Source organism: Doryrhamphus excisus, linkage group LG21 (genome assembly GCF_037039965.1).
Source record: "Doryrhamphus excisus strain RoL-2023G ecotype Guam linkage group LG21, RoL_Dexc_Guam_v1.1, whole genome shotgun sequence".
Taxonomy (NCBI): domain Eukaryota; kingdom Metazoa; phylum Chordata; class Actinopteri; order Syngnathiformes; family Syngnathidae; genus Doryrhamphus; species Doryrhamphus excisus.
In genome coordinates, this window is record NC_136377.1 from 4,070,079 (window position 1) to 4,202,750 (window position 132,672).

Consider the following 132,672-nt stretch of genomic DNA (forward strand, 5'->3'; position numbering starts at 1 on the left):
CTTGGTCGTACCTTTGACCCGTCATTGTATGATTCATGTTTTTGGACTATTTAGTGATGCTGACGTCGCCATTTTTTTTGCATAGCTGGCCGTCTCAACTATGTTCCCGACTTTTTATTTTTTCTTTATGGTGCTTTTTTTGTTATCTTGCACCATCGCCCTTAGTCTGCATTTGATGCTGATGTTATTGTGCACTTTGTTTTCCTCTAATATCCGTTTGCTCATCTAGTGTCTACTATGATTGCATCTGAGATCCAGCCTACACAAGATGTAATGTCTATTGGTGCTTTGGCTGATTGGTGTAGGTGTAACACGAGCCAAGTGGCCATTTCATTAAACATCACTACTCTTAGGTACTTGCCAAAGTCTACAAGGACGTCTTATTTTCAAGTCCTATATCCGTTCAAAGCTTGATATTAATAAGTTAGTTCAGGTATTTGTTCCAACCAAGCACGATGACTTTTTTATTTTCAGTGGCCTCTGTTGACCGGAGTTTGATAATCCTACCTCTTTAATGTAATTAACAGGAGTCGGCGTGGTCTTCCGCCTTTTCCACCCCACAGCATTGAACTCAATTAAGATAACCAGCAGATTTATTTATCCTCACAACTGTCACATCCTCGAGATGTTCCTATTGTCAAGCCGCCCCCGCATCGGCTGAGGCTGGATATAAATGAGACTCATTGCATTTGTAGTCACAGCAAAATATCAAAGCTCCCCGACGCTGGTGTTGTGTTTGAAGAGGGAGAGCAATTAGAGCAAATTGTCAGCGTGAGGAGCCCTTGTTGAAGGCAATATCAGCTGGCAACAAGACGTGATGCGGTTATTAGATTATGCTGGCCAAAAAAGATGAGCAGGAGACATATCAATCTGGCTCATAGAAAGAAGATTATTGGCTTATAGGCTTTTTTTTTTTCTTTACTGGTTTAATACACTGGCCTTTTCTCACTTTTCTCAAAATCCAACACTGAACTTTTAAGTGTATAGATGGTGTTTAAAATTCATTCCCACTTAACTCGTGACACAAAATGTCAACTCCTGACAAATTTTACCTGAACTATGAAGTATGCTCTGGATGGGCGTATATACGCTATTTGAGGCAAATGTTGGTCAACTTCTGTTAATGCTGTTAATCTGCACATTTTGGATTGTATTTTTATTGTGGTACACCGAAGGTACACTAGCGGTGCTTTTGCCAAAAATACAACAAATTCTCAAATATCTTAATTTATATTTTTCTGCACAAAATAAGCTGAAAAATAAATAAACAAATCAACAATAAATCAGTAATAAATAAATATAGTAATAATAATAAAACAACAAATAATAAAAACTTAAGAAACCACATATAGTTGGTGGGTAGACAAATTATTTTTTTCAGATTAAAATGAACAAAGCATTATTAGAGCCCTGTAGACATGACAAAACATGACTATAGTCACATTTATACTTTTTTTATTGACAACATATTGCGCAACTGCAGGGTCTTGAGACACATGCTAACTCGCAAACTAGAGAGCTAGCGACCTAAACGGTAGCCTTCAAGTTATTTCCTTTAAACTTAAATAGCCAAAAACTTACCACTTCCACACGGATAGGGAGGATAACTATTAACAGTTATTTAACCTTTAACATGAACATTAATCAAACGTAATAATTTTTTCTGGGTACATGATACCATACAGCATCCATATCAAACTTGCGCAGGCCGCACTAACATTAAACTTTCATATCAAACTAATGTCCTGCGGGCCACATTTGGCCCGCGGGCCGCATGTTTGAGGCCACTGCTCTAATGGGTTCTTTATAGTCAATGTGCCACACTTTCACAATTCTGGAACTACATTATGTATTTATACCCCTGGTATAAATGGTAGAAAATGAATGAATGAATAATAAAGAGTTTCATTTAAAAACAGCATTTTGTGTTCTGTTGTGTTGCCATTGACTAATTTGACTATTTTTTTTATTGTTGATCAGAGATATCCCCCCCCCCCTCCCTTCCTGGTGTGATTTTGTCATTTCGGCTCATGCATTATTCACTGAGGAATTAAAGAAAATGTCAAATGCCTTCACAAGTTCAACAGCTTTTTTTTTTGCTGGATCCACACCAAAATTGAATAAACTACTCCTTGGATCAGATCCCAGCCTACCAAAAATATTCTGCCTACATCCAGTAATCCATCTAATGGCAAATAAACAAAACCTTGGACATCACTCACCAAAAACCTACCAATAAAAGGATTACCGTAATCATAATCTCGCTAATAAAAGACCCGCACTGCCTATTTCATGCACTCGTTGACACTGCTGGCAGCTGGAATCTTTCGCCTAATGAATACGGGACCAATGCCAACACAGGGATGGGGAAAGTGCATAATGACGACCATCGGGTTAGGTCAAGAAGAATGCGTTGGCATTTGGAAGGAATTAAAATACAATGCCGGAGAAAGAAAGGATAAATTAATTGTTGGGAAAGCAGCCATTTGGCTATTGAACATAATCAACATTGCAGCCATGAAGAAACACTCGGAGGCATTGAACACTGGGTTACATTGCAGAAATTCCAACATGGAAATGTGCTTAAAAATTAAAAAGTTCACTCACTAAATGGAGAAAATTAAATGAAAAGTACCAGATAAAATAGATTGGGTTTGTTGACAAGATTGCCAGCCATTCCTAAATAAAAGAAAAGCTACTGCATCTTCTAGTAGTCGGCCATGTTTTTGGTTACTAGAAACGAGAAAAGTACTTCTATGCAAAAGTTCTATGCAATACATGCACTATGGATTGACTGATACAAAAAATGCATGTAAAATGCATTTTCTCTGTTATTATTCTTGTTTAAATCACAATTCTAAAATACTTTAAACCAGGGGTCTCAAACACGCGTCCCGCGGGCCAAATGTGGCCCGCAGGACACTAGTTTGAGGCCCCGCCTTGATATGAAACTTTAATGTTTGCGCAAGTTTGATATGGATGCTGTATGGTATCATGTACCCAGAAAAAATTATTACGTTTGATTCATGTTCATGTTAAAGGTTAAATAACTGTTAATAGTTATCCTCCCTATCTGTGTGGAAGTGGTACGTTTTTGGCGATTTAAGTTTAAAGGAAATAACTTGAAGGCTACCGTTTAGGTCGCTAGCTCTCTAGTTTGCGAGTTAGCATGTGTCTCAAGACCCTGCAGTTGCGCAATATGTTGTAAATAAAGAGTATAAATGTGACTATAGTCGTGTTTTGTCATGTCTACAGGGCTCTAATAATGCTTGGTTAATTTTAATCTGAAAAAAATAATTTGTCTACACACCAACTATATGTGGTTTCTTAAGTTTTTATTATTTGCCGTTTTATTATTATTATTATTATTATTATTATTTATTTATTACTGATTGATTGATTTTCTTTATTCTTGATTTGTTTATTTATTTTTCATCTTATTTTGTGCAGAAAAATAAAAATTAAGATATTTGAGAACAGTGGAATGTTTTATCAGAGCTTTTATTGTAGAAAATCGGAACCAAAGCACTGAAAAAGTTTGTATATTTTTCTATTTTTAATAAATGCATTTTTTTTTGAAAACCTGATGTGGCCCAGCCTTGCCCAGACCCTAGCTCCAGTGGCCCCCAGGTAAATTGAGTTTGAGACCCCTGCTTTAAACATTTATACAAAAGACCGGTTTACTAGTGCCCATTCTCTTTTGCTGCTTTAAGTGAACGTGATTTAAACGTAGCCCCCATTTACGACACTAGATGAGTACCTGAATGCACCAGGGCAAGCCGCACAGGAGTCAGTTGTCGTAACTTTTGATGTTCAACTAACAGCGTGCGCTTATAAACGTGAGTAACCTGGTTATTTATCATTCCTTTAATAGCATAGCTGGACGCTGCGCCGTGATATTGGAGTGTGTTGGGATTCAGCCGGCGAGCTGGTCGCTAACTGCTGAGCTAAGTTAGCCATTGCCATTCATGGATATTGTTAGCATGCTATTTCATTGAGTTTAGTGTTGCTGTGCATTTGTGTTTATGTTGCTAACGGCTAACTGTTGTTATCATTCAAGATAACATAGTTAACGGCTTATTGGCTGTTTGAGAAGTGTTTATCACATTCATCAGGACCCAAGAAGTAACAGTATCTGTTTCAAAAAGGTTGGTGACCCCGGTCTGTAACAGAAATGCAAATAAAAACAATAAGTGGATATTGTTGTCAGTCACTTTGTAACACTTAATGCTCAGTACATTTTACTGCATTTACTGACGCTGGGAAATCCCATAAATTTCACTCAAAATATGTGAATGAATCTTAAATGACGCGGTGTTTGTGAACGCCTCTCCTCATTGCTGTTAATCTGCTATTAAGGGAACCATCCATCCATCCATCCATCTTCTATGCTGCGGATCCTCACCAGAGTATGATGGAGCCTATCCCAGCTGACTTCAGGTGAGAATTAAATAAAGCAGTGTTAGGTAAATAGATTTTCAGGCTGTTAATATACATATATATACATAATCATATCCATAATCCTGGCCTATAATTTGTCTTTCAATAAAAATACGGTAAAAATGGGCATATTTCAGACATGGTGATTAATTATGATAAATTAATTTGAGAACCATGATTAATCAGATTAAATCTTTTGATAAATTGACAGCCCTAATATTTTCATGTAAAACAATTTTTTTTTGTATTGTGGCGTCAATATTTAGACATGTTGGCTAAATATATATGGCTAAATTTGTGTCAATTTGAAATTTATCTATTGTCTCCCAACCTGAAATGCCTAAAATTAAAGAAAAATTATAATTTTTATTTAACTGTGTGTTTGTAGTTTATAATATTTCTCAAGCAGATTACGGTTTCAGTTGCTTTCAGTTATTAGCGCTGGTGTGGTCTTTCGGGGATTGTGTCCAGTGCTTATTCAGTCTTTTGGGAAGTTAACCCAATTATTTTTACTCTTACTCTTGAGTAGCATTATTTTGTACATTTAGGCAGCCAATTATTTAATCTCTAATCCCATAAAAATTAATGTTATAACTCATAACATGTAAAATCATTGTAAATAAATGGATTTACAATACAATTCTATCAACGCATCTCGCCCATGTTGACAGCAAAAACGTGTCATTTGTATTCCTCGTTGGCGATGAGCCACAGAGCGTTATCTCAGTCTTACCACTGACCTCAGATGTTCCACCCGCTCCACCATGGAGCTGACTACAATGAACTGAAATATATATATATATATATATATAATATATATTTAAAAACCCTCATTCCCTGGTGCTGCGTCACTTAAACTTAATTAGCTCGCCTCTAATCTGAAAGCCACAGAGTGTGGCTTGTGTGGCAGTGTCTCTTTGGTGTTGTGAGGTCAATGTTTTTTCTAAGAAAGCCATTATGGGAAGGAAATAGCTGCAATCCTTGTTTGATTCAAATTCAAAGGGCACTAAGTGGGTTAAAAATTGACAACGGATTGGAATTTAGAATGGGATTTATTCGCTCTTAGCCAGTGTGTTGCATTTGGCATTTAGCTGATGTGACAGCCACAGTATGTGTGCGAGAGGAGGAGAGAGAGGGTAAAATATGCAAATCAGGTAAGAGGTTGGCATATGGTTCACTGTGGAGATATTCATGAGCGGAGCCCGGATCATTTTTCTTTCTACTTGACAAGTTTGTTCTGTCCTCCAGAACAAACTGCTGGGTGCGTGCCAAATGCTTTGGAAGACACGCATACATTGACTATAGATATCCCCAAAAGTTGGAATTAGTTATTAAAGGGATAGTTTAGATTGTTACATCGTCATCAGCAGTTTAGTGTACCAACCCCCCCCCCCTTCATCCTATGAGCCCATGAGCCGAGTTCTGTGCAGTTTTTGGTGTTAGCAGAAAGTAGTTCCGACTAGTTGGTCAGGTCACTTAAGCACTTTTTGCCAAAAACCGATATGCCGATATTGTCCAACTTTCAATTTCCGATACCGATATCAGCTGATACCGATATGTTTAACATGGCATATAACAGGAAATATATCAGTATATATCGGTTTTCTGGGCTGCACGGCGCACGAGTGGTTAGCACGCAGGCCTCACGGCTAGGAGACCTGAGTTCAATCCCACCCTCGGCTCTCTCTGTGTGGAGTTTGCATGTTCTCCTTCCGTGCATGCGTGGGTTTTCTCCGGGTACGCCGGTTTCCTCCCACATTCCAAAAACATGCTAGGTTAATTAGCGACTCCAAATTGTCCATAGGTATGAATGTGAGTGTGAATGGTTGTTTGTCTATATGTGCCCTGTGATTGGCTGGCCACCAGTCCAGGGTGTACCCCCGCGATAAGCAGTAGAAAATGAATGAATATAGGTTTTCTTGATCAGGAAAAATCGATATCCACCGATATTGCATTTTTATGCTAATATTGGGCCGATAATTATCGGACATCCTTAGTTTTCCTTGTAAAAACAATATAGATTCAAAAATATGCATTAAAAAAAACGACACTACTGATGGGGATGTCTTACACGTTGTTGTCAAATAGTCTCTTTAAGTTACTAATCAGTAGATCAGTAGACACAGAGTATGGTATTTGTCCATCACCACGTCCCAAATTTTGTGTTGAATAGTGTATTTGTGGGCGGCACGGCGGTTGAGTGGTTAGTGCGCAGACCTCACAGCTAGGAGACCAGAGTTCGATTCCACCCTCGGCCATCTCTGTGTGGAGTTTGCATGTTCTCCCCGTGCATGTGTGGGTTTTCTCCGGGTACTCCGGTTTCGTCCCACATTCCAAAAACATGCTAGGTTAATTGGCGACTCCAAATTGTGAGTGTGAATGGTTGTTTGTCTATATGTGCCCTGTGATTGGCTGGCGACCAGTCCAGGGTGTACCCCGCCTCTCGCCCGAAGACAGCTGGGATAGGCTCCAGCACCCCCCGCAACCCTTGTGAGGAAAAGCGGTAGAAAATGAATGAATAGTGTATTTGTCAGAAAAAATAGCACAAACAACACATCAGATAATACATACAGTATTTTGGACCACTCTTCCCTTGTCCTTTGCCTCACCACCTCTTTTTTCCCCTTCCAAAAATAAACAGCCGTTGCCCACGAGAGCAAGTGCCAACACATCTGTTTTTTGGGCAAGTTCCTGGAATAGAACCATGTTGGAGGAAAGTGAGACCTGACAGGTCCACTGACATGCGAAATTCAGTAGTGCTGGTCCTACTTACAAATAGATGCTTTTGTATCTGTAACCCAGTGTAGAAAAACATCCCTGCAATCAGTGAATGGGTGCACAGAGGTGTTTTCTATGACAACTCCAACTGTACGAAGAGCTCATTGCAGAACCCTGTGGGTCCTCCTCAGATGTTAACATCGCTTGTCACGTTACATAGCCCCTTTGAAAGGTCACACACTGCAAATTGCCATTGCAGTGCTTACAAAAAAAAAAAGGGGCTCCCAACGAGGATTGTGCGGGACTGACAGCGCCTCCCTCGGGTTATTGTGTGTGACGCTGCAGCGGAAGCTTTCGCTGACTCAATATGACGCGTGACTCGTTGCGTGCAGCATGACTGACAGGCCGAGGCTTCTGTTTCACCTCCTGCCTAAGAAGTGGGTTGTCCTCCGTCCTAGTGGGCTATACTGAGCATTTATTTATAGGAGTTTTTTGTATTGCAACTTTATTCACACTAAAGTACAACTTTAAATTTCCTGTGTGTTTTTAGTGTATTTTCTTTTTGCTGATTGCTGATCATACTTATCCTTATTCGGGTCTTGGGTATGCTGGAGCCTATCCCAGCTGTCTTCGGGCGAGAGGCATGGTACACTCTGGATCTGTCGCTAGCCAATCACAGGGCACATATAGACAAACAACCATTCACACTCACATTCATACCTATGGACAATTTGGAGTCGCTAATTAACCTAGCATGTTTTTGGAATGTGTGAGGAAACCGGAGTACCCGGAGAAAACCCACGCATGCACCGGGAGAACATGCAAACTCCACACAGAGATGGCTGAGGGTGGAATTGAACCCTGGTCTTCTAGCTGTGAGGTCTGCGCGCTAACCACTCGACCGTTGTGCCGCCTACTAATATATCATATCATTCATTCATTTTCTGCCGCTTTTCCTCACGAGGGTCACGGGGGTGCTGGAGCCTATCCCAGCTGTCTTTAGGCGAGAGGCGGGGTACACCCTGGACTGGTGGCCAGCCAATCACAGGCCACATATAGACAAACAACCATTCACACTCACATTCATACCTATGGACAATTTGGAGTTGCTAATTAACCTAGCATGTTTTTGGAATGTGGGAGGAAACCGGAGTACCCGGAGAACATGCAAACTCCACACAGAGATAGCTGAGGGTGGAATTGAACTAGCTATGGTTTCCTAGCTATGAGGCCCACTCGGGCGCCATGCAGCTCGGAAAACCGATATACACTGATATATTTCCTGTTATATGCCATGTTAAACATATCGGTATCAGCTGATACCGGTATCGGAAATTGAGAGTTGGACAATATCGGCATATCGGTTTTTGGCAAAAAAGCCAATATTGGAAAACTATTTACTTAAGTACTTAAGTGACCTCACCAACTAGTCAGAACTACTTTCTATACACCAAAAACTGAGCAGAACTCGGCTCATGGGATAAAACTGGAGTACTCGGAGAAAACCCACGCAAACTCCACACCTAGGTCTTCCCGATCTCTTGACTGCGGGGCCTCCATTTATTGTTTTTGACAATAAAGATGTCATGATGACATCTGATATGTTTCTTCATATTAAAACGTTATTCTTCTAAAACACTCTCAGGTAGATAACACATACCGGCAGTAAAATGTATCAGACATTTGTAGGACAAATACTTATTTAATAGCAGCATGTGTCACCCTCTAGACATTTATTTGGGAGCCCATAAAGTCTTATTACGGATTAGTCAATGACTTGGTAATGAGAAGGATCCCTCTTGATAAACTTGTCCTTCCTGTTTCAACACACAGCAAAGATAAAATTTACCAATGTGTGTTTTTTCCACTCATGTTGATTATTTACCTATAAAGTATAGCGCGTTTCCATCACGCTGAGCTGATTACAAACCCATTATTCCACATACACCAGGGGTCTCAAACTCAATTTACCTGGGGGCCACTGGAGCTAGGGTCTGGGCAAGGCTGGGCCGCATCAGGTTTTCCAAAAAAAAAAAAAAAAATGCATTTATTTAAAACAGAAGAATAAAACTTTTTCAGTGCTTTGGTTCCAATTTTCTACAATAAAAGCTCTGATAAAACATTAATTTGTATTTTTCTGCACAAAATAAGATGAAAAATAAATAAACAAATCAAGAATAAAGAAAACCAATCAATCATTAATAAATAAATATAATAACAATAATAAAACGGCAAATAATAAAAACTTAAGAAACCACATATAGTTGGTGGGTAGACAAATTATTTTTTTCAGATTAAAATGAACAAAGCATTATTAGAGCCCTGTAGACATGACAAAACACGACTATAGTCACATTTATACTCTTTTTATTTACAACATATTGCGCAACTGCAGGGTCTTGAGACACATGCTAACTTGCAAACTAGAGAGCTAGCGACCTAAACGGTAGCCTTCAAGTTATTTCCTTTCAACTTAAATAGCCAAGAACTTACCACTTCCACACGGATAGGGAGGATAACTATTAACAGTTATTTAACCTTTAACATGAACATGAATCAAACGTAATAATTTTTTCTGGGTACATGATACCATACAGCATCCATATCAAACTTGCGCGGGCCGCACTAACATTAAACTTTCATATCAAGGCGGGGGCCTCAAACTAGTGTCCTGCGGGCCACATTTGGCCCGCCGGCCGCGTGTTTGAGACCCCTGACATACACCCACACCAATTCATTGACTTTCATTGGCGCGCAGCTCTTACATCCCAGCACGACAACTTGGCACAATCATGGCTCAAGTTATCACTCTCAGGTCAGAATTCCCAGCTGCCGTCTGCTGGACCGGCGGTAATGTTTGACAATGAACAACTGTGCACCGCCTGTAGCTTCTTTGGTCTAAATCCATGCTTTGTCTCACTCGGTGGGATTCCGCTGTCCAAAACGGGTGCACATGGTGTGCATATTTATTCATCGCATTAGATTACCACAAATAAAACACCTGATCCAAGGACAGTCATAAAAAAAATTCCTTGAAGGCATTTAGGCGTTTGATTCTCAGATGTGTTGCCAAACTCTTTGCCTTTAGGCCTTTGTGTCTACATGTGAATATTTATATATATTTTCATGTAAACCATTCCTAATATTGTAACTGATATTGGTGTGGTTTGGTTTCTAGAACATCAAAAACACAAACGTCAACATTGGACACTGACAACACAGAACTACACAATCATTAATTTGGTTTACTTCGATTCCCCGCTCGGCCATCTCTGGGTTTTCGCCGGGTACTCCGGTTTCCTCCCACATTCCAAAAACATGCTAGGTTAATTGGCGACTCCAAATTGTCCATAGGTATGAATGTGAGTGTGAATGGTTGTTTGTCTATTTGTGCCCTGTGATTGGCTGGCCACCAATCTAGGGTGTTACCCCGCCTCTCGCCCGAAGACAGCTGGGATAGGCTCCAGCACCCCCCACGACCCTCGTGAGGAAAAAGCGGTAGAAAATGAATGAATGAAGGAATGAATATATATATTAGAGCCCTCCAGAAATGAAATAACACCCCTATAGTTATCGTTACTGGGGTTGGAATTCATATTCCCCTCAATGAACCTTCGCTCTCACTCATGCACACCCCACACTATGACACTACCATCACCGTGCTTGAACGTACGCAAGACACAATTATCGTACTACTCGCATATGTCGCCATCTGAATAAGTACTGCATGTAAATGAAAAACACTCGGCTTCAGCAAGACTTGGCACACACAACCACAAGAAAAAGTAATTAAATGTATGGATTTTGGTTAGACGGCGGTTATCCGGTGCGACAATAAGGCCATCCATTGACTGCGAGTATCAAGGCGTCATCAGCAAAGTCAAGCGTCTAATCAGCCTGAAAGCGGTATGATGTGTTCTCTTTTCTCTTTGCGCTGCCAAAACCATGTGAATTGCGCCACTGTAAACCCAGCCTCGGGAACTGCATGACAAATCTCTGTGGAGGACTTTTATGTTAACCCTTTTAATCTCATGCATTCGTAAAACCCTTGAGTGCATGTGTCTCGCTTCAGAACCCCGTACACCTTCCTCCCTTTTTAATGAGAGTAAACATTCCCATGAAATCCAACATGTTAAATCTATATTTAGCTTCTAGCCGACAGCTATGTTCTCACTTATCGTACGGTTTTTGGACACATGGCTCCAAAGCTGATGGCGTGAAGGATGATGAAGGTGAAGCCCACTCCCGCTCAGACTCTTATCTCGGGAGACGTCAATGTACGCTGCTTTCTTTCGGGAACTTGAAGAAATATCCCCGGCAGTAATTGCATTCAGATTGTTTTTGGCAAAGCCTATGATGTTGACTGTCTAGAGGGGATTTGAAGAAATGGCAATGCGTGGGGCATCCTAATGTTGCCACGGTGTTATTTTATCATGCAGGAACAGGAGCAGGTTTTTATGTTTTCACGCCATTTTAGCTGTGTTGAATGAATCTACTATAGGTTGAATAGTCTGTTACTTTAACCAAAGCAGTAACGATAACATAGGTATGAGTAGGGTGACCAAACATTGTTGTCCCAGACTGGTTGTGATGAAAAATGTCCCCGTTTTCATTATTTTTCACTGGGCCATTAAATTGACTGCCTTAGGGCACTCTGCTGCATATGACGTAATCCTTGAAAGGCTGGATGATTTGCTAATGCTGTTGATTCCTGATCAAAATTCCTGATTTTAGCTTCAAACAGCTAAAATAATACATATGGCTAAAAATAACCAATTATCTAAAAATGTCATCCAATACTTCTCTACACGAGAGGAGAAATATGATATCAGGGAAGAACTACATTTGAAACACTTATATGCTAGGACTACGTTAAAAAGCCATAGCATTTCAGTATGTGGAATCAAACTATGGGATGGATTGAGTAAGGACCTCAAACAATGAACAACGATGAGCCAAATTCAAGAAACAATACAAGCAGTTGATGTTCGCTAAATTTGAATTTTGGTGATTTTTGAAAAAATAAATAATAAAATAAATACATAGATAATAACTTAATAATAAATAATAATTACATTAATAAATATAATAATTATTATAATATATATTATTATATATAATAATAATTATTATTATTTTTATATAATGAAAAATAAAATAATAAAATAAAAAAAATTTAAAAACTATATTAGGAAAGCAGGAAGTGAACAAATGTAACAGTTCATTTATTCATTCATTTCGCGGGGGTGCTGGAGCCTATCCCAGCTGTCTTTGGGCAAGAGGCGGGGTACACCCTGGACTGGTCGCCAGCCAATCACAGGGCACATATAGACAAACAACCATTCACACTCACATTCATACCTATTTTTCCACGATTTATCATCCACATGACCCCACAGAAAGTGTGAATTGGGAGAAAAATCAGATTATTTGTCTGGGTATGGACACCAATAACCGGAGTTGGCCCCAGAACCCTGAGTACCTGCTCCTGATCCTGGCTAATTAAGGACTTTTACCCGCACTTGGACTCAGTCTCTGCATCCTCATGTCACGACTATGCGCCACTGTGACAAAATATTGTGGACTAACTTTTACATTAACATTCACTGTACCATTCCATTGCAAGTGAAACAGGACCTTATTTGTCCTAGGAATAACACTTCCTCTTAGGACGAATGGAGAGACGTGTTTGGTGTAGGAATTGCACTGCTGTTGATGTGTTCAGGTCATAATAAAGTTAAAAGACTGTCTCCATCTCCATAATTAATTCAACCAATTAGTCACTACACGTTATTTTTGACAGCCCAAATATGTGTGATACAGTGTATAGTCTGTATTTATATGTATGTGTTTAGGAAGCGGACATTTTTTTGTGATTAGGGCAGGGGTCTCAAACATGCGGCCCGTGGGCCAAATGTGGCCCGCAGGACACTAGTTTGAGGCCCCCACCTTGAAAGTTTAATGTTAGTGCGGCCCGTGCAAGTTTGATATGGATGCTGTATGGTATCATGTACCCAGAAAAAATTATTACGTTTGATTAATGTTCATGTTAAAGGTTAAATAACTGTTAATAGTTATCCTCCCTATCCGTGTGGAAGTGGTAAGTTTTTGGCTATTTAAGTTTAAAGGAAATAACTTGAAGGCTACCGTTTAGGTCGCTAGATCTCTAGTTTGCGAGTTAGCATGTGTCTCAAGACCCTGCAGTTGCGCAATATGTTGTAAATAAAAAGAGTATAAATGTGACTATAGTCGTGTTTTGTCATGTTCTAATAATGCTTTGTTCATTTTAATCTGAAAAAAATAATTTGTCTACCCACCAACTATATGTGGTTTCTTAAGTTTTTATTATTTGCCGTTTTATTATTATTCATTCATTTTCTACCGCTTTTTTCCTCACAAGGGTCGCGGGGGTGCTGGAGCCTATCCCAGCTGTCTTCGGGCAAGAGGCGGGGTACACCCTGGACTGGTGGCCAGCCAATCACAGGGCACATATAGACAAACAACCATTCACACTCACATTCATACCTATGGACAATTTGGAGTCGCTAATTAACCTAGCATGTTTTTGGGAGAAAACCCACGCATGCACGGGGAGAACATGCAAACTCCACACAGAGATGGCCGAGGGTGGGAATTGAACCCTGGTCTCCTAGCTGTGAGGTCTGCGCGCTAACCACTAGACCACCGTGCCGCCTTTTATTATTATTATATTTATAATATTTATTATATTTACTGATTTATTGATTTTCTTTATTCTTGATTTGTTTATTTATTTTTCATCTTATTTTGTGCAGAAAAATAAAAATGAAGATATTTGAGAACAGTGCAATGTTTTATCAGAGCTTTTATTGTAGAAAATCGGAACCAAAGCACTGAAAAAGTTTGTATATTTTTCTGTTTTTAATAAATACGTTTTTTTTTTTTTGGAAAACCTGATGCAGCCCAGTCTTGCCCAGACCCTAGCTCCAGTGGCCCCCAGGTAAATTGAGTTTGAGACCCCTGGATTAGGGTCAAATGCAATAGACACTGCCAGTTACCCAGATGCCAGGGCAGCTGTATGTAGAATGCCAGTTCCATTTTTTTTTTTTAAAAGCTATTTTAAGAACAGCAAAATAAGGAAGGCTTTTTGGGGGATTACTTCCACTTGGTTACTTCTTGGCTTTTATAGTCATGTATACAGTACAATGGCTGCTCAACTTTACTGCTCTAGTGCCGCCTGCTGGATGAAAAGGGAACTTCATCATCACCCATAAAAACAGACCACTTCTGCACTGTCTTGTTTTATAGCTAATGCAATAAATGTCCTTTTTATGCGGCGTTAAAGGTCAAATTTGCTACAGCCGTCTTGTTCCCATTGATAAATTGTATTTCTTAATATTTTGGTTGCGATTGACTTGCTATATTTTCCCTCATAAAGATATGATGAGCCTAATCACATGTGACATGACAGCATCGCCATCTGTCTTCAGGCGAATTAAATCCTAATCAGGAGATCTAATCTGATATGCTGTCAGCAAATATGTTCTTTGATAAAAAAGAAACACTCTGGAGGGCTCTGGTAGTTTTTTTTTTAGGGGGGGTTGAGAGTGGTGCAGTGGTGCCCTCTGTGAGAATGAATGCCTTTTAAATAATATTGACGACAACAGCATTAGTCTCTTGGACGTTGTGTCTTAAGTGTGTGTGTTGTTGCATAATTTAAGAAGTTTTGGATGTCACCTTCATCTTCTCCCCACTCAAGGCACTTTAGTATCAGGAATATCTCCAAAAAGAGACGACACAAAGACAACTTTGTTTTTAAGACTCCATGGAAAGTCACATGGACTTTGTCCTTGTAAATGAGACGCACTGTCCTGCCCTTTTTGGATGCGGCTGTTTTTTTTAAAAGGGAAATACGGGGAAAAAAGCGTTCCAGTCAAATTAATCCTGTTTTTTTTTTTTTTTTTTTTTAACGTCACAGCATATCATAGAAACATGCCCCTGAGTGGCTTGGGTCACATAACGGATTGGATGAAAAGTGCTCACGTCATATGAAGTACCGTGTATCGTTTGTCAGCCTCTTTTTACGCTTTTAGCAACAACACTTGCTTACATTGTTGAGCTAAAATACTGAAGAAAAAAAAAATCAATAGTGCTAGAGGCCATCTTTTCCACACCATTGCTTCTCTGTGTTGCCTTGGAACATTTTCACAATTATAGACCTGCTAATATGTTTGTAATTGAAAAATGTTCAGAAATGGAACCATGTAAAAAAAAAAAATTACAAGAAAACCTGTTGATTTCACATTTACAGACTTTTGGTGTTAAATCTGTAATTCCAACAGTAGCATGTGGAGCCGTGTACCGCCGCAAGCTGCTTTAAAAGGAGATGATTGAGGCAGCGCCACAGCAGACCGTTGTATCACGAGCTACACCGTGCGTTCGATTCCATCTCTTGTGTCGATCGTCTTACATTATCATTTCATAAGTGTGTGAGGCACATTTAAGGGATTAAAACCTGGATTGTGCTAGTACACATTTAGCTTGTTAGCTTCCTTCATTGCGATAGGGACTTCTAGCAAGAATAAGAGCAGTCAATTTTATTGCAAATGTTGATCCAAAATCAGAACATTAACGTCACGGAAGCAGGAGAGTTAGGAGGGGGAGGAGGGAAAGCCTTATTAGAGTGTCAAAAAATATATATTTTTATGCCAATTACTGGCATTTATTTATTATTATTGAATTATTATTATTTATTATTTTATTTATTATTTTATTTATTTATTTGTTATTTTATTTAAATAAAAAATCCTGTAAAATTTAAATTTTAATCTTGTTTATATGCCTATTTTCCCATCAAGAAATATGACTTTATCTTGCAAGATAACAATATTGTAATTAAAAAAAAGACTTTTTCCATGTATATGTATATGGGGGAGGAAGAAAAAGTCTTATTAGAGTGTCATAAAAATTATATTTTTATGCCAATTACTGGCATTTATTTATTATTATTTAATTATTATGTATTATTTATTTATTATTTTATTTATTATTATTTATTTATTTGTTATGTTATTTAAATAAAAAATCCTGTAAAATTTAAATTTTAATCTTGTTTATATGCCTATTTTCCCATCAAGAAATATGACTTCATCTTACAAGATAACAATATTGTAATAAAAAAAAGACTTTTTCCATGTATATGTATATGGGGGAGGAGGAAAAGCCTTATTAGAGTGTCATAAAAATTATATTTTTATGCCAATTACTGGCATTTATTTATTATTATTGAATTATTATTATGTATTATTTATTTATTATTTTATTTATTATTATTTATTTATTTGTTATGTTATTTAAATAAAAAATCCTGTAAATTTTAAATTTTAATCTTGTTTATATGCCTATTTTCCCATCAAGAAATATGATATCTTACAAGATAACAATATTGTAATAAAAAAAAAAAAGACTTTTTCCATGTATATGTTTTTCAGTGGGATTCTGATACTCGAGGTCGGGTCGCGAGGGCAGCAGCCAAAGCAGGAAAGCCCAGACTTCCCTCTCCCCAACTGCTTCAGCTACTTCCCTGCAGCTCCTGAGGCGCTCCCAGGCTCCCGAACACCTCCCTGGACCAGATGCCCGATCCACCGGTATGATATGGGCTCTTTTATTCTGGCTCGTGTGTTCATCCTCGGTAGTTCCTGTCTTCAATAACTGCTATGAGTGGAATGTATCACAAAGATCACACAGCTTTTCCGTGAGGGATCAGAAAGTCAAAAAGGGGGGGAAAACAAGTTCAAAACAGTACGGTGTCACGCAGCAACTCATACAGTTCCCAGAAGTACATTGTACTGTACATTTTATACTTTAATATTACATATTACCTTATCTATAATGTACATATATTATTAATATAAACAACTTACCACACAATAGAATTAGTAATAACGACCTGATTGGCAAATAGTAACAATTTCCGTCATGTTCATTCTCCTTGATGGATACCCTGCTCATTATTATTCCGAGACTCGGCCCCTCCACTGTCTTGTAGTATCTGCCAGGGTCAAGACGCTTCTCCAAAACTTCTTTTATCATGTGCTGTGGATTTGAACCCACACAGCAACACAGCTTCCTCAGCTTTCTCAGCTGCTCTGCAAAACAAAAACAGTAGATAGAGTAGGGGGAAAGAAAGGGGAGAACACTTGTGGTACTCTCAATTTGCAGACACTCGGAGGCGTGAGGGATACAAAAAAGGGCCTTATATATATATATATACACACACAATATATGTACAATATTAATATAAAATGCCCAATGTGTGTGGGCTGCCCTAACGCTAAATTTGATGTCAAGTTGGGGTCCACAAAATATGCCCGTAGGCCACGAGTTGGAGACCTTTTGCCTCAGCCGTACCTAAGAATGCGGCTGGTGGGTTTACATTGATGGAATTTCCATAAGCTAAGTAAATGCATCTGTAAAGAGGCAGCTTGTCCTCCCATGATGCCATACAGTAGATAGCCGCTAGAGGGAGACAATAGGCGTGGGGAAGTGCACTTCAGTGTTTGTGTTTTTGAAGCAGTTTAACCACATGCAGGGATAATGAACATCTGAGGCCCAGTTAATAGCACAAACAATTTGATAACGTGACCAAACGTCCTGTTTTCCCAGGACTTGTCCTATTTTCATAGCTTAGTCCAGACCGTGCTGAGTTTTCGGTGTTCTGCCTTCCATGGTTTATTTTTTGCATAGTGAAGTCATATCTTTATTATTCATATCATTAAACTGAAAGGTTTGTGAGAGATATTTTTGTTACAGTTTACTCCATTTTGTGTTACGTTACAAATTTCTAGTACAGAGGAGACATTATTACTGTCGTTATTTCATGCCAGAGATTTTTATTTTATTTTTGCACCATTCAAACATGTGAAATATTACTGAATTTGTGTTATTGTTTATAGATAAGGGGTCTCAAACTCAATTTACTTGGGGGCCACTGGAGCTCGGTTCTGGGTGAGACTGGGCCGCATCAGGTTTTCCAAAAAAAACCCCAAAAAACGCATTTATTAAAAACAAAAAAAATTTTAAAACGTCGCTTTGTTTCCAATTTTCTACAAGAAAAGCTCTGATAAAACATTCCACTGTTCTCAAATATCTTACTTTTTATTTTTCTACACAAAATAAGATGAAAAATAAATAAACAAATCAAGAATAAAGAAAATCAATCAATCAGTAATAAATAAATAAATATAATAATAATAATAATAAAACAGGAAATAATAAAAACTTAAGAAACCACATATAGTTGGTGGGTAGACAAATTATTTTTTTCAGATTAAAATGAACAAAGCATTATTAGAGCCCTGTAGACATGACAAAACACGACTATAGTCACATTTATACTCTTTTTATTTACAACATATTGCGCAACTGCAGGGTCTTGAGACACATGCTAACTCGCAAACTAGAGAGCTAGCGACCTAAACGGTAGCCTTCAAGTTATTTCCTTTAAACTTAAATAGCCAAAAACGTACCACTTCCACATGGATAGGGAGGATAACTATTAACAGTTATTTAACCTTTAACATGAACATGAATCAAACGTAATAATTTTTTCTGGGTACATGATACCATACAGCATCCATATCAAACTTGCGCGGGCCGCACTAACATTAAACTTTTATATCAAGGCGGGGGCCTCAAACTAGTGTCCTGTGGGCCACATTTGGCCCGCGGGCCGCATGTTTGAGACCCCTGTTATAGATCGTATTTTTTTTTATATGACTATTTTCTATTCATACAGAAGGGGCATACTTTAAATGTATTGAAATTATAAGACATCTCGGACTAAACTTTGAGTATCATTTGAGAAATCGCCCGAGTGAGACCCGACTATTAAAATATGACCCTAAATAACCCAGTGAACGTTCCGCCTCTGACAACCATCTAGAAACGGACAAAATGTAACACGATCATGAGTCACTCGTGCCAATCTGTGCTTTATTATGTTGCTGATGGAGTAGACCCGGCCTCTGGGTCTTGCGGGAATTTAACAAAAAAGGGTTTTTTGGTGGTGGTGGTGGTGGTGGTGGTGGGGGCTCATAAATATGCTGCGGCCTGTAAACGGTTCAATGTTTTCCTTGTTGCATCAAAGTCAAACGAAAGTTGTATTCCTCTTTCACGGCGACCGCAAAATATACACACGCCAACACACCTACGCACACACACACACACACACACACACACAACCTCATCCTGCAGGCCCAAAGGGGCCAGTTAAACCGGAGTCATTAATGATATGTTTAACAACACAGGAAAACACATGACACTGATGAGAAGTGGCAAATGAATACATGCTTTTTTGAAAAATCTATTAAACCTCCTGCCGGTTATCAACGATAGATAGAAACAGACACCAACAGAAAAGCTCTAAATAAGCCAGACACAGACAGTGTTATACACTATAATTAATGCTTGTTTCTAATGCTAGTTATTAATAATAACTGCCACCTCATTACACGGCGTCTGTATATAATGAGAGAGCTGCTTATTTAGATTTGCTATTGCGGTGAACCTGTTCCAGGTATAAATAGAAAGATTAAAGTTGAACCAGTTCAACAGGAAGGAATTATTCATTCATTCATTTTCTACCGCTTATCCTCACGAGTGTCGTCTTCAGACTAGAGGCAGGGTACACCCTGGACTGGTCACCAGCCAATCACAGGGCACATATAGACAAACAACCATTCACACTCACATTCATACCTATGGACAATTTGGAGTCGCTAATTAACCTAGCATGTTTTTGGGATGTTGGAGGAAACCGGAGTACCCGGAGAAAACCCACGCATGCACGGGGGGAACACCAGCCAATCACAGGGCACATATAGACAAACAACCATTCACACTCACATTCATACCTATATGGACTAATTTGGAGTCGCCAATTAACCTAGCATGTTTTTGGAATGTTGGAGGAAACCGGAGTACCCGGAGAAAACCCACGCATGCACGGGGGGAACACCAGCCAATCACAGGGCACATATAGACAAACAACCATTCACACTCACTTTCATACCTTTGGACAATTTGGAGTCGCTAATTAACCTAGCATGTTTTCGGAATGTGGGAGAACATGCAAACTCCACACAAGACATTGCCGAGGTTGGAATTGAACTCGGGTCTCCTAGCTTCGAAGCCCGCGCGCTAACCACTCGACCGCCGTGCAGCCAGGAAACAATTAGTTTGACAAATATTTCTGTGAAATAAACCAATGTAGACGGGATTCTAACACACAGAAGCTGTTGTGTCTTGTGTCACACACAGTCAAGAAATCTAATTTGTGAAGAGAGAAAGTCAGTTGGGCTTTATTTCAATTATTTGAATAAAATATTTGAGGGGAAAAATAATCTCATGTGGAATATATACATACAGTATAAACAGCATAGCACAGAGGGACGCTCAAGAACTGGAACTTTGGACCTTTGCACTGTATTCTCACAAATAATCATAAATATATCATAGAAAGGCACTTCCCGCTAGTCGTATTTGACAGATAATAAATAGGTTAATTGTTAGGATTACTGGTCATATAAAGCTTTGATTGGGTTGAATCATGGGTAGAACAGTACCGTACCGATATGAATATGAATATGAATATACGATAAAATTTGAAAAAATGTTGACAATCTGGCATCATGATTCCTCCTTGGTGGTTTGCTAACTTTTGAGACACTTTATCGCGGTGGGTCTTTGCATCTGGCCTGGTGTGTGTGTGTGTGTGTGACTGGAAGAAAAGCTCTGATTTGCTTGCAGAGAAGTCAATTCGCACCACTTATGGGTCTACATGTATAAATCTGTAGTGGAGTTCATCTCATGTCTTTTTTTTAGACTTTTTGCCAGAGAAAATGACAGTCTTATATTCGGGTGAACACAGTATTACTGAAACATTCACACTTCGATAATACTACTCTTTATGTCAGGGATTTCCAAAATTACAAAAAAAAACTACATAAATATTGACAAATGCACTATTTGTCAATATTACGGCAATGCATGATGTATGTGGCTCCCTGAGGAGGGATGACATTTGTAATTTGAGCTAAAAAAAAAGGTTAGGGAACCCTGCTTTATATTAAGGCTCTTAAGGACATAAGGCATTTTTTGGCATTTTAAGTGCCCAGTTGCATTATTTGCAGAAGTAAACATGAGAATAGAAAGAAGTTTTATAATCCTCAGCATGTGGATATAGAAACATCCTCTTGTGCAGCTATAAACAAGTCAGACCAGCATCCTGAATGTCTCATTTGAGCATCCTCACGGAAGCATCGAGTTAGAGACTCCAAGTCAGTGATAATCCCGTTTCTATGACAAATGGTACATGCCAAAGCCCAGAGGAGTAGCGTATAGTCCTAAAGGTGCAAAAGGCATCATGGGTCTGTGGTGGTAGGCAGAGAACGACTGTCCGTACATGGCGCCAAGCGTCAGCGGCAACCGTAGACTCGGTTGCATGAGTGCTCCGGCGGTCGCCGCCGCCGCCGCCGCCGTCTTGGCGTCAGCAGCCATCTTCAGTTTCTCCAGCTCGGCCTCCTGGAGCCTCTTGGCTTTCGCTCGGCGGTTCTGGAACCAGATCTTCACCTGGGTCTCTGTGAGGGTCAGGGCGGAGGAGAACTCGGCCCGCTCGGCGATGGACAGGTACTGCTTCTGATGGAACTTTCTCTCCAAGGCCAGGAGCTGGGACGTGGTGAAGGGAGTGCGGGGCTTTCGGTTGGTCTTGTGTTTCCTCAGCTGGCAGGCGGGACTGACGCGACCTGAGACATCAAACAACATCTGAGTAGGGGATCTTACAAAGTTTATTTATACAGCGACAAAACAGAAGTTACGGACCCTGCTCCCCATAAATCACCCTAGAGAGTCCGGGTTCTGTTCTATTTCTTGTGTTAAATTGTTGTGCTAGCTCCTTGTACGTCAAAGAAAAACACAAAGTACTCCTTCATAGTCACCAGAGACCTGTAGCCAAATTGATTTCCTTTAATAATAATAATATTAATAATGCTCACAATCGACATTGCATATAAGTATTCTTTTAACAAGATTAATTATTGTGGTGGTTAAAGTGTGCTGCGTTATAGAACAGTTTTTTACATTTTTAATGCTTTATTCAGCTATGACAATTAAGGGCAGACAATATAATGTGTAAATGTAACACAACAAATAATAATTAATTATATATGTTATAAGTGTTGGATTAACAGCTATAAATCAATAAAAACAATAGATATTTCTAATGATGTCGATAAGTGAACATTATTATTATAAACGACGAATGATTTACATTAATATAAATGAATAAAATGTGCATTGTGGCTTTAAATGCTATTAGTACAATGCAAAAATGGCAAAATATGCTGAAAACGATCATGAGGCGTTTAGGGCTTACGGGGTTGAGGGGAGGGCATGTTGCCGGTGACCCACTCCTCCGTCTCGGATGTTTCCGACTTGACCGGCGACGACGGCGCAGTCAGGAAGCTCTTCCGACCGTAAACCGAACTAAATCCCGAGTGTGACACCACCACCGAGCCGACTTCTCCGTCGCGGCGGACCACCGTCTTCCTTCCGGACATGATCGCCTCCACGCTGAACGGATGATGTCGCTGCGTCACCGGAGGGGAGCCGCTTTCCTCCTCGGACGAACTGGAGCCCAAATCCTTCGTGGTCTCCCGAGAAGACATCTCCGAAGGCCGGTACTAGTCCGGGAAAAAAGGCGCAGAGCACAGCACAGTTGTGTGACTACGTAGCTCTACCGTGTTGTGTTGTATTGATGCTGTCAAGTCGCGTGTTGAGACATTTGTATATACGTCACGTGATACCAATACTCTTCTTTCAGCCAATCACCGTTCTCCAGGATGTGTGTGGCGATGCCTTCAGGGTGAAAGGAAAGCCGGAAGTTGCAGTCGTTGGGTCCTGGGGAGCGGAGCAACATTAAAAAGGGTTGTTTAAAAAAAAAAAAAAAGATTATAGCGTTTTTAAGCCATACTGTAACACAACAGTGGTGTGGAAAAGTGTTTTTCCCATTCCGGATTTCTCATTTACGAGCATGTTTGTCACATTTAAATGTTCCAGTTCACTAATTTAAATCAAAAAGAACCGCTGTGGCGACCCTGTAATCAGGAAAAAAAGGCGAAACAAACAAACAAAATGTGTGACTCATATTTCCATTTAATAGATTTGTGGAGAAATTGAACGCAACAACATTGATTAGGTATGATATACAGCTGAGGTGGAAGAAAGGCTGTGTTTACTAGTCTATATAAGGACGTGCAAGACTAGTCAAGTCCCAAGTTAAAGTCCTGAAATTTTCGAGTCTTACTCTAATTTATGGAATTTTATGAAAAAAAACAATTCAGTTCAAGTTGTTTCACTTTTTGAATAAAATAAAACCAGGGTAGCAAGACTTGGATTTAGTCAGTGCAAAGCAGTCCAACAACAAACAAATTTCAGAAGACCTTCAAGATACGTATATTCATTTTCTTTTTAATTTTGTCTGTGTGTGTGCATGGGCATCTGAATAACTTTTTTTTTTCTCCATTCTTCAGCAGTCTGGCGCGTCGAGAAATGTAAGTCACACCCTTGTTTGCTCTTCAAGCTAATTGGAAGTTAATAGATGCATTCAATGAGGCTGATTCTGTGGGGAAAAAGGGAGTTTTGCTGGGAATGATATAGCAATGGACATGTTAGTTGAACGGTGGAATGGCGGTCCAGTGGTTAGCGGTTAGGAGCTAGGAGCAGCTAGGAGACCAGGGTTCGATTCCACCCTCGGCCATATCTGTGTGGAGTTTGCATGTTCTCATGGGTTTTGTCCGGGTACTCCGGTTTCCTCCCACATTCCAAAAACATGCTAGGTTAATTGGCGACTCCAAATTGTCCATATGTGAGTGATATACGAATATATGATATGATGATATGTGAGTGTGAATGGTTGTTTGTCTATATGTGCCCTGTGATTGGCTGGCGACCAGTACAGGGTGTACCCCGCCTCTCGCCCCAAGACAGCAGACACCCACGGTAGAAAATGAATGAATGTTAGTTGAATACTTTGAATGGGGGGCAGTCACTGAAAATCCCAAGTGTTTTCAAGTCATCACACTCAAGTCGAGTCCGGTCCCCCAGTCATTGATGTCAAAAGTCCAAGTCAAGTTTCAAGCCTTTGACGATCTTGTCAAGTTCAAAGTCATAAACGTTTTGACTCGAGTCAAAGTCGTTGTGACTTACAGGCATTTTCCTAGGCCCTTTATGGGGCGGGCCCCAAATGCTAATTGCTAATACATAGCATAGCACAGAAACCACAACAATGGGTATTTACGATGCAATTATGAAACGACGTAGCAACCCCCTTGTGTCCCAGAAATTGTCTGAAAAAACATTTTTTTCGGTGTGCATGGATGAGTTCGAGGGGTGGGGGGGCATGAATTTTTTTGCTTTGAGCCCCCAAGGACCCTTGCCCCACTACTGGTTACGAAAATAAAGACATTATGGCTTGTGGTCAAAATGCTTTTGATGCAATACAGATACCCGGAACGTTTTATAATCATTCAACAAATAGTCAACGACTTACAGCCAACGAGTTTCTAAGTCTTGCCCAGATTTTACAGACATTTGTCCATCTGTGACACACAGATAATATTTGCAATTAATCATTATATTCCTGATCACCTGCTGTATGTCACTTAAAATAAATGTGTCTACATTCCGCTCAGTGAGTTAGTACTCGCTCTACCAGTAATGGATTAGCTCTAACTCTAACCTCATGACACCGCATGTGTAAACACGGCCCCCGTTCGGCCACTTAATGGAGAATTACACCCAGGCCGTAACACTGATCCTTTTTTCTTCTTCATCTCAATGTAATCGCTTTGCCTTATTACTTTTTCATCAGGACTTTCCGTCGAAGCTCACTGGGAAGTTATGTGCTTAGTTTGAAGTCACACACTTACATAGCATTGCTAAACTGGATTTTTCTTTTTTTTTTTTTTTTTTTTTTTGCTGCCTCGGCTCAGCACGGTATGTGAACCCGCTGAGACATTCACATGCCTCTGTGCAGGCCGACTCATTCATCTATCCTATGATTCAGTGTTATTCTTGAAGCGTTTCCTTGTGACTCATATGAAGTAACCCATTGTGGCCATTTTTTGGTTACGTCAGATCGAAGACCCCCGGCAAGAGATACTTCACGCTTATCTCAACAGTTTATTTAGATCTACAAAGCCTTTGATGGCGGTGGATGCGTATCGGAGTGATTGGATGTTTCACTTGGGATTGTTTCATTCCCCTGAGCCTTGTCGTTTGTATAATAATAATAATAATAATAATAATAATAATAATAATAATAATAACCTATCTGTTGCTTAATAGCTCTCATTTCACACCCAGGGCATGGCTAATGTGAAGCATTTTTTTTGCGGAATAATAATGAATTGCTTTTGTCCCACATCACAAGATCAGATTTACAACCTTCTGATGTTTGTGTGTGTATCCGCTGAGCAGATATTATTATTATGGACTTGCTCAGCAAGCAGCAGTCTATAGGCTTGCACTTTCTAAAGTTGAGGTTCTCTTGCTAGGTGCTAGCATGATGACTGTTAGCATGTTAGCATTTTAGCTAATTTACTCATTTCTAACGGCAAATACATGGAATGATGTGGGGACACTATCGGACCGCCTGGACACTTTTGGGACTTGAGGCTGTCTTGCTAGGTGCTAGCATGATGACTGTTAGCATGTTAGCATTTTAGCTAATTTACTCATGTCTAACGGCAAATACATGGAATGATGTGGGGACACTATCGGACCGCCTGGACACTTTTGGGACTTGAGGCTGTCTTGCTAGGTGCTAGCATGATGACTGTTAGCATGTTAGCATTTTAGCTAATTTACTCATGTCTAACGGCAAATACATGGAATGATGTGGGGACACTATCGGACCGCCTGGACACTTTTGGGACTTGAGGCTGTCTTGCTAGGTGCTAGCATGATGACTGTTAGCATGTTAGCATTTTAGCTAATTTACTCATGTCTAACGGCAAATACATGGAATGATGTGGGGACACTATCGGACCGCCTGGACACTTTTGGGACTTGAGGCTGTCTTGCTAGGTGCTAGCATGATGACTGTTAGCATGTTAGCATTTTAGCTAATTTACTCATGTCTAACGGCAAATACATGGAATGATGTGGGGACACTATCGGACCGCCTGGACACTTTTGGGACTTGAGGCTGTCTTGCTAGGTGCTAGCATGATGACTGTTAGCATGTTAGCATTTTAGCTAATTTACTCATATCTAAAGGCAAATACACACGTGGCATGATATGGGGACACTATGGGACTGCCCCAAACTTTTCGGGACCTGAGGCTGTCTTGCTAGGTGCTAGCATGATGACTGTTAGCATGTTAGCATTTTAGCTAATTTACTCATGTCTAAAGGCAAATACACACGTGGCATGATGTGGGGACACTATGGGACTGTCCCAAACTTTTCAGGACCTGAGGCTGTCTTGCTAGGTGCTAGCATGATGACTGTTAGCATGTTAGCATTTTAGCTAATTTACTCATGTCTAAAGGCAAATACACACGTGGCATGATATGGGGACACTATGGGACTGCCCCAAACTTTTCGGGACCTGAGGCTGTCTTGCTAGGTGCTAGCATGGTAGCCGTTAGCATGTTAGCATTTTAGCTAATTTACGAATGTCTAAAGGCAAATAGACACATGGCATGATGTGGGGACACTATGGGACTGCATCAACCTTTTCAGTACTTGAGGCGTTCTTGCTAGGTGCTAGCACGGTAGCCATTGGCACACCGGGCCCGAGGTTCACAGCACAGGTGGCAAGTCCATCAAAATTTCCGCGGGAATTTTCTAGTTATTATTATTATTCCAGAAATGGGGAGTTGTTGACTGAAAATGGCCGTGAACTTGATGGGGTTTATTTTAAAGCCAACAACTCCCATCTGGGACACGCCGCATCCAATCTCTTGTGATGAGAAGTCTTGATTCGTGGCGTTTTTCATGACGCCAGCAGGTCCAAGGACTGGTCCTTGCTGGAGCAGCAGCAGCAGCAGCAGGAGGCGGCCACGGCGGCCATATTAAAGTGGGGTTACTTCACAGACAATCAGGGGTTTGTGAAGGCGCCAGTGAGCGGCCAGATGAAAAGAGCAAATCCTCAGGGGAGAAACTGCTGCCTGTTTTTTTTTTTTCCCTCCACTCTCTCTCCTTCCCAGCTCTGCTTATGATCCCCACCTCCACCCCCTTGCTGGAACACCCCACAGGCATCTTGTCAGTCACGATTCACACAACTTTTTTTTTTTTGCTGAGCGCGTTTCCTCACTTGAATTGCATTGTTTTTTTCTCCCGTATTCTTTAGTATGTATTTTTTGTCACCTTTCACCATAACAGATTTTCTAAACCACCGTCTGATATACGGTAGCAAACAAATACAGAAATGACCCAAACCCCCAAAACACACAACTCCATAGGGGTCCACAACTCGATACAAAGCACCAAAAATTCTGCTTAATAAGCCTGCTTTATATGTTTGGGTTTTGATGTTAAGAAGGAAATTCCACACGATGCCCTCATTCCATGCCATCCTTGTTGTTGTGGCGTTTCTAAGACAGTGGAACCTTGGTTAGTGTCATTAATTTGTTCCAGAAGGGCTGACTCAAACAGAAACGGATACTAACCAAATCAAATTTTCCCATAAGAAATAATGTAAATCCAATTTATCCGTTCCAGGAAGCCAAAAATGTTAACACCAAACATGTTTTTATAGTTTTATACACAAAAAACAACAGAAAAAAGGTGGATTTCTTTTTGCCTTCTTTGGGTCCTGCCTGGACCCCTGATGGGTGGAATGCATGGTGGGTTTTGAAAGAAAGGTGTCGTTTCGGCACTTTAAAAATGAGAATTCACGACTGAGCTGTGTCGTTGAAACACCTAAAAAAAAAAGCATAATTTTCGACAGCCACGGACCTGAAAAACGTGCAAAAAAAACGAAGCATCAGAAAAGTGGGATTTCTTGCCTTCTTTAGGTGCTCCCGAGACCGCTGATGAATGCGTGGTGGGTTTTGTCCACCTCCCGGATCAGAAAAGTGTCATTTAATTCAATGTGCATATTATGCACATTTTATGCATATATTATTATATATTATATGCATATACTAATATGCATTCAGAATAGTTTCATGCACATTAAACGATGACTGTAAAATGATAAAAACATGCTTTCTGTTTACATTTGTGAGCGTAAACGGCTGACTCTCACCACTCCTTTCCATTTTGTTAGCATTCTATGCTAACAAGGATGTGTGTGATATAAATACATTACGTACACAGTTGGACTCACCATGATAACTGCTAAATATACGTACATAAACTAGGCAACATTTTTGGCATACATTTTCAACCTTTATCGCATTTTCAACCTTTAACACACAAACTAGGGCAGACGCTAACTGAGGTCAAACTGTATTTTGCCTCTCTAACGTAGGGAAATTAAGCGACTAAACGACTAAATGAACAAAACAAACTCATCATTGACATCCTATGCAAAAAAAAAAGCTCTTATAATGGCAGAATTTGGCAACACAGGTACAGCACCTTCAGAGCAGACATAATTACCGTAATATCCGGACTATAGAGCGCACCTGATTATAAGCCTCACCCCACTACATTTTTAGAGGAAAACCGATTTTGTACATACACAAGCCGCAACCTGTATATAAGCCGCATGTGCCCACATTAAAACATGTAAACATATTTACAAAGAAAGACGGTACACAGAGAGAGTTTTCAAAGTTTGAATAATATAACTTAACAATAATAATAATATAACTTTCTTCACAAACGGTGCCTGTGACGCGGCAGTAAAACGGTAGCAACTCACCATCGATTCGTTTATGCCAAGTTTACGTGCAGCAGCTCTGTTTCCTTCTTTATCGGACAGCTCGATTGCTTTTAGCTTGAAAGCTGCGTCATATGCCGTTCTTTTTGCATTTTCCACGATGAGTGTATGTTCACGCTAATTTAATTTATGCACAAGACAAGAAGTTGCAGTCTTCCTCGACGCATATATTCCACCGGTCTTAATCTTACCTTTTCTACTCGAGAGCCCCCTGGCGGCCGTTAGAAAAATTACATAAATTGGCCGCATCACTGAATAAGCCGCAGGGTTGAAAGTTTGGGGAAAAAGTAGCGGCTTATAGTGCGGAATTTACGGTAATGTTCCGATTTTCAAAATGATGTGCCTGTTTTAGATGAGGTACATATTACAGGGTAACCAGTCAGATAATATCAGGTAATAGGGTATCTCCAGGATGTGCCAAGATCACCCACACATACCCAATTTCCTTTTCCATTGTAATGTCACTCAAGCCATAATAATAACAAATTGTCCAAACATGTTTGTGTGCGTGTGTGTGCATGTGTTTGTGTGTGTGTGTGTGTGTGTGTGTGAGGGACAGGAGATGCCTGGGAAGCGTCTGTGGGTCGGGCACACCTCAGAGCTTTGTAATTACAGCAATGGCTTTGAAGCGGTGGAATGTTTGGTCGGGATAATCAGCGTCCTGTGTTCCATGAGGAACTCTACACCATCGACGTGTACTTCGACTCACTTTGAGTTAGGGGGGGGGGTTAGGGGGTTAATTTGGATGAATGTTTTGGGCCAGTGTTTACAGTCCATGCCAATAACTTCTAACATTGTACACAAGTGATAATGAATGTATACAATTTTGGCGCAGATGAAGGAATTGATCTAGTTTCACTCTTTGTTGTTACAGTCGGCTTGTATTCGGGCCAAGTGGGGCAGTGACCTTCAAGATCCAACAAAGGGAGTTGGCGTGATAACAAGGTTTGTAATGCATTGTAATGTTGTTCTGTTTTAATCGCAAATTATTTTAAAAACGGTACAATCGGGCATTAATCTTACATCATAAAATAAACATGCCAAGTATATGAAAGTGGCATTCACTGGACCACAAACCAGAGCTCTTTCCGTGACCGCCAACAGCAGAGTGGGTGTGCCCGGAGGCGGGCTGTGGGTGGAATACATTAAAACAGACCATTTTCATGAGAAAATCCAAGGACATACAGCTGAATAGGTGCAGATTCTGGAAGAACTAGAATGCTTTCTGTGCCGGTTATTGTACGTAGCTGCTCTACAGGAGTTCTTATCAACACAACGTAGCTGAAATAAGGTATTGCCACATGATTTCAAAGGGTTTCTCTTGAAATGAGTCAAAATATCGATACCGGTACCAGAATCACAGCGATGTGTGGTGAGTTTAAAGGCTCCATTGGCGTTTTGTATGTTAATAGTTTGCTCATTAAGGGTTTTGTTTTGAAATACGTCTTAGTCACAGTTGTTTCTATTTTTATCAGCTGAAAAATGTAATAAACTTAGCGTTTATTTGGATTTGCGCCCTACGTCACTGCATAAAGATTTGGGATCAGTCCACCCGTAACTAATGTTCAGCTCATTCATGGCCTCCATGCTACGTCATTACTCACATTCCAAGCATTTTTTTTTCTTCTGAAATATTGGACTGGATTTACTGCAAGACTAGCAAAAGCGAGATGAAAGACGCAAAAAGCAATGATGTCACAGCATAGCCTGCAGCGCTTACTAACGAGGCGATGTCGTCCCTATCTGGCTTTAATTGTACAATTTTTCCATCATGCGTCAGTCAGCCTCTCGGCATTAATAAACAATTTAGAATTTGCATTTGAGACTTGTTATTATCTGGCTCCAAAGTTCTAACTCACGGTGGTCCGTTTCATACAAAATGGTGGTATCCCAAAATGCATTACTCATGCAATTAATTTCAAACCTTTTCACATTTTCTGCGGTTGGCAAAATGGCACTTGTATGTATTTAATATAGATTGATGTGGAGATTTTTGGTCTTTGTTGTTATTTATTTCCAATTAAGACGAGAAAAACAACTCTATTTTGACGGTTTTGGATGGAAACATGTTCTTGCTCAATAAGGCAACTGCTTTCCAAATCACTCCAAAAAGTGTTGGTTCTTTCGACGTACATCAGGTTGGTTTATGTTTCTTCATTGAGTTGTACTCAGCACTTGATTGGACACCTTTTACTTTTCAGTGTGTCAATATTTTTGCTTTATTATGTCTTTTTGTGGGCGGCACGGTGGTCGAGTGGTTGGTGCGCAGAGCTAGGAGACCAGGGTTCAATTCCACCCTCAGCCATCTCTGTGTTTGCATGTTCTCCCCGTGCATGCGTGGGTTTTCTCCGGGTACTCCGGTTTCCTCCCACATTCCAAAAACATGCTAGGTTAATTAGCGTCTCCAAATTGTCCATAGGTATGAATGTGAGTGTGAATGGTTGTTTGTCTATATGTGCTCTGTGATTGCCTGGCCACCAGTCCAGGGTAACTGTGATCCTAATGAGGATAAGCGGCATAGAAAATATATTTTGGTGACCTGAAAATCTGTTATTTATATATAACTTGGTCTTGATGGCCTTACCCCGCCTCTCGCCCGAAGACAACTGGGATAGGCTCCAGCAACCCCCGCGACCCTTGTGAGGAAGAGCTGTAGAAAATGAATGAATGAGTGTCTTTTTGTCTTGTTTTTTGCTCTTTTGTTTTTGTTTATTTTATTTCTGCAATGAGCCACGTTCCATGCATGGCCCCTGGGCCACACTGTGGACACCAGTGTGTGTTGTGTTTTTGCCAGCAAGGTGTTGCCAGGCAACGGAGGAGTGTGTCTAAGCTGTGTCTAAGGGTTTGGGTTGGAAAACCTGATGCGGCCCAGTCTCACCCAGACCCTAGCTCCAGCGGCCCCCAAGTAAATTGAGTTTGAGACCCCTGCTCTATATAGTGTAGTATAATATACTATGCCACATACTATTTGGATATAAACTATAGCTAGTTTTTCACCTGCACAGCTCACGCCAAAACGTTAAAATTTCGTTCAACTAATCCACGACTCTTGCATGTAGGCTTAACTAGTTAATCGTGTTGAATTTATGGTATTGTTGATTGTAATTGGAAGCTGTAATTATATTTTGGAACACATTCCGCTCTTAGATGAACGTGTCAACCTCACATGTTATGTGCACATAAGAATATGAGCTTCATAGCTTCATCTCAGCCTATTATTATTGTCGAGGAATCCTTGCAATTCATGGCTTGAAGATCAGTGCCTTAATGCTTCCTTGTCCAATGTCTTATGACTTCCTCGTACGCTTCATCTTTAAATCACAAAGCAAGACGCTTGCAAATCCGGGCTCCTTTTGTGTCTTTGGTTACTCCGATTTACAACCAAAGCCAGAAACCGTGTTTGTTTTTCTTATGGATTTAATGCCATTTAACGAAAGATGTACTACAGTATGTACTTATTCGGTAATTGTTTAGCCTTGTTTGATTGATGCTGTCTGGGAGGCATTGATTTAATAACAGGCTGATTACTATGGTTTACGATCATGTAGAACTGACACTGTCAATCAAAAGTAAACATTTAACACTTTTTATTGATATGGCTCCAGTAATTGTGCAAGTGTTTCCTGAGAGACTAGTTTCTATATTGTGTGATTATTCCGCCATAATAATACTCTCAATATTGTAAATACATCGTTTTATATGAAAGAAAAACTAAAATAAATTATTGGATATATTTCAAGAGGTATTTATGGGTCATTGATTGGTGGCAGGGCGGCACGGTGGTCTAGTGGTTAGCGCGCAGACCTCACAGCTAGGAGACCTGAGTTCAATTCCACTTTCGACCATCTCTGTGTGGAGTTTGGAGTCTCCGGGTTTTCTCCGGTTTCCTCCCACATTCCAAAAACATGCTAGGTTAAATTGTCCATAGGTATGAATGTGAGTGTGAATGGTTGTTTGTCTATATGTGCCCTGTGATTGGCTGGCCACCAGTCCAGGGTGTACCCCGCCTCTCAAAGACAGCTGGGATAGGCTCCAGCACCCCCATGACCCTCGTGAGGAAAAAGCAGTAGAAAATAAATGAATAAATGATTGGTGCAACCCCACCTCTCGCCCAAAGACAACTGGGATAGGCTCCAGCACCCCCCACGACCCTGGTGAGGAAAAAGCGGTAGAAAATGAATGAATGGTGGCATTATAGATTTCCATGTTGTACAATGACCAAAACATCTGCATGAAATAGACAGATGTATTAATTATATTTACGGGATTTTAACCCATTAAAGCCCATTATGTCGACATAAATTAGTCCTTATTGTGCCCCGCCCCGCTTTTACTCATGTTTTAACTGTGTATTAACCAATGAATGTTGTATTTTGGTGTGTCTTGTACTCTGTTTACTTGCTTTATTCAACTCCATTCTTCTGTAAAGTGTCTTTGAGTATTTTGAAAAGCGCCATACAAATAAAATATATTATTATTATTATTATTAAGATTACATTTAAGATAAATATGGGATCCAAAACAGTATTTTCCATGGAACATTTGTTGTCACTTTTTATGCAACTGTAGGAGAGTAGGAGTCTGTGTCATAAATGACGTGCGCTTGTTTGTGTAGGGAGCGTTGGCATTTTAGGCTAATTTCAAGAAGGGTGATGGCAGGTCTTAAAAATTAATAATATCCATTGGCAAATTTCATTACAGCGAAATGACTTGAAAATAAAAAAAAAAATGTTCCGAGTATATCTTACATGCTACCATGTAAAGCAGGCTATACCAGCTTGATATTTTATAGCATTCTAAGCAACAACAAGACATTTATAACCGTATGTGTCACTTCAGTTGCCGTGTCAAACTCTCTATGCACGTAGAGAAGGAGTGAGAGACAAGGGAAGCCTCCAGGGCGCATGTAGAGTCTTTTTGACACCCTATATTAATAAAGTCTGACAGGTTAGGATTTACAGTGTGACAAGGACGCATTCACGTCACACAGAGTGGAGCTGTTATGGAGGGGCTGTCGTCTACTGTGGAAGGCCCTACCTGCCTATCTTTTGTTTGTGTGTGTGTGTGTGTGTTGTGATGGTGTGAAGAAGCATTGAGGAGTTCTCTTGAAGGAGTTCCAGCAACCATTTTAAGAAAAACTGCATACCATTCCCAGCAATTAAGATGACAGTGAATACCAATACAGTGAGACAAGCAAGGTAACAAAACGTGAGCGTGAATGGATAACGTGATGATTCTGGTGACGGCTGCACGGTGGCACGTAGCACATAGGCCACATAGTCAGGTGATCGGGAAGACCTGGGTTTGATTCTCCGCTTGGCATCTCTGTGTGGAGTTTGCATGTTCTCCCTTGTGTGTGCATGGTTTTTCTCCGGGTACTCCGGTTTTTCTCCCACATTCCAAAAACATGCTAGGTTAATTAGCGACTCCATATTGTCTATAGGTATGAATGTGAGTGTGAATGGTTGTTTGTCTATATGTGCCCTGTGATTGACTGGCCACCAGTCCAGGGTGGACCCCACCTTCGGCCCGAAGACAGCTGGGTTAGGCTCTAGCATAACTGTGATCCTAATGAGGATAAGCGGCATAGAAAATATATTTTGGTGACCTGAAAATCTGTTGTTTATGTATACCTTGGTCTTGATGGCCGAATCCAGTGGTCTCAAACTCAATTTACTTGGGGGCCACTGGAGCTAGGGTCTGGGCGAGGCTGGGCTGCATCAGGTTTTACAAAAAAAAAAACCCAAAAAAACACATTTATTAAAAACGGAAAAATGAATAAACTTTGCTTTGGTTCCGATTTTCTACAAGAAAAGCGCTGATAAAACACTCAAATATCTTCATTTTTATTTTTCTACACAAAATAAGATCAAGAATAAAGAAAATCAATCAATCAGTAATAACTAAATATAATAATAATAAAACGGCAAATAATAAAAACTTAAGAAACCACATATAGTTGGTGGGTAGACAAATTATTTTTTTCAGATTAAAATGAACAAAGCATTATTAGAGCCCTGTAGACATGACAAAACACGACTATAGTCACATTTATACTCTTTTTATTTACAACATATTGCGCTAACTCGCTGTTTTATTCTTATTTTACTTATTTATTACTGATTGATTGATTGATTGTCTTTATTCTTAATTTTTTTTAATCTTATTTTGTGTGTAGAAAAATAAAAATTAAGATATTTGAGAACAGTGGAATGTTTTATCAGATATTTTGGTGTGGAAAACCGGAAGCAAAGCAGAAGCAAAAGCATTGAAGTTTTTTTTTATTGATTTTTTTTTCTCCAGTTTTTAATAAATGTGTTTTGGTTTTTTTTGAAAGATAAGATATGCCTTTATTCGTCCCTCAGTGGGGAAATTTGGGGGAAAAACCTGATGCGGCCCGGCTTCACCCAGAACCTAGCTCTGGTGGCCCCCAGGTAAATTGAGTTTGAGACCCCTGGGCTAGAGTCTGATGTATTTACATATCGTGTACATGTTCATGAATATGTACTGTCTCTATGTTGAATAAATAAACATAAACGTAGTGATTCTCCAAAGGCAACATGATTCAAGGCTCAACTCCAGTTTATTGGGGGTGGAGACGCCGGTCACAGGTTAGAAAGCAAGCTCTGCCGCAAACACGCAACCCCGCTGATCTTTACTTTGACCTCATTGGGCTGAAAAACTGCCACTGGGGTCCCTTTTGCAATGACCCGTTCCTCTCCTTAAGGTCATTGACTTTTTAGCATGTGCACTTTGAAGTGCAACAACCGGAGTTTGGTATTGGACTGATTGGCAGTTTGGCAATTACTGAAATGCTGCTTTGATTTATTTGCATCACCTTAGCACAGGAAGAAGGAGAGAGAAGGTTAATAGTCGCCATAAATATCAGTGCAAAGCTTTGGCATCCTTGCTTTGCACTAACAGACGTGATCTGCTTCCTTTTTAGACCGTATTTCCTGGTTTTGGAAATAAAACGCTACAAGTGAATATATGGGTTGGAAATGAACTAGTAATTACGGAGATTGCGGCTTGTGCGCTATCACAAGGAGAGCCGCTAACAGCGATTGGTGGAAAGAAATTACACAACCACAACCAAGCCTTCCCACACTCGTTCGTTTGTTATAATTATGACCCATTTGATTTCACTGCGGAAGCTTGTTTTTACATGTGTAGTCAACAATCAGGTTTACATGTACAGTTATTAACAATTACATGATTACATGTCATTGATGACGGTGTGCAAGATTTTAACAGCAGTTATAAACATTAGCACAGAATTGATATAAACTGTATTAGATAGACCTCATATTAGCTTGTGACGGTGTGAGTTGCAAAATTCTGTAAATTATTCAAGTAAAATTTTTTTTACGGAACTCAAAGGAAATAAATTTGATATTGGCCAAATAACATTTGTTAGTCAAGTCAAAGTGCCAAAAATTAGCATAATAGGTCCAATTTAAAAACTATAAATCATAAGAATGATATGGAATAGTATAATCACTGTGAAAACCATGTATCTCCAAAGTTTTTTTTTTTTATATAAATAAAAAATGAATGAATGAATTTAGGATTTACCTCACAAATTAATTCATTCATAAATGATTGCGGTTTTGTTGTTGACTATGGCCTATTATTAGTCAAATCATACTCAAAGACATTGATGAGACATGACTTATACACAGTCACCTGCAATCAATTCCTAGTATGATTACTGACACCTAGTGGCCAATGTATAGTACTACATTCACAATTCGAATGCTGATTCTGCCTATACTGTATGTATTCATTCGGTGAGTTCATTCAGCCATTTTTATGCTTGAAAATGCATAATTCACGCCAATGTTATTGTCATTTTAACGAATTTTAATTTTGTCATTTTAACGAATTTTCAATTTTAACGTCTTCGGGCGAGAGGCGGGGTACACTCACAGTCACAGGGCACATATATGTGTGATTATTCCTCCATAATAATACTCTCAATATTATAACGCCATTGTTTTATATGAAATAAAAACTAAAATAAATTCCATTAGATATATTTCAAGAGGTATTTATGGGTCATTGATTGGTGGCGGGGCGGCACGGCGGTCTAGTGGTTAGCATGCAGACCTCACAGCTAGGAGACCCGAGTTCAATTCCACCCTCGGCCATCTCTGTGTGGAGTTTGCATGTTCTCCCCGTGCATGCGTGGGTTTTCTCCGGGTACTCCGGTTTCCTCCCACATTCCAAAAACATGCTAGGTTAATTAGCGACTCCAAATTGTCCATAGGTATGAATGTGAGTGTGAATGGTTGTTTGTCTATATGTGCCCTGTGATTGGCTGGCCACCAGTCCAGGGTGTACACCGCCTCTAGGTTAATTGGCGACTCTAAATTGTCCATAGGTATAAAAATAAAAATGGCAGCCAATCACAGGGCACATTTAGACAAACAACCATTCACACTCACATTCATACCTATGGACAATTTGGAGTCGCCAATTAACCTATCATGTTTTTGGAATGTGGGAGGAAACCAAACAGGGAGAACATGCAAACTCCGAGGGTGGAATCGAATGTGGGACTCCTAGCTGTGTGCCAACCACTCGGCCGTCCAAATAAATGAATTTGACAACAATATAATGAAACCATTAATGTTGAGACATGAATTACTTGACTGTACGGCTTTACAAGGTGAACCTTTGTATCTGTGTTATGATTTGTAGACACCTAATGCCTGTAATTCCGGGCCAGGTTAATAAAAGTCAAGCAATGCGGTTATGAAATATGTCAAAGTGTTCCAGACGCTGTACATTGATAGCGAATCTGATGTCAGCTAAGTCTTCATTGAGACAAACAGTTAAGTTACTTCTTCATACAAAGGTGTGTGAGCTGCACTTGGGGTTCAATTAGTTCAAATTGCACATAATTCAGTTTGTGTTTGAGAAGCACTTGAAGTCTGTTTACTTCCCTTGTGGCTACGTTTCTGTGCAATGACCATCTGCCAGCTGGGCGTGAGTGACATTGTTTGTCTTCGCGGTAATGGCTGGCATTACGGTGAATTACTACTCTGCTCAAAGGACGAGTGGTTCCCTAAAACAACCCCACGGCGCTCTCTTTTCCTCCTCTCCTGTGCCTTGTTACAATCAATTAAGCTGATTACAAGCGCTATCTTGACCACTTCAAAGCAGGACCATTACCAGCGGGTTAGACTAAGCGTCTCTTTGCAAGCGCTGCCCTGTTGTTTGTCTCCACGCAGGACGTCTTAAATGTTTTCAGGTCTGAGGTTGGCCAAATGTGCGCACACAACAAAACAAAAACAACAATGTTTTCATTTTGAGTGATGTGTAAAAAAAAAAAACAATGGGGATCACGAGAAACAATCGGTGTCATCTGTTCCTTTTCAAGTTGAAAAGTTGTCAGGTCAAACAACAGGTCACACAATAAACGAGGGGACACCGAGAAGCAGGAGCGAGACACCAAGTCTAGACGCCGTCCCTCCCTGATTGCTTTGTTCTGTGCCATGTCTACAGGTAATTACCTTCACAAACTGCTGGCAGCCCTGTCAAATCTTAGCGGAGAACCTGTGAGGAAAAATAGTCAAAGAATGCATCCGTGGCTGAGCCGGGTGCCAACAAACTGTCGCGCAACTGATGCGTTTCAAGCATGGGAACAGAACCCCTCCTTTTAAAATAGCTGCTTCAACATTTCAACGACGCCGCCATCAATTTTCAGTCGTTTAGGGTGGTCCTTTCTTGAAATCAAGGGGGTAATTAGCTAGTGACTGTGTTTACAGGCACAGAACAATTGCAAAATAACAATTTCAATCATTTGTTTACATGGGTGCTAGTCAGCGTCCCTTCAAGTGGCGGAAGATAGATGTGTCGTGGTCCACCCAGAATCTGGCAGTTGTCGCAGCCAAAACCTCTTCAAAAAAAGCCGCAGGAGGAAGATGACACATTTATGGTGGGAAACAAAATGGAGAAGGGCATGCAAAAACAAATCCCTCCAGGAGCATTCAAACTCCAAATGCAATAAAAGTGTCCTTTATGTGAGGAAGCTGTCTAATGACAAAATGACATTTGACTGATTGGAGATGCTAAACACGGGGAAATAATGGTAAATTTGACTTTAATTAGCTGGAGAGGAATAACATGTTTATGCAGTCAGCCCTTGATGTATGTCAGCTGACTTATTTAGCAACAGTATAAGTATAAGTATAACTATATTGTCCAAGCAATCCAGCACGATAATATGCTAATAATAAAGAAAAATAGTAATACAAAAAATTGCTTGCTGACTGTATTGTTTTAAATAATGGCCCATAGTTCCGAAATTGATATCCTTTTACTTAAATTTGAGGTAATTATTGTTGTAGTTGCCACAAAGAGATTTGCCCTACTTATTATAGATAAAAACTGATTTCTAGCTGCGATTAAATGTGATTAATTAATTATGAGTTAACTGTGGACTGTAAAAAATGTAATTAATTGCGATCATTTCACTCGATAATGTTGGAGATGCCGTGGTTGACTCCATGTACTGTTAAGGTGATGTAATGCCGTTCCGAAATTGATATCCTTTTACTTAAATTTGAGGTAATTATTGTTGTAGTTGAGATTTCTCCTACTTATTATAGATAAAAATTGATTTCTAGCTGCGATTAAATGTGATTAATTAATTATGAGTTAACTGTGGACTGTAATTAATCGCGATCATTTCACTCGATAATGTTGGAGATGCCGTGGTTGACTCCCATGTACTGTTAAGGTGATGTAATGCCGTTCCGAAATTGATATCCTTTTACTTAAATTTGAGGTAATTATTGTTGTAGTTGCCACAAAGAGATTTCCCCTACTTATTATAGATAAAAACGGATTTCTAGCTGCGATTAAATGTGATTAATTAATTATGAGTTAACTGTGGACTGTAAAAAATGTAATTAATTGCGATCATTTCACTCGATAATGTTGGAGATGCCGTGGTTGACTCCATGTACTGTTAAGGTGATGTAATGCTGTTCCGAAATTGATATCATTTTACTTAAATTTGAGGTAATTATTGTTGTAGTTGAGATTTCCCCTACTTATTATAGATAAAAATTGATTTCTAGCTGCGATTAAATGTGATTAATTAATTATGAGTTAACTGTGGACTGTAAAAAATGTAATTAATTGCGATCATTTCACTCGATAATGTTGGAGATGCCGTGGTTGACTCCATGTACTGTTAAGGTGATGTAATGCTGTTCCGAAATTGATATCCTTTTACTTAAATTTGAGGTAATTATTGTTGTAGTTGAGATTTCTCCTACTTATTATAGATAAAAATTGATTTCTAGCTGCGATTAAATGTGATTAATTAATTATGAGTTAACTGTGGACTGTAATTAATCGCGATCATTTCACTCGATAATGTTGGAGATGCCGTGGTTGACTCCCATGTACTGTTAAGGTGATGTAATGCCGTTCCGAAATTGATATCCTTTTACTTAAATTTGAGGTAATTATTGTTGTAGTTGCCACAAAGAGATTTCCCCTACTTATTATAGATAAAAACGGATTTCTAGCTGCGATTAAATGTGATTAATTAATTATGAGTTAACTGTGGACTGTAAAAAATGTAATTAATTGCGATCATTTCACTCGATAATGTTGGAGATGCCGTGGTTGACTCCATGTACTGTTAAGGTGATGTAATGCTGTTCCGAAATTGATATCCTTTTACTTAAATTTGAGGTAATTATTGTTGTAGTTGAGATTTCCCCTACTTATTATAGATAAAAATTGATTTCTAGCTGCGATTAAATGTGATTAATTAATTATTAGTTAACTGTGGACTGTAATTAATCGCGATCATTTCACTCGATAATGTTGGAGATGCCGTGGTTGACTCCATGTACTGTTAAGGTGATGTAATGCCGTTCTGAAATTGATATCCTTTTACTTAAATTTGAGGTAATTATTGTTGTAGTTGCCACAAAGAGATTTCCCCTACTTATTATAGATAAAAACTTATTTCTAGCTGCGATTAAATGTGATTAATTATGAGTTAACTGTGGACTGTAAAAAAATGTAATTAATCGCGATCATTTCACTCTATAACGTTGGGGTTGCCGTGGACCAGACCCTACCTCCAGTGGCCCCCCAGGTAAATTGAGTTTGAGACCCCTGCTCTAAATGAACCTTTGAAAACAGCCACGATTAAAACGTGCGTTGCTCTCCTATTAATTAGCCTTTTTATTGCAGATGTATTGTTTACTTTTAAAACACCCAATCTATTATCCTGCTCTGCATGATAAACAGTTGTAATCATGCTTGTCAACTTCCTTCATAAATGAGCCATACAAGCTCCCGAGTCAACATTTGTAGAACGCTGAAATGAATGACTTATTTAATGAGTACTGTCCCTTCCGGCAATGTGACAAATGTAAATAGACAAAATGTTAAGTACACAGCCGCGCGGTGGACAGTGGTTAGAATTTTGGCTTCACAGTCACGAGATTGGGGGTTTGCATGTTCCCACATTCCAAAAACATGCATGCTAATTGGAGACTCGAAATTGTGAATGTGTGTGTGAATGGCTGTTTGTCTAAATGTGTTAAGTACACTTGAATATAATTATTACGATATTTGACAGACAATGTGGGAGTTTGTGTTGTATCTATGGTATGGAGGCAGACACCTTTTCATTTTAATACAGGTATACCTAATATTACGTCCGGCAAAGTACCATATCACGTCTTGTAGCATACCGCAGCGCATTTGCGAGTTCGTGACCAACACCCATTCCCATACACGCAGATGAACTATCATTATGCGCCATACCAAACCCCCGTAAATCACCAGCCCTAATTAACATGTCATTATTGACTCGTAAAACAGACTGCCACTTCTCCATTGCTATCTCTGCTCTTTATCAGTGGAAGAACATAATGGCCGCCTGTGTCCTGGCTCGTTTTCATGCTGACTGCAGAGTTTTTTAATAGATGAAAAGCAGCCCTAAAATTCTATATTTATATATATATATATATATATATATATATATATATATATATATATATATATATATATATTCCCACAACACAAAAAGCCAAATTTGTACTATCAATATTTTTGTCATGGCATTTGACAAAATAAGGTTGTGTCACAATTTACAGGAGATATTGCATCCCCACTGGTCCCCTTTTTTTTTTTTTACATTCGCTCACTCAGCGGTATCGCTTTGTCAACTTGGAAGATTAACCTGGAAATTGCCACAGGGCATCTCAACTACCTTCCCTCTCTCTCTCTCTCTCTCTCTCTGCCCCCCCGCCCCCTTCTATTCCAACTAACTCCCACTTTGGGAATAGCAGTGCAACAAGTGGCGCCTCTGTGGAGCGAGGGGGCGTCCCAGAGAGCCGTAATTACAGAACCACTCAGGTGATTTAAGGCTCCGGGAACATGCTGACCGAGGCATGGCACCCAAAAAAAAAAAAAAAAAAGCACTAATTTCTTATTCAAAAAAGGTGTGATAACTGTCTTGAGCTGAAATTACTTTAAATTACACATAATTAAACAGTTTGGAAAGCTCTTTCCTTGTGGCTATGATTTTGCACCATGACCTGCCAAACATTGACACATTATTACTATTCTAGGTAGAAGTTACAGCCTCCAGGATCATTGTGTATTTATTGGTTAACAGGATTATGCAAAAACATCCAGAATTTGACATTTAATTTTCACGTAACCTCCAAAGCACACCACAACACATTCCTTGACACTGCCTGACAGTTCCTCCCATTGGAATTCACTTATATCCAATTATCTCATCTGTTTATCTTTATATTGAGTCTGTTCCAGGGTCAAAACTGTCTTTATCATAAAATAGTATTCAAATAGTAAGTACCATTTTAACAATTACAACAATTCTGCAAAGAAGGGCGGCCCAACCAGTTATTATTTTAGGTGACACTTTTTCACACATAACCATTTATGTTTGGATTTTTCTCCCTTAAAAATAAAATTATTTAAAATTAAAAAAATAATAAAAATGTAAAAACTGCACCATGTATTCAATCCTGTTGTGTGCACTCAGTAAACATCGCCCAATCATCCTGTCGTCGCTACCCCTTGCCTCACTGTATAGTATGTTGTATATATATACACGGACGTAAGTATCCGGAAGTCCTCGGGAGCGCTTGGTAGTTTGGCCAATCACACATGAGTGTGTACCTAGAGGAAGCGCCGGGGGGAGGAGTAAATTTCGGCGTAAATTTGAGACCGTTTGGGCGCGGAGGCAGGAAATCCATGGAAGAGGTGCACAACCTGAAAGCTCTAGAAAGCTTCCTGTGTGGGTTATCGTGTGTAGCTGCTCTGTAGGAGTCCTCAACTCAATACAAAGCATGATCACAGGAACAACATCCTTTTATTTCAGGCACGATAATAATCATAATTATAATGATTATGATTATATGCGGAGGACAGGAAGTGACATCGGGGGTTCAGAGTTGTCTTTCAGCTTGCCATGGGTTGCAAGACTGCAACAGTAACATAATATTATAATATTATGATAATATTATGTTACTGTTGTTGTGCAAAACAGTCATGCCTAAAAACTATTAAAATATTTTTATTGATTGACAACCCTAAAATTAAGCCATTTTAGATATAAATAAAAACTGTGTGTTTTGCACTAAATGTGTTTTGGATATGTGGAGGACAGGAAGTGACATCAGGGGTTCAGAGTTGTGTTTCAGTTTGCCATGGGTTAAGACTGCAACAGTAACATAATATTAATAATAATCAATGATTATTATTAATATTATGTTACTGTTGCAATAATATTAATAATAATCATTGATTATTATTAATAAGATTAAGATATGCCTTTATTCGTCCCTCAGTGGGCAAATTTGTAATTTGTTATTATTAATATTATGTTACTGTTGCAGTCTTAACCCATGGCAAACTGAAACACAACTCTGAATCCCTGATGTCACTTCCTGTCCTCCACATATCCAAAACACATTTAGTGCAAAACACACAGTTTTTATTTATATCTAAAATGGCTTAATTTTAGGGTTGTCAATCAATAAAAAATATTTTAATAGTTTTTAGGCATGACTGTTTTGCACAACAACAAAACCATTGTTGTAATAGCAGTAAGGAGCAAACAGCTCCTTACATTGTTAGCATTGTCAATGCTAATGAGTGCACTGTAAACAACAAGTAGAGGGAGTCTAACATGCAAGACTCTCACACCAACAGGCAAAGTAGCAACATTTTATAGCGGATGCAGAGGCAGATACAGCTACCATTGTTGATACTTAATATGCAGCTACTGCTATCTTGTTGAGGTAATAAAAAAAAGAAACGACTACATCAGGAGTTTGCCTCCAGCCGCAGCTGTCCATGCTGATGTTTATAGACCCTGGGGTGTATTTGTTTGTGTACACACCCGGCGACTATGTGGTTAGTGAATAGAAGTGTGAATTGGAGGTTTTTATGGTATGAATGGACACAACATGTTCCTTTTTTTTTAATACATGGACAACAACAGAACACTTATTCAAAATGGGGACTCTCTCACAGTTGTGGACTTCCCCTCAAGAGGAGCTTTGTGATCACGCTTACTGTATTTTAACAGTAAGTACAAACTAATAAACACGTCTAAAAACCTCAGGTAGGGCTTAACAAGAAGATACTGATGTTTGGGTTGGTCACCTGTCCAGACACAGTCTCAAGTTCTTGTTTTTTTAAAGCGCAAGATTAGACACATGCAATCCAGAAAATAAGTCAATGTCACAAAAAAGTGCGGATTTCAGAAAATAACAAATGAAATGATACAGCACTCTACAAGAAGCAATGAAGTCTGAACAAATTAAATAATTAAAAATAAAAAAAATAAAAAAAATTAACTATAATGATGAAAATGGTAATATTAATGATGATTATAATGATGATAATAATGATAAAGATTATAACAATAATGATAATAATAATGATAATAATGATAATAATAATAATAGCAATAGCAATAATAATAATAATAATAATAATAATAATAATAATAATAATAATAATAATAATAATAATAATAATAATAATAATAATAATAATAATAATAATACCCATAATAATCATAGTCATAATAATAATTAATTTAATGAATATTGCCAAAAAATGAATCACTGACATTATATATATATAATAATTTTTAAAAATACTTAAAATATCAATTTAGATGTATTTTGATTTCTATTAGTTTACTTATTTTTATTACATTTTTTTAATATGAAAAATAATTTTGTTATTTTGTTTTGTTACGGCGGCCGAGTTTAGTGCGCAGACCTCACAGCTAGGAGAAATTGTCCATAGGTATGAATGTGAGTGTGAATGGTTGTTTGTCTATATGTGCCCTGTGATTGGCTGGCCACCAGTTCAAGGTGTACCCCGCCTCTCGGCCAAAAAGACGGCTGGGATAGGCTCCAGCACCCCCCGCGACCCTTGTGAGGAAAAGCGGTAGAAAATGAATGAATGAATATTACAATAATAATAATAATAATAATAATAACAGGGGAAAACAAGACAGTGGCATGAACATGATTATATCTTGCAAAAAAGGAGTAGGCATTTATAAGCTTTTGCTTCAGCCTACTCCTTTTGGGCTTGTTATCAGATAGTTGAATACAAATGTAAATAATGGAAAGTTATATTTTGATTGATGTAAGAAATGCACTATAATGTTTCATATATTTAGTCATTTATAGAAAATAAATGACAATCATGGTCCAAACATAAAGCGGAGAAGAAGTTGGCCGTGACAGGCTATAATTCAAGAGAGAGAGAGAGACAATAATGCAGTCGGCCTGGCCTCTCCACCTCCTGCAGACAGCGTGGTGACAACGGGGAATGTTTCTCTTTTAACGAGGTCAGGGCTAATGCTGGTTAATTGGAAGGGGATGTTCTTCTGGCCCTGTGCTCCTCGGTCCTTCAGATCACTTCCAAGGCTCTCTCTTATCTTCTCTCTCTCTCTCCTGCTTTAACAAGTTGTGACTGAGCGGCCTCTGTGAGTTACAAGGCATTGACTGTCTTATGTCTGCACAGGATCCGCATCTCCTGTCCTCCTCCCACAATGTGGGCTTGTTTGGTGCGTGATGCTTTATTGTTGAATATTACTCTTCAGATTCACACTAAAATATTGTCACATGCATACTGTTTATAATCTGTATAATCTACAATAGCCATATTATAGTCATTTATATCCCTGTATACATATACTCACTGTATTATAGTCATAGCCTGTTATAGTTTTTTTACATAGATCTGTCCATTTTTCTACATTTACTTACTACTAAGGTACTTATAAAATTGCTCTTCTGGTTGGATGCTAACTGCATTTTGTTGCCCTGTACCAGTGACATGAGCAATAACATTCATTCATTCATTTTCTACCGCTTTTTCCTCACAAGGGTCGCAGGGAGGTGCTGGAGCCTATCCCAGCTGTCTTGGGGCGAGAGGCGGGGTACACCCTGGACTGGTCGCCAGCCAATCACAGGGCACATATAGACAAACAACCATTCACACTCACATTCATACCTATGGAGTCACCAATTGACCTAGCATGTTTTTGGAATGTGGGAGGAAACCGGAGAACCCGGAGAAAACCCACGCATGCACGGGGAGAACATGCAAACTCCACACAGAGATGCCCGAGGGTGGAATTGAACCCTGGTCTCCTAGCTGTGAGGTCTGCGCGCTAACCACTAGACCGCCGTGCTGCCTGAGCAATAACAATAAAGTTGAATCTAATCTAATCTAAAACCCTGGACTGATCGCCAGCCAATCACAGGGCACATATAGACAAACAACCATTCACACTCACATTCATACCTATGGACAATTTGGAGTCGCTAATTAACCTAGCATGTTTTTGGAATGTGGGAGGAAACCGGAGTACCCGGAGAAGACCCACGCATGCACGGGGAGAACATGCAAACTCCACACAGAGATGCCCGAGGGTGGAATTGAACCCTGGTCTCCTAGCTGTGAGGTCTGCGCGCTAACCACTAGACCGCCGTGCCTAATCTAAAACATATTTTTCTAAATTAATATCCCATATTAGGTGGTGATTGCTATATGATATGCAAGGATCTATTCATCAACGCCCCAACTGTCATACAGTTTGAAGGCTAACCTAACAAAAGCCATAAACGCCATCGTGGGAAACCACACACGTGCTTCTGTTAGCTGATGCACTAAACCAATTCATCTCATTTCCAAGCACATAGCTAACAGTTTCAAAAGTCAATTGCTCTATCGATAAGCGTGTGAACGGAGAAGAGCGAGAGCGAGTGTGCGTGACAGCCTGTAAGATTGCGACAGCTGTCATGTGTCTTGTGACAGCGGCAGGTAAAGAAACAGCGATGAGCCACAAAGAAAAGATAATTGCTTGTTTTCAATGCGAACGTACAAAAGTGTATGAATACTGAGCACCCTACAGCCTTCCATCACGACAGTAGACAGCTGTGCCAGATGTCATCCTTTATTATCACATGCTGTTTTTTGCAGCATATGTAACATACGTGTAGGTGTTGGCCCACAGAGATCTCTTATATTACTGGTTCTCAACTGATCCATCCTGAGTCAGTCGCAGGCGGCTTCGTCAATAATTACATATAATTACATTACATATAATTATGTAATTAAATATGTACCTTGAAGTCAAATTGAGCAATATCTTATGAAATACCGTATTGTCTGGACTATAAGTCGCACTTTTCTTTCATAGGTTGGCTGTTCCTGCGACTTATACTCCAGAGCGACTTATAAATTAAAAACATTTTTATGTTACATAAACATTGGACACCTTTTCTGTTCATACAAAAATAAAGAAATGATTGTGACGTTACAAGACCAGTACTAACATTGAAATTTTATGGGAATAAAGTGTTCCGATTACAGTAACATTATGAGGTGAAAAGACTAAATCAATTATATAAAAAATAAAATTACAAAAGTAAAAGAAAGTAAAATAATTTACTCAAAATTAAAATAAAATGAAAAAAAATGCAACTTATACTCCAGTGCGACTGTATGTTTTTTTCTACCTAATTATGCATTTTTGGCCTTGTACTTATACTTCAGAGCGACTTATAGTCCAGAAAAGGCTAAATAAAACATTTTACCCCAAAGTCTGTAATTTAAAAATACAATAAATTCATAACATTATGAGGTGAAAAGACTAAATAAATTATATAAAAAAATAAAATTACAAAAGTAAAAGAAAGTAAAATAATTTACTCAAAATTAAAATAAAATGAAAACAAATGCGACTTATACTCCAATGTGACTTATGTATGTTTTTTTCTACCTAATTATGCATTTTTGGCCTTGTACTTATACTTCAGTGCGACTTATAGTCCAGAAAAGGCTAAATAAAACATTTTACCCCAAAGTCTGTAATTTAAAAATACAATAAATTCATAACATTATGAGGTGAAAAGACTAGATCAATTATATAAAAAATAAAATTACAAAAGTAAAAGAAAGTAAAACAATTTACTCAAAATTAATATAAAATGAAAAAAAAAGCAACTTATACCCCAGTGCGACTTATGTATGTTTTTTTTCTACCTAATTATGCATTTTTGGCCTTGTACTTATACTTCAGAGCGACTTATAGTCCAGAAAAGGCTAAATAAAACATTTTACCCCAAAGTCTGTAATTTAAAAATACAATAAATTCATAACATTATGAGGTGAAAAGACTAAATAAATTATATAAAAAATAAAATTACAAAAGTAAAAGAAAGTAAAATAATTTACTCAAAATTAAAATAAAATGAAAACAAATGCGACTTATACTCCAGTGCGACTTATGTATGTTTTTTTCTACCTAATTATGCATTTTTGGCCTTGTACTTATACTTCAGTGCGACTTATAGTCCAGAAAAGGCTAAATAAAACATTTTACCCCAAAGTCTGTAATTTAAAAATACAATAAATTCATAACATTATGAGGTGAAAAGACTAGATCAATTATATAAAAAATAAAATTACAAAAGTAAAAGAAAGTAAAATAATTTACTCAAAATTAAAATAAAATGAAAAAATAATGCGACTTATACCCCAGTGCGACTTATGTATGTTTTTTTTTCTACCTAATTATGCATTTTTGGCCTTGTACTTATACTTCAGTGCGACTTATAGTCCAGAAAAGGCTAAATAAAACATTTTACCCCAAAGTCTGTAATTTAAAAATACAATAAATTCATAACATTATGAGGTGAGAAGACTAGATCAATTATATAAAAAATAAAATTACAAAAGTAAAAGAAAGTAAAATAATTTACTCAAAATTAAAATAAAATGAAAACAAATGCGACTTATACTCCAATGTGACTTATGTATGTTTTTTTCTACCTAATTATGCATTTTTGGCCTTGTACTTATACTTCAGAGCGACTTATAGTCCAGAAAAGGCTAAATAAAACATTTTACCCCAAAGTCTGTAATTTAAAAATACAATAAATTCATAACATTATGAGGTGAAAAGACTAGATCAATTATATAAAAAATAAAATTACAAAAGTAAAAGAAAGTAAAACAATTTACTCAAAATTAATATAAAATGAAAAAAAATGCAACTTATACTCCAGTGCGACTTATGTATGTTTTTTTTCTACCTAATTATGCATTTTTGGCCTTGTACTTATACTTCAGAGCGACTTATAGTCCAGAAAAGGCTAAATAAAACATTTTACCCCAAAGTCTGTAATTTAAAAATACAATAAATTCATAACATTATGAGGTGAAAAGACTAAATAAATTATATAAAAAAATAAAATTACAAAAGTAAAAGAAAGTAAAATAATTTACTCAAAATTAAAATAAAATGAAAAAAAAATGCAACTTATACTCCAGTGCGACTTATGTATGTTTTTTTCTACCTAATTATGCATTTTTGGCCTTGTACTTATACTTCAGAGCGACTTATAATCCAGAAAAGGCTAAATAAAACATTTTACCCCAAAGTCTGTAATTTAAAAATACAATAAATTCATAACATTATGAGGTGAAAAGACTAGATCAATTATATAAAAAATAAAATTACAAAAGTAAAAGAAAGTAAAACAATTTACTCAAAATTAATATAAAATGAAAAAAAATGCAACTTATACCCCAGTGCGACTTATGTATGTTTTTTTCTACCTAATTATGCATTTTTGGCCTTGTACTTATACTTCAGAGCGACTTATAGTCCAGAAAAGGCTAAATAAAACATTTTACCCCAAAGTCTGTAATTTAAAAATACAATAAATTCATAACATTATGAGGTGAAAAGACTAGATCAATTATATAAAAAATAAAATTACAAAAGTAAAAGAAAGTAAAACAATTTACTCAAAATTAAAATAAAATGAAAAAATAATGCGACTTATACCCCAGTGCGACTTATGTATGTTTTTTTTTCTACCTAATTATGCATTTTTGGCCTTGTACTTATACTTCAGTGCGACTTATAGTCCAGAAAAGGCTAAATAAAACATTTTACCCCAAAGTCTGTAATTTAAAAATACAATAAATTCATAACATTATGAGGTGAAAAGACTAGATCAATTATATAAAAAATAAAATTACAAAAGTAAAAGAAAGTAAAACAATTTACTCAAAATTAATATAAAATGAAAAAAAATGCAACTTATACCCCAGTGCGACTTATATATGTTTTTTTTCTACCTAATTATGCATTTTTGGCCTTGTACTTATACTTCAGAGCGACTTATAGTCCAGAAAAGTTAAATAATTTACTCAAAATTAAAATAAAATGAAAAACAAAATGCAACATATACTCCAGTGCGACTTATGTATGTTTTTTTCTACCTAATTATGCATTTTTGGCCTTGTACTTATACTTCAGAGCGACTTATAGTCCAGAAAATACGGTATGTGTTCATATTTAACATAAAGATTGTCAATGAAGGGCAAAAGTAACTTATGTTATTTCAATGTATATGTATGTAATAAATGTATGAAGTACACAATATCACTTCTTGGAGGCACTTGGACAATCCAGCTCATTAGCATTAAAGCTACAAACACACTACACAACATCTTCCCAGTAAGTTTTACTAAATGCACTAATAGAAATTCTAAAATCTGGTCTAAATTCCAGCTATTGTGAGGCCTCCGAAGCCTCAAATGAGCACTAATGTCTTTGGTGTGTCATTGGTGAGAAACATGACGCAGTAAAAAAAAAAATGGCAACCAGTAGGTGAGTCAGTAACGGCCTTTTTTTTATGATTGCTGCCTGACATCTGTCCAAGCACACTAGTAACATATCATTACAAGGTCTCCGGCTGCATGTAGGCAAGAGTAATACTACAAAATCTTAAGGAGAATACTTGTCCACAACAGACTGAGGAATAAGCAAGCTGGATACAGAATTGGGACGGGAACTACGTCTCACAAAAAGGATGATGGCCTATCCCAGCTGTCTTTGGGCGAGAGGCGGGGTACACCCTGGACTGGTGGCCAGCCAATCACAGGGCACATATAGACAAACAACCATTCACACTCACATTCATACCTATGGACAATTTCTCCTAGTTGTGACCTCTGCGCACTAAACATCCGCCGTGCAGCTAGTAATAAAATTATTTTTCATATTAAAAAAAATTAATAAAAATAAGTAAAATAATAGAAATCAAAATGCATCTAAATTGATATTTTAAGTATTTTTTAAAAATGATTATATATATAATGTCAGTGTTTTTTGTAGATTTATTTTTTGGCAATATTCATTCATTCATTCATTCATTTTCTACCGCTTGTCCTCACGAGGGTCGTGGAGGGGGGTTGCTGGAGCCTATCCCAGCTGTCTTCGGGCAAGAGGCGGGGTACACCCTGGACTGGTGGCCAGCCAATCACAGGGCACATATAGACAAACAACCATTCACACTCACATTCATACCTATGGACAATTTCTCCTAGCTGTGACGTCTGCGCACTAAACACTCGTCCGCCGTGCAGCTAGTAATAAAATTATTTTTCATATTAAAAAAATGTAATAAAAATAAGTAAAATAATAGAAATCAAAATGCATCTAAAATTGATATTTTAAGTATTTTTAAAAATGATTATATATATAATGTCAGTGTTTTTTGTAGATTTATTTTTTGGCAATATTCATTAATTCATTCATTCATTTTCTACCGCTTGTCCTCACGAGGGTCGTGGAGGTACTGGAGCCTGGACTGGTCGCCAGCCAATCACAGGGCACATATAGACAAACAACCATTCACACTCACATTCATACCTATGGACAATTTGGAGTTGCTAATTAACCTAGCATGTTTTTGCGTTTGCGGAAAACGTTTCTATGTGAGTCAAAAAGATGACAAAGTGTGCTGCTGGCCGCTGTGCAATCAACCAATTCACCGTTTTAATTAGTCAATTAGCGCACCGCTATTTTGATTAATGGCAACAGCTCCCAGATCTTCACATGCATTCATTAGGTAAGGTTTTTTTTGGGCATTAAGTAGCATAATGAGGTGTTGTTGCCAATTAAAGTTCAATGTCTGATGCCGACTTTTAGACAGTAGATGATTTGTTGCTGTTATCGAAACACACATTTAGCTACGTGGCTCGCTTTGGTTTTTCCGTGTGCTGACACGTCAGGACACACACAAGGCATGATTCACAGGGGGGGAATAACTCACCCCAAGATGGGAAGCAACCTTGTTTGTGTGTTTCTGTCCATAAATTAGCTACTTATTACAACTTTAAAAAGCCTATCCCATTTCACACAGGGAGCCTCTTAGGGGGGAAACGAGGATTACGCTTCAAAGCCCCGCGGCATGGCTCTCTTTTTATGTCGCAACACTTCATATTTCACGTCACCTTGATGGCCGCCGCTTTTCAGGGGGGGGGGGGTCATGTGTTAACGCTGCAGGCACGGTCCTTGCCAGCAGCTAATTACACACATATATATGTTCTGACTGTGTGATAGGTTTACCAACACAACATAAATTGCTCCTTGTCCAGCCAGGATGTCTACGTTGCACCGAGAAGCACACTTAAAAGTGCTAGCTAAGGTAAATTCTAATATAATGTTATTAATAGACTGCTTGAAGTTAATTTTCCGGCTTCTGAGGTTACAGCCTGAACAGAGGCGGGACTGCTTCTGTGTGAAAGTATATCCTGCAATGTCAGAGTATGTATGGAGTCACTTTTCCCCACCGTGTTGTGTTGAATGAAATTGTTGCTGTCATGCTGACGGCTGATGCGATTGATGGGAATGCGCGCAATTTACAGTGTCGCCATCTTTCGCTGGGTTCTGTGTGAAATGCACCGACAAATAAATGTGGGATATCTGTGTCAAACAAAGCCTATCCTGGCTGAAGACCAGTACTAACACTGAAATTTTATGGGAATAAAGTTTTCCGATTACAGTAAAAAAAAAAAAAAAATGTTTTCAAATCAAGTATTAAGTTAGAAATTTGGGACTAAGATTGTCATATTACAACCTAATAAAATCCTAACTGAAAATAAATAATCAAATAAGAATGCAGCTAGGACGGTCATTTCACAGGGCTAAATAAAACATTTTACCCGAAAAGTCTGTCATTTAAAAATACAATAAATTCATAAAATTATGAGGTGAAAAGACTAGATCAATTATATAAAAAATAAAATTACAAAAGTAAAAGAAAGTAAAAATAATTTACTCAAAATTAAAATAAATATATAATTTTTCAAGAAAAAATGCAATTGTTTCAAGAATCGAGTTAGAATTATATGCAGACAAATTTGTCATATTACAGGAAAATAAATCATAATTTTAGGTTCATAAAGTCATAATATTAGAGTCAATTAAAAGAATCATTTAAACAGTGCAAAGACCTGATATTATGGGGGAAGAATACAATAAAAAAAAATTTTTTTTACAGACTTAACTCAACATTTTTGTTCATATTACAAAAAAAGTGACAATTTCTGTTGAATTAAGTGGTAATATTTCTATAATAATAGAAAATAAATCACAACTTAATAATGTTAGGATTTTTGGAGAAACAGTTTGAATTTTATGATTGAAAAAAGTTGTAAAAGTTGTAAAAAAAAAATACAATAAATTCATAATATTATGAGGTGAAAAGACGAAATCAATTATATAAAAAATCAAATTACAAAAGTATAAGAAAGTAAAATAATTTACTCAAAATTAAAATAAAATAGAAAAAAATGCGACTTATACTCCAGTGCGACTTATGTATGTTTTTTTGAGTGTGTAAATAGCACTTTTGACTTTAGCGGGAACCCTAGAGCAGTGCCCCCTGCCCCCCAAATCAGTGTGTCAGTTGTATGACTAGCCTAGCACAGACATAAAACATTATTGACTGTACAGTGTCTACATATCTATTGTTGACTAGCCCGTCCGTCATCACGGCACACATTGCTTTCTCCTCTAAAGCAGAGAGAAGAGAGCAGATCAGATGTCGTATTGATGAAACAGATTAGACACAATGCCCCCCCCCTCCGCAGATGCTCCAGACAGTTTGGTGTCTTTGTGAAGTTTGGCCTCTGTGACAAAAAAAAAAAACAAAAAAAACGGCGAAACTCGAGCTTGTCTTCACCGCTGTGACGGATTCGCTCATAAAAAGCTATGAGTCAGTTTCACGCTGAAGAACCGGTTTTGTGTTGTTTTGTCAGGACTGACACTTAGCCTGTTCATATGACTCATTAATATTACACCGAGGATGAGTAAACATGCATGTGTTTGTTTGTGTGTGTTTGAGTGTGTGTTAAATAGTGAAACCCATCTACTGTATCTTTATGTATATGTATATACATGTATGTATATGTGTGTGTGTGTGTGTGTGTGTGTACATATACACACATACATACACACATACATACATACAGCATATCCTCTCTATCATATCTATAGCTTCTATGAAATTTGAACATTTAGAATACTTGTACAACAGCGCCCTCTATTGACCAAAACCAGCTATTACAGCAATAACATTCTGTTACACTTCTACATGAAATCCAAAACAGGAGCTGTATCATTAATTATAATCAATAAATTAACTATTAATTTGTTATCTAATGTGTAATTTAACATAATAATAATAATAATGATTCAATATTCATTCATTCATTTTCTACCGCTTATTCCTCACGAGGGTCGCGGGGGTGCTGGAGCCTATCCCAGCTGTCTTCAGGCGAGAGGCGGGGTACACCCTGGACTGGTGGCCAGCCAATCACAGGGCACATATAGACAAACAACCATTCACACTCACATTCATACCTATGGACAATTTGGAGTCGCTAATTAACCTAGCATGTTTTTGGAATGTGGGAGGAAACCGGAGTACCCGGAGAAAACCCACGCATGCACGGGGAGAACATGCAAACTCCACACAGAGATGGCCAAAGGTGGAATTGAACCCTGGTCTCCTAGCTATGAGGTCTGTGCGCTAACCACTAGACCACCGTGCCGCATTGTTGTGTTCATATATCTTTAAATTTACTTTAAACTGTCCATAGGTGTGTATGTGAGTGTGAATGGTTGTTTGTGTGTACGTGCCCTGGGATTGGCTGGCACTCTACCTCTCGAATGAAGTCAGCTGGGATAGACTCCAGCTGGAATAGACTCCAGCTGACCCCCAGTGAGATGGAGCAGTATAAAATGAATGGCAGGATATGCTATGATAATTCAGAATGACTAACACAATGTGATTGTATTGTCTTCTTTTTTTAATATGTCAATTTAAATCTAAAAGTGTTTGATTTGTTAATTTAAAAAAGTTATAAAAGTTATAAATACGATTTAAACCATTCCATAGTCTGAAAACATAACTCAATCAGCGCATTTAGCGTTACTATAGTACACTTTTAGTGTTAACATTAGCAGATACCTAGTGCTATCAAGCTAGCTTTAGCATGCTACATTAGCATTGCTCCTGTTATTAATTGTGTCGCCATTTTTCCCAAGTGAAGAAGGCGGTACCTGTGGCACATGCGCAGTTAGTATCTCATAATTTCGATTTTTTTTATACCATAATTAGAACTTTCTTAACTCATAATTTCGACTTTTTATCTCATAATTATGATTTACTATTAAGATGACTTTTTTTTCAGCGGTAGAAACGGGCTTCCATATAAAAATGTTGCGTATTTGGTGTGCTCATTCAAACAAAAGCCAGATTAAGTTTTGTAATAACATGGCATGTCCAGCAGGGGTCACTGTAGTTCTTGTAAAGCTTTAGCAAAGGGGCCCTCAGTTAGAGTCGGGTACATTGTTGCAACTTTAGCCTATGGGGAACCTGACCAGGGTTGATTTCCCTTTGGAATTGTGTGCTATAGAACAGAAGAGAACGACTTCCGCTCACACAGAATGCTATACATTGTCACATGACCTTAACACAGAAAAATGAAAAATGAAAGTATGCAAATTTGAGATTTTGTAAAAAGTTACATGACACATAATGTGCCATGATCATATACACTTTAATTATCCATGTTTGTCATTTCCATGTTGTTGCCATGGTGATTACAATATGAACTGTGTGCTTGGAATTGACTTTCAAGTCGTTATCACTCCTATGTGTGTCTTCCATGTTTTTTTTGGGGGGGGGTCGATGGTGATGAAAGACGCAATATCAGCCTCTTTCCTCCTTTCACAAGCAGCCAGTTGCAGACGCAAGCAGCACTAAGGATTATCTTCTATTTCTATTAGTCACGCACACTCATAAGCCGTGTATCACTTGGAAGATTTGTGTCAGCACGGACACACACACACACACACACACACACACATGCACAAACACTCTCAAAGTGCACACACACTCCTCATTATTGGAGGATTGAGAGCTTTATAAGCCATGGCGCAGAATGAAATATGTCAAAGTCGTCTTTAAACGCAACGCAAACGCTCTTTTGGCTGCCATGGCTTCCACTTGGAATATTACTGCTGTTCACGTATATATTATTCTTAAAATATACACTTTTATTGAATTATTATTATTATTTGTTCTGATCAAATGCACACTTTATTCTTGTGATATTGTATTTTTTCTAGTATTTTCTTAACTTCATTCTTTTTGGTAATATTACAACTTTTTTCAATCATAAAATTTAAACTGTTTCTCCAAAAATCCTAACATTATTAAGTTGTGATTTATTTTCTATTATTATAGGAATATTACCACTTAATTCAACAGGAATTGTCACTTTTTTTTGTAATATGAACAAAAATGTTGAGTTAAGTCTGTAAAAATTTTTTTTATTGTACTCTTCCCCCATAATATCAGGTATTTGCGCCATTTAAATGATTCTTTTAATTGACTCTAAATTGCTGATTTGTTCTCATAAATATGAAAGTTTTTTTCTTTTTCATATTATGACTTTATGAACCTAAAATTATGATTTATTTTCCTGTAATATGACAAATTTGTTTGTATATAATTCTAACTTGATTCTTGAAACAATTGCATTTTTTCTTGAAAAATTATATATTTATTTTCATTTTGAGTAAATTATTTTACTTGCTTTTAATTTTGTAATTTTATTTTTTTATATAGTTGATTTAGTCTTTTCACCTCATAATGTTATGAATTTATTGTATTTTTAAATTACAGACTTTTCGGGTAAAATGTTTTATTTATTTATTTACTTATTTAATTATTTATTTTCAGTTAGGATTTTTTTAGGTTGTAATATTACAATCTTAGTCCCAAATTTCTAACTTAATACTTGATTTGAATTTTTTTTTTTTTTTTTTTTTACTGTAATCGGAAAACTTTATTCCCATAAAATTTCAGTGTTAGTACTGGTCTCGTAACGTCACCATCATTTTTTGTTGTTTTTGCGTAATGAGAGCTTTTGTGTAAAACGGGTCCTGATTCCCTTTAAGTCATGGCTTGTTATCAGGACAATGCCGTTGCTGTGGTTACCATGGCAACCTTGCATCACCAATAACGGTTGTCTATTAAGTCATTACCTACTGTATATATCTCCTGTTTGAAGTAGACCCTACTGTAGCTGCTTAAGTAACATATATTAGTAATATATATATACTGTATATTTTATGTATTGTAGGTCTGTTTTTGCTGAGTCCTGTCTTTAAAAAAAAAATGACATAGGTCATGTGATCACGCAGGGATTATCCTCACGGCCCACTTTCATGGTGACAGGTCAGCACAGAAGGCTGAGTCCAAAATGACAAAAACATACTGTCTGTTAGCTTGTCTATTAGCCTTCAATTACATGACTCATGTTACAATGTTATGTTTTCATAACATCATTTAGTACAGAGTCAAAATTGGGCCAAAAATGTTTAATCATCGCATTTGACTTTAGACCAATGCATCGGAAGTCTATTATTATTAAGTCTTTATGTTAATATCATAGACACAATGTTGTTTTGTAATCTTTTATTTGAACTAAGAGAAAAGGTGTGGGGGGGTTGTTGCACAGGGGTTTAATTCCAGGTATCGCTACATTACTAGTATGGACAAACATCACAACAGATCATAGAAAGCACTCTCAACACTGAAGTCAAACAAAGCTTGCACATAAAACGTATGAAACACGGCAGAAAGTTGCAGTTTCGGCAATTCTGTCGTTTGCCTTAATTGTTCAGAAAAATTGATCATTGTAATTACATACTGTAAGTATATTTTCCAATGAACACAGAAACAATGCACAGTATTGAAATATACACGTTGGAGATGTCGAAACACGGGGGGGGGGGGGGTCATGCCTGAAGTTGCACACAGCAGAGGCAGTAAAGGACATGGCTCATCATCAATGTGTATGTACTGTATATAGTATATATATTAGTTTATATACAAGTGTGTAGTATACAGTACAGAAGGAAATGAACCATAGACAGAAGAGTTGAGTGATAGAGCTACATACAAAACATCCATACACTACTATCAAAAATAATATATTAACAGTCAATAAATAATAAGCAAGAAGGAGTAAATGATTGTAAAAGTCAATGTTTTAATTGAATATCAGCATGCATTCTAAACGCCCTAGTGGCACGCTCTCTATAATATGCATTAGGATGCGTGTACGTGTGTTTGCCTGCGTTCAGTGCCCCTCATCGCTGGGGGGTTTGGCGTCGTGAGGCTGCCCCCCAGCCCCTCCTCCAGGCAGCCAGGGGGAGACAGAGTGCGAGGTGGTCTGCTTGGCCATGCTGTAGTGGCTGATCACGGTGTAGAAGCGCCCCCTGGAGTTGGAGTCCTGCGTGGCGTAGTACGCCTCCAGCGATGCCGGGATGCAACGCTTGTGCTGATAATAGATCATTCATAGTTAATAATAGATAGTTAATAATACAAATGTTAACATGAATTAATATGAATTTCTTGTAATACAATTATTCATTTATTCATTCATTTTCTACCGCTTATCCTCACGAGGGTCGCGGGGGGTGCTGGAGCCTATCCCAGGCGGGGTACACCATGGACTGGTCGCCAGCCAATCACAGGGCACATATAGACAAACAACCATTCACACTCACATTCATACCCATGGACAATTTGGAGTCGCTAATTAACCTAGCATGTTTTTGGAATGTGGGAGGAAACCGGAGTACCCGGAGAAAACCCACGCATGCACGGGGAGAACATGCAAACTCCACACAGAGATGGCCGAGGGTGGAATTGAACCCTGGTCTCGTAGCTGCAAGGTCTGCGCGCTAACCACTTGCCCGCCGTGCCGCCTACAAATACTATTACACAATAATAGTTTCAATGCATCGGTTTGATATGGCGTGCCACTAAAAGTACTTTATCTACAGCTCCACTTGTGTGGGTGCAACCTTCTATTTTTTTAATAACACCAGCGGTGATAATGATTGCTGTGCAAAGGCAATTCCGAATCCCTACAGCGCTCCAAAATAGATTCAGTGCACCTTTAGGAAAGCGGCGCATTTGTCTTTCAGCGCCAAGGTGACATCAGAACTTATGTAACTTCGGTGCAGGCGCATAGGAAGAATGCTAATACTTATACTTAATACCGTGTTATTTTTATTTTTTATTTTAAACCGTGACACAGTATGGGATTGGTCTACCTTGTAGAGGAATCCATCTGGGCAGGCGTGGTCGTAGGTGAAGGCTTTGTAGACCACCAGGAACACAATGCAGGCGAGGAAGGCCAATGCCAAAATGATGAGGATGGTCACCTGCAGTGGAAGCAAACGCCGTTTAGCTAGACAGGAAGAACTCAGAAAGAACAGGAAAGACAACCCTTGACCAGGAAGTTGCTTCGATTAGAAAAAGTACTGTGATGTCACTGTCGGCATGTCAATCATGCAAGATAGACATGTTGTCGTTAAGAAGATTAACATACAAAAGGGGTTGTTTCCTCCCCAGCTTTCAACTCCAGACTCTGATTGGATGCCTCTGAAAGAGCGTTTTAATTAGAATTATGCAAATGAGATGTGAAGGGATATCTGTGTTTTTGTCTGCCACCTTCCGACAGCTGTGTTCACTTCCTGTATTTGCGTGTGACAGGCAAATTATAAAAAAAAATAAAAAGTTGCCCTCCATTTAATTCTAATTTCCTGCCTGCAATTCTTGTCCCACACTAATGTCATCGCCCTTTCCAATTGGCTGCTCTCACTTAGGACCGTCAGAGCAAATTATGCACGGCTGTGATGGTTAGACTCGGTCGGCGTTTATGGTGCTTGGCAGCCACACGGCGGCTGAGTGATGGTTTACTTCCACGCCGCATGTTCACTCTTGTGTGACCTTCAACACTGACGACCTGTGAAGAGACATCACGACGCCGTCTGACGATTTACCGTGAAGCTCCTCCTCCCGCAAAAATTAAAGCGATGACGTGAAGGCTTGCTAATCACTGCGAAGTCCCAGACACCGTGTCACCAAAATAAAGGTCCGTGACAGGGAGAGTGTGGTGTTAGCAAACATGCTAACACAAACTAAGCTTCTTGTCGATACAGCCTACTGCACGCGATACGACTTCAGTCGGTATTTTGCGTCTTTTTGTATACAATATTTCCGTTATACAAGGTGGCGGTTACCATTAATCACTGGCAGGCGGCGCAATATCATTAGTTTTGCATCGACTGCTTCAATGAAAGCTCGCAGGATACGACTTTGGGGATTATTTTGAGTCGTTCTAGTTATTTCTATTAAACAAGGTAATGGTTATCATTAATAACCGGTGAGAGGAGGGATTCCATTATCTGTATTATGTTTACTATATTAGTATGAGTAAACACACTATACATAATTTTAAGTTGTTCTATTTGTTTTTATGATACAAAGTGGTGGTTATTATTAATAACTGGCAGGAGGTGCAATATCACTATTTAAGACACATTTGAACAGCATACGAGAAAGATTGTAGAATATGAATTTGGGAATTGTTTTGAGTAATTCTAGTTATTTCTATTCAACAAGGTAGTGGTTATCATGAATAACCGGTGAGAGGAGAGATTCCATTATCTGTATTATAATTACTATATTAGTATGAGTAAGCACACTATACATTTGTCTGGATTATTTTAAGTTGTTCTATTTGTTTTTATGATACAAAGTGGTGGTTATTATTAATAACTGGCAGGAGGTGCAATATCACTATTTAAGACACATTTAAACCACGTACGGGAAAGATTGTAGAATATGACTTTGGGAATTGTTTGGAGTCATTGTCGTTATTTCTATTAAACAAGGTATTGGTTATCGTTAATAACGGGTGAGAGGAGAGATTCCATTATCTCTATATTATCTATATAAGTACAAGTAAACACACTATACATACATGTGTCCGGATTATTTTAAGTTGTTCTATTTGTTTTTATGATACCAAGTTGTGTTTTTTATTAATAACTGGCAGGAGGTGCAATATCATTATTTAAGACACATTTAAACCGCTTACGAGAATGATTGTAGGATGAGACTTATTTTAAGTTGTTCTGTTTATTTCTATTAAAGAAGGTGGTGGTTATCATTAATAACCGGTGAGAGGAGAGCTTCCATTATCTGTGTTATATTTGCCTGTGCATGAACAATCGGGATTATTTTAAGTTGTTCTATTTGTTTTTATGATACAAAGTGGTGTTTTTTGTTAATAACTGGCAGGAGGTGCAATATCATTATTTAAGACACATTTAAACCGCTTACGAGAAAGATTGTAGGATAAGACTTAGGGGATAATTTTAAGTTGTTCTGTTTATTTCTATTAAAGACGGTGGTGGTTATCATTAATAACCGGTGAGAGGAGAGATTCCATTATCTGTGTTATACTTGCCTGTGCATGAACAAATCGGGATTGTTTTAAAGTGTTCTATGTGTTTCTGATGCAAAGCGGTGCTTATCATTAATAACTGTCAGGAGGAGCATTGTACTTGTCATCGTAGCGCTTCCGCAACAGTTCCTTTCAAATCAACCGATGGCATCTTTTTGGTCATGTGACCCAACAGCTGTCTGACATTTTGACAGCAGGTTTTGTCTGACATTACGGTGACATTAGGGTGGTTAGGACGTCGTTATCCACCACCATTTGCCGCCCACATCTTCATTTTTCTCGTATGACTTGCAAACGGCAGTTACGTCGTGAGTGCCGTCGAATGTGCCGTCCTGCAACACTATCGCTCCCAACGCAGCCGTCATCCTGTTTGCTGTGTGACTCCTGATAACAGACAAGCAGGAAAGAGGTTTGTTTTGGTTGCTCTGCGTTTCGGGACTCAGGACACGTTGTCCCTAACGAGAGTCGACAGCAGCAATAAGGAGCGCTGAGTGCGTGACACTGTTGGTTGGCAACGGGGAGAAACGCGCTGCTTTGCAAGGATGACTTTCCTATTATTAATACTCCACCAAGCAAGGTTTTATGTGGAACTTATGCCCATGTTTAAGTGAAGCTGACTCATCTTCTTTTACATTTGAAAAATTATTATTAATCACATTAAGTAGTCTTATTACACATATATTAATAAAAAAAAATGAACACATTCGAGGTGTTGTGTGTAACCGTGAGATGTGTTCCCATGTACTGCTCCACAATTAGTCGAAATCAGGGCTCTCAAACTCAATTTACCTGGGGGCCACCGGAGCTACGTTCTGGGTGAAGCTGGGCCGCATCAGGTTTTCAAAAAAACCCCAAAAAAACCCATTTATTAAAAATTGAAAAAAAAATCAATAAAAAAACTATTTTCAATGCTTTTGCTTCTGCTATACACTTTTTCAGTACTTTGGTTCCGGTTTTCCACACCAAAATATCTGATAAAACATTCCACTGTTCTCAAATATCTTAATTTTTATTTTTCTATACACAAAATAAAATTTAAAAAAATAAACAAATTAAGAATAAAGACAATAAATCAATCAATCAGTAATAAATAAGTAAAATAATAATAAAACAGCAAATAAGAAAAAGGTAAGAAACCACATACAGTTGGGAGAGAAATTATTTTGTTCAGATTCAAATGTACAGTATTAACAGTTATTTAACCTTTAACATGAACATTAATGAAACTTAATCATTTGACCCAATTAGCAAGTTAGCATCGTACTCGGTTCCATCTGGGAGCAGCGTCGTAACTTTAACAACATGTTTGATGAGATGCTTTATCTTGACCGTATATTTTCCGTTTTATTCCAAATCATTTCCTGCATTTTATTTGTACCCTAGCGTCATAAGCCTTTAGCTTCATTGCTAATCCAAATCAAAACAAGGCGGGGTAACAGGGTAGGGTGACAGTATGGTCGGGGCAAAATCATTGTGTTAATTGTTTTCCGGTGTGCACACAGCTTTGAGCTGTCATTTCAACATTAAACTTTGGTATCAATGTGGGGGCCTCAAACTAGCGTCTCGCGGGCCGCAAGTTTGAGACCCCTGGTGTAAATATTCAAATGCAGTATTGATGAAGTATAGCTGTGTATGGGTTGTAAAAGCAGGATACATGCTAGATATGGAAGCATGCAGTCTGTTGCATCCCACCACCCCCGCTCTCTCTCTCTCTCTCTCTCTCTCTCTCTGCTGGGAGTTATAAGGAAGAGCTAGCTAACCCCCCCCCCCAAAAAAAGGATGACAGCAGCAATGCAAGCCATTGTGATCCGCGGACAGATGGAGACTTTTTTCCCTCTTTTAGAAAGGCGGAGGGATTGAACACAAGGCTGAAGACACAATGTTTGCATTCATCTTGCCATCAGCAGCCTGCCTGACACCCACTCGAAAGGGGGCACAAGGACGGAAATTGTTCTGTGTGTTACGGTCAAACTAGAATTCATTTCAAATACTAATAAGATATGATAATATTAACATGACAAAACACGACTATAGTCACATTTATACTCTTTTTATCTACAACATATTGCGCAACTGCAGGGTCTTGAGACACATGCTAACTCGCAAACTAGAGAGCTAGCGACCTAAACGGTAGCCTTCAAGTTATTTCCTCTAAACTTAAATAGCCACTTAAATACCACTTCCACACGGATAGGGAGGATAACTATTAACAGTTATTTAACCTTTAACATGAACATGAATCAAACGTAATAATTTTTTCTGGGTACATGATACCATACAGCATCCATATCAAACTTGCGCGGGCCGCACTAACATTAAACTTTCATATCAAGGCGGGGGCCTCAAACTAGCCGCGTGTTTGAGACCACTGGTTTATGTATGTCGATGTCGTGACACAATAGCATGTTTTAGCGTTAAACAAAGTAGGAAATGTAGGAAAAATGCGTAGATGTTTGCATGTCTGCATCATGCAAATCAGTTCTAGATCTCTCGAGGATGGATGGACTGTGTGGTTGAGATGTTCCCAGTAATTCCCAGTAATGGCGCAGCCACCAACGGCAAACAACAATCAGCTAAGGTGTGCACATGAGAAAGGGGCTCCTTCTCAAGGCTTTACAGCAAATGCCGCCGTGACCTTTAAGCTCATGCTGTGTGAGGTGATTTCACTGCAGAGGCCATTACACGTAAAAGGTCACTCAAAGTGCAAATAAATCCACAGGTACTTAAGCTGTGCCAGCCTGCTGTCAGGAGTCATAATAGTTGTAGTCAGCGGCTGGACTGCGTTGGAATTCTAATCCTGCAGCGTTAAGTCTCATTAAAGATGTGATATGACATTAAAGGATCAAAAGTTGCCTCTAGAGTGGATGCGTCTTGGTAGCGACAGTCTGTGCTTACTTACAGCCATACAGATGCTAATCATGCTAATGTATGCCAATTAGAAGATACACTATCTCCATGGAGACCTAACTTCAAAGAGACGAGGGTCTGGGCTTAACTCAAATTGATGATGTGCGTCATTGACACAAACACCAACCCCGTCAGAAATTTGACATTAAATGTTACCTATAATGCTCTTATTATACTTATATATATTATACTTACTTATATATATATATGTTGTTAAAATGTTGTATTCCCGTGTTAAACGATGCCGAAGTTCGAGCTAATGAGGTTTAATGATGCGGTTTAATGATAAGGACTTCCTTATAAGGCCTGCACTCAGTAAACACGAACCTATGTATCCGGAAGTCCTCGGAAGCGCTTGGGAGTGTGACCAATCACAGAGGAGTAGGCGTGCTGTGAGAGCGGAATAAATTAAAGCAGGAAATCCATGAAAGCGTGCAGGAAGAGGTGCAGAATCTGGAAGCTCTAGAAAGCTTTTTTTTGTCGAAAAACAAATGCCATTTCACAAGAATAAAGTCAGAATATTCAATATATATATCAATATAATATATATATCAATTTTGCATGGGGCGGCATGGCGGACTAGTGGTTAGCGCGCAGACCTCACAGCTAGGAGACCAGGGTTCAATTCCACCCTCGGCCATATCTGTAACCTAAGAAAAATATGCTGAAAGATTAAGTCAAGCTTTTACAAAACAAAATTTATGAATCCAAAATTTCAAGTCGAAAGTAAAAAACTTACAAGAACATAGCTAACAGACTAGCTAAAAGACAATATGAATTTGCAGAATTGTACAGAAAATATTAATTGAGGTTAACTTGAGATTATGGGCTGCATGGTGTACGAGTGGTTAGCACGTAGGCCTCACAGCTAGGAGACCTGAGTTCAATTCCACCCTCAGCCATCTCTGTGTGGAGTTTGCATGTTCTCCCCGTGCATGCGTGGGTTTTCTCCGGGTACTCCGGTTTCCTCCCACATTCCAAAAACATGCTAGGTTAATTAGCGACTCCAAATTGTCCATAGGTATGAATGTGAGTGTGAATGGTTGTTTGTCTATATGTGCCCTGTGATTGGCTGGACACCAGTCCAAGGTGTACAAGACAGTTGGGATAGGCTCCAGCACTCCTGTGACCCTTGTGAGGATAAGCGGTAGAAAATGAATGAATATGCTTAATAATGCGAACGCACAGTGGTCGAGTGGTTAGCATGTTGGCCACACAGTCAGGAGATCGGGAGTTCGAATCTCCGTTGGGCATCTCTGTGTGGAGTTTGCATGTTCTCCCCGTGCATGCGTGGGTTTTCTCCGGGTACTCCGGTTTCTCCGGGTACCCCGCCTCTCTCTCGCCTGAAAAGACAGCTAGGATAGGCTCCAGCACCCCCCGCGACCCTCGTGAGGAAAAAGCGGTAGAAAATGAATGAATGAATGAAACTTATGGAGTGGGGAAGGACAAAAAAAAAAACAAAAAATGACCGCTTCCACACAGTATGAGAGTATAATCTTTTTCTCTGTGTCCATGCAGTGTGAAAGGTATTGCAATATTGACATGAATATGTTGCAATTGCGACCTAATTCTCGTATATAATAATTCTTGTAATGTACTCCAACAGCAAGCGACAAGCGCTAATTATGACTCCTGAGTATGCAAGAAGAGGCTCCATTTGTTAGTCAGCTCTGCTGGATGAAAATATTGCCTGCAAGATGATAATTGATGGACACGTCCTCCCTCTATCACACACACACACGTACTAAGTGCACGTTTAACCAGTTTGTTTACATCAAAGACAAGATTCATTAGTGTAATGATTCAGCAGTTCTCCCAGTGGGGCTGTTTTCATATGTTCATTCTGTAAGCAGCACTGAACGCAGGAAAGTGGGCGGGGTCGGCAGCAGTCAATAAAAGGGAAGTTCCGGGAAGAGGTGAGAAATCAGCAACGTGATCCCTGACACTTATTACAGAGCACAAGAGAAGCCATATGGATTTATAAATCATCCCAAATCTTGCTTGTGCAGCAGCCATTCATTCGGCCGCGGTATTCAGCTCGGTCTGCATTTCACCATGACCCCGAGGAGCTGTCCGTCAGGTCTGTCTGACAGCTGACATGAGGGACATCTGTACCTTGACAAATAGCTTTGGTTGCTTTCCAGGGCTTTAGGAAACGGCAGCGTCACCTGATCACATGGTTTTGTCACACGTGAGGGGATACAAACAAGATGGCTACAGGCACATAGACTTTCTGAGTAACTATTCTTCGAAAGCAGGGGTCTCAAACTCGCGGGCCGAGAGATTTTATTAGGTTGTAATATTACAAGCTTAGTCCGAAATTTCTAACTTAATACTTGATTTGAAAACATTTATTTTATTTTTTTACTTTATTCCCGTAAAATGTCAGTTAGTACCGGTCTCGTAACGTCACCATCATTTTTTGTTATTTTTGCGTAATGAGAGCTTTTGTGTAAAACGGGTCCTGATTCCCTTTAAGTCATGGCTTGTTATCAGGACAATGCCATTGTTGTGGTTACCATGGCAACCTTGCATCACCAATGACGGTTGTCTATTAAGTCATTAGCTACTGTATATATCTCCTGTTTGAAGTAGACCCTACTGTAGCTGCTTAAGTAACATATATTAGTAATATATATATACTGTATATTTTATGTATTGTAGGTCTGTTTTTGCTGAGTCTTGTCTTTAAAAAAAAAATGACATAGGTCATGTGATCACGCAGGGATTATCCTAATGGCCCACTTTCATGGTGACAGGTCAGCACAGAAGGCTGAGTCCAAAATGACAAAAACATACTGTCTGTTAGCTTGTCTATTAGCCTTCAATTACATGACTCATGTTACAATGTTATGTTTTCATAACATCATTTAGTACAGAGTCAAAATTGGGCCAAAAATGTTTAATCATCGCATTTGACTTTAGACCAGGGGTCTCAAACTCGCGGCCCGCGGGCCAAATGCAGCCCGCGAGACGTTAGTTTTTTTATAGATTTTTTTTCCAGTTTTTAATAAATGCGCTTTGTTTTGTTTTTTTTGAAACCGGATGCGGCCCAGCTTCACCCAGAACCTAGCTCCGGTGGCCCCCAGGTAAATTGAGTTTGAGACCCCTGTTGTAAAGCTTTTGTGAACCATGAAGCTTAACTTATACATATTAAAAAACATGTAAAAAAGGTAAGAAAAATAGGTAAGAAGACAGGTGCTGTAAAGGTGCCTCTGTCCACCAGAGGAGCCAAGAGGTAGGCTGACGTCATTGCAGCACCCTTGGCCAATAAAAAAAATGCTTTGCTGGAATGAAAATGCATTATGGGATGAAGTTAAAATATCTGTTGTTTTATTTTAAAACGTGTATAGGTACTTGCCTTGTATATTTCTTACCGAGCTTTTGAGTGTTAAGTGGCTGCATGATGAATTTAGCATTTTAGCAAGATGACATGGTGAGTCAGACCGTTATATTTTGAGTAATGACACCCTGCGGTTACCAATGGGTTGATAAGCGTGTGAGCTTCCTCATAACTGGTTCCCGTCAAATAAATAAATAAATAAAAAATCCTGTTAATATATCCAAAACTTGGAAAAAAAAAGAAAAGAAGTTGCACATAAAACAACAGTGACGACAACCACTGATGTTGTTGTGTGTTTTTGCGTATTTTGCCAAGTAGGCCTTCAGGATCTTGCAATCACATCTGGCCGTTTCATTTTATCAGCAGCCAGTTTTGAACAATATGATGCGTGTGATTACCTGCCAATAGCGGCTGGCTATACTGATATACTGACTGCTGGCTTGGCATGACACCACGAGGAAGAAGAGTAGGGAAAAAAAGGAGGATGAGGGTGAAAATGGCAAAGAAAAATAGGAAGAAGTGAGTCCATTTCAAAGGAGCCGTTGGTAATCGTCTCACCAGCCTCCTAAAAGGATGCAAAATGGCTTCAGCACCTAACTTTCACATAAAATAGCAGCAGCATCTTTAAATGCACAAGTCAGATAATGCAAAGAACACGTCCAACCATATCAATCAAATGTTGCCTCGTTGTTCACTTCGATGGTGTGACTCCGCATCACTGTGGGCGTTTAACTGGGAGTTGACAATGGATTCGAACACACTATTAGTGAAGGCGACTGTGCACGGTGCAGTAATTACGTCCTACCTGGAAAGAAAGAAAAAAAAAACATGGACGCCTTTGCTGTGTGTGTGTTGGAGGCGGATTACGATGCCGCTTTTGGAGGGTAATTACAGCATAATTGTTTTTGGACTGGAGCTACTAACATCCTGCACATGCTAGCACGCCAGTCTAACTAATCACCTGAACATTTTTTTTCTGAGCCGTCCACATTAGTCGTTTAACATCAGGTAGAAATGATTATACTAACATTTGCATAATTTTTATAATTTATTCTTGTAAAGCAGGGGTCTCAAACTCGCGGGCCGCGGGCCAAATGCGGCCCGCAAGACACTAATTTGAGGCCCCCACCTTGATACCAAAGTTTAATGTTGAAATGACAGCTTAAAGCGTGAGGGGATACAAACAAGATCGCTACAGGCACATACGCTTTCTGAGTAACTATTCTTGTAAAGCAGGGGTCTCAAACTTGCGGGCCACAAGCCAAATGCGGCCCGCGAAACGCTAGTTTGAGGCCCCCACCTTGATAGCTTAAAGCTGTGTGCACACCGGACACAATTAACATGATTTTGCCCCGCCCATACTGTTACCCTACCCTGTTTTGCTTTGGATTAGCAATGAAGCTAAAGGCTTATGACGCCGGGTTACAAATAAATACAGGAAATGATTTGGAATAAAACAGAAAATACACGGTCAAGATAAAGCATCTCATCAAACATGTTGTTAAAGTTACGACGCTGCTCCCAGAATGGAACTGAGTACGATGCTAACTTGCTAATGGGGTCAAATGATTAAGTTTCATTAATGTTCATGTTAAAGGTTAAATAACTGTTAATGCTGTACATTCAGCTCCAGTCAGCTACATTTTACACCTGCTTCTTATTAATAAAAATCCTCTTTGCAGTTTATGTAAACAAACATCCATGATATAATTAGTCCATTTACAGTATTAGTCATTTGTAATCATGATTAACAGATTGGAAATGAACCAAAATGATGTAGACTCTATTATATTTTTCCTCTAGAATGTGGCGGCAAATGTTTCCGGAGCTAACAAACGAGGACTGCAGTTGGGAATATTGCATGTCTACTGAGAGTAATCAGAAAGACAGAGGGGGGAGAGTGAAGGGGATGGGGTGGGGGGGGGTGGTTGTAACGCAGGCGACAAGGGATGGAGTTGGGTGGAGGAAGGGAAATGACACTTGAGCGCCATTGGTTGGCTTCTATTTAGGCCAAATTACTACAATATGTCATTTTCTTGACTATAGTATGTCTGTAAAAAAAAAAAGGTTGGAAGACTGTCATGGCCGTGTCCCATGCTGCAGAGAGTGCAACAAGAGACAAATGGGGGGCAAAGGAAGCAAAAGCGGAATAGAAAGGGAGGTGCATGAAAAGGGCGGAAAGGTGGGAAGGAGGAGTCGACGGTGCCAGCGAGGGCGGATTAGAGAGCCACTCTGAGCTCTCCATCATCCATCAATACAATCTGCAAAGCTTTGAGGAGCGACGAAGATGTGTAAGGATCCGCAAATACACACTGTGACATGTATGTGTGCGTGGGCAAAATCAGCGCTGTCAGTTGAAGCCAAGCCAGCGGTTCAGTTGAACCCCCCCCCTCCAAAAAAAAAAAAAAAAGCAAGCGACACCACACAGAATCACAGCGACTCGAGTTGCATTTCTGTCTAACAAAAGCTGAAGGCAAGGCGAGCCCCCTTAGTAATCCGACCACAACATTTCTGGAAAAGTCTGATAACTAACGCTGGCATGGCAATATTCCTACATTAATAACCCGATTAAGGCGCCATTCAGGAATAAGACACCGCCATACAGCGAGTAATTACTGATGATTTAAATCCCAATAAGGTCAGATTCAGGTCAAAAAATAAAAGTTAGATACCAGACTTGGAATTTCTCAATCTTATGTCGATATTGGGACCTGGTCTAAGAGAACTAGAGTTTAGGATTGCATCCACAATCTGGATGCAGAGACTAAAAATACCACTTGTGTAATACAATATATTGTATGTAGTACAACTATGGTAATGGTAATGGTTTAATTTCATTTGAACATGCATCAGATTACAATTGAATGCATCACATAATCAGTTCACAGTTCCACATGTCCAAAAGGAGTCGGAAGAAGCAAAGCTTATTAAATCCTACCCCTCCATCTGGTACATTTACAATCAGTAACTGTTACATTTGCTCACTTCCTGCTTTCAATAATACAGTTTAAGGTTTTCATTCATTCATTCATTTTCTACCGCTTTTTCCTCACAAGGGTGGCGGGGGTGCTGGAGCCTATCCCAGCTGTCTTTGGGCGAGAGGCGGGGTACACCCTGGACTGGTCGCCAGCCAATCACAGGGCACATATAGACAAACAACCATTCACACTCACATTCATACCTATGGACAATTTCTCCTAGCTGTGAGGTCTGCGCGCTAACCACTTGTCCGCCATGCAGCCAGTAATAAAATTATTTTTCATATTAAAAAAATGTAATAAAAATAAGTAAACTATTAGAATTTAAAAATACATCTAAATTGATATTTTAAGTATTTTAAAAAATATATTATATATATAATATTGGTGTTTTTGTAGATTTATTTTTGGCAATATTCATTAATTCACCAGTTTAAGGTTTTGTTTTGGGGTTTTTTTTATTTTGAATTTTTTAAATTTTTTGTCAAGTATCGAAGTAGGAGGTGATATGACCATCCAATGACATAATGGGTACCATAGTAAGTGTCAAAATATAGTGATATATATAGCAATCCATTCCATAGTTTGATTCCACATACCGAAATGCTATGGCTTTTTTAACGTAGTCCTAGCATATAAGTGTTTCAAATGTAGTTCTGCCCTGAGAGTTCTCCCCATTTCAACTATGAATACACACTCTGACCATAAACGCCATAATGGAAATATTGTCTCACTTAGAATGATTGCTTCGTTGCTTTCCATTTAAATAGACTTTATAGAAAAGTAGCTTGGCAGCTGTGTAATTGGCAGCAATTTGCCACGCTGTGTTTTGATTACTAAATTAGTTGCACCATATAGAAGCTTTTTCATCTACTTTATATTCAACAACAGACATGTGATTTCTCCATAGGAAAATGCTGTAGATGTTTATACCACAGTAAGTACCATAATGGTATTTTTGGGTCTTACTCCATTATTTACAAGTAATACTGTTTCTAAATCAATGAGAATAAATATAATTAAAAAAAGATGAATATTTCTTGGAAATAAAATCCCTTGACACCTTTGATTACACACCTTCCTTCCTCTCATTCATTTGCTTGCTTGCTCTCATCCTAGAGTTGCCATGGAGGGAGGTTTTCTTTGCTACCATGACAACATGACTTCTCTTTGGTCTCCCCTAACAACAACAGAAGAGACGGGCGCTTTCGGGAGCCTAATTATGTGATTCACACGCACTCCGGCACTCATCATCTTTCCAGAGGTGTGCAAATGTGTGTGTGTGTGTGTGTGTGTGTGTGTGTGTGCGTGGTGATGACTAACCGTCCATCACCATCCATTAGAGCACAGATTCATAACTGGTAGGTCGGCACCCAACAGTGGCTTGAGGATCCATTCTGGGTGGGTCATAGACAGATTGGCCGAAATTAAATTAAAATACACGGTGGGTGATCCCTCGCTCCCTCGCTATATTGCAGTTTTTCAAAAAATTATTTGCAGTTGACAATGACCTATTATTAGTACAAAAATATTGAAAGAAAAGTCAAACATACTGGAGCATTGCGATCACTAGGCATCAGTAATGTTATGACACATACTGCATGGACACAGAGAAAAAGATTATACTCTCATACTGTGTGGAAGTGGTAATTTTTTGTCTTTTTTTTGTCCTTCCCCACTCCATAAGTTTCATTCATTCATTCATTTTCTACCGTTTATCCTCATGAGAGTCGCGGGGGGTGTTGGAGCCTATCCCAGCTGTCTTCGGGCGAGAGGCGGGGTACACCCTTGACTGGTCGCCGGCCAATCACAGGGCACATATAGACAAACAACCATTCACATTCATACCTATGGACCATTTGGAGTCGCTAATTAACCTAGCATGTTTTTGGAATGTGGGAGGAAGCCGGAGTACCCACGCATGCAGGGTGAGAACATGCAAATTCCACACAGAGGGTGGAATCGAACTCGGGTCTCCTAGCTGTGAGACCTGTGCGCTAACCACCTAACCGCCGTGCAGCCTTTCTTAAGTTTTGATTAAGTCAATTGGAGAGGCTAACTAGTTAGCAGCTGTTATGTCCATGCAGTCTGAGCAATGTGATGTAAACAAAGAAAAAAACTACTATTTCATGTCTACCGGGCTCTAATAGTGTTAAGTCATGAACAGGTTTTCTGTGTTGTAATTGCAAAATGAGGCTGCACGGTGACTGTGGAAGTGGTTATTTCAAAAGATAAAAAAATATTGGCTTGGTTTGACTTCAATAAAAATCGAGTCACTACTTAATGACGATGGGTAAATCTTTCAAATTAAAGAGGTGGACACAAGAAATCCTTAAATTGCAGTAATATCACAATCATTATTAGTAATCCCTTGCTTATTTTACCTTAAGTCTCTCAGACACGCCATCTGTAAAGCTGATGGTGAACTCCTCCACTTTGGGAACCTTCAGCCTCTTCTTCTCCGTCTGGTACTCTGTGCGGGTTTTCACCACCACCTGTGGGCACAGCAACACAAGAATTGTATGAGTTAAAAAAAAAAAAACCGCATTTATTAAAAACAGAAAAATGAATAAACTTTGCTTTGGTTTCGATTTTCGACAAGAAAAGCTCTGATAAAACATTCCACTATTCTCAAATATCTTACTTTTTATTTTTCTACGCAAAATAAGATGAAAAATAAATAAACAAATCAAGAATAAAGAAAATCAATCAATCAGTAATAAATAAATAAATATAATAATAACAATAAAACGGCAAATAATAAAAACTTAAGAAACCACATATAGTTGGTGGGTAGACAAATTATTTTTTTCAGATTAAAATGAACAAAACATTATTAGAGCCCTGTAGACATGACAAAACACGACTATAGTCACATTTATACTATTTTTATTTACAACATATTGCGCAACTGCAGGGTCTTGAGACACATGCTAACTCGCAAACTAGAGAGCTAGCGACCTAAACGGTAGCCTTCAAGTTATTTCCTTTAAACTTAAATAGCCAAAAAATTACCACTTCCACACGGATAGGGAGGATAACTATTAACAGTTATTTAACCTTTAACATGAACATTAATCAAACGTAATAATTTTTTCTGGGTACATGATACCATACAGCATCCATATCAAACTTGCGCGGGCCGGACTAACATTAAACTTTCATATCAAAACTAGTGTCCTGCGGGCCACATTTGGCCCGCGGGGCGCGTGTTTGAGACCACTTGATGTCGAGGTAGAAACCCCATTAGTCTCATCTCATGCAAATCTTTTATGCCTTGTTTGAGATTAGGTGTGTAATTTATTGAATTTTGCTGTTTGCCCCCCCCCCCAAAAAATCCAACGTGACTCGCAGTGAAGCAGATGAACAGAAATGATTGAACTTGGATGAAAACTCATCAGGAGCTCAAGGACAAAATGACACACAACACATAGAGAAAGTCGTTTGGAAAACAGAAGCCGCACGAGGACAAAGATGAGAGTATATGGGGAATATGGAGGAGAGATAAAAAGAGCCCTTGTCGATGGATCATGAATGTGAAATGTGGAACCTCAAACTCAAGACAACAACATCCCAAACTAGAAAATACAACTCCGTCTGGAATACTGAGATAGCATCTCAGTATTCCAGAGCCCATAAAAACACAATGGCTAAGCTATAACTAAGTGACCAACACTTGGTGAGGTAATAAGACTTTGTCCCATAGGAATCATCAAACAGATTACCAGGCAGTACACTCCACCACGTGGCCGGAATTGAAGACCACTGACCTGAAGGGAAGCCGTGGTGGAAGACAACATAACCCATCTACACATATAGCACTCGTGTGAAACAGGAAATGGAGAAGCTGTAATTTAGTGGCAATAATAGTGCTGTGAGTCAGGAAAAGTGGATATCGGCGAGTATTATGGTTGTTTTTATTGCCGCACTTCTTTTACGTTGCATTATCAACACGGCGATAACCTTAGAAAACATCTTCATTTAAACAATTTTGATAAAAAACATTGAACTTTGGATGACACTGTCGTGAATTTTCTCATCTCATGAATATAAAATGACTTAAAGGTCGGCTGCACGGGCGGAGAGTAGTTAGCACGCACGCCACACAGCTAGTAGACCCGAGTTTGATTCCACACTCAGCCATCTCTGTGTGGAGTTCATGTTTTCCCGGTGCATGCGTGGGTTTTCTCCGGGTACTCCGGTTTCCTTGTTTGTCTATTTATAGGCTCCATATGTCCCGAGTTTAATTATAAAATATTAGCAAGATTGAATTTGATCTTTTCCTGTTTAAATTGATCCCGGGTGCGTTCTTTCAGCGCATGCTCAGATATGACGTAACACGCAGATCCAGACGTTCTTCACTTTTAAAAATGGAGGCCAGCAATCGGCACTGGACTAAGCAAAGTTTGTTTTTGATTCAAACTAAATTTCAAGACTGGACAGACGAAAAACTGGCAATACGGAGTTATTCCAACAAGTGAAAGAAAAACTTTGGAAAAAAGTCGGTATCACGTGATGTTGATGTTTACGTTTTACTGCGCATGACATCATTGACTATTCTGGTTGATTTTCACGGCGCATGTAGACAAGAGATTGGAATATTCCTTTCCATGGATACCATTGTTTCCCGAAAGGTGATTGGGAAAGAGAAAAAGTGGTGATGTAAAAACGTGGCTACTGTGGAGTGTCTGTGGTGTAAAGACTGGCAGAGCAATGTAATATTGGTCCGTGTGGCAACACCTACCTTGTTCCTCCCATAGACTTATTCATGCACGTGTGAGGTCGTGGTGACATTTTGGAACTTTTTTGGTTAGTGGTGTGCCACAAGATTTTTCCAATGTAAAAAAAACGTGCCGTGGCTCAAAAAAGGTTGAAAAACACTGCAATAAACGACACCCAACCACTATGACCCCAGCAAACAGTCCAGGATGTAGTCCACCTTAATAGGCTCCGCAGATTTACACCGCATTGACGCAAAGATAAGAAAGCATTTGAGAGATAAGAAAGTCTTGTATTAGAGGTGTGTATATTTCATTTCAACAGATAGTGCCAAACAACTTCTCTCTCCGGGGGGAGTCTGACTTTTCTTATCATCACCCACACCAGTGACCAAGAGAGACGCAGTCTGGATCTGAGGTGAGAAAATCTAGCAGCACATTTTGTTTGTTATTGTCTACAATCCGGGGAGAAAGGACACCCAAATATAATACAACAATTTCAATGTCTATTAACAACGTAGCCCCCCAAAAAATAATGTCATTATTTAACTCCCAACTTTCTCAAACTCGTTCACCCAGAGCCTAAAAGTTGACAAAACAAGCACCCGTTCTCCATCTCCCTTAATGAAGTGTCCATTAATCATGGCCGCCCCTATTGCACCGACCCTTCAGCTATCATTCATTCATTTTCTACCGCTTTTCCTCACGAGGGTCGCGGGGGGTGCTGGAGCCTATCCCAGCTGTCTTCGGGCGAGAGGCGGGGTACACCCTGGACTTGTGGCCAGCCAATAACAGGGCACATATAGACAAACAACCATTCACACTCACATTCATACCTATGGACAATTTGGAGTCGCTAATTAACCTAGCATGTTTTTGGAATGTGGGAGGAAACTGGAGTACCCGGAGAAAACCCACGCATGCACGGGGAGAACATGCAAACTCCACACAGAGATGCCCAACGGAGATTCGAACTCCCGATCTCCTGACTGTGTGGCCAACATGCTAACCACTCGACCACTGTGCGGTCGCATTATTAAGCATATTCATTCATTTTCTACCGCTTATCCTCACAAGGATCACAGGGGTGCTGGAGCCTATCCCAACTGTCTTGTACACCTTGGACTGGTCGCCAGCCAATCACAGGGCACATACAGACAAACAACCATTCACACTCACATTCATACCTATGGACAATTTGGAGTCGCTAATTAACCTAGCATGTTTTTGGAATGTGGGAGGAAACCGGAGTACCCGGAGAAAACCCAAGCATGCACAGGGAGAACATGCAAACTCCACACAGAGATGGCCGAGCATGGAATTGAACCCTGGTCTCTTAGCTGTGAGGTCTGCACGCTAACCACTTGACCGCCGTGCCGCCTTCAGCTATCAGTCTCTTGTAAAAACACGGAAAACAAAAAAAGTTCAGGCTGAAATTTTAATTTATGAGCAAGAAGAAGTCTTTCAACAAAGCCTAATGTAAAGGAACACTCGTAGAAAATGACACAATTAATAAGGAGGGGAAATACAAATTGCTTATTATTCCATTGGAAGTAGCTCATTTTTCAATACTGCTTTCTGGTGACAGTCCATTTAATCAAGGAGCGTTTTTTTTTTTAATGGAAAAATCTCTTTGTGGTTGCCTGCGGGTTTTCACTTCTAATGCTCATCTGCTTCCAACATTTGCATTTCATGATTACGGTGGTCAAATTGGTAACTTATGACCGAAGAAAGAGTCCAATCTGCGTTCATTTGGACAACCTGCTAGGCTAGTTTGACGCTAACGTGGATACACAATTCTGTTTGACTTAAAATTACATTCAGTAGGGTTTAGCACCCTCGCGACCCTTGTGAGGAAAAGCGGTAGAAAATGAATGAATGAATGAATAAATAATAATAATTGAGTACCCCGCCTCTCGCCCGAAGACAGCTGGGATAGGCTCCAGCATACCCACAAACTGAGCGAGAATAAGCGGCATAGAAAACAGATGAATGGATTTTATAGCGCTATTCACAGAACCCAAAGCACTTCACACTGAAGTGAAGCCATTATTCATTGGTAAACTATATCTGTAGCTACATCTAGCCTGGGATAGTCTGATATGAAATGTGTATGTTTTCCTTTTTTTTTAAGTACTGATTTAAGGACAAAAATACCCATTTAGCATTGGTATCAGATAATATGTAAATGACCAACAAACACGTACTTCTTAGTACTTCTTAAGCCGCTAGCAGCACAATGCTAGGCTTTAATTGTAATCCATGACCTTTGAATGAGTCATTAATGTCATCATTTCAATGAGTTCATTCAGTAGAGCAGTTTGCAGCAATAATCTATAACCAGAAAGCCAATTAGTCGCAATTGTGTTATGCCAACATGATCATATTTCATATTGTTGTGACTGACAGGAAATTGTCAATGCACTAAAAGACTAAATATTTCCCTATTTTCTTTAAATATGACACTGAAACACTATAAAAGGATGCGTGTGTGACTCTTTATGTGATATATTCCCTGTGGAATCGCTGTCAGAGATATTTGTTTTTATTCCTCAAAGCACTCATCACCCGGAATGAAGTTTCATGCTCTATCCTCAAAGAAAGAATTTTTGGGGAAAGCCTCAGCGTGGAAGTCACCTTTGGATGTTTTTTTTTTATCTCTTGCTGTCTCAAAGCTTATTTCATTTGCTTGCAGACTTAGAACAAAATTGAACATCATTTCCAAAATAGGGCAGTAGCGTTTAAACAAATGTGCCAATGACAAGTTTCATTTTAATTTTAATTAACTTTGAGTTCATCTTAGGAGAGCATTATTGATGTTGCTACTGGGGAAATTAAAACCATTTAGTCAAGGGCTAAAACTAAACCATAAGCTAAAAGACAATACGGATATGCAGAATTGGGCAGAAAATATTAATGTTGTTAACTTTATATTAGGCCAGGGGTCTCAAACTCAATTTACCTGGGGGCCACTGGAGCTAGGGTCTGGGCAAGGCTGGGCCGCATCAGGTTTTCAAAAAAAACAACAAAAAAACGCATTTATTAAAAACAGAAAAATATACAAACTTTTTCAAAAGCTCTGATAAAACATTCCACTGTTCTCAAATATCTTAATTTGTATTTTTCTGCACAAAATAAGATGAAAAATAAATAAACAAATCAAGAATAAAGAAAATCAATCAATCAGTAATAAATAAATAAATATAGTAATAATAATAAAATGGCAAATAATAAAAACTTAAGAAACCACATATAGTTGGTGGGTAGACAAATTATTTTTTTCAGATTAAAATGAACAAAGCATTATTAGTCGTTGTGGCTTTTAGCCCTTAAAAACACTATAAACCCAATATTATACCCATCAATGAGGCCAACAGGAACAACTTTGTTGTTGTTGTGGTGGTCCAATAATGTCCTCTGCTTTCTTTGTTTTCTTTGGCTTTATCTGCTTTAATCTGACCTGAAGCCAGTTTGGAGCTGTCTAGTGGGTCACGTGACTAGACCGGTATGCCCCAACATCTGCAGCACAGTTCTGAAAAGCTGTTTCCATGCCACCCGACTGCAGGGTTATTGTAGGATATTTGCTTGGATGCCTTCATAGCACACACACACACATAAACACATATACACACACATATACACACACACATACATATACACTACTATAATATGGCTTTGGCCTACATGTGCTGGGGCAGATGAGTATTAGATTGGATTCCATCTAAGCAGGGATTCTGGAATGAGGATTGTAAAAACCACAAATAAGGGGACTAGTTTCATTGGAACTACTGTTTTGAGTCCAGCAACTCTGCAGTAGGTTTAACCGCTCGACGGGTTTTTTCGGTGCAGTTCCACCTAAACACTTCAGAGCACCGCTGCTTTTCATTCCGCGGGTGTAGAAATCGATTTACACCTGAGATGTCTGGGGAATGCAAATAAATGCTTTCACTTAAGTGAACCAGCAGCACTCATCCCTGGAGACACAGACTATGGTCTAAGGGGCTGGCATTTGTAGTTCTGCCATCTTGGTATGAAAGCCTATTCTAAGATGGATAGGGTCAATATAAAGTTCGTTCATTTTCTACCACTTATCCTTATACATGGGGGGGGGGGTGCTGGAGCCTATCCCAGCTGTCTTCGGGAGGCGAGAGGCCGGGGGTACACCCTGGACTGGTCGCCAGCCAATCACAGGACACATAGACAAACAACCATTCACACTCACATTCATACCTATGGACAATTTGGAGTCACTAATTAACCTAAGTTTCAGGAAAATATCTGTTCCTGACTAAAAAATTGCGAAAAATACATTTCAAGCATTAGCGCCCTCTAAATTTGAAATAACACCCCCATAGTCTCTTTACCAACGACCGTTCACACTCACATTCATACCTATGGACAATTTGGAGTCGCTAATTAACCTAGCATATTTTTTTTGGAATGTGGGAGGAAACTGGAGTCCCCCGAGACGGAGAACATGCAAACGCCACAAGGGTGGAATTGAACTTGGGTCTCCTAGCTGTCAGGCCTGCACGCTAACTACTTGTCCGCCGTGCTGCCCCTAATACAGTGGTCTCAAACACGCCAAATGTGGCCCGCAGGACACTAGTTTGAGACCCCTGGTTTAGATTCTGTTCCTCAGATGGCGCTAATGCACACGAAAGCTGCTTGCCAACCGCCAATAAACAACAGAAGAAGAAAAACACCATGAAGAAGAACGCAGTCTAACAACTTTCCGATTGAGCGGGTACAAGATACCTCAATCGGATTGGGGAAAGGAATATTCCACCCCTATGTATCCGATTATATATTCATTGGGATTGGCACTTTTCTTTCGGAATGAGGTGTATACAAAGGTTACATTCTTTCCGTTTGAGCAAATAAACCGAATGGAATTGGAATATTTAGGTCCATGTAAACGTGGCTACTGTAACGCACATAAACACTAAAATCATATCGCTCCACTCTAAACAAAAACATTTGTACAAATGTCCAAATAAATGTCCAGTACTCTCTGCAGTTGTGTAGATAAACAACCTGCAGACGCCGTTTGGGAAAATACGCCAGTACATTCTCGACCGGCAACAAAGACTTTCCTGCATGTGATTACGTCTGGTGCATGCAGGCAACTTTAAGCAGCTTACGCGGCCAAACAAATACGTTTTCACGGGCAGGAAAGCAGACGACAAAAAATCTGCAACGGCTGACAGGCGGCGTGTCGACAAGAAAAGACGCAAGAAGAAAGACGCTTCACTTCTCCTCTGCCTCTTTTGTCAAACGTGGCCGACAATAATACCCCGGCAAATCCCGAGGGTTGGGCTTTATGTGCTCGTGTCTGGCGATGATATGGAGGAGATGACACAACACGGCCGTCTGCATGTGAGGCAGGCTGCTGGAAAATGACTGACAGCTTCTTAAATGTCATGTCACAAACTACAAATGGGCGGCTGCTAGCAGATATTGCTTGTCATTTGTCACAAATAATACGTATGTATATACACTGGGGGGCTGTTTGATTGTTTTCCTATGGTTAGATTCCCATTCACATACAGGTATATCCACAGGCTGCATTTAGATCGGGGGTCTCAAACACACGGCCCGCGGGCCAAATGTGGCCTGCAGGACACTAGTTTGAGGCCCCCACCTTGATATGAAAGTTTAATGTTAGTGCGGCCCGTGCAAGTTTGATATGGATGCTGTATGGTATCATGTACCCAGAAAAAATTATTACGTTTGATTCATGTTCATGTTAAAGGTTAAATAACTGTTAATAGTTATCCTCCCTATCCGTGTGGAAGTGGTAAGTTTTTCATAAGGTATAGTAAGGCATGTTTTTGGACATGATGTATAGTGAGGCATTTTTTTGCATGTTTTTGGACATGATGTATAATAAGGCATTTTTTGGGACATGACGTAGTCAGGCATTTTTTGCATGTTTTAGGACATGATATATAGTAAGGCTTTTTTAGGACATGATGTATAGTAAGGCATTTTTTTTCTTTTTTTTTACATGACTCACAGTAAGGCTTTATTTCTGGACATGATGTACGTATAGTGAGGCATGTTTTTGGACATGATGTATAGTGAGGCATGTTTTTGGACATGATGTATAGTAAGGCATGTTTTTGGACATGATGTATAGTGAGGCATTTTTTTGCATGTTTTTGGACATGATATATAGTAAGGCTTTTTTAGGACATGATGTATAGTAAGGCTTTTTTGCATTTTTTGGACATGATGTATAGTGAGGCATGTTTTTGGACATGATGTATAGTACGGCATGTTTTTGGACATAAAGTATAGTAAGGTATGTTTTTGGACATGATGTATAGTAAGGTGTGTTTTTGGACATAAGGTATAGTACGGCATGTTTTTGGACATGATGTATAGTAAGGTGTGTTTTTGGACATGATGTATAGTAAGGTATGTTTTTGGACATGATGTATAGTAAGGTATGTTTTTGGACATGATGTATAGTAAGGTATGTTTTTGGACATGATGTATAGTAAGGTGTGTTTTTGGACATAAGGTATAGTACGGTATGTTTTTGGACATGATGTATAGTAAGGTGTGTTTTTGGACATAAGGTATAGTAAGGTATGTTTTTGGACATGATGTATAGTAAGGTGTGTTTTTGGACATAAGGTATAGTAAGGTATGTTTTTGGACATGATGTATAATAAAGTATTTTTTGGGACATGACGTAGTAAGGCTTTTTTGCACTTTAGTGGACATGGTGTATAGTAAGGCATATTTAGCATTTTTTGGACATGATGTGATATAGCCATGATATAGCCAAGAAAGCCACTGGTTTGTTTTTTTGGACATGATGTATAGCAGGGGTCTCAAACTCGGGACGCTACTTTGAGCCCCCGCCTTGATATGAAAGTTTAATGTTAGATACACTTTAAAGACGCTTTTTTAAATTCTGTTTTTAATGAATGTGTTTTTGTTTTTTGTTTTTTAAACCTGATGCGACCCAGCCTCACCCAGACCCTAGTTCCAGTGGCCCCCCAGGTAAATTGAGTTTGAGACCCCTGGTCTACGGGAACCAGACAAGATTACTTTTTAAGAAAAGTCAAATGAAAAAAATATTGAACAATATATTGCACTCTTCTGGACTCTGTGTGTATGCTAGCGCCCCCGCCTCCACCCACAGTTTGACTGACAAAAGGGCTCACCCCGTTCATACCGTTGTTCTACGGGACAAACACACCACTGTACTGAAACCAGCACAGCAAACGATCTTCCAGCCCGTTTGGGGGCGAGAGATGAGGAAAGTCAAATCATCAGCCAATCCTATGCAAACGACAGCCGTCTCCCCTTTGTTGAAAAGTCACCATGGTAACTGGATTAACAAGCAGCGGCGCACTTGACTATGGGATGTCGACATGACAAATGGCCGTCTGTCTGGCAGCCAAATCTGCTTCCTAATCTCATCTGGGAAAACAAAGGATGTGGACGCATGACAGCGGAGATGAATGAACGTGTGAATGAAGGCGTGTAGACGACATTAGTGAGTTCAGACACGTTGACATTTCACGTTGGCGGAGAAAGAAAAAGGGATGGGGGGGGGCTCAGGTGGGCACTCACCTTGTCAGGGCCTTGGCTCTGGAGGCTGCCCACATCCAGGGGGGCGATGAGGGGAACATTCTGGAAGCCATCCTCCACGGACACCACTTTGGCCCCTTTGTCCTGAAGATTACTCCCTAATTTCACCATCTTGTGTATCCTCCAAGTCCCCTGTAGGATTTTAGCAACGAATACATGAACATGAACTTTTGTGTATTTTTTTTCATTTATATTGAGTTTGAATTCTTGAATGGTGCTCATAGATTTATTATTTATTATTATTTATATATTTATTATTGTTATAAAATGAGTGGGAGTGCTATATCAACATTTACTAACACAATTTAAAACAGACCAGATGCAATCTGAATAATTAGAATAATTGTCTAATAAAACATATGCATAAAATAAAATATGAACATAACATTTTAATCATTTTAATTTAATTTTTATATAAATAATTAATTATTAATTATAAAATTAAATGATTACATTATTAATTATTGATTTTATTATTTTTATATATAAATAAAACAATATACAAAATATACAAATATTATTAAACTACTATGACAATTACTGATACAAATAAAAAATAAAATATATAAATATAAAGTATATAAAAGTGTAATTTAATAATTATACATTGAATAATTAAACATTTAAACAAAACTTTATATATTATTGACAATATATATACTCAATATGAACAAAACAATGAATTTAATAAGCTACCTATGAATAAGTACATAAATCCAAGAACATAAATCATTCAAAATGCTAAAATATAAAAACATAAGATCACAACAAACAGACAAAATATACTGTATATATTTATATAAATACTACATCAAATACATAATAAGGAATGAATATATGTACAAGAGCATGCAGAAAACATTATTGGTGGATAAGAGTGTTAAATGATTTTTTGTTGTCAATTGTGAGGAAAATTGCTTCATTTTTTTAGCAAGGCGGCCCAGTTGAGATGTAGGTTGTTGATATGTTTACATGATATGTTTACATGATATGTTTACATGAAGCTAGCTAAGAGTCCTGTGTACATCTGTGGTAGAATAGCGTGGAAATAAACACATGGACACAAGACAACAAGCACATGCAAAAGCAGACACTTACAGAGTCCTCGTCGGTGGGTCCTTCCTGTGCTGCAGCGGCGTGTGTGTGTGTGTGTGGTGTGTGTGTGTGTGTGCTGCTTGAAGGGAAGAGGAAGAAGCAACACCACCACCACCAACAGCAGCAGTAGAAGACAGAGGAGGAGGAGATGGAGGAGGAGGAGGAGGAGCAGGTGATGCTGATGCTGCGGGAGAGATGTGACGCTCCACCGCTACACACACAAACTCACTGCTTGGTCTTCTCCAAGCAGCAGACGGTCCAACCCCCTAATCCTGAATCCTGCTAGTCTGTGGAATCCAACAACACCCAGCCTGTTTTTTTTTTCATCCTTTTGGGAGCTGAATTCATGTTGCCTTCAGGGGCTCGCCGTAAAGTAGACCTACCTGGTTTGAAAGTAGTTATACACCAAGCATGAAGTTAAGTAAGACAATCCACGATGACTTGACGGATATTTACTCTCTTTAAAAATAACTTCAAAAATAACAACACTTCAGATATCATAAGATGATTACATCAACAATTACCAATTTGCTTCCAGACACATTTCACATTTTTCAGTTAGCCTGCTTCATGCTATTAACTGTACATTAAAGCTAGCTAGCGTTAGCCATTTCGCTTATGTTCAAATGCTCTACAAAACATTTTGTAACAAACATTTGGCAGTCAGCTGTTTACTCTAGCAACTTTCTAAACTCTTTACAGCCGTTAAAATATAAATTATCTCTACTTTGTACTAACCTGTGGTACAGAATAAGGAAGACAATCCACGATGACTTGACGTATATTCACCCTCAGGATTTATTCTTCCTCTGTCGTTTTGTCACCGACTATGTACAGACTATGTCTTAACTATGTCTAAACTATGTCTTAACTATGTTTAAACTATGTCTAAACTATGTCTAAACTATGTCTTAACTACTAAGTGCTTCTAAGTAAAAAAACAAAAACAAAAAACATTCGTAATATTTAACAATTACAAAGTACTGTGATGTAAACGGTTGAGTCGGGTTTTTTTTAGGGAAATAACTTCCATTTCGGTCAATAACTTTGTATTTGCTCGATATAATAGCACATTTGCTGTCGCTCGTAATGGCAAAAATATATATTTAACGTTTGATTTGCGTTCGCCACCTGGTAACTCTCAACCCGGAAGTTAGTAGCATATAAATATGCCTGATCAAAACTAATTTGTCTTGTTTCTACATATTCAAAATGTTTAGTTTTTATGCGCAAAAAGTCGATAAAATAGCAAATTTACTGTCGCTCATGATGGCGGAAATATCAGATTTAATATTTGATTTGCGTTCGCCACCTGGTGGTCACATTGGTTAGGTACAACCACCAATGTGAGGTGATTTTAAAAAGTAATTTCACGGTTTAAAGAGTATCATTAAAGTTGTATGAAAAAAAATATTTTAGTTCCGTATTCGTCCTTGAAGCAAGAAAGTTGACATTTGACAACAGTTGACATAAAAACTGAGGCAAAAAAAAGCTGGGATTTCTTTTTTTGTTCTGGGAATGGTGCTATTCCTACTGCCACCGCAAGAGGGCGATGATGCTTTTAGTGATGCAGTACGTTGATTTGCAATGAAAAGGCTAAGAATCACTGACCTCTTTATGCAAGCTACACAATAAAACGGTACTGATAAGACAAAATACAAACATTAAGTAATATAAATAAGCACACAACACATTTTCATCACAGTTAAGGTTTATTTCATTCAACATTTCACATTACAAATATTTTAAAATTATGCATACTGTTATATAAATAGTTGGCCGCAAACAATTAAATAACATTAGATTTTTCTTTTTGTTTTCACTAGCACTTCTACAGACCAACTCCTAGAAATATGGACATATCCGTATTACATAACTTAATTAGAAAGGAAAATACAAAAATAGGAACTTATAAAGTGAAATGACAATAAAAATTAAGGTGATATCTTAAGTAAAAAAATGCTATTAATAAATACAACAACCTTCCCATACACAGTTAAAAACTATTGAAATCTTGCCATTAAGTAACATTAACAGACAAATATTTAAATATTTCTTTTCCTTCAGAAAATGTGAACCATATATTGTGGAGCACAATATAGCAATTAGTAAAAACTAGACACTTTGAACATATTAAAAGCTTCACCTCAAAAATAGAACAAAAAATCTGATCAAAATTATAAAAATCAATTATACATTCCAATTAAAAATATACCAATAAACAGCTAAATACATTGTTGACCTAATAATTACAATGCAATCAATCACAGTAGCTTCAAATAAACCAAAAAAATATATATAAGCAAAATGAGCACAAAAACCTTTTTTTTTAATGTTTTAAAAATAACTTCAATTATTTATATTAGTACAAATAGTTGGATTTCTTTTCTGTTTTTTTTTTACAAACACCAGCATGAAAAGGATTACATTAAACAGTAGAAAATGACTTGTGAAAAAACATATTAACATCTTCTTTAATTAAATGTCTGCAATAATTAAAAATGGCATTTTTTTTTCTTAAAGAATTACATTGCAAAGAGTCTTTCATCTGGAAAAAGGTTCAAAAGAAGTATTGCACATAACAACTTGAAAGTTAACTTGCAACATTGTATTTTTTTGTCTTTATTTTTAATTTTTTTTTTTTTACCACATTCAAGTCTTAAAACTCCCCTTCCTCCATGTAGGTCTGTGTAAGATTTATCAAGTCTTTATTAGTTGTTTTTTTTTCCCCAACAGTGTTCTAGAAGGATGCTTCACTGCCAAAAAAAAACAAAAAACATAAAAACAAAACCTAACTTTCACGCTAATAGCTTCTGTTTTGTGCATCCCGCTGAGGTCTGCCAATGGGGGTGCGAGAGAAGAAATGGGGGCACAACGGATTACGGGGAGGTTATCCTTAACAATAGCTGAGAAACATTTGGTGCACATCACAACAGTTTATTTCATAGCTAATTCATTTTCTGTTTTTTTTTTTTTTTGTCGCCATGCATGCTAAGGATTACAATAGGTGCTAGTTGGCAAGAATATATATATGTATATATTTATATACGTTTTTTTTCATCAAATATTAAAATATCTAAACACCAAACATCCATTCTTGTGATACGAGATTCAGCGTTAAGTGTCAGATTTTTCGCAGTTGTTAAGTCACATCAAATTTTAAGATCACCACTTTTTTTTTGTCATTTTTTTTTTAGTTATTTCTCGCCATGCTATTATTATTATTATTATTAATATTATTATTATTATCATGATTAGACTGGAAACATCAAGTGTAGGAAAAGCTGAAAGACCAAAAGAGCAGATACACTTTGGTCTCTTCTCTGTGAAGTAGTCGCATCAACACACATTTTTTTAAGGTTGTTAAAGAGTCCTCAGCACTGAAATGTATAAAAAGCATAATTGAAAATAATATTATATATCTTGAAATCACTCAGCTCTATTTTTTTTTTTAAATCTTCTTTAAAATGAACATTTCCATATATGCAGATCTCTCAGTAACAAAAGTACAAAAGCTACCTTTCACAATGTGAAAAAATTGAGGTATTGCAAAAAGGAGTTTCCCCATCTGTGAAAAATGTGCCTAAAATGACTGTCGGAAAAGTGAAAAAAAAAAAATAGAGAAAAAAAATCTAGAAAAGGAGTGCATAATAAATTTTTATATGTGCATGACAAAATAATTTAGCTAGAAAACACTTTCAAAAAATCAGCAGGCCATGTATAAAATAATTTTCATCTCATTTTGAACAATTGTTCCCAAAAGTGTTGGAAACATCTATAGTGGGGGAATTTGGGGGGGTGAGGGGGTAGGGGGGGCACACTCACACTAGGCCCATCACATCACGCTCGGCACTCACGCTGTGCTTGCTGCACTTATTGGGAGTTGGAGTCGTCACTTTCTAATACAGTTACTGCAAGGTTTCCTTATTCATACTGTGCAAGGTTTATTCATTACTGGCGGGAGGAAGTGAATGCATTGATAATACTACGATGATGATGATGATGATGATGATGATGATGTTGATGATACGTCCAGGCACTAGTCAAATCTTTGCCCAGTGTGAGTGCACCCTAGAAAGCAATATGTTCACCGTGTGAATGTGCACTTTTATATTTTGTCATGTTGGAAAATAGCGAGAAGGAAGTGAATATTTTTGATGCGATTTTACTGCAGTTTGTATTTTTAAGGCCAATCTTTGGTTTTGACGGCAGGATAAAAATGGGGCTGATTTATTATTATTATTATTATTATTTTTAAATCAACTACAAACAGGAAATGAGTTCCTACTACACAGCCATCTTTGGTTGCTGGACCTAAAGTGTGTAGTAGTAGAAGCAGTAGTGGTACTACTACTTTTATTTATGCTAACAAAAAATGTCTGGAATAATTCCAAAATTGCAGAAGTGGGATGAGGCTTTCTTGTATTAAAAAAAAAAAAAAAATTCCGTATGGTTTCCCACCCCTGCTAAACATGTGACGTACTTTTCTAAATGTGGTTGTAGCCCCATAAAAACTGTAAAATGGCTACTAAACCAGATCGTTTTTCGTATTTCTATTCCAGTGTGGAAGGATGTGACCTCTAATAGATCTAATAACGAGGCTTGCATGGATTAGCGGGTTAGCTTGAGGGGGGGGGCATCGCCTCCCATTGCGATACATTCCCATAATGCACTCTTGCTTGCGCTGGTACCATATTACAGATACAAAACAAAACATATGGAGGCAACGAAGCTAGCGAAGTACAGAAGTGTGCCAGTGACATCGTAGCTCCGCCCACCCACCCCCCAAAAAGGGAGAGAACACGGGTAAAATGTTTTTTTTGAGTTTTTTTTTTTTTTTTTTTTTTTGAGGTATTAGTTTTTGCATGTCAAGTTTGGAGATCGAAACCACAAATTATGAGATTTTTTTTTTTTTCTGTTGGGACTGGAAAAAACAAGAAGAGTGTGGCCTCTCTATTTCTGTGATGCTAGATATTAAAACAGCTTTGGTTATGAACTAAGGGTCTGCTATACTGCTGTTGAAATAAGTGCACTCTTCTTCAGAAACATCTTTTTCAATTCATAAGAGCTCTGCTACAAAATCAAAACGTCAAATTTAAAATAGTTTTCTTTGCTTGAGGGCGGGGGGAGAGTTTTCATACCAAAAAAAAAAAAAAAAGACACAGAGTAAGAACAGCATGCCAATTGAATAGCAGAGTACCATAACACATCAACGTTCCTATAGAAGCATTTTTGGGGACAATATTAAAAAAAAAAAAAAAAAAAAAAAAATTAAAACTTTTTTCCTTGCTGGACATACTTTTGATATATTCCTGTTTTCTCTCTTGAAAATATAAATATTAACTTAAAAATAGTTGTTGAGCACAAAGGAACCAGCAACAGAAAAGTGCATTTATTTGTTAAAATGATTTGTGACTCCTGCACTACCTTGCCCTCCTGCTTTCCTCCGCCGCCGTGGCGTCGTCATGGCGTCATCATGGCGTCGTGGCATTCAGTTCCAGCGGAACGAGATGTGACGAGGCCGGTCGCCGCCTTCCTTCACTAGCGGCTTGTGGAACTCCCGTCCGGCGCGCGAGTGGATGGCTGCCCAGCAGTACTCGCAGTAGTACTGCAAGCAGGTGACGTTGGCGCAGAAAAATGGCGCAAACTTGCCGCCGCAGCGAGTCCCCTGGCACTCGTCGCACAGCTGGTCATCCAGCACGTATGGCTTCACTTCCACCTGCAGGCAAAGCAGAGAGTTAGGGAATTAGGATATTATAGGAAAATTAGCAGCACTAGTTTCAATGAAGTGTCCTTATGTTAGCATTATATTTTGTATCGTTATGCTAATCGGCATACGGCTAAACGACTCATGTTTTAGGACTTATGTTGAACGGGACCTATTATGCTCATTTTTCGACGCTTTGTATCGAGTTGTGGACTCCTATAGAGCAGCTACACACAATAACTTTTTTAGATTTTCCAGAATCTGCACCTATTCAGCTGTTTTTCCTTTGATTTGTGCTTCCGGCGAAAACGGTCTGTTTTAATTTATTCCACCCACACCACCCCCTTCTGGGCATGCCCACTCCACTCTGATTGGCCACACACCCCAAGTGCTTCTTAACTGTGATGTCACCTCTTGTGACATCACAAAGGGGCAGTTTCACCACGCCTTTTGAAACCCAGCGTTTTGAGTCATCCCAAATAAATGCGCAAACCTCGTTATATGAAACTTTGGCATCGTTTAACACGAGAATACAACATTTTAACTACATTTTTAGGTCAGAAAAGTGGAAAAATAATACATAATATGTCTATATAAGGAATAATAACATATTGAGTTGCTCCGTAATCTAACATGACATTACAGTAAACTCGCTGGTGCAGAGGCACCGTGTCAACAGTGCCTCTGCACTCCATTTTGACTTGGCTACTTGAAGATGCAATAAATCAATTCTCCAAAATTCCCATAATACAATCAATCATGTAATTGATTAGTATGGCTGCTGATGTTTTGCCTACAGTGTTGCCATTATTCTCTGTACCATTTTTTTTTTCCAGCAGGGAAATAATGCCGAGTAGAATCTAGACAGTCGAAAGGAAAACGTGAGAGCAAAGTGAGGCAAGACCGAGGTCACATTTCTTTCCACGAACCCGTTTATCGATTTCTCCGTGCTGCAGCTGCACAAAGCGAGCACTGATAGCAGCAATGTAACTCTGCTGATTAGAGAAGGCGACCCGCCCTGCTCCTTTCGGGTACTTCAGCTCGGGGTCTGTGTCGATGCCGGCGTAGCACACACCGCCGTACAGACGGTCCATGATCATGGCCAGCTCCACTGCAGGGGGCGAGATAAGGTACAAGCATAGGAAACGTGAAATTAAAGAATAAAAACAGCAGCAGTGTCAGCCACTGAGGTTCATGGCTGGTGAGGGAGTTTTTTTTTTAATATTAATATAGGTCATTAACAGGAAAACATTTGTTTACTGTTGTTTTCATAATAGTTTTTATTTATGATTTATCATTGCTTGTTGTTTTTCATTTTTGACGACAGGTGCTCGCCTTTCCTGATGTCAGCCAATCCTGCGCACTCTCGTTCAGCCTTACATTCATTAAGTTCATGAGGGCAGCAGATCTGAGCGCTTTAAGCCAGCAACACAGATGGATTAAAAGGTTAGCAGGGTTCGAGGGAACACACAGAACTAGAACAACTAGATTTCTTCAGAGAAATTAGAAAATGTGAATTTTTTTGCTCCATGAAGCCAGCTGGACCACATCGTCTACAAAAAAAAGCAGTCCTGCAACCACAAAAGCGGAGCCCCTCAAGGCCTTGGCTGCGCCCAGTAATTCTGTCCATCAAAGAAAGGAAGCCTTGGAGGAATCAAACCCGGTCATAGAAGGAACAGCCTAAATTAGCGGTCCAGTACCACTATTGTACCATGTCATGTGTTTCAATGTAACTAAATAAACAAACCGTTGTCATTATTACAGAATATGGATAGGTGGTGGGCTGCACGGTGGACGAGTGGTTAACACGCAGGCCTCACAGCTAGGAGACCTGAGCAATTCCACACTCGAGTTTGCATGTTCTCCCTGTGCATGCGTGGGTTTTCTCCGGGTACTGCGGTTTCCTCCCACATTCTTAAAACATGCGAGGATAAATTGGCAAATTGTGCCCTGTGATTGGCTGGCGACCAGTCCAGGGAGCTGGGATAGGCTCCAGCATCCCCCGTGAAAATGCGGTAGAAAATGAATGACTGGCTAACACAAGCATAGTAATTGTAGCCAATCCTGGACTGGGGTTGCATGATTGCATGAGTGCTGCTGGCACTAGGGAGCTTTGGTTCATAAACGGGAAACATGAATTCCGATTACCAGGAGTTTAAGTGTCCTACCTGCACGTAACGGGCGAGGCACCCCTCCAACAAAAATAGTTTTCCTGGGGTCCAGGGGCTGCGATCCATCCATCACAAAATCACTGTCGTTCAAGTTCCACGGGCGGATCTGGACCTGTCAATCGAAAGTAGAACTTTGCAACAAAAGTCGAGCTAATTAGGAAACAAAAAGCGGGATGCTAACTGGTTTGTCTTTGATGGTGGGACTGGACACACACAGGTACAGCTTGCCATCCTCCTCGATGCAGGCATCAATCAAAGCCTGCACGGAGCTCTCGTCCTGGAAGAGCAGGAAGGCGTAGCCTGCCCGTGGAAACGCTTGCATTTAGGTCAAGGCTTTCTACATACACAAGGGGGGTAACGTGCGTATGTATACCTTTAGGGGGGAAATAAGACTTGCTCTCGGCTTTATGAGGCCAGTCAACAAACAGGTGTCCAAAACGTCGAAAACTGGCAGTTATCTCGTCTGAAAGAAAACAAATGAAAACTAACGTTCAGCTTTTCAAAAAGGAGGGCTTATCGGGAATGGCCTATTTTACATTTTACTGCGCTTTTCTAAATGAATAATGCATGTTTTCTTTCAAGCAAGGACATTCCACTCAAGATTCAGTCTTTTACTGTGTGAAAGCCCACACTAAAAAGAAACAGTAGAATTACAATCATATGTTATACATACTGAAACACAGATATAAATCGTCAACTATATATATATATATATATATATATATATATATAATAGTATACCAGGAAAAAATATCAAAATTATAGACACAAGAGCATAAGTGATCATTTGATCATTTTTACATTCAAAAATAATAATAAAAAAATATATATATATATATATATAATATAAATAAAAATACGTAATATGTTTTACAAGAAAAATGTTTGATTATCAATATAAGGTCATAATTCAAACATAAAAATATATATTTTACATGAAAAAGAATCCTGAATTTAAGTAAAAAAAATTTACATTTTATAAAAAATAGGCCTAATATGATAACACTAAAGTCGCAATTTTTACATTTTTAAATGTAAACATGTAACATTACATGTAACAAAATGTAAACGTTTTTTGGAGGGGAAAAAAAGTAGTAAAATAATTAAGTCATAATGTTAAAAAAAATTACAAGAAAATCACTATTACTATTCTGAGAATCACAATTTTACAAAAAAAATTGGGATTTGTTTTACAAAATATTACTTTAATATTGCAAAAAAATCCTTAATAGTAATAATTTAAGAAAATGTTTCATACAATAATCTTATAATTTTAACAATAGTCCTGACGTGATTGAAATAAGGTCAAATATACATTTTAAGACGCAAAAAGTCCAATAATTAGGAGAATAAAGTCACTCAAAATTTTTACACAAATATCTAACTATAGGAAAAAAAGGAACTAATATTTGAAGTTATAATTTATATAAAAAGATATAGTCGATAAAAAGACTAGTCAGTTTTGTGTTTTGCAGTATTTTCACTGTGACGTAGCAGTCTCTTTGACCCGCCATGCAACATCAAGATGTATTTCGGGAATTTGCGTGTACCTTCATCTATATCTGGGGGCAATCCTCCCACAAAAACCTTGCGTGAGTAGCGCTCCACACGCTCCCCGTTCTGGTGTGGAAAACAGTGTGGGGAGCCGAGGCCTGCGAGACCCTGATCGCCACGCTCGTCATCAGGGAATCCATCCTCCATGGGGAAGAGGGAAGAATGGCCTGAAAGTAAAAAAAAAAAAGTACAGGATGAGGGTTTATTTATTTCCTGAGGAGAGCACAAACAACGCTTAATCTGACACACCACATTTGGCTGCGTCTCTAACCTCGACCTCACCGTCTGCCAAACGGTTCGAAATTGTTAAGAAAAAAAAAAATAACACAATAACTAAACTGAACAAGCATGCAAGTTTACACAAAAAAAAACACAAGTTCCCTGTCGGTGAGGGTCTGCGTTGCTTTACAAGAGGATTGCGTGCGTATATGTGTGAGTATGTGTGCACACGTTGTACGGGTTAAGCCCTGCCTTGCCTATGCCTGTTCCAATACAACCTGCCCTGAGCTGCTTTATAAAGATTTATGCCAGGGAGTTAGCCTCAGCCTCAGCTTACAGTGTTGTGTGCTGCACTGTGGAACGTGTAAGTGTGTGTGTGTGTGTGTGTACGTGTGCAGCTGAGCTATAGTGCTACATTTCTGCTAAATGCTAACAACCTACAGTGTCCCAACAATCACATTATGGCATGCATATGTGAATAAAATTTGACATGTTTTTACCTCGTCTCCTGCTATAACTCCTGGCTGCGTGTGAAATCAAACAAGAGTGGGGATTATGAAAAGTCCACAATGCATTTCATCAATAAGCGTACCAAGCGGAGAGATGGTGCCCACTATATTATGCATTAGAATTTCCACAAAAGCAGCAGCCGCCATGTTTGGGGCACACATTTATCATGCAACAATGTCTGCAATATTTCAGTGATAAAGCATTAAAAAGTCATCAAAAATCATAACATCTTCCTGTTCAAATGTGCATAATAAAGACAAAAATGAGCATGTCATCAAATAAAAACAGGCAACTGAAATTCAACACCTGCTTGGAAATGACCAAATTACCACCCATGGAACCTCACTTCATATACTTTCCACCATTCTGTAAGTCCATAGAACCATAAAACACGGTCTATACTGTAGGTTCAAATCCCCCATCCTCAACCAACACCAAAAATAATCAAATTTGCAAGGGTGGTGATTCATTATACTGGTTTTGATGTACCATGAAAGGACAATGATAAATGAAGTCGTACAAGGCAATTCTTCTTCTCGTACAAGAAGTTTCTACTGTATCCATTACAGTTAAGATTTGTGATCATTGCCTGTACAGAGATGGGAAGAGGGTGTGGGGGGGGGGGGGCAAACAAGAGTGCTTATCAGCCACCATTTGAAAGCACAATCTGTTCCCAGCAGCCCTCACAAGTAGTCCAGGAGACATTGTGAGAGATTGCAGCGGCAATATAAAAGGACTGGCAGCACAGAAAGGATGAAGAAGCCGCGGTACACACAAACACTAATCCCCAGCTCCCGCAGTCAACTTTCCAACCCAGATGGACATTACTCTGGAGGGGAAGGTCAAAAGGAGGGGCGTGGGGGGAGGAGATTGAAATGGACCAAATAGTTCTATAAAAAGATGAGGAAAAATAAGATTGCAAAACACGCTGAAGCACGCTGATGACAAAAAAAAAATGCATGATGATAATGATGAAGGGGGGGGGGTGAGAGCAAGCGAACGAGATGTGTGCTGCGTATCCGCTGGCACCATCTGTCTCACGGCTCTATGACAGCTCGTGACCATGTGATCCAGCCATGTGACCTGCACATCTTGTGAACAAACTACATGGCCCAGAGACCAGAGAGCAAAGAATAATCACGATATTAAAATGATGCATGTCAACAAAAATGGCTTGCACTGAAAATGTGCAAAAGGGTTGTCATCATCATCTCCACAGAGATTTTGGCAGGCTAACGAAGTACAGGTGATCCTCCTGTTATAATAATAATAATAATAATACATTTTATTTGTATAGCGCTTTTCAAAATACTCAAAGACACAATGAAGTTGAATAAAGCAAGTAAACAGAATAAAAGACAAAATACAACATTCATTGGTTAAGATTGGTTGGTTGATTGGTTATGATCGAGTTTGATTCCTATGACGCGTTCCAAGTCAAATTCTAGTGTCAGATGTCAGAATTCATACCTAAATTAACGCTTAAGTCATGTTAGCGCTGTAGCTCACGTAGCCACACTAGCATTGTCCTCCTGTCCCGCTTCTTAATGTTAATACAGTATATGGCATCTATTTATTATATTGGACAAATGCACAGCTTAGTAGCATTAATAGGAACACATACAAAACGGCGTATTCCCAGCATGGCCCGAGTGAAAGAACTTTTAAACTGATTTTTTTTTTTTATTTAAAATTGTTGAAAAATACTATAATGTAGGAGCTTTAAGCACAGTGGAAATTAAATTTGACTCCTAGTCGATCAGGATACGTACCATTGAGGGGCAGTGGGTTGTCCCCGCCAGGATGGGGGAACCCCAGACGACCTGCACAGGGGAGACACACAATGGTAATATTTTTAACATGATAGCCCCGACTAGCGCTTGTTTATTTTAATAGTCTAGTGTCAAAATGACTGCATGAGAGCTTAATTATTTGTGACTAGGGGTGTTTATTTCAGGGAAAAAGTTTTTCCTATTCCGTTTATGTGTATTGTGTAAGGAAGCAGTCGCATTCTTCATACTAGACATCCATGTTGCGTAGTAGTGCGTGAGCTGTCATGTCAGACTAAGGAAGTGTAGTTTGATTTTGTGGATTATTTCTACCCTATTTTACAAGGTGACGGTTACCAATAATAACTAGCGTGTTTAGCAATAGTAATAATTATGCAACACTTTATCGTCTACTTTGCGTGATCGAGAAAATCATAATAATCAAGATGGATTTTGGTCAACCCAATCAAGAGTGTAGGTGACAACCGTATTTATTCAATTTTCTTTTGTCGATGGGCGGTGCCATTTGAATATATCTTAAATATGGCTGTTGGTGTTCATTAGGAGTGATATCACTTTGGCTTTCTTTGGCAACTGCGAGCAAACCAAGAGTTGCCTCCACATCAATCTCATTAGAGGCTACTTGTTTGGGTCTCATCGACCTCCATTTCCCCGTCTGAGCATCTCTCACTATGGGCTTCCTATCGCACATGTCCCCCTTGCCAGGGCCATCTCTTGCAATCTCTCTCTCTCTCTCTCACACACACATAGCTTGTATAAACAACACACAAAAAAATCATGTTTTGATGCCAAACAAGCTTCAAAGTTATGCAAGCCCCGCAAAGGGGGGATAATGAGATGAAAAAGCTGAAATAGTACAACCATTGTTTGTACGGACACCGAGCGTCCTGTGATTGGTGCATTCCAACGCCTCTGTCACATGGACGTCTGAAGGCCCCTCCCCCACAGTGCAGATACGGCACAGTATGCAGGAGTTGCAGCACATGAAACAAGACCTAGATTATCAAAAAAAAAAAAAACAGGATGGACCGCGATGCGTTTTTGAGCATGTTCTTCACAACATGGCGAGGTTGAACTACAAACACGGGCTAAACTGCAGAACTGCGTAATTAAATACGGTTGTCAAATTGGATTTGAATCTTTCATGCGAAGTATGCATGCTAGCACTTGGAGGGGGGTAGTGTCAACAGGGTGGGCATGCCCGTTGCGTGAACCCACCTCGCGTGCTGCCAAGCTTGACATGTTCAGTAATGTTGAGGAAAACACGCATGCACAAGCGGCCACAAACATACTTGTGTATGTGTACTGTATGTGCGTGGCGTGGGAGAACAGAAGGTTCCTTTCTGTCAGTCAAGACAATGCTGGAAGCAATTCAAAATCACAACTACAGACGACAGTTTGTCTCGCCTGGGCCCTGTGCTTTTATTTCTCGCCCTTTGTCCACAATGGTGGCTTGAAATGACAAAAGCCAGTAACATTTATTATATTTGCTACTGCATGTTGGTCTCAGAGAGAGCATGATGCAGCAAATGTGACAAATACTGAATAGTTTATATGTGAGTGACTCACAAGGCGTAGAAAACATTGTAAAAACCTGGATGTTAATTACAGAATCGACTGCAACAAGCAACGAGGATATGAGGCTGAATCTGGCGTGATGTATCATGTGAAAGCAGCAAAGAAAAGAAGCACTGTCATAACAGACAATCTGATAAAAGATGCCTGAAGAAAAATAAGAGGAAAATGGGGTGAAATGAGAGGGGAAACTGATTTGTTGGATTGATCTTCCTCGCAGCAAACAAGAGATAATATTACAGCAAGATGCTATCAATGCTAAGTGAACGTAACTGCATCATATCCTTAAAAGAAAACTCAACTTTTTTTTTTTTTTAGCCCAAAATTTTGCCCATTTTCCAAAATCTCCTGAATAGTTAAAAAGAAGCAGCTCATTACTGCGCATAATGGGACACACCTATACCACAAACAATGGCCGCTATTAAAAACACCTACAACACGGTTTTATGGTTTTATGTACATACTGTACCCATGTTGCAACAGGTGAATTCATGATAACATATTATACAGTATTATGTCGTACTTTTTGGTCCTTTTTGGTACTTTGAGCATGACTGGAAATAGCAACACGGAAACAAACACTTCGCATTAACTTTTCCAAACTCAAAAACAAAACACATCAGTGGTAGCGACAGCTCCAAGATGTAGCCTGAGGAAGTTCGTCGCTAACCTGCTAGTAGCTAGCCGGCGTGGTGTGGCAAAGTGTTGTCAATATTCCATTAATATAAGATATGTGTTTATTAGCCCAACAAATGGAAATTCCACTGTAATGTAATGCAGTTCAATCAGCATAACAAAGATAATAGCAATGTTGCTGTAGCTTGGTTAATATGACAAATTATATGTAAATTGTTTGGAGTTTATAGGCGGAATACAGTACTTGTGTCCCCATTATGTGCATTCTTAGCTGCTGCTTTTTATCTGTTTTTATATCTTTAGAATGTAGATGATGGACAAAATTCCCCCCAAAAGTGCATTATTCCTTAAGGATTACTAACAAAAAAACAGACACAAAAAAGCATGCTATCGGCAGCACCGTGGCTTTAGAGCAAACGCACCAAAACGCAGCAAAGTCGCCTTCTCACATTAATTATTAAGGAAAGATTTACAGAGTTTTGACAGCACAACATTAAGAACACAGCTGGAGCTGGCCGAGCACAGTGGGCATAAGGCTGAAATAAATAAGGGGTGGGAATGACTTGTGGAGCTCATTTATTATGGCATTGTTAGAGCTACAAAACACACCAGGCTTTTCTTCTTATGTAAAAATACACAATCTTACAGGACAAAAGGGGTACACATTTTGGAACTTGAGCAATATTTTCTCGGAAAAGCCTAAAAACCTAAAAAAAAATTAATTTATTATGTTGTTTGCTTTGTCTTTGGCTTTTTAAAACATTATACCTTAACCTTACAGTATTGATAAAACGCCACTAGACGGCATCAGAATGATAGTTACTTAAAAACAAAATGTCACATGTTTGTGGAGTCCAGTACACGGATAGGCGGATAATGCTAGCTAGCTAGCTAGCTACCACCAGTGACAGCTAGGCCAAGTGAGTAAACAAGAAAAGTCAAACGGCAACAAGTTTGATAAGGGAGTGACCAAACAAGCTGGCACCAACTGGAGAGCTATGTTTTCCTTCCTACTTTCTCAGGTAGTCAAAATCATTATCATCGCTTCAGTAGTACTTCACATTATTTCCTATCTGTAAATTACACCTTGGTTCTATTGTACTGTGTAATCTCCGTAATATTAGAAAAGTTAATTGAGCTTAAGGCATATAGTTTCTTGGAAAAAAAACAGCTTCCCATTCAAGAGTGACAACCCAGCAGAAAACACGATTAAGGCTTAAGTTTCATGGCCTATAAAGCATTAATTAACATGCCACCCTCCCAGGAAACTCTTTCAACTGCACTAATGCCTTGAGAATAGAGTATCAATACCAAAACTGTTACCAACATGCATTTCCACCCCCTGCCTCCAAAAAATCAATACTTGTATGCCCTGGTCGTACGCAATTACTGTCAGTTAGAACATGAAACAATACATGAACAGTACATGCATGCACAATCCAGTAACCTATTTATGCTGTGTTGCATAACAACATTTAGTCAATAACTGGCATTGGCTGCTCTCTTGCAATCAATAACTAAAGTCGGTTAGCGTGTGATCGTTGCCAAATTACAATAGAGCGATCTGGGTTTTGACCCAAAGAAAGAGTCAACAAAAACAAGGACTTCAACTAAAGATGACACACAGGGTCAAAGTGACATGCGTTCGAGTCTCGACGCTCTCATAGTTCCCATCTGTGCTTGTCATAGCTATCACTGTATGCATTTAAAAAAAAAAAAAAGTGCAACGTCATGTCGTGGTGTTTGCTTCTGTGTAATGTATGTCACGAACAACGTTTGCACAAGTGACAGGCGCTATGTTTACCTTTCAAGTTGTCCTGCTCAGCCCTCATGATGTCAATCAGGGAGCTCTCCAGAGTGTTCATGTTGAAGCTGTCAAACGACCTGGTGCGTTCCTAAAAAGAATACAGAAAAAAAAGTCACTTAAATTCTCATCAAGCTGCTACATGGCTTCATTTGGAATATAAAGGTGTCATTAACGTCATCTGCAGGAATGACAAAGGAGCTACCAGACCAGTCTTTTTGTGTGTCATTTCATTTTTAAGATCTTTTGTGTACTGTTCTGCGTTGGAAGGTGGTACTTAGGTTGGCAGCAAAACAAACAAGCAGGAGCCGTGACGGCTGTTGGGCGATAGCTTTTGTCACATAAAACTATGGCATACCAACCATACTGGGAATTGTTCCTTGGGTGCGCATGCATGAAAACACACACACACACACACCCATGCAATGTGTGCACACATTCTCAGTCAAGTCTGCTCTCACAAAAGGTGAGCACACCCCTCACGTCTCAGCAAGCATTTGCAAAATTGTGTATTTTTTGCCTATGGCTAAATGTACATACGGTGGTGTGAGAAAGCATGTTTGTCACACTTAAATGTTTCAGAGCGTTTTACAAATATTTACAAATTTAAATATTAGCCAATGACAACACAACTTGGTTCTAAAATGAAACTTTCTACAGTGTGGGACACACACTTTTAACACACCGCTGTATGCAAGACATTCAGAAGACTCATTCAAAGACGCTGTGAATGATGTGTAGTTTTCTGCGCTGGTCACTAGATGTCAGTAATGTTACTGTAATGTTTGGTGAGACACAAACGGCACTCAAAAACGGGATGACAACAACAGACCTTTTTGCAGATCTGAATTTTTACTAATCCCTAGTAAAAACACGGGCTACTCTTGCTGTTAAAAAAAAAAAATAAAAAAAATATTTTCTGCCCGTCACTCAGCTCTCCTGGGGAACATGACAGCAACGCACACTTATTTTGTCTTATTAATGTCTTCAATGGTTTAGTTACTCTACTATATTGGGTAATATGAATGTAAAGGTGACTATAGGGGTGTTATTTCATGTCTACAGGGCTCTAATAATTTAGATTTAATATCCACTGAAAATGACAAGAGCCATTCATGTCTAAATATCCGGCGACACACAGGCATGGTGGTGGTAGTGTCATGGTCCGGGCTGCATGAGTGGTGCCCGCACTAGGGCGCTGCGGTTCAATGAGGGGAACATGAATTCCAACATGTACGGTGACCTTGTGAAGCAAAGTATGAGCCGTATGGGAGGTTTCTAACATAACAAGGCCAAGCAACCTTTCCAGATGACAACAGCCATTATTTTGTGGATAGACAGTACACTGATATAAAAGCTGTACACCAATTCCTTTATATAGTCATATAGTTATAGTTATGTTCAAGTTTCATTTCTATAGTATTGTCCCCTAAGAATATACACTGGGATAAAAATTGATGCTTTTGCGAGCCACTGTCCAGTATATGAATTGTTAATATTGCACCCTCTCATGAAAAGCCACACAGCATGACAGCTACTTCCTTTCACAATTTATGTACAATTTGCTATGTTTGGTATGTCAAAACATCACATGATTAAAATGCCTCATTCGCTGCCTGTGTCTCTTCATTTTTTCCAGCCACTGCCCCAATCATGAGTGTCCTCTGAAAAGCAGAAATGTCTTAAAAGCTTCCTCAGTCATGTGCTCTCAGAGGCTTCTTTCAGTGCGGTGACTAAAATTGCTTCATCATGGTGGTTTGACTGTTTGGTCACGACTAATACGGACGAAGGGTTGACTTCAACTGCATCATAACACAAGCCAATATTAAACATTAGTGAGATAAAATCAAAGTCATAATGGTAATGGTATTATTTCATTTGAACATGCACATGAACTAGTAAACCGGTTCAAGTAAGCAGCGTAGGGCTATTATGTTTTTTCCACTTTTCTGACCTATAAATGTTGTTACAATGTCGTATTCTAGTGTCCAGTGTTAAACGACACCAAAGCATCAGATAATGAGAGTAGCACATTGGGGAAGTGAGCACTGAAGTGTTCTGAAGGGTTCTAACACCGAGTCCTACTGACGTGAATGCAATCCAGGCTTCCTTATATGGGGTGCAGAATGCCTGCACTCAGTTAACGCGGACCTATGTATTCATAAGTCGTCTGGAGCACTAGAGAGTGTGATCAGTACGTAGTGGAGGATAGGGTGTGGAGTAAATTAAACATGGAAACACTGCAGAAAGACATGCAAAATAACCCACCATGGAGCCAAAGAAAAATGCAAGTAATAAAGAAGGTGAGAAACATTATTAAATTCAAGACATTTACATTTATCTTTCATGTGGCATTCTCTTCACCTCCTCCGTCTCCAGTCCTCACTAGTGAGTCAAGAGCCAGGTAAAAGTGACGTTCATTAATCCCTCTCATTCATCATTTATATCCATTTTATATTGTTTTCTGCATGTAAAACTACAATTGTTATATAATTTGTATTAACATCAGCACTTGAATATGCGATACACCCAAGAGAATATAAAAAAAAATATTATAGGCCACACTTTTGTCCACAAAGCTTCACTGAAATGGTTGGCCTTGACAATCCAGATCCTCTTAACACAAAAGCTGTACTTGTCAACCTGGATGTAGTCGAGACAATCAATTCTTCAATGCTCAACATCTTCAGTTGCGTTTATTCATGCATCACACAGGTCAGTCACACCCTGGCTATTGGAAACAATTTGAGGGCAAAGCCACCTCAGGAGAACAATAGCTAACACAGTACAATGATACACCATGAACTCGAATGCGGGGGGTCACATGTTCAATAAAATTCAATAACGACCATAATTTATCGTCTTAGGAAAGGAAAGTGTGGATAAACATCAAACGTTTCTCACACTGAGAAAAAGGGACATGGTCTTTTTTCCCATGCCACTGTTGTGAATATACAGCTCTGACATGAAGGGGGTGTGGTGAAGTCAATCGGACCATGGTCCACCTTCAGAGGTAGCTTCAGTGCTTTAAAAGGGGACCGTAATGCTCATTTTTTGTCCCTTTGTATTAACTGTTTGGAGGACAGAGCACTTATCCATATCCTTATTACAGATACGCCCATATAAGGAAGTCCACTCCTCTGTGACATCACAAAAGGGGCAGTTTTAACACACCTTCAGAAACCGAGCGTTTTTTCAGAGCTCACTTCCAAATGCGCAAACCTTACAAAATTATCTGAACACAAGAATACAACATTCTAACTACATTTATATCTCAGAAAAGTGAACAAAGCATAATAGGTCCCCTTTTTATAGAGGTGAAGATGTTGTAAGGTAAGTGTAAATTAACACCCAGCACATGCTTCGCCTGCACTGTTGTGTTGAATGCAATTGTTGCTGTTTGATGATGACGCCATCACATATGTGATTATTATTTGATGCCGTGTCGCTGTGTGAAAGCACACAGTTACGACAATATCGGGTTATGAATAAATTCCGCAGCTACTGTTGTGACTCTGATGCCGCAATTTTGCAGGATCTCTGTCCAAAAGACGCTTCACCAATGTGGAAGAATGCATCTGTAATAGACGCCGTGCCTAAATTAGTCACCAAGTGCGTACAAATACAAGCAACATTTATTACAAGTGGTGATCCCAAAGACCGATTCCACCATGTGTTGCAGTGGATGTCTTTATTACAGCAAGTGCCATTAAAGGGTAAGTGTGGTGTGCTGCTAAGCAAAAGTTGCTAAATACTATATTTCAACTTTGACTAGTTGTGACATCAACAAACACAATTAAGTATTGTTCATAAAAGGTATTTATTATTATTTTAACATGCATTTGTACAAATGAAGGGCTTTGTGTTCCCTAGAAAACTCAAGATGCCAAGTATTCTCTGGAGACGAGTATATAACGTGAGCCACTATACTCGGAAATAAGAGTAAATAATATACACTGACCAGCCATAATATGAAGTACACAGAGCTGCCAACACTTGATGTCAGTTTTTTCCAAAGCAAGAACAGCAAGTGTTTAAACTGAGTGAGCGAGCTTTTTGGGTGAGGTCCAAGGGTAAAGCACCTGGCAGAGCCCAGGGAGCTGAAGTCCTGGTTTAATATTTTACAGTTTTAAAACTATTTGGTACACTTTTTTTTTTTTTGTATTAACAGCAAGTTTTAAACTTGAGTAGTGGGACTGAAAATTAAACTGAACTTAGTCTGCTTTTACATTAAAATAGTGTGCAGTTTCACTTTTGACTAAATTATTCATTCATTCATTTTCTACCGCTTATCCTCATGAGGGTCATGGGGGGTGCTGGAGCCTATTCCAGCTGTATTCGGGCGAGAAGCGGGGTACACCCTGGACTGGTCGCCAGCCAATCACAGGGCACATATAGACAAACAACCATTCACACTCACATTCATACATATGGACAATTTGGAGCATGTTTTTGGAACATGGGAGGAAACCGGAGTCCCCAATGCAAACTCCACACAGATATGGCCGAGGGTGGAATTGAACCCGGGTCTCCTAGCTGTGAGGTCTGCGCGCTAACCACACGACCACCGTGCATCCCTGACTGAATTATAACATTTTTAATATTAAAGTAATAGTAATATGTACTTTTGATGATGGTGCCGAGCTCGCTAGCTGGCTGCACTTGTAGGCAAACTTAGTAAAACATATCGTGTACTGCCTAAGAAATATAAGCCGAAATATACTATTCAATAGAGCATGCTACGGATAAGTCATTCCAACATTGTCCTTTCATGTCACCTGGATTTATAGTGAAAGATGGAGGCTGTATGAAAAGGTAAATAACTGTAACATAGGGATAAAAGGATAAAGGAGAAACAATACAGAGATTTTGACCTCTACATCTACATTTAAATTGACGGGAAATTGTCCATTTCACTGGTTCTTATTGTGTTTTTAATCACATCCTCAACAACAAGGAGAGAAAGGAAGTCCAAAACAGAGAAGGCAAAAGGGCAGATGAAAAGAAGAGGAGGATGGAGAAAAGGAAAAAAGAGAAAAGGCCTTTTCTCCCTGCCTGCCTTACCAGGGGGGCAGGAAGGGGAAGCAGGTTGGGCTTTTGATGCCTGTGAATATGGCTGCAGCGGGCCAAAATATTTCAAAGCCCTCCTAGGATATTTAACACCTCAACTGTCAAAAACAACTTATTAACAATTGTTAGCCGAGTGCTGGTAATTGTTGTGCATGTAATGGAGAAACAGAAACCTTCCTCTGCTTTGGGGATTACTCAGGGATTAGGCTGAACTCACTTCATTGTATGCAAGCTGCGGAAATAAATAGAGTAAGACACTTCCACATAGACACTGCTTTGTCTTCTGTTGCTTTGTTCGGACACATGTGTAGATATGGCGGGGGCTAATGAGGGCCCGTGCAGCCATAGGCATGTGCACACACATGTACTGCTTCTGTCAAGGGTGTGAGAAGGGCGCAATGAAGCCGTATGAGCCAGAGCTACAGTATGAGCTGTGTGCAGCCCGGCTCAGGCCCCTCATTAGTCTAAAAACATTTCCCTCATTTAGCACCAACGTGACAAAGACCAGGGGTAATGACTGAAACCTCGGGCCTTCTGCAGCTTAATGGCTCAGTCAGAATTAGTGCTCGTAGATGTGCAAGGGAATTTGCATGCGCATGTCATGGATAAAGGATGAAAAGCTATCTCTAATGAATGAAGCTTTTTTTTTTTAAACATTCAACATTATCCTGTTTCAATCAAGTGAGGTCTGCAGTGAAATGAACATCTAATTGGTGAAATGACTCCATGTGAAGTGGAATGGAATGAAAAAAAACAGGATGTGTGCTTGATAAAAATGTAGCACCTCCGTTTTTCAGACAGAGCTTCACAGCCAAGTGAGTTGAGTGAGTTTCCTCATATAGTGGACAGTGTCCTTTACTCAACTTCAGAAAGTACCTGGCATCTACTGGGTAAGGCTTTCATAGAAGGAAGAGTAGGGTTGGGTGATATGGACCTTATCATTCATTCATTCATTTTCTACCGCTTTTTCCTCACGAGGGTCGCGGGGGTGCTGGAGCCTATCCCAGCTGTCTTCGGGCGAGAGGCGGGGTACAATATTGTTGGGATGTATCACGATATGATGATACAAAACAATATAAAATTAAAGTTCCACAGAGTTTTGTATGAAAAGCTACAAACGTTAACCCATATAATGAAATACACTCTCAAATTGGCTAACTTTTCTAATAGGATGCTTCGGGTCGTCTGTCGCAAACAACACCGCGGCGATAGGAACAAACCCCGGGCCCCTTGTGTTGTGCTGGAGCCTATCCCAGCTGTCTTCGGGCGAGAGGCGGGGTACACCCTGGACTGGTTCGCCAGCCAATCACAGGGCACATATAGACAAACAACCATTCACACTCACATTCATACCTATGGATAATTTAGATCACAATATTTTTTTGATGTATCCCAATATGATGATACAAAACGATGTAAAATTAAAGTTCCGCAGAGTCTTGTATGAAAAGCTACAAACCTTAACCCATATAATGAAATACACTCTCAAATTGGCTAACTTTTCTAATAGGATGCTTCGGGTCGTCTGTGGCAAACAACACCACGGCGATAAGAACAAACCCCGGGCCACTTGTGTTGTTGTGATGCTGCCATTTCAGGTGGATGATAAGGTTTGATGTGTTGAAGCTCGATGTTTTGTAACACTCATTTGAATGCATATGAATGCACACTATATTTGCACCACGTCCAAAAGTTACAGTGAGGATGCCAAAGCTTTAACCAACAGTTGACCAGGTGGTTCTCTAAAGACAACATCCTGTCTTGGCTTACAGTACACAACACCTGACACAACAGCAGCTCTCTGGGAAGGAGTGTGTGTGCTGCGAGACACGAAAAGACAACAATATATAGGACATGAAACAACAGCGCACACATTTCGGGGTGGTGGGGTAAAAGCTTGGCACTAGCTGCATTAATAGCAGTTAGCAGGAGTGTCGCTGGCCCACAGCCCAGCCCAAATACTAAATCTGCTCTAATAACACCAGCATCGCCTGCTTATACTGCAGCTTGTGCTACAGTACAGGAACATGGTGTGCCCTGCATGGCTCTTCCTGTTACTTTGGAATAAACAGCCACGACACAACAAAAAGACGGACAAATATACAAACAAAAATCATCCAAAAACTAATGTCTTGTTTCTATATGGACCAATTCATGATACAACCACCTCGAGTAATAGAAATAAGTCAAAATACGCTACACAATGAGTACATTTACTGTCATTCTGTGTTGTTGGCACACATAAACAGACCTGTAGAGCACTGTGAGTGACCAGGTTTTGGCACAGTTGACATGGCCCAGTGTGAAGGAGCCCTAAATGTGCTGTGTCAGTGCTAAAAAGGAAACTACATAAGGCTCAAGACGAAAAAAACAAGGTAGCGTGGCGACACTTCCTCATGTTTTCCATTTAATATAGACGTGCTTGGATAAATTCTACAGTGGTTACCAAACTGGTGGCCGCCTTGTGCAATGTAGTATGTCTACAAGCACTGAGCAACACAATCACAATTTTTATCAGCTCAGACACACAAATAGAAGATTGTGTTTTTTTTAAACTTAATTACATCATTCTCTTTGTGAAATTGTGATTTTTCTCAACATATTCCAACTTTATTTTGATTGTAAGTGCATTATGACTACCCATAGTATACAGTTTTATTTTGACTTTATTTAAAGGTGTGAACAATTCCTCAGTAATTATATCAAGGAAATAAAAAATGTATCATATCAATGGCACATTTTCCAATTCAATAATGTAGGCTCCAATATATCTTGGGTGTCCTATTCTTCTATTAAAATAAAAAATAATGCATGCTCATGTTTCATTGCAGTAATTGAACTAAATTACAAAAAGGTACCAATCTATTGGAGAAAAACTCTCGATTGCGTGTCACAATTGTTGTTTGTAAGTGGGTTAGACTTGCATAATTTCTAGCACTTCTGCACACGCACGCACACAGTAAGGTCATTTAGTGCCCATCCTCCATGTGTCCTTGCTATGAAGAGGGCAGAAGGACAATGCCACTTTGCTTGATCTGATTCATCACATAAGAGAGACACACATACTGCAGATGGGAGTAGCTTTAGCTTAAACTACAACAGGGGATTTCATGACGAGATTGTTCATTGTGTCAGGAGTCAAGTTGAATGCAGGATTATCGGAGTTTATATTATTGTTCATAAAAAAAAAAACGCAATAAAATCAACAAGGAAAGGACATGTTGAGACATCAGAACTGGTCAACCTGGGGATTAAAAAAATACGGGCCATTTTCCGGTCAGCACCTGTTCTGTGGTTATCATCACACTTGTTCTAAAGATCAGCATCTAAGTGTGTAGATTAGGGGTGGGCAAACTGTGGGGCCACATCAGGTTCGCCAAGCATTTTTTTTTTTAACATCAAAGCTGTATGCGGTTGTATGACTTTTAGCGCTATTGTGGCAGGCTTGAGTCATACAGGAAATAGATGCAATCTATCGTTTGAAGAAAAAATCGACCCAAACACCACAACAAAAAAAGTAACCTACTGTAGCAGGAGTGTATCCAGATAAATATCTACACAAAATACTCACGCCATACCCAATGTTTTATTGTTCATAGCGCATATTGTATTTGCTGTTGGACTACCCAGCTAATGCTACGTTGCAATAAGGTCCATTGTCGGCTCTTTGGTTATCATCACAGTTCTTTAGGTTCTAATTTAGATGTTCACTGATCTTAAGTCTCACAGAAGTTTTAGCCTTTCAAGGGCAACTTTAAGGCTTCAAAATTTTATAATTTTGGCATGTGTAAGACTTTTGAATAAAATTAACTAAAACTTAAAGATGGTGGTCTTTGAGGCCAATTAGTGGAGCCATTAGGGCATCAGCAGCTAAAGCAACGAATGAAGTGATCGTCCACTCACTTTAAGAGCATATACGTATATTTATTTCAAATGAATTCAAATACCTGACTTTGACAGAACACTACCAGGAAATTAAGACAAAAAGGAACAATGGCTATGTACAGTACTTAGAGAGGTCATGAGGCCGAGTTGGGGCCTATGGCGAGCATTATCCCCCAGGCCCCGCCCTCGTTGTAATGACCTACACAATCAATCACCATGGCAGATCAATACAATGAATTTTTCTTCATGCTCTCTTTACGCCTTTTCCGTCAATTCTAATCAGACCCTTTTTACAATTATTTGTGCACTCTTAAGTCTTTCCTATAAAAATGTAACAAGTGGACTTGCTTAATAACAGACTCATGCTTGATTATTAATAAAGAAAATAATTAGGCGCCATTTCTGGGAATATGATATTGAGACTTTGTCATGTGAAAAGAGTGAAACACAAATATAAAAAAAAATGTATGATCTCGCTGGTTTTATTCTATAACCTTCTCTGCATCCTTGATAAACCCCCCTCAGCTCGCATATGTGGCACACTGCAACGTTGCAGTGACACAAGCACATTAGTCATCATCACGGACAAGCAATGCAAGCGACTCCAAAAGAAGCACAAAAAAAACCTTACTTATAAGTGAATCGCCTTGTTAATTTCATCTCCCAATGTCTATACATAACAGCAATATCACCTTTACCGCATTAAATTAACATTAAATGGGGTGGGCTATTGTTTAATTGTCATGTATGTGCCATCCCTCATAGATTGTGCTGTGGACAACATGATAGCGTACGTGACGTGTAATACAGACATCATCAAAGCTTTACAATAATATAGTAGACAAAGGGTCAATGCCGGAGTACCGGCCGTGCCAATGCAAAAATGGTTGGTTGATGGCGGCCATATTTTCCCAACCAACACTGCTCAAATTTTACAGGATTGTCAATCCCCTGAAAGACGTGTACTAAATTTCATTGCAATTCGGCTAAACACCAGAAAGCTGTATGAGAAATTTCCAGTTCCTCCGACTTATGGGGTCAAAGACAGTAGAGTGTGCAGTAGTTCAGGAGTAAAAGCTTACAACTGTCCTAATTCTTCCCAAATGTAGTAATTGAAAGGCATTAAAGTCAAATGTATAATCCCTATGCTTTACCGGCAATGTATGGATAATGGATGGGCCGTATGAAGGTTAGACATACCTGGAATGGGAAGATGTTATCACTGCGTCCGACTCCATCATCCATCCAAGACTTGGGGTTGAAGCCCCCGGGGTTGTTGCGAGGGTACTTCTGGGAGGCCACGTGGTTGTTCAGGAAGGTCTTCTTCAGCGGTGAGATAGAGTTGATAGGGGTCATACCGCCATTGAGCCCTCTGCGATAATCTCGGCCCTGAGATCCGCCCCAGCCACCCCCACCGCTTCCGTAACCACCTCCGGGACTCCAGGAGGTGGAGGAGCCCGGAGAAGGCGAGGGGCTCTGGTAGCTCGCTGGCCCCCAGGGGGACGGAGGCTTGCTCAGGCTGTTGGACAAATGCGGCAACTGGTTGAAGGCCGGATTCCTGTGTGGGAAGGGCGGAGGAGGGTGCGGCGAAGCAGGCGAGCGCCGGTGCTGCTGGTGTTGATTGTGTGGGTGCTGGAAGTGGGGGTGCGGCGGGGGTGCCGGGTGGTGCTGCGAGAGGGTGCCGGCTGGTCCTATTTGAGGGGAGAAGTTGCCGCCAAACCCCGGGCTGACGTGATGCGAGAAGTTCTGGAACAGCAGAGGCCCGTTGCTGGCAGAGGCAGGGTTGAAGAAGCTGACGTCCTCGTTGATTATGGTTGACGGCGCCGGCGGGATGGCCGCCGACCAGTTGTTGAAGCCGGTGAGCGACGATGACGTGGTACTGGATTGAACCGGGCCCCCGAGACCAGGTGTCTCCTGGTAATCAAAGCCCGTCAGCACAGGAGACTCGAGGCGGATTTGCTTATCTTTCCCCGCGTCGGGGGCACCGTTGTCCGTCTTGCCATCCTCCGACCGGCTCTTCTCCAGTTCTGAGATGATGATGCCGCCGCCGCCACCTCCGCCCTCTTGGTGACTCCCGGGGGAGAGCTGCTTTTCTTGCGTTTCTTGCATTTCTTGCTGCTGTGCTTTGGGCTTGTCAGGCCCCCCCATGATTTCGTCCTGCACGCTGCTGTGGGTGGCAGAGGCCGGGAAGAGCCAGGGTGAGCTCGCCGTGGTGCCATTCCCCGCGGCTGTGGTGCTGTTTATGAACGCAGCAGGGCTCTGCGACACATTTTGGTGGTGGTGTGGGGGCTGCAGATGCGGGTGGATCCGGACCGGGAATGCGGACTTGTTGCCAGTGTTGTTTTGAACTAGGACTCCAAAGCCGTAATCCCCCATTTGTTTGCTCCCCCCACACACAAATAGTATCCCGTGATCGTTTGGTCCTATGGAGAAAAGAGCACACAGCATGCACGGTTAGCAGTCACTACAGACTTATACATCTCTATACCGGTTTTGCTTTACCCATTCATAGAATTTCTAGATACGTGATAACCATCTCACAGCCCAATGGGCCCATCCTTTCCCTGAGCATTCTATCTTTTTAACGCTTGTGTGCTAAGCAAACATTATACATCTCCGGCTAATTATAACCGCATGACGTTGCCAACCTGTCCACGGACAGCTGAGCTGCTGGCAGCCAATATGCTGCTTTAGTTCCTAGCTCTGATGTGACTAGGCGACACATTCTGCTTTTTGGAGACGTTTCCTTGACGCAAACTGACACGCCATGCATTTAAAAAAAAAAAAAAAAAAAAGGAAATACATTGAAGTCATTTTAAAATACTAACGATCATGACGTGTGCGATATAACTGAAAAAAACGTACGACCTTGTTTGACAGCTGTCAAGACTCTCCTCTTTCATGGGCTAAATACGCAACGTAAAGATGTAGTAATCATTTTGATCATAGAGAGATAACAAAGAAAAGGTTGACAACCGGTTAAAAAATGTAGCTAACTAGCTAATATAGGTTAATAGCCATAGCAAGGTAGCTCCTAGCTTAGCATGCTAGCTGGCTGCGGTCGAATATAAATGTTTCACCTTCTGATCACCACCTCCGACCTCTTTTGTCGAGAACCTTCCGTCCGCTTGACAGCAAGGTGTCGTCCCTGGAAGGATGTTTTAAATGCAGGCAGAGGCGATTTAAAAAGCTGAGTGCTGTCGGTCAGCTTTTTTTTTTTCTCTTCCTCCCTTCTCTTGACGTGTCCTGCCTGCTCAATGACACCGCTATGCCTCCACTGTGGACCGTGTCATCCAAGGGCTTCGTGGCAACGCGTCAAATGCACTCGGCTACGGATGTGTCACAAGCCTTATTCGGTCGGTTTCATTTTTCGCTTCAGTATTTTTTTTTATCTGCCTGATTCCTTGTGTGTGTATGTGTGTGTGTGCTTTGGCTGCCCCCCCTCTACTGAAGCCGACCGTGGCCGAATGACAGTGAAGGATCAGCCGAAACACACTTCCGCTTGTATCTCCGCCCCTTCCCTCGCGTCTACGCCCACAGAGAGCCACACCTCGGCATTTTATTGGCTGAAAAACCGGTAGCTTTGCTATGACCCCGCCTACCACCCGCCCAAAGCTACATGAACAATACACCCATGATTTTTTTTTTTTTTTCACAAGGAGGGCACAAATGATCTGATGGAATTTTTTTTTTCTCAGCACGACCTGTCTTTTCACGAATCAGTCGTGTAAAAAACCATGACACTTGAAGGGGGCAGTGTACTTTTTTTCTATTCATATTTTCATCTGACAAATGGCAAAATCTACACTGGAATCAAATTATCTTTAGGAATATCATAATTTTGTTTCATGTTTTGAATTCAGGGATATTCATTAGGGTCGTGAGGGGGGTGCTGGAGCCTATCCCAGCTGACTGTGGGCGGGAGAGGCAAATAACAAATAACCTTCCTCACTCACATTCATACCTATGGATAATTTGAGTCGCCACTTAAGCTAATATGTATGTTTTTGGAATGTGCGAGGAAACCGGAGTACCCGGAGAAAACCCACGCATGCACAAGTGGAACATGCAAACTCCACACAAGAAATATCCATCGGAGATTCGTACCGACATCTTCCACATGTCCAGACTGTGTGCGAAACATCCTAACCACTAGACCACTGTGCGGCCAATTCAGGGATACTAAGGCAAATAATTTACGCAGTATTTCAAGCACTCATAATAGCAAAATATGAGGTTTATGTCATCCTCCTTTATCATCATTTGTAAGCATTCATTACTGTCACTCAACGAGCTAAATTAGGTTTTATGTTGCAGGCATTTTTGCTCCTTCTGCATTGTTCGATATAAATGGCAGCGACATTGGGAATGGGGGCGAAGTTGACCCCATTTTCTCAGTTTTCTACATTGTGTGTTCTGTTTATAAGGCACCGACACGGAATTCAGGGAGGAAGCTGACCGATTAATTTTCCGTCTTCAAAAGGTAGCATAATGACCATAAAGTATACTCTTTTTCACGCTTCTTGGAAAAAAGAGTCAATCTTTGGTATTTTTCTTTGTAGCTTCTTCTGTACAAAAGGTACCAATATGAAATTCCGGCTTTTTTACCTCTGGAGGTAGCATCATCTCGCTGGAGAAAGTGCTGTTGTGTATTGAGCAAATCATGCATTTAATTAATTGATCGATGTTTGCGGCCTCACTTTGGGTTCTGTGTAAAAGGCACAGGACAGATTTTATTATTACTAGTTTATGCCCAAAGATCAATATGATGGACTGCTAAGGGTCCGGTTTTGCAGGACCTTTGTATGAAATATTTAGTTCTTTTTTTTTTTTTTTCTCTCTGAACCATGAACCACCCCCACTGACCCCCCCTGCAGCACACCCAGCCAGCGAAGATTGCCCTCATAGTTATTAACCCATATTTCCATACAGTAATAATGTAACATGATTAGTTAAACAGTAACCGGAAAAGTCATTCATTGCTGTCCTCTTCCTCCTCCTGGGAACTAAAACCACTAAATTCATCTTCTTCAGCATCGGAGTTGAACAGTGTCATTATTCTTTCGCCACGTTATTGTTGTCACGTTTGTCTCCAGGAAAATTAGCCATCTCGCTATCCTTTTCTGTAGTCCAGAAAAGGCAAATGTACTTTATACCGTATATGAGCTACATCACTGTACAAATTGCAGGGTGAGAAAAAAGTAGTGGCTTATACACCGGAAATTACAGTAAATATTACAGCAATATTAACAATGCAGTTGTGTTCAACACAACCAAAACAATATTTGTGAAACCAAATGAATATACAAAGTGAAAAATATCCCCCTCATCACATTGCCAATACGACCCTTGGTATTAATTCAATTGATTTTTGGACTGACCCATATCGAAACGGTTACAGGGCTTCAGTGGTCCTGATTGACTTGCTTTTATTTCCCAACAGAGTCAACACCAAGACAGGATTCGCCTTGACACGCCTTGTGCAGAATGCACCGCAGACCACGAGGCACTTGCTGACCTTCCACTTTGTTCTGGAAAACCTTGGTCTTTTAATCGAACATTCCATCCATCCATTTTGTCCGCCACTTGTCCTTAATGGCGTCGTGTGGAGCCTATTCTATAGGAAATATTCATTCATTCATTCATTTTCTACCGCTTTTTCCTCACGAGGGTCGCGGGGGATGCTGGAGCCTATCCCAGCTGTCTTTGGGCGAGAGGCGGGGTACACCCTGGACTGGTGGCCAGCCAATCACAGGGCACATATAGACAAACAACCATTCACACTCACATTCATACCTATGGACAATTTGGAGTCGCTAATTAACCTAGCATGTTTTTGGAATGTGGGAGGAAACCGGAGTACCCGGAGAAAACCCACGCATGCACGGGGAGAACATGCAAACTCCACACAGAGATGGCCGAGGGTGGAATTGAACCCTGGTTTCTTAGCTGTGAGGTCTGCGCGCTAACCACTAGTCCGCCGTGCCGCCGGTAGTAAATATTTTGTTCTAATATACACTGCAAATCAAACAAGACACATGTTTTACGATACATACATCACGGCATCTGTAAAGCTGACGTTTGTTAACCTGAAAAAAAAGAATTTTCCTTGATACGCCATCTCCTATACACACCCTTCTATCTCCCCTTGTGTCCTTCCCCTGCTGTATCCTCATTATCACCTGGAGGTCATCAAGAGGCTTTGACTCCTGTCAGTGTCTCCGATGCACAAATGGCTATCTAATATATCAGTCACTTCCAGTCCGGCTGGTAGAAGGTGATAAATGAGTGTTGATAAATGTGTACCAAAAGGATGAGCAGGCAATGGTTAAGTATTAGAAGGGTCAGGCCAGATTAAAGTAATCCGATTAAAAAAAAAAAAAATACAGATGTGGGAATGACAACTAGCGATGATTCCGTTCATGCTGCATCCGTGCAATGCAAAGCAGGGACTTTCAATAGAAAACTGGAAATGGATTTCTAGGACAGCCGTAACTGGTCTTACTGGTGTCAGTCCAGGAGGCAACACCCTTCGCTTCTTAAAACAAACACACAGTCCACATGAAGCCATACACAGCCAACTATAAAGACATTTCCATTTATGGCCGTTTTCCATGTGTGTTTTTTGGTCGACAGATTGAAATATATTCCATGTTTTACTCCTGGTTTTACCCTCTTGTGCACTCTGCTATAGCCAAGCCTGGATAGGTGCTATGAATAAAATATGGATGCATTAAAAAATTAATTGCCTCTACCTTAGGCATAATTACCATCGCACCCAGTGTGCATCACTACATGCTGTATTTACATGTATACACACAACATCATTTGGGTGAGGTGGAGATAGGCCTTCCTGTCTCCAGGGTTCATTAAACTCATTCATGGAAGTGGACGGATCCCTCTGGAAGGGCTAAGTTGACCCGTGGGCTTTTTGACCTGGCAGCAATCGTGTTTGTGCAAATTGTGTGGTAGTGATGCAAAGCTTTTAAACATAGTTACAAATGTGAATAATGTGTTTTTAAAAATAAACAGAGTTTTTTTGGGGGAAAAAAAATAGATTATTGTCGGAATAATTTCTACAAAGGATTAGCAGACACACTGACGTTTTTTTTTCCAAGTATTGCAAAGTTGAGTTGCAGAAAGAGCTTTCTTGCATGATTCCAATTTACTTTATTTTAAAATTATTTCATTTCACATGTTTTTCCTGTAAAAATAATTGAATATCAACTTTATTCTCTTAAAATGGTGACTTTCGTCTTGAAAATACAACTTTATTCTAGTTAAGATGCAACTTCTTCTACTTTTTCCATGTTTTTCCTGTCAAATAATTGAATATCAATTTTATTCTCTTAAAATGGTGACTTTCGTCTTGAAAATACAACTTTATTCTAGTTAAGATGCAACTTCTTCTACTTTTTTCATTTAAAATTATGGCTTTTTTGTTATTACAAAATTACAACTTGATCCATGTTATATTTCTATTATTAAATTCTGACTATTCTTGTTTACATTATCCCCAAATTTATTCTTTCTCATAATATTACCCATATCAAAACAATGATAAGTTTTTTCTAATAAAATGATGATTTTTTTTGTTGCAGTATTGGAATTTTATGATCAAAATCAAAACTTATTCTAAGGAAATTAAAACTTCCTTCCCATAATATTTCCACAAAAATATTCCTATAAATTACAAATTCCTTTTGGCAATACTTAACATTATTTTAGTAATACTACCCGATATACATTCCTACTTTAGTACAAATTTGTTCTTGTAGAATTAGAAATGTATTCAATGTATTTCCTCATAAAATGATGAATTTTTCATTGCAGTATTGGAATTTTATGAAGGAGAAAAAATCTAAACTTATTCTTAGGAAATTAAAACTTCTTTCCCATAATATTTCCACAAAAATATTCCTATAAATTACAAATTCCTTTTGGCGATACTTAACATTATTTTAGTAATACTACCCGATATACATTCCTACTTTAGTACAAATTTGTTCTTGTAAAATTAGAAATGTATTCAATGTATTTCCTCATAAAATGATGATTTTTTCGTTGCAGTATTGGAATTTTATGAAGGAGAAAAAATCAAAACTTATTCTTGGGAAATTAAAACTTCTTTCCCATAATATTTCCACAAAAATATTCCTATAAATTACAAATTCCTTTTGGCGATACTTAACATTATTTTAGTAATACTACTCGATACACTTTCCTACTATGTATTCAAATTTTAAATAGTTTTTTATTTGTACAGTGCGGCCCTACGGTGTCTTTATTAGGTGGAACGTTCAAGTTTCTTCCACCTTTAAATGACATATGTGAAGATGGGGTCTCCTCAGGATTAACATAAAACCGCTCCTCTACTCTGTTTCATATCTTCTTAGCCGACTGAGTCCTTTTACCTGGTTTCATCCTTTCTTCCAGTGTATTATTTCAACCTGGGGGGCTCTCCCAGGGGACTCCACTCTAATTAACCCAAAGAGGTCTCAGTCGAGTAGCCGGGCCACGGCGACTGTTTGAGAAAGAATCATGGACTCTTAGTGTGTGTGTGTGTGTGTGTGTGTGTGTCATAAAGCCTGATTTCATGACTCCGCTGGGTTCAGTGTGTGTAATAAATTACATGAGAACAGCGGCTGGGGTTCTACGTGTGCATGTACGTGCACTGTGGACTGAACAAATATTTCCAAATTTTGCCATGTTGGAATACTATTGCATTGTGTACTTTTAACAAATATATGCTTTAGAAGGCTGCACGGGGGACGAGTGGTGAACGCGGAGGCCTCATAGCTAGGAGACAAGGGTTCAATTCCACCCTCGGCCATTTCTATGTGGAGTTTGCATGTTCTCCCCGTGTATGTGTGGGTTTTCTCCGGGTACTCCGGTTTCCTCCCACATTCCAAAAACATGCTAGGTTAATTGGCGACTCCAAATTGTCCATAGGTATGAATGTGAGTGTGAATGGTTGTTTGTCTATATGTGCCCTGTGATTGGCTGGCCACCAGTCCAGGGTGTACAAGACAGCTGGGATAGGCTCCAGCACCCCCGTGACCCTTGTGAGGATAAGCGGTAGAAAATGAATGAATATGCTTAATAATGGGGCCGCACGATGGACAAGTGGTTAGCATGTTGGCCACACAGTCAGGAGATTGGGAGTTCGGACCTCCATTGGGCATCTCTGTGTGGAGTTTGCATGTTCTCCCCGTGTATGCGTGGGTTTTCTCCGGGTACTCCGGTTTCCTCCCACGTTCCAAAAACATGCTAGGTTAATTGTCCATAGGTATGAATGTGAGTGTGAATGGTTGTTTGTCTATATGTGCCCTGTGATTGGCTGGCCACCAGTCCAGGGTGTACCCTGCCTCTCGCTGGAATAGGCTCCAGCACCCCCGTGACCGTCGTCGGATAAGCGGTAGAAAATGAATGAATAAATATGCTTAATAATGGGGCCGCACGGTGGACGAGTGGTTAGCATGTTGGCCACACAGTCAGGAGATCGGGAGTTTGAATCTCCGTTGGGCATCTCTGTGTGGAGTTTGCATGTTCTCCCCGTGCATGCGTGGGTTTTCTCCGGGTACTCCGGTTTCCTCCCACATTCCAAAAACATGCTAGGTTAATTAGCGACTCCAAATTGTCCATAGGTATGAATGTGAGTGTGAATGGTTGTTTGTCTATATGTGCCCTGTGATTGGCTGGCGACCATGAGGTTAAGGTTTTATTCTATTTTGGGGAGAACAAATAGAGCCAGTGTTAAATGCTCGCATGAAGCTGCCAAAGAGTGATATGAAATGTGTCTTTTTTGGGAAGAAATTGTGTCAAGGGTAAGCAAGGATGTAGGACTGTCTCCAACTATGTTTTTTGCCACCTCCCCACGGCAACTCTTTGCTGTATATGTGTCACTCTGCAATGTGAGAATATCTAGTTGCCATGGTGATTCCAATTTGGCCTACTGGTTCATTCATTCACTGTTTGTCATCACTTATACAAAAAGGGTGTGTGTGTGTTAGGGGGTGTAATTCGGATTTTAATGTTTTGCTTTTTTTTTAGTATGTATGAGCATCTGCCTTTTTTTGCGGTGAGAGAGACACTTAATTTGCAAGAATTTATAAACGTGCACAGATGTGTGCGTGTGAAATCAATCGAGGTATTGTGTGTGAGAAACAGGAATGGTTTCATTTACCTTCTGGGCTTTTGTCCATGCGCTGATGAGTCTGGCTGGCAGACAGACTGGAAGGAGCCACAGCAGCTGGATGGTTAGTTCCGAGTACAAATTCCCAAATTTGGTCCTCCTCTGTCCATTTTTGCTTGGATGAGCTGCTCTTTGCCTCTGTGAAGGACTGGAATTTGATGTTATGTTAGATTCAGGAAAATATCAATGGGAAAATACGGGCGGCACGGCGGTCTAGTGGTTAGACCTCACAGCTAGGAGACCAGGGTTCAATTCCACCCTCGGCCATCTCTGTGTGGAGTTTGCATGTTCTCCCCGTGCATGTGTGGGTTTTCTCCGGGTACTCCGGTTTCCTCCCACATTCCAAAAACATGCTAGGTTAATTAGCGACTCCAAATTATCCATAGGTATGAATGTGAGTGTGAATGGTTGTTTGTCTATATGTGCCCTGTGATTGGCTGGCCACCAGTCCAAGGTGTACAAGACAGCTGGGATAGGCTCCAGCACCCCCGTGACTCCTTGTGAGGATAAGCGGTAGAAAATGAATGATTGAATATGCTTAATAATGGGGCCGCACGGTGGACTAGTGGTTAGCATGTTGGCCACACAGTCAGGAGATCGGGAGTTCGAATCTCTGTTGGGCATTTCTGTGTGGAGTTTGCATGTTCTCCCCCGTGCATGTGTGGGTTTTCTCCGGGTACTCCGGTTTCCTCCCACATTCCAAAAACATGCTAGGTTAATTAGCGACTCCAAATTGTCCATAGGTATGAATGTGAGTGTGAATGGTTGTTTGTCTATATGTGCCCTGTGATTGGCTGGCGACCCACCTCTCGCCCGAAGACAGCTGGGATAGGCTCCAGCACCCCCCACAACCCTCGTGAGAAAAAAGCGGTAGAAAATGAATGAATTAATTTAAAATACATATTGTGAAGGATTCCAGATTTTTTCCCTTTTTTAATCATCTTGAATGAAATGGCTACGATTATACATTATGCAGCACAGCGAGGATGCATCCCAAGATGATCAGACAACAAATCTAAGTAAAAACAAGTAATAACACAAAATCGACTAGTTGAACTGGATTGTACAGGAACAGGCTGAAAACAGACTAGCATGACAAAATGCAGAAGGAAGTAGAAAGTACGTGGCATGGAGAATCCAGCAGGAAGAATCATTGAGTGTCATCCAGACGCCGCAGGTGCGATTAAGAGGAAAACGCTGATAGGAAACAGATCTGGCACGCTCGGGGATATTGGAACACAAGCAACAACAAGAGAGAAGCAGTAAACATAACAAAGAAGAAGCCAGGAGAAGAACAGCGTATAGCAGAGGATAGCGTGTCAAATGATATAACATAAACATACACTCAACAACAATATAAACACAACACTTTTGTTTTTTGCTCCCGTCTTTTATGATCTACTGACTTTGTGGCCTACATCTAAACCACTCGTCCACCATGCAGCCAAGCCTAATTCGCTAAAATATTATTTCCAAATCTGTGATAGTGCTAGGTTATTCACCTTACAGGTGTGGCATATCAAGATGCTGATTAGACAGCATTATTGCACAAGTGTGCAGTTTTATGACATAGAACAATGGCCCCGCATGTTGAAGGAGCGTTCAATAGCCATGCAGACTGCAGGAATGTCTATTAGAGCTTCAATGTTCATTTAGTACAGTACAGTGCAGATGGGGTGTGCGGGGACTGCTGGGGTGCTGGGCACACGGTGGCTGCACTCAGGGGCTATGGGGGTCGGGGCCAGGTGGGTTGGTTTGGCGGGGTTGGTGGTGTGCTTCGGCAATGTCCTGGGGGTTTTGCTGGGGTGTCCGATGTTCCCACTCTTCTTTTGTTGTTCTGTCATTATATGTGTGGAAAAAAATCACATATTGAATTGGTAACTGCTATGGCGTGGAGAAGGGGTAGGATTTAATAAGCTTTGCTTCTTCCTGCTCCTTTTCAGACATGTGTAGTAATGAGGTGTTGTGTGTGTATTCACTCATTCATTCATTTTCTACCGCTTTTTCCTCACGAGGGTCGCGGGGGGGGCTGGAGCCTATCCCAGCTGTCTTCGGGCAAGAGGCGGGGTACACCCTGGACTGGTGGGCAGCCAATCACAGGGCACATATAGACAAACAACCATTCACACTCATATTCATACCTATGGACAATTTGGAGTCGCCAATTAACCTAGCATGTTTTTGGAATGTGGGAGAAAACCGGAGTACCCGGAAAAAAAACGGTGGAATCGAACCCTGGTCCTCCTAGCTGTGAGGTCTGCGCGCTAAGCACTCGACCGCCATATATATATATATACTATATAGATAGATAGATAGATATTGTAAGTGTATATGTGAGAAAGAATGTAACATAGTATGCATGTCTGAAATAAATTAAGAAGAAGAAGTAACTACTCTACATCAGGACCCCCCTACATCCGCCATCTTGACCTCCAGATTGTCTGAGTCCTGCCACTTGGACAACTGCTGTAACAAGAATCGAATGCAGGGAAAGCTAATCATCCCTATTGGGGTCACGACATGGGTGCAGTTGGCTGTCGTACCCCACTTGAGTGGGCACTCTGGAGAGGTGTTTTTCACAGTACAGTGCAGATGGAAGAGCGGTTTGCTGATGTGGATCCACGAGCCCACAGTGGCGGTGGGGTTATGGTATGGGTAGGTGTGGATATATCTTATGGATATCTTACTGAAGGCATTTGGAATGCATAGAGATACTGTGATAAGTTACTGAGTCCCATTGTTCATCCACGACAATATGCAGCATGCTAATGTACAGCCCCATGTTAGCAGGATGTGTACACAATTCCTGGAAGCTCAAAACATCTCCGTTCTTGACCGGAGAGCATATTCACCGGGCACCAATTGAGCATGTTTGGGATTCTCTGAATTGGTGTTTTTGTTGGTTTTTTTTGCCATTATCCAGCAACTTTGCACAGTAATTGAAGAGGAGTGGGCCAACATTCCATAGGCCATAATTACCTGTATGTGGTGGAGATGTGTTGCACTATGTGAAGCAAACGGTGCTCACAACAGATACAATTTAGAGTGGCCTTTTATTGTGGCCAACCTGTGCAATAATCATCCTGTGTAATCAGCATCTGTGCAATATTTGTAAACAATATCTAAAACAGGCGTCTCAAACTCAATTTACCTGGGGGCCACTGGAGCTAGGGTCTGGGCAAGGCTGGGCCGCATCAGGTTTTCCAAAAAAACCCCCAAAAAACGCATTTATTAAAACCAGAAAAATTAATAAACTTTGCTTTGGTTCCGATTTTCTACAAGAAAAGCTCTGATAAAATATTCCACTCTTCTCAAATATCTTCATTTTTATTTTTCTACACAAAATAAGATCAAGAATAAAGAAAATCAATCAATCAGTAATAAATAAATATAATAATAAAACGGCAAATAATAAAAACTTAAGAAACCACATATAGTTGGTGGGTAGACAAATTATTTTTTTTTCAGATTAAAATGAACAAAACATTATTAGAGCCCTGTAGACATGACAAAACACGACTATAGTCACATTTATACTCTTTTTATTTACAACATATTGCGCAACTGCAGGGTCTTGAGACACATGCTAACTCGCAAACGAGAGAGCTAGCGACCTAAACGGTAGCCTTCAAGTTATTTCCTTTAAACTTAAAACGCCAAAAACTTACCACTTCCACACAAATAGGGAGGATAACTATTAAGAGTTATTTAACCTTTAACATGAACATTAATCAAACGTAATAATTTTTTCTGGGTACATGATACCATACAGCATCCATATCAAACTTGCACGGGCCGCACTAACATTAAACTTGCATATCAAGGCGGGGGCCTCAAACTCGTGTCCTGCGGGCCACATTTGGCCCGCGGGCCGTGTGTTTGAGACCACTGATCTAAAAGAAATAGAAAAGCAAAAACAAATTAACATTTACATTTTCAGTGAGTGTACTGTAAATATGAATCATTTTAATATCATGATCATTTTGTCAGGACTATCAAACCATCTACTTTGTAAAGGTTATGTTTTAGTTTGGTATATTGTCTGTGTTTGTCTTGCCATTGTTTTCTTCTTCCTGTGCATGTGTGAGTGTGCGTCCACGCACACATCCACAGTGCTGACATAGGCTTAAAAAAAAAAAGAGCAATAGGCAGAGGAATGCTGAGTCAAGCAGAGCAGGAGCGGCCCCACACCCCAAATAAATGTACAGAGCATGTGGTCTCATCAATAATGGAGAGTCCTCCTTGAAGTGTCACTAATGTGTGTCAGCGTATGGATGAAATGGGCGTCATGGATAGTGCTGTATGTATTTACAGACATTATGTTAGTTGTCTTGCATGCATGTGTCTGCTGGTGAGGCCAACAGCAATGAAAGATCACATGAAGGTAGAGCCGGAGCCTTATCACACTTCACAGCTGCACCTCCCACTATGCTGGGTTGTACTTTGAGGTGTGTGTGTGTGTGTGTGTGTGTGTGTCAGTCAAAAAGACGTCCCACGACATGACTGCTTGTCCCTACCTTCAGCTGCTCTTTAGTCACGCCCCAACTACGACATCTTAGTTCATTTAATGGTGACCCAAAGAGAGAAAGGTCAAATATTTCCAGCTTTTTTTTTTACTTTATTCCTGTAATTTGCAAATTTTCCAAAATATTCAGATTTTTTTAATTTTCAAATTAATATTGTTTTCTCTGAATTTTTATTTTTTCTCCAATAATTATTTTTTATATTTTTTAAATATTATTGAATATTATATTTTATTCAATAACCTCGATATTATTTTTATTATTTATTATTATTTATTTATAATAATAATAATAATTATTATTATTATTATTTTTCCTTTTAATTGTGTAATTGTTTTAATTCTGTAAAGCATTTTGTGTTGCATGTCTTTGCAGGAAAAGTGCTATACAAATAAAGTTGATTTGATTTGATAAATAATAACTATTAATAATTTTTCATAATAATTATTATATATTATTTTATTTATTTTTGTATTATTATTTTATTTGAATTTTTATTTTATTCTCATAAAGTAACATTCACATAATATTTACATTGTATTTTTGTAACTATGGAATTTATGCTCATAAAATGTAAACTCAATCATGTAATATTTATATTTTACTGTTGTACAATTTCCTCTTTATTCTTTGAAAATTCTGCTATTATTCACTTAATACGTACATTTTATTCATCTAAAATTGTGATTTCTATTGGTGTAACATTTGGACTTTATTGTCCAAAATTTACATTTTATTCAAGAAAAATGTCTATTTTATTCTCATAAGGTATTCATTTAATATTTTCTTCTCATAAAATTATTTAATTTCCTAAAACTGTGACTTAATTCTAAAAAATATATATTTTACTTAATAAATAAATACATTTATTTATTTATTTAGTAATTATTGTCGAGCAGAGTGACCTTTATCGTGTGGAAGTTTGATGAGGGTGGGGGAGTTGGTAAGACATTGATCACACGTTCCCACCCCCTGAATTCACCTTTCTGGTCTGTTGTGTTTATTGACCTCCCTTAGAAGAGTTCACAATCTGGTTCGTTGCTAGTTAGAGCCATTGATTGAAGTACAACACAGACGTGATCAATGTGTTCATCTCTTTGGTCATGGGAAGGGGGGATAGCCAGGAGATTTGGGAGGAGGGGCCGCACTCGTGTGCTGTGCATGTATGAATGTATTTGTTTGTGCATTTAGCAATTTAGCACAGTGTAAACACACAGAATCATGTCACCTTTGTCCCCTGGAAGCTCAACATTAATCATGCACTGTGCTATGCATTGAAATGTCATGGCGCGCTATAATCAATACCTCCTGAAAAATCAATATAAAGCTGTTTAGCATACATGTTGATCATCTAGCCGGCTAGCGACGCTCACATGAAGCCTGAAGGGAGAGCACAGTCATGATGGAAGTGATTATCACACAAGAGCCGAGTCGATAGGGTTGCTCAAATATTATAGATTGAAAACAGGGAGGTGTAATTGGTGTTTTAATGCGGTGCTTCGTTTATAGCAATTTACACTTAATAGACTACATGCTACGTTACACACGTTAGACACTTGATTAGGTATACGATGTGATCCCAGATGTATCACTTTGAATTATGTCTTCAAAGATCATACAATAAAATGAATATTATCAATTTCAAGGAAACATACGGTGACGAGACATGCCTCACTATAATGCATTACAACCATGTGATTTCTCACAGCCAATCAGTAACCAAGGCATCTCCATCCATTTGTTTTCTAAGCCGCTTATTCTCACTAGGGTTGCGGGTATGCTGGAGCCTATCCCAGCTGTCTTTGGGGCGAGAGGCGGGGTACACCCTGGACTGGTCGCCAGCCAATCACAGGGCACATATAGACAAACAACCATTCACACTCACATTCATATCTATGGACAATTTGGAGTGGCCAAACCTAGCATGTTTTTGGAATGTGGGAGAAAACCGGAGTACCCGTAGAAAACCCACGCATGCACGTGGAGAACATGCAAACTCCACACAGAGATGGCCGAGGGTGGAATTGAACCCGGGTTTCCTAGCTGTGAGGCAAACGGCAAAGGTAATCGATATAAATATATATACGTAAATGTCCTTAACAAGTCAAAACAGTCGTCCCTCGCTACACCGCATAGCATTTAAATAAGCGGGGCCTGGGAAGTGTAAGTGCAAGTTAGCAGTGTACGTTAGAGAGTGGCCCGACAGCAGCTCCTGTTTGAATGCATTCTTTCTGCTTCTTAATAACGCCATTGAAGTGGATCGTTTAGTTGAGTTGGATGAAATAGCCACCAGGAAGTACGCTGTCAAATCTAACATGTGATTTTATTAAGTCTAACATGACTTATTTATATTTTCAAGTGATGTACTCTCTTGATGTACTTTTTGGAATGTGGGAGGAAACCGGAGTACCCGGAGAAAACCCACGTACGCACGTGGAGAACATGCAAACTCCACACAGGGATGCCCAAGCGGAAATTCAAACCAATGTCTTCCCGATCTCCTGACTGAATCTAAATAATGTTTACATTGGAGCCATTGCTTTATCTTTAGCTCTGAAAACATTGTATTAATGGCTGTGGCTGTAGGCAACCTCTTGAAGATGTTTTTGTTAACCCCACAAGACGGTAGTAGACGGATATGCAGTATCAAGAGACGATATACGTACATATTTTATTAATGATTGGGTACAGGCGGCACGGCGGTCGAGTGGTTAGCACGCAGACCTCACAGCTAGGATTCCACCCTCGGCCATCTCTGTGTGGAGTTTGCATGTTCTCCCCGTGCATGCGTGGGTTTTCTCCGGGTACTCCGGTTTCCTCCCACATTCCAAAAACATGCTAGGTTAATTAGCGACTCCAAATTGTCCATAGGTATGAATGTGAGTGTGAATGGTTGTTTGTCTATATGTGCCCTGTGATTGGCTGGCCACCAGTCCAGGGTGTACCCCGCCTGGGATAGGCTCCAGCACCCCCGTGACCCTCGTGAGGAAAAAGCAGTAGAAAATGAATGAAAGATTGGGTACAATGTTTAATATATGTAGTTCAAATCCCCTCAAATAATGACACATTTTTTCAAAAGTAGCAAAAATGTGCTGAAGTAAAGATAAGTAAAAAGATTTGTACTCTGCATAGCTAAGAATTGGCGTGGCTTTTGTCCAGTTTTCCGTCCTTCTTGTAAAATCCAACATTCCAAACTTTAGATTTTCACTGACCAGTTACTGCTAGCGCCCTGCTACTATTTATGTACATCTGTTCTTGTCATCAGTCGTGGTAAGCTAGGCCCTATGCGCAACACAGGGTCTCACGTTGGTTAAGTCACTGTCAATCAATTGTTTGACTCGCAATACCTGGTGCATGTCTCTAGAATCGATTAATCTAAGGATTAATCGACGCATCCGCATCTCTCGCTTGTAAAACCAGATATCCGGTCGTATTGGTTTATCATTCAAAAAACCCTACTAGCTATATAAATGACTTTTGGAAATAACAGCCTCTCTCCAATTATTATCGCCGTATCCGCTTTGAGACTACGATTACGGCATTTAGAGTAGAAATTAATCATCCGTTGAATCTATGCTTCTCATACGGGAACATGCATACATGTGATATTCATTGTCAGTCGTTTGTCGACCTTGGTGTAACCTGACCTCTGTTTGTGGATCTCTGTCTTTGTCTCAGCCATGCAGTGGTATAGCGGACCGATGGTAGGATCAAAACCCATCAAACATTTACAAGCTCACACACACACACACACGCTCGCTGATATCAGAGAGGTCTGCATGTACAAAAAACACACACACCTGCAGATGCGAGCTCGATCCAAAAGGGCCAAAATGAAGGAGTCTGACGGAAGTCTGATTGGTTTTGATAGCTTTTCCTTTTTTCCGATCTATTCTCTAGGAAGCTATAAGGGGCCAAACTGCTGGGATTTTCAGACACATTGAATCCATCAGATTTGTTTTACTGCATCAATGTCTCCCTAGGGGAAAGGAGGAGGGGTGCTGAATCTTCAACAAAATGAAGAAGAAGACATCAAGTCATCACAAAAGGAAAAGAACGCTACGATGGTCTCAAGGAGAGAAGTGATTACAAAGAAGTGCTAAGTAATGCTATTTAACCAGTATTGGCATTACTTTGTTCGGTATTAAAACACACATTGATATATATTTACATTCATTCATTCATTTTCTACCGCTTTTCCTCACGAGGGTCGCGGGGGGGTGCTGGAGCCTATCCCAGCTGTCTTCGAGCGTGAGGCGGGGAACACGCTGGAATTTGGAGTCGCTAATTAACCTAGCATGTTTTTTGGAACGGAGGAAACCGGAGTACCCGGAGAAAACCCACGCATGCACGGGGAGAACACGCAAACTCCACACAGAGATGGCCGAGGGTGGAATTGAACCCTGGTCTCCTAGCTGTGAGGTCTGCGCGCTAACCACTAGACCGCCGTGCCGCCCCATATATTTACATATTTACATATAGAGTACTACAGAATGATATCAAGGTTCTACAGGATAATATCAAGGTTCTACAGGATGATATCAAGGTTCTACGGGGTGATATCAAGGTTCTACAGGATGATATCAAGGTTCTACAGGATGATATCAAGGTTCTACAGGATGATATCAAGGTTCTACAGGATGATATCAAGGATCTACGGGGTGATATCAAGGTTCTACGGGGTGATATCAAGGTTCTACAGGATGATATCAAGGTTCCACAGGTCATCAGATGATGATATCTAAGCTAGTGCTAGCATCTAACATTAACAGTTGATTACATACTGTACTATTAATAAATAATAAAGTCCAAAACAGCCACTGTAACTGTACCATGTCTGGAAAATGTGAGCAAGATTGGTAGAAAAACATGGCCGCCATCAACAAAAATGTCTTTGCAGAGGCGAGGCTAGGCTTTTTTTTTTTTTTGCATATTTGTCACCCTTAAAGTTTTATACCACTGTATAATTGTCCATAAGTGTCATGATTATGGACATACATGTATGTGTTACATGTTTGTTTTCCATTACAGATGCTGGCCCACACTTTCACTGCCAGTCTCTTTTATTGCCACATAAACATTGAGTCACCATGGCATTTTTGTCAAACCTGGTAATTACCCATAATGACACCAGGCATGCAATTCAGACCAAAAACGGGGTGCTATTTTTAAACACAGAGAGGGTTCAAGTGACCTATGAGATGATAACCGTAAAGATATAAAAGCCACAAACACGCGTCTAAACTTAAAACCCACCTCAGCATGCGGTGTGAATGCTCTCTGTGAGTTTGACGGCCCTCATTGAGATGCACAGCTAGGTCTAAAGTAAGCTCTGCCAAGTTGGAGGCCATAAGCCATTTAAACAGGCGCACTGATGCACTCAAAGATGCAGCGAGAAGAATCAGTAAGACGAGGGTATTTTCTACAATGTTCATGTTAAATTATTATGCTGCAATGTTAGGAAAGTCAGTTTTGGTGTGGTGCGTGGATCCATGCATGATAAGATAAGATAAGATATGCCTTTATTCGTCCCTCAGTGAGGAAATTAGCATTGCACAGCAGCAAGAGTACAGAATCAGTTAAGCAGTACAAAATAAACGATATAGAAAAATAAACAATATAAACAACCCAAGTATTAACAAAATCAACACTTTTTCCCAGAGTTATATACAATACAGTATGTAGATAATGTATGTAGATAATGTGAAACGAGATTTTCTATGTCAGTTAGTGAAATAACCTGTGTACTAATAACTACATAACCAATTCCTGGCTAACCTGGTAGGGGAGGGGCAACGAAGAACCCATTACAGTGGAATCTCAGTTAGCATCCATCCTGGTTAGCGTGGTTTTTTTCAAAGATTTACACCATAATTTCACATAACCGATGGCGCGTCTTGTTGTACTATTAATACACTGAGTTCTAAATCACAAAACTTCCTTTGTTGTTCTGTTATGTAACCAAACAAAAGTCATAGCTGCAAAATAACCCACCATGGGGCCAAAGTGCCAGCAGTTAATGAATTCGGTTTTGAATTCAAGAAATAACTCCTCAACTTCATCGCCGTTTTGGTTAACAATCAAGGTAAAAGTGACATACACAGAGTTCTAAATCACAAAACTTCCTTCGTTGTTCTGTTAGCTAACCAAACAAAAGTCGTAGCTTCAAAATAACCCACCATGGGGCCAAAGTGTCAGCAGTTAATGAATTCAGTTTTTAATTCAAGAAATAACTCCTCAACTTCATCGCCGTCTTGGTTAACAATCAAGGTAAAATTGACATAAAAAATCCTGTTCATTCATCATTTACGTATATATGTATTTATATGCATTTCTGCATAGAAAACTATAGTTGTAAAACTATTTTTAAAATGTGTTTTGTGTTGTGTCTGGAATGGATTAATCATATTTCCATTGTTTCTTGCAGAAAAAAATGATTTGGTTAGTGTATGTTTTGGTTTGAGTCGTACCTCCTGGAAAAGATTATGTTATATGTTTTAATAGACCACATACCCAGCGACAAAATTGAATAGAGCCGTTAATAGGTGCATTCAAGGTACGACTATAAGAATGCGGTGCCGTTTATGTTTCAAAAAATGTCTGCCTTTGTCCTTCACTTCACTCCCCCTTTTTCTACATTTGATCGTGCCCCGGTGAGGGTGTCATGGTACCCCTGGAAATGTTATTTTATGTTTTTAACAGTATAACCTTGCCGTTCCACATCGATTCATTTTTGTGTGCGCGGACATCTAAGGAGTTTCTGAGTCCTGCATCGGCACTTGACGGTGTAGTCTCAGAGGGCCCCTTAACAACAGTGCTACACAAGGACACAACAAACAGAAAGAAGTTGAGTTGTGGGATGCAGAGGCTGCAACCTTGGCTTTTTTTAAAGCAGAATTTGATTACCAAGGGCAAATGTTTATAAGTGTGTTATATTCGAAATAAGAGTATGTAAAGAAATCTTCTCCTCGCACACGCTCCAATAAATGATGGGATTGCCATGACAACATGGAGCGGGGACGTAGAGGTTAAATTGGAGGTCTCATACTCCATGGAGACAAACTTGATGGCTGAATGGTGAATCATCGAGGGAGACGGGACCAGAACATGTAACACTCCTCGTCCTACTCTTTTTTTTATATATATTTTAGACTGAGGGTCCGGCAATGGGATGGTTCTTAACCCACATCCTTATATTGTCTGCGGTACTTCCTCCCTTTTTGCACCCACACCCTCACCATAGCAACTGTATGTTAAGGAGGAGAAAAGAGGACAGGGGGGAAAAAAAGAGAAGGCAGTGGGATGGATAAAGAAGGAGTTGTAGAAACAGTCAAAAAATAGTGAAGCCAGATTTTGGTCTAAAATATAAATAGGTCGCTGGTAATCTGGGGTTGGGTTTTATGAATAAATAATAATAGAGTCCGCTTCAAAGTAAAAATAGCCTCTAGGTGGAAGAGCTCACCGTGTTGCTAAGAGATAGATGTGATCAGAATACAAGTTTGTTGTTAATGATAATATAGAGAATGAATCATAACCTCATCGCAGCCATACAGTATTGTACATCATTCGGGTTCTTCTAATTACTTCTTCAATTACAATCTACCCCGTCTCGGGTTTGATTATATTTTGCTGTCTTGACACACATTATCTACAGATATGGATTGGATATCTGGCTGTACCTGCCTCATTGTCTGCTGTGTACACTTCAAAGTTAGAACCATATAAAGCACAAACTCAACCAAAAATTCTCTAGAGCTCTTGCACAAGGATACCAAGGCACTATGAGATGATAACAAGGTACTACAAGATTATAATGCTGCCTTGCATGATGACCTTAAGGAGGTTAAAAACCCTACGGATGAAAATAGAATACTACAGAATGATATCATGGTTCTACAGGATGATATCAAGGTTCTACAGGATGATATCAAGGTTCTACAGAATGATATCAAGGTTCTACAGGATGATATCAAGGTTCTACAGGGTGATATCAAGCTTCTACAGGATGATATCAAGCTTCTACAGGATGATATCAAG

At 39.4% G+C, this 132,672-nt stretch overlaps 3 protein-coding genes across 6 annotated transcripts; all 3 read right to left on the reverse strand.

The window, feature by feature from the left end:
* Positions 1–20,460: 20,460 nt before the first annotated feature.
* Positions 20,461–23,009, reverse strand: msx2b (muscle segment homeobox 2b). The gene is made up of 2 exons (XM_058086808.2): positions 22,571–23,009; positions 20,461–21,941 (listed from the first exon to the last, which is right to left on the reverse strand). Exons 1-2 carry the CDS (start codon positions 22,860–22,862, stop codon positions 21,496–21,498), a joined length of 738 nt encoding a protein of 245 aa, XP_057942791.2. The 5' UTR covers positions 22,863–23,009; the 3' UTR covers positions 20,461–21,495.
* A 35,470-nt stretch (positions 23,010–58,479) lies between these two features.
* nsg2 (neuronal vesicle trafficking associated 2) lies at positions 58,480–85,207 on the reverse strand. Its single transcript, XM_058086809.2, has 5 exons — positions 85,000–85,207; positions 83,884–84,033; positions 73,957–74,067; positions 60,144–60,254; positions 58,480–59,362 (listed from the first exon to the last, which is right to left on the reverse strand). The coding sequence occupies exons 2-5, from the start codon at positions 84,010–84,012 to the stop codon at positions 59,162–59,164; spliced, it is 552 nt and encodes a 183-aa protein (XP_057942792.1). The 5' UTR covers positions 84,013–84,033; positions 85,000–85,207; the 3' UTR covers positions 58,480–59,161.
* A 2,745-nt stretch (positions 85,208–87,952) lies between these two features.
* cpeb4b (cytoplasmic polyadenylation element binding protein 4b) lies at positions 87,953–113,399 on the reverse strand. 4 transcript variants are annotated; one of them, XM_058087108.2, is made up of 11 exons: positions 112,998–113,399; positions 111,118–112,340; positions 100,963–101,053; positions 96,930–96,980; positions 95,148–95,171; positions 94,425–94,595; positions 93,248–93,337; positions 93,056–93,174; positions 92,872–92,986; positions 91,633–91,814; positions 87,953–90,715 (listed from the first exon to the last, which is right to left on the reverse strand). In XM_058087108.2, exons 2-11 carry the CDS (start codon positions 112,291–112,293, stop codon positions 90,488–90,490), a joined length of 2,247 nt encoding a protein of 748 aa, XP_057943091.2. In that variant the 5' UTR covers positions 112,294–112,340; positions 112,998–113,399; the 3' UTR covers positions 87,953–90,487. The 4 variants fall into 4 exon arrangements, with proteins under 4 accessions (XP_057943091.2, XP_057943093.2, XP_057943092.2 ...); XM_058087110.2 differs by lacking the exon at positions 96,930–96,980; XM_058087109.2 differs by lacking the exon at positions 95,148–95,171.
* Positions 113,400–132,672: the final 19,273 nt, after the last annotated feature.

Excerpts from the sequence above, each read along its gene's own strand:
- msx2b (XM_058086808.2), bottom strand. The coding sequence starts at position 22,862 with ATGTCTTCTCGGGAGACCACGAAGGATTTGGGCTCCAGTTCGTCCGAG. Across the intron at positions 21,942-22,570 it reads CATGCCCTCCCCTCAACCCC|GTCGCGTCAGTCCCGCCTGC; the intron begins GTAAGCCCTAAA and ends TTGATGTCTCAG.
- nsg2 (XM_058086809.2), bottom strand. The coding sequence starts at position 84,012 with ATGGTGAAATTAGGGAGTAATCTTCAGGACAAAGGGGCCAAAGTGGTG. Across the intron at positions 74,068-83,883 it reads AGAGCCAAGGCCCTGACAAG|GTGGTGGTGAAAACCCGCAC; the intron begins GTGAGTGCCCAC and ends CTGTGCCCACAG. Across the intron at positions 60,255-73,956 it reads GCGTGTCTGAGAGACTTAAG|GTGACCATCCTCATCATTTT; the intron begins GTAAAATAAGCA and ends CTTCCACTGCAG.
- cpeb4b (XM_058087108.2), bottom strand. The coding sequence starts at position 112,293 with ATGGGGGATTACGGCTTTGGAGTCCTAGTTCAAAACAACACTGGCAAC. Across the intron at positions 95,172-96,929 it reads CAACCCACTGCCCCTCAATG|CCAGGAGTTATAGCAGGAGA; the intron begins GTACGTATCCTG and ends TTTCACACGCAG. Across the intron at positions 93,338-94,424 it reads GCCCCCAGATATAGATGAAG|ACGAGATAACTGCCAGTTTT; the intron begins GTACACGCAAAT and ends GTTTTCTTTCAG.